The sequence below is a fragment of the Engraulis encrasicolus genome, chromosome 21 (assembly GCF_034702125.1).
Source record: "Engraulis encrasicolus isolate BLACKSEA-1 chromosome 21, IST_EnEncr_1.0, whole genome shotgun sequence".
In the NCBI taxonomy this organism is placed as follows: Eukaryota; Metazoa; Chordata; class Actinopteri; order Clupeiformes; family Engraulidae; genus Engraulis; species Engraulis encrasicolus.
The window spans coordinates 15,211,366-15,355,544 of NC_085877.1; the positions used below are offsets into that span (position 1 = coordinate 15,211,366).

A 144,179-nucleotide genomic window follows, 5' to 3' on the forward strand; every position below is an offset into this window, starting at 1 on the left:
TTGCGTCACGTCTGTGATCTGTCTTTTTTCAATAAAATTAAAACCACTGAATGAACATCCTCTACAATAGGTGATTCCATGCTTTTTGCCAGGGGTTGTATAAACAATTGCTGTGTTTTCACACATACAGTATATGTACATACATACGTACAATATAAGTAAGGTAACCAACCTTTTAGTTGCCGCAGTTCCTGTGTTTCTAAAATGAAAATATGTAGATCATAGAATGGATTTTATTCCCAAACTTTTAAGGAATATAACCTGTATCTTTACTATCACAAGCAAACAAAACCTATCCATAAATATATGAATAAAAGCCTTAAAAATTATATATAAAAATATAAAAATAACATGTGGCTATAGTGTTACAATATTTTTTCCAAATTGCACAATTCACTATAAAAAATGTATATTAAAGTTCAACTCACCAGCGTACTGTTTTAAGACATACTTGTCTGTTGAAAACACATAAACACAGACATTTTAATCTAAATGGATTGTGAAGTTGTAATACAACGGTAACATTACAATGGTAACATTGTAGGTCTACAGAATGTTGGTGATCAAACACTTTTGGAGCATTCTCTTATTTGGCACTGTATGTTTAATACGCTACTACATCTAAGAACAATGCAACAGCAAAAATCAGACTCTACCTTTCAGTCTGCGTCGGACACGATACAGCAGCACAGCAAGTGCGGTGGCCAGGGCCAGAGCCAGCACAAACATGATGCCGAAACCAGCCTTCCACGAGTGCGCTGTGTCAATCCGCTTGCCTGAAATGCACAAACACCCAGATCACAATGACCTCAGTCTGATATCTGTTCAACACATTCTGCCATAGTTTCACCTTGCACTGCGAAAGTGACTTCTTGAATAAGTTAAGTATTTTCTGACAGTTAAGCCTGCAGTTAAGACTGCGGTCTTATTGTGCCGCAGAGATTTAGATGAAGCAATAGAGGCCACCTCAGCATATGAAGGGACAGTAGTGTTGCCTAAGACATCTTGTTTGAAACAGTTAGGCCTTTTGATGAGCAAAGTCTAAAGATTTCCATGTTCAACAAGCTCTTGATAGAAATACATTACAGCGGACTATGCAACACAACTGTAGAATTCACTATACGAAGAATAAATAGATGAAGAAAACAAACAAACAAACAAAACAAATGTCACTGATTTGGCATACCATTGACTTCAACATGCATGGTCAGTTGATGCTTCCAGGGTCCATCTCCAATTAAGCAGGAGTAGTCTCCATCATCGGCCATGTGGACGTTGGTTAGCTGCAGTGAAGCGTTGCCTGTGTTGAGGGCCACTTTGGACAGGGCAGTCCTGTCTCTGTAGCCCGGGTCCTGTCGGTCATTCATGTTGCGTCCACCTTTGTAGAGGTGCACCAGTCTGCCCGTGCTGTGTTGAATCCATTCGACTGTCATATTCTCAGCCCTGTTGTTGGGTACGAGGTAACAGGGCAGAAGGATGTCCTCCCCGACTACTGCAGTAACGCGATGGACAGGGCCCATCACGATAGGCCTCACTACACGCATTGTAGCCCCACAGAAATGTGGAAAAAAGGGGTGAAAGATTAGAATATACCAATTTTAAATGTTCAAGGTTACCATTTCACTATGTTTAAAATAATAATAATAATAATAATAATAATAATAATAATAATAATATGTATCAACTTGGCCAAGAAATATTTTTCTTGGTGGAAAAAAAATCACAATTGCATTTACTAGAATGACAATGATAATTTACAGCAGTCAGTCCAGTTGTAGATAACAAAATACTTTGGTGTGAAACTAATGCTACTGGATGCACAATTAATGACTGCAAGGTAGACAGACAGACAGACAGACAGACAGACAGACAGACAGACAGACAGACAGACAAAAATATTCCCATTTCACTGTTGGAAAAACTTGCTGCACACAAATTAAGGGTTCCTACCTTTGACTTTTAGCTGTACTGATATGTTGCCACGCCAGTAGTGCTCATCTTCAATGGAACACACATACTCTGCCTCGTCTGAAAGCTTGACGCTGGTGAGCCTCAATGTCACATTGCCTCTTCTGACTTCTTCCCTCAGCAGAGCCACGCGGCCTCGGTAGGCGCCCAGCCCACCCTCATCACAGCCGTCTTTGTACCTGTACACCAGCGCGCCTGTGCGTTTCAGAAGCCAGCTGATGGTCATGCCCTCAGCGGTGAAGTTGGGTGACAGGTGACAGGGAAGGTAAAGGTCTTGTCCCACCGTGGCAGTGACGGGTCCGGCAGGGCCCTGCACGGACACCTTGCCTATCATTTGTTTTAAGGCAAATGAAAAAAGTGACAGTGAAGTGAAATCCCAGCCATTGCCATTGTGCACTACACAGCACACAGTGCTGCCTGCACACAATGAAACTGCATGTATGCCTCACCCATGCAAGGGGGCAGCTCCAAACGGTGCCCTAAGGGAGCGGTGTGGCAGGACGGTACCATGATCAAGGTACCTCCATCAATGGAGGAGGATGGGGGAGAGCACTGGTTAATTACTCCCCCCACCAACCTGGCGGGTCGGGAGTCAAACTGGCAACCTTTGGGCTACAAGCCTGACCATCTAACCGCTTGCCCATGACAGCCCAAAAATGCTCAAAAATAAGTCTATCATTACATTTCTATTAATAGTCATCATGCTGCTATCGCTCTGTTTGAAAACCTATGTCCCAACAAACAGATTGTCTTAGTATATTATATAGCAAATCTACACCCAACAGGCTGCCTGAAAGGCAACAATTTACAGACGTGGTGTGATGCAATATGAGCAGGCCCATTTCCCAGTGGGCCAAGTTGTTTTCCAGATGGAAAACATGTATTTTTTAGGTTTTTCAGACCAATGGCCATAAGTGCATATTTTATTGTATTACACAGTATACATTTTATTTTATTACAAGCAATTGCTTGTTTACTCGCATGTGGGGTGTTCTAATTTAACTGTCAAACAAGTATGCTGTTCTAATTTAACAGACAGAGACGATCAACAGAGCCATGGCGGCAATTCAAGCTAGTACACATGAGATATAAGTTGTCACGACGCCCCTTTAACACATTCTGTATTCCACCCCCTTTACCTTCGACCTGAAGCCGTGTCAAAGCTTGGTATGACTTGTTTCCAGTCTGGACAGAGCAGGTGTAGTCTCCCCCATCGGACATGTGGACGTTGTGAAGCGTCAATTAGACTAGAAGCATTTCCAGAAAAAGGCCCTTTATAAGGGTGTTAGAAGCATTTTTTAGTAAAAGTTGGGAACCTAGTTTTCTAAGACAATTAGAGTACCCTGAATTCAGCTAGCCTGGTTCCCAAGCTGAATTTTGAGTTTTTGACCATGAAATGGGCAAAAAACAAAATGGCCGCCGAAATTCTTGATTTTGGGCAGAATACGTTAGAAAGTATCACTTCTCCATGGAAATAAATGTGCAATGCTCACATATTTGCATTTAAGATGTATTCTACACTTACACAAAGGCAAAATGTCATGGCAAAAAGATAAAAATTACTATAATTATGCCTTTTTTATAATGTGATATCCTCGTAAACTGGCATTCAATAGCAATAGCCTCCGTAAAGCACATTATCATACACAATTGTCATTCAATAAGATTTGGAAAGAAAAAGAGAGAGAGAAAGAAGATAGTATTATCTAAAAAAAACCTAAATATTGGAACATGAATATGTCCCCGGTTCTTTGAAGGAGATGAGTGAGCATCTCTATGGGAGCACACTCTCACTGTACGATTAGCTGAAGACCTTTGCAATCACGCCAAAGGTCCCATCAACTGCGTCGTGTCCACGGGTGAGCGGGATGTCCACTTTCTCAAAACCGAAAATAAGCCACTTTGATGCCAAACCTCTATTCAGCTGTCGGCAACGAGGTGTCCTGAGACATGGCTCACTCATCTCCTTCAGAGAACCAGGGACATATGCATGTCCTAATGTTCTCTTTCAGTCGAATCGTTTGCATATCTATGGGAGAGTTACAAATCACTCCCGATTGCTGGTCCAAACTAGACAGAACTCCAAGAGCCTCCTGTAAGGATAGCGTTCCTATCACCCTACAGGCAATCAGTAGTCGTGCACAGAACCCTATGTTCCTGTGGCAATGTGGACACATCTAGCCGGTAGAACCGGACAAAGGTGGCGGGGTTGGCCCAACCAGCCGCTGCATATGTCTGAAACTGCTGCACCCTTGAAGAGAGGACAAGATGTAGAGACCGCACTGGTAAAGTGAGCCCTAATCTGAGCCGGGGGTTGGCGACCCTTGGACTCATGTGCCAGGGCAATGGTTTGAACCAACATTTGGAGACCTCTATTTTAAAACTGTGAGCNCTGTAGAGGGCTTGATGAAGCACACAAACAGCTGTACTGTTCATGTACATGCGTAAAGCGTGCACAGGGCACAAGTTGTGTTGTCCCCTCTTCCACGGATCTGAAAGGTGGTGTGCAAAAGCAGTTTGGAGAGACCCTCTTGGAGGGGCTCGAAAGGGGCCCCACACATAGCCTCTAGTACTAGAGAGATATCCCAGGTGACGTAGCACGGGGCATAAGTGTCTAGTGGATGGGCACTCAGAGTGTTGGAACTGAATCCTACATGGCACAATGAAATCGCTGCAAAGTAGACTTAAATGGTAAAGCATTGTCTCCCCCCAATAAGTCTTGTAGAAAGGACAACACCATCGGTACTGAACACTGAGAAGTTGTCTTGTCGCGTTGGTCACAGTAGCGTTCGAGGACAGACCACTTTATACAGTGTCCCAGTAGATTGAGCCCCTGGCCCCTTGAATTGTCCAGATAACGTTATCCAGAAAACCGGTTAGGTTTAAAATGTTCCCTTGCCAGACTCATAGGGGCAGGTGGCCCCTGGGCTGGGGGATGTCCTCCTGGTCCGGTGCCAGACTCGAACCTGCAGGAGAGAGGAAAGTAGCAGGAGGGGCCGAAGCCCCTACGCTCTCAGCTGAGGCCCCTGAGCCCCGTGGGTTAAGTTTGGACAAACCCTGAGAAATCTCGCCTCCTTGCAGGAGGGGAAAAAGGGAGGCATCAGGCGAAGGCGCTCGTGGTGCATTATGCAGGACTTTTGGAGTCTACAAGCGTGCCGTGTCTGGTGACAGGGTGCGCTTTCATGCCAAGCGCAGTGGCCTGCGGTGATGTCCAAGGGGCTCCGAGGCAGCCACATCAGTCACTAGGGTGGTGGTCAGTCCATGCTGTATGAGATTTTCTGTGGTGGCAGGGAGTTGGGATAAAGAGTCGTCCACCGTAGGCGGGAGATCGGAGCGCTTTGCCAGGGGGGAGTCAGAGTCTGACTCCACTGAAATTCGTTGCCAGCAGTCGACCGTAGTCAAGAGAACAAAGGAACAGAGCGGGCTAGAACTAGTCAAGCTCTCGTAACTTGTGTCGTTCAGGGTACTCGTGACCTCAGTCAGGAGACGTGAGTCCAAGGAACTGGGTACGCACAAATGTGTGTAAAGAACTTTTACTCCGTATTGTTTCTAATCTGCGGTGAGTAGGTTCCGTCATTGTGAAGTTTCTTGCTGCCATGGAGGACACTGTACATTCCATATGTTTGATCTTCAATGTGTGATCTCAGGTTAAAAGAGAGTGTCCACCTACACAAAGCTGAGGCTGTCTCGGTGATCGCAATGATGCTCTTTTATTGCCTGTGACATTTTACCCACTTCATAGCCTGATCAGAATCTGGCTAAACTTGTATGTTCCTGTCCAAAATGTGAAGATATGACAATGCATTTGTATTCAAAGTATCAAAATGTGTGCAAAACGTGTGCAGTAGCGCATAGTAGGACTATTGGCAAATACAACGCAGCAGTCTGTTGTTCCTTTGATGACAGTGACTGATTGAACACTGACCAAGAAGTCTTCATGTCTAAGTTTTGACAGTGCAAGAAGAAAGCTAGGTCCGTGGCCTTTGCTTGTTTAGCATACTTATGCTCCTCTCCAGATTTTCCAAAGCATGATTCAGCAATGGGTGCTGAAAAAGTTGGTTTGAATGTCCTAGGAGTAATCCTGAGAGGATGTAGTTCCATCAGGGCATTTGGCAAATTTAATGTAGGGCCTATGTCTAGTGGACACCTCATATCTTTAACAGAATCATCAATTGGTTGGCCTCTCTGCCATGCTGCCATTTGTGTTGCATGGGAAGTATTCTTCCCATCAAGTGTTTCATCCAGGATGTCAATGTCAGTATCACATGTGTAGTGGATGAATTTATCTGCCGCAATGTTTGTTGGAATAATGGCACCATTCTCTTGGTTTAGTGTTTTTACAGTGCTCTCAGCTAAGGAGGATCTGGACTTGGAGGACCTGGTTGTAACTCAGACAATGACCTGCCAGGTTGAATTGTCGTATTAGGTCTTTTACCCAATAGCTTGAAGAAGAGTACAAGCAAGACCGACATGTTTCGGAGTCCATTTTTTGCCATCACTGACACAATAAACAAGGACTTAAGCCTCATTCAGAACTGTACTTTGAGCAGGTTTTTCCTTGCTACCAATTCCATCAAATTCAAGAGATGTCTGGCCACTAACAATCAGGCTGAGTAGCATGTATAGACTATCTCAAATGTATGCAATAGTATCTTATAAAATATGTAAAATATGTCTGAACATTTTTCAAAATGACACAAAATAACTTGTGTTATATGTAATATCATGGTGTCATCTAGCGATTTCTGGACAGTTTTCAGAGAGCTAATAGCAACTTTAAGTGATTTTTTGGAAACACTAAATACTGCACATTATGCTAAGTATTTCTAAAATACTTATATCAATTTTCTTAACCATATAAACACACATAGGCTACAAATATCTTATTAGAAAAGTATTTGAAACGTTTAGGCTAACACCTACAATTAGCATTATTAGCATTCTAGAAGCTATTTTATACTTTTTAAAATCCTCTATAGTAGATACATTCATCAATAAATATTATTGGGACACAAAATGTTAGAAAAGAGCATTTATTTCCAAGTACAGTAATACTTGGTAAAAATGCTCTGTCAAAAATAGCGTATTTTGGCAGCCATTTTGTTTTTCAAATTTAACTGTCAAAACCTCAAAATCCAGCTTGGGAACCAGTCTAGTTGAATTCAGCACACTTAAATTATGTTAAGTACATAGGTTCCCAACTTTTACTAAAAAAATGCTTCTAACATTCACAAATATGAAAAATGTGTCTAGACTAAATGAAGCGTTGCCTGTGTTGAGGGCCACCTTGGACAGCGCGGTCCGGTCTCTGTAGACCGGGTCCTGTCGGTCATTCACATTACGTCCGCCTTTGTAGAGGTGCACCAGTCTGTCTGTGTTGTTTAGCCTCCAGGTGACCGTCATGGTGTCAGCGGTGTCATTGGACATGAGGTGACAAGGCAGCAGGATGTCGTCTCTGACTAGGGCAGTGACACGATGCTGGTGGGTCAACACTTCCAGGCCTGTTGCTAAAGTGAAAAACCCCCAAGCCAATTAGAATTCAATTTCTCAGAATATCATTAAATGTTGAAATCTTTTTATGCGGCACTGCACTTGGTAACACTCTACTTGACGCTGCCGTCATAGCGATGTCATTACAGTGTCATAACGGTGTTGCAACACAGTCATGGTCCCTGGACCTGTCATGAACATTATGTCAATGAAAATGTTATGACTATTGCCAATAAGTGCCATTCGGTTAGGGTAAAGTAAACTCTAAAAATGTCAACTTTTCATGACCATAAAAAGTTTATGACATTGACATAATGTTTATAACTCATCAACAGTCACTCAACAGTGTCACAACACTGTTTTGACACTATTACCGGTATAACACTGTCATGTCATACATGTGATGTCGGCATCAAGTAAAGTGTATCCTTGCACTTTTACCTGACGGGGCTGACATCCAGCAGGAGAGGAACAGAGTAATCATGGAGAATTCCCCCATCACTGAAAGACATGATCATGACGGGTGTGAAAAGGCTACCTCATCTCCTCATGTCCACAGCAGACACAAATGCAGTGTTAATTCAACACTTAGAGTACTCTGGTATCAAATACAATCCACAACAGGGGTTCCCAACCTCTTCCAACTTGGGGCATCTTGAAATTTTCATGAATGTCAGCAGTCCACCTCTGACATAATGCTGGTCCCAGGACAAAGTAATCTGAAAAGACCCCTACCCAATCCATACAATGTAATGAGAGCCCAATTCTGGGCCCCCTATCTCCCTGGGCCCGGGACAACATATCTGTTTGTCCCTTCCGTACAATACATAAACAACAGTCAACAGAAACACACACATAGATAACATTTAGATTTTTAGAAAATAATTTCAGGGCCTAGTTGGAATACCTTCACGGCCCACCAGCGGGCCCCAGCCCACAATTTGGGAAACATTGATGTCAACTGCACATGTAATGTATCCTACAATGCGGTATATAATGTAACGCAAAAGACATGCATGCACATAAACACACACACACACACACACACACTTTCAATTATATATAGCCTATTATACATGCTTAGCATTACCATATAAGACCACTCCTGAATTTAATGGCTTGGCTAAAAAAATAACTTACCTCTAATGAGAAGTGTGAAAATGTGTGTCACACGATACGTCTTGCCAGGGCATGGGCTACCACAAAGTGATGCAGATCCTGTGGGGGTTGTTCGATGACCTGCTATGTGTAATTCTCTCTCTTCTCTCTCTCTCTCTCTCTCTCTCAGACTGGTTACTGAAGGAAATTCACACTCTAGCGTGTACTATATATATGCTTGTATGCTCAGCATCTGCAATGGTGTCAACTTGATCATAAGCGAGTGAATGCAACATACCTTTAGTTTACAACATGGTGCCACTGCCACTGCTGCCACTACTCTTACTACTACTACTACTACTACTACCAGGGCCTCTGACAGCTTTTGCTGCGCCCAGGACAAAGTCATCTGAAAAGACCCCTAACCCAATCCATACAATGCAATGAGAGCCCAATTTTGGGCCCCCTATCTCCCTGGGCCCGGGACAACATATCCGTTTGTCCCTTCCTTCTACTACCAACCACTACTACTACTTGTACAGTACTACTACTATTTTGTCTTTTTATGAGAACGGAGAGCAAGCTCAGCTGAGAGTGGATCAAGTGAGAGGCCGAAGCTTGCAAAAGCAGGTGCAACTAGGTCGATGCAAAGGCACATGTGGTTTTGCTTGTGGTCACCCTGCAGCGGAAACAGTAGCTCCCCTGCTGCAGTAACTGCTGCTAGAAGAGGACCCTTCTCTCAGCCTGGCTGGCTTTGATATGCAAAGAAGCACCCAACTTTGACATAAGTTAAGTTCAGGGGAAAAAATCATACTACACCATCCTTATTCATGCATTTTACTGAGAGCTTAACAAGAAAAGTTTTTTTCCCCAGGGAATTTAGAAAAAGACAACAGAAATCTCATTAACCAAAAGATTGGACAACCGTCAAATAGGCTACTGTAAATTCAGAAGCTACCCCCTGCTCCAGATTCAGCACATTGCTTGTTGTCCATAGTGGTTGTGGCTGTGTGAAGTATAGCAGAGGTTCCCAAACTTTACCATGACAAGGCCCCCCATATACAGTACCAATAGATTCCAGCCCCTGACATGGGTCATGCCACACTATCTTTTTGTGGACCCCTTTCATTAGTCATTAAGTGCACCTCTCTCCATGCAACTACAACAGAAAATGTAATAAATGTAGCAGTGTTGCCTATGGCACAAATGAAAAGATTTTGTTTTGCAATACTTTTTCTTTCAACCTGCCACGGCTCCCCTAGCAACCCCCCAGGGGTTACCTGCCCTCACCGCTGAGGTAGAACAATGGGTCGGTGGGTCTCTCAGCTAGCTGGTCAATTGGCCAGCTCCCTCTTGTGGCCGGCTCTGGGAGTGCGGTGCAGCTCGCAGCTCACAGCTCCTGCATGTACTCCTTCTCCTGGAGTAGCTGGCAACTCAATATACTGTGGCTTTGTAGTTCTCACAACTTTATTACTTTACATTATTACACTTAGCTGACACTTTCATCCAAAGCGACTTAGTTCTTTTAAGTACATGATATTGGTTATGTCAGTGTGGGGCACACAGAGCAGTGTGGGTTTAAGAGCCGTACTCAAGGGCACCTCAGCCATGGAATGGGATGGAAGGGTAGGATTGGAACCGGCAACTCCCTGATCTAAATCCCATTTCCTAACCCGTGGGTCACGGCTAGCTTACTGCACAACTACAACAACTCCCAAAAAGTCACAAAGTCACACTACAACATCTGCATCTTTACGAGGACAGTTTTACTAAATATTTCCTCTTGGACACCTTGAAAACACAAACCCTACAGAACGGAAGAAAAAGAAGAAAATAAACATCAAATAAATACACAAGCCACTCCTCTTCCAGAGCTTCAGATTCAGCCTGTGTATTGTTGTTAGTGTGGGTCGGTGGGTCTCTCTGCTAGCTGGCCGGCTGGTCGGCTCCCTCTTGTGGCCGGCTCTGGGAGTGCGGCGCGGCGCGCAGCCTGCGCAGCTCCTGCACGTACTCCTTCTCCAGGAGCAGCTGGCGCTCCTGGGAGCGCAGGTGGGTCTGGTGCTTCTGGAGGGCGTGCGCACGCTGGATCAGCTGCTGAAGCTCGCCGCGCAGCTGCCGGTTCTCCTGGGCCACCTCCTGGGTGTGGGAGCGAAGGCACTCGGACGCCTCCTGGGAGTAGAGAGAGAGAGAGATAGATAGAGAGAGAGAAATGGATAGTCAGAGGGTATCCCAGATGGTATCATGACGACGAAGGCGAAACATACCATCTGCCGAAAGTCAGGTTAACACATGTATGCATGCCAACAAATTACATGCAACTCTGTGTGTGTGTGTGTGTGTGTGTGTGTGTGTGTGTGTGTGTGTGTGTGTGTGTGTGTGTGCGTGTGTGAGTGTGTGTGTGAGTGTGTCTGCTTGTACCCACCTTGTTGGCAGCCAAAGCCAGCTCGTGCACCTCCTTCTGGGCCTGGGCCTGGTAGCGCTCCTTGTCGGCCAGGAAGTCGGACTTGAGGGTCTGCAGCGCCTCCGAGTGGTGACAGCGCATGGTCACCACCTCCCGCTCCAGCTCCGCAATGCAGCTCAACTGCTGCTGCTGCAGGCTCTGTGTGCACGAGGGAAGGAAACCTTGATTTACTGTTGTTCTTTCTTTTGTTGTGAATAATTGTCATTTATTCATTTGCTTTTTGAGCACACGTGGGAAGAAAACCTTTATTTATTATGGATATTCTTTTCTTTTGTCTTTAACTGTATTCATTTCTCTTTTTGCCTTTTTTTATGATAGGACAATAATATTATGGAGAAGAGAGTGGGAGAGAGAGACGAGGTAGGATTGAACATGACCCTGGTCAGACCTTAACCTGGGTCCCCATGGACTTGGACTATAGTAGACTAGAGTAGAGTAAACATTAATTAATCATGGGGGAATTCAGGTCACTAGCATACATAAATACACGATACATTACACACATTATTGAACAACATATTAAACATGTAAAAAATATCACACATGTACATAGCCTATTAAATTCCTGTTCCATATGCCCATTCCTGATGCAGTGTATTACTGTATCACAGCATCACTCAGGAATCATAATTAGAAAATACAAGTGAGGGTAGTCACATCCAGATTAACGCACAGGCTTTATATGGCTTCAGTCGAGGGCTGCCCCATAGTCCTCTTTTCCAATGCAACCAAGATAACAATTTAATATGTTCAAAGAATTGTAGTCATTGCTTAGTCATTACTTATGAAATCAAAGGGAAGGGAAGAGAGGGAAGGACAGAGAGGATGAGAGAGACTCTTAAAAAGAGTTTCAGACGGGAAACAAAAGTGGAAACTTAACATTCCTGAGGGTAACACTATTGATTTTACTTTCAATACATACCTTAAACTCTCTTAGCTCAGCAATCTCGACGTTCAGTAGAGCAAGCTCATTTTCCTTTTCCAATATTTTCTGCTTTAACTCTGAGAGGGAAAAAAAAGCTGAGGTCAGTAGATGAGAATGTTCCCAAATATTGATACTGTATGAAGGGAAATTAAATCCCCACGTCCTTTATTCTAGACGCACGTTTGTGTATGTAGCCTACTGTATGTTTTCTGCTGTATGTTTTGTTGTCTTTAACAATAAAAATAATTCCAGGGTGTATAAAAATGTGCAGGTTCACCTGGAAATGACGGTCCCCACATAATCTTGAATTATTAGGCCTACAAGTTACCAGACTAATCAACCACCCATGTCATTAAAACATACAAAAAAGTGCGTGAACTAATCTAATTTTCATGTTGCACTTGCCACACACAACTGGTTCATTTACCGCCAGCCTGTTCTTCGGATTTTGCCAGGAGCGCTTCTCTCTGCTCCCTCAGACTCTCCAGCTGCTGATTATTCTGGTCGCTTAGTGTGACTATGGCCTTCTGCCGCTTCTGGGTTCTCTTCGACATGTATGACATGTACTCGTGCTGTGGTGGCACAACATTGAAAACGGAGACGTTGGCTGCTGCACTGTGGCGCACGCAACGCTCGCGCACAGTGTTCACCAGCTCTTTTCTCTACGCAAAAGTGTGGTGTCTGCCCACACAGTCCTCTGCATAACCCTACTACAGTACTTACACTTTCCATTCGAGTCTGGTTGACTTCATTCTGGAGGAACTCGTTTTCCTTCCGTCTTTGCGCAATGTTAAAGTCATTACAGAGAAAGTTGGCACAGCGCAAAGATGGCGTTTTGCATTAACTCGTTTCAGTTGCATTCAAGTTTTAAAGGATACATTTGCTCCAGTTTCCTCTTGAGGTTAAGCAATGTATCGGTTAGCACATCATACCTAGATGTCAATACATGAAGATGGGTGCAATCAGGTGAGATTTTGTATTGTTGGCAAGGCTACCCAAACGACAACACACAAGACAGCCCAACTTACTCCTTTTGCAACAAACTATCTTTGTCGCTTTCAGGTAGTGTGAATATCTCCTCCACGGTATCGACCTTACGTTCTGTTTTCTTTGGAGGCATAACACCAGACTGATGTTTCACTCACAGATCAACTCAACCGAAAGTAGTCAACTTCAACACTTGAGACTTTCAAGGTTCTGCGTTTTTCAGTCTCCGGTTGCTTCATGTAGAATTGTTGACGGTTACTGTAGCAACCACGGCCTGACAAACGCTCAAACTGAAGCAAAGAAGGTGGAGTTGGGGGAGAGCGGGATATTATCCTAATGTGACATTTTTTTTAAAAACAAAATAACCTCGCCTCTAGCCAAGTTAAACGTATATCTGTAACATTTCCAAATTTTCCACTAATTTAGGATGTTACCCAGCAATGGAAATGAACAGAAAATCTTCATGGCAAAGGACAATAAAAATGTCAAATGGTGGTCAAGGGTCCTAGGCCTTACCTCACAGACAGGGTAAACTGAGACAAACCAGATAAATTCCTGGTGTAGTGAACCACCACAGTTTAAGCTGATAAACATACTTTTCTGCTTAAAAACAACATGTTTACATCCCAACAGCCACACATTCCAAATAAAACTCTTTCTCTCTCACACACACACACACACACACACACACACACACACACACACACACACACACACACACACCGCTGACAGCTTTGACAGTGTGGTAGCATGCGAGCACAAATTTCCCCAAATGTTTCACTTACAAGACAAAAAACACAATGTATTATAAATACAATGTTTGAAAACAAATATGTAGCTTGAGATAATTAAAATTCTGCCTTTAAAGAAAATGTTGCAAACATACTCTGTTTAGGAATCATGGGATCACTATCATAGAAAGTGAAAGTGAAAGCCCATTGGGAAACTCCAACTCCCATTGTCATTGTGACACAGCACTCCACAGCACACAAGTGAACACTGCACACAACGAAATTGCATTTATGCCTCACCCGTGCAAGGGGGCAGCCCTCAGTGGCGCCCCATGGGGAGCAGTGCGGCGGGACGGTACCATGCTCAGGGTACTGTACCTCAGTCATGGAGGAGGATGGGGGAGAGCACTGGTTGATTACTCCCCCCACCAACCTGGCGGGTCGGGAGTCGAACCGGCAACCTCTGGGATGCAAGTCTGACGCCCTAACCGCTCACCCATGACTGCCCATGGGATCATCACTTCAACGGTTGGTGCAAGCAGGGACAGTAACAGAAATGCGAAAGCTAAAAATAAATGTAACGTTATAACCTGAAATTAGTTTAAAAGTGTGGCTTAGTGGGGAAAAGGCAGAGAAAAGAAAAGTGGATGCGGATGAGGAGGTTGAGTTGAGCAAATAGCCTATGGCCTTGCATATCTGGAGGTCGGGATCTTTTAAAGCGGAGCCAAGGAAGACCCAAAGCTGCAGTGTGCGGTGTGTTACTGAGCAACGACTGTATGAAACCAGCCCATCTGAAACAACATCTACACTCTAAACACCAACATTTAAAAAGACAAGCCGGTGGACCTTGCAACTGGACGAGACGACACACTACTACCCACCCCCACCTATGCATCGTACAGGAAGACAACTGTGATTGCACTGCATGTTTTCACCGTATTACTTGTAATAATTGTGTGAATGTGACAAATAGGCTAAATCTCCTGGTATCCTTATATTATATCCTTGCATGATACATGAAAAATAAGTAAGGATTGAGTAACACAATGCCTAAGCATGTCACACCACAGGACATAACGTCACACCACAGGAAATTCACTGCATTTATACCTCAGTTATTGGAGAGTGGTGTGGAAGTTTAAGGTGACTATTAACATCTTAATATGTCTACACATTGAAATGTTTCTGTCACACAATTCTTAGGTCCATTTATGGTGTCCTGTGGTGTGACTGCTCTAATGCAAGGATGCCCTCAACTTCTATGAGCACAGCCATTAGGATTTCATCATGGATAAAAATGAACAGGAGTAGAAATGGGCTAGCTATATCTCAGCTTCAGCTATATGTATGGGCTAGCTATATGTCATGCTACGTATATGTATATCCGTGTGCACAGCTGGGTATTTGAAAGCACTGAAAACCCATGGATACACATAGAAAGTAATCCGGTTACTGTTCGCCTCCTGGTTGAATGCTTACAAGGGTATTCAGATTTACTGCATAGACACTTCCTTATTTTTTGCCTTCTACATAAGAAAGCAGTGGGGACTTTTGGATATAGCCTTACAGACAGACAGACAGCCACAGTACACTGCACAGGACACTATGGATGTGAAGTATAACCGGCTCATCACATTAAGTTTTTTAAGATATCACAGTACTGCAGTTACAACAATTCTTTTGAATGGAATTACCATCAAAATGTCTGATGAAAACAGCCTATCAGACATTCCACTTATACATGTAATGACCAGAAAAACAGAGATTGAATAACAATTAAAGTGATGAAAAATATTTTTATTGACAGACACATGAAAGATAATCTTTATACTGTGTCTCCTGCTAATAGTCACTATAATAATGAAATATATAAAAAGTGGGCTACATAAAAAAGCTGTCAGGAAGGAAATGAATAATATTATGTGTGAAATTCACTATAGTATCATGTATAAAAATGTATAAAAAAGATGTCGATTCAAGCAAGAAGAAAACCAAACTGCATCAATGAAAAGTAAGACATAGTTTAAAAAACATTGTTCACATCAAACATTTCAAATGTATTATTACTATGATATGAAGTACTTGAGTAACAAAATGAATAAGATCCGTCAGATACCCAGATAGACAGACAAACATACAGATATAATACAGAACATACAGATATAGTTTAACTTAATTCAACATATCTCTACTCTACTACTCTTTGGATATCATGATGAATCAGATACAGCAACACAGACGCTCATCTGCATCAGTAATCCTGATCCTAATTGACCCTTTTAGAGGTTACGTCTAGCCTGATAAACCAGCCTAAATGTGAGATTGGATGTGTAATTTAGTCTGGCCCCGATGAATAGTACATCCGAAGATTGTTGATGAGAACAATCCGTTGTCTTTCAAACCGTGCCTGTGCCTATAGGCCGGCGCTCTGACCAATCAGCGCTATCTTTCTCATTGATGTGCTTTCCCAACGTTGCGAGCTTCGTCGTCACTCCCTCAAAACCCCGCCCGCTTTGATTCAAAACAAATCTCTGGTGACTGGTTTGCCAGATTCTTGGCAAGCCTGGCAGACCACTTCAATGATGCGAGGCCAGACCACTCGCCGCAAAAAAAAAATTGACGTCCAGCGGGTGGCGCTGGTTTACTATAGGTTACGTCATCACTGACTGTGCGCACATTGTTGACTCAAACACACACACACACACACACACAAACATATACATGGGTTCACAATTTTTGTTTCCCCTGGCTGCGCACAACTCCACCTCTGATTGTTGGAAACTGCTGTCGGTCAAAAAATTTGCTCACGTGGTTGGCTGCCAGTGCCTTGCCCCTCCTCACAACACCGTGTTTATAAACAAAAAAAAACATGTATGGTGCAGACCTTAAAGAGAGAAGACCTGCCGTCCTGAAGCATGAACATTTGTAAAAAAAAAAAAAAATAGAGATCCTAAAAAGTACACTTGTTACGCTATTCCGAAAGGGAATGGTGTGTTCCAGAAACATATTAGATGTTTGTTTTTACAAAAAATTAAGCGTATCGACTGGATTGAGGACACCATTAGGAATTATTGTGTCTGTGGTGCCCATTTCATATCTTAAGTTATAGTGACCATCCATTTTCTTACTTTGGAAAAAAAACACCTGGGTAGTTTCTTTACAAATGTGCGGTACATGTTGAATCTGCTCCAACAATGCGTGCACCCCAATTACGTCACATCTGTGTACAAACACTACAGGGGTCTATATATTTATTCCATTCCATATATCTCATACTGCATCTGTAAACATTTGAATATGGTGCTGGGAGAGGCAAATTAATGCCAACGGTTTGTTCCAGTCTGTTCCCACAAGAAGCTTTTAGTTCTCAGACACCTGTAATGTAGAGATCAAACTTAAGTTACAGCAAATTTAATTGAATCCAATTTCCTTCAATTCAATAAAGTGTATTCATCTATTCTATTTTGACTGGTACTCTTTTTTTCTAAATTATTTCAGACATTCTTAGCAATCAGATGGTAGCTAGGTATTGCATCATCAGACATCCAGGACAATGACACTTAATTATGAACAACAAAAAATATCTCACCAGTCATGTTGGAACATTTGACCTCGGAGTAGACGATATCCTCTTTGGGCTGTTTGCTTTTGGCTACTCGGAGAGAGAGAGAGAGAGTGAGAGTGTGTGTGTGTTCAGGTATGGAAGATCATGGGAGTTTTCAAAATAAACATAGAGATAAATAGATAGAGATAGAGCTGAGAGTCCAATAGACTTACCTTTAGTCCTCGATTTCATTTTAGCTGTAACTGCAGCGTAAGTGATGTCTTCCTGTCCATTTCCACGTCCTGCTGAAAACATTGAAACTGCAGATATCTCAAGAGTATGGAGGTTGAAAAACTCTAAATGAAAGACGCTGTTTGAGGTCTTTACCACAGGCCTACATTTGAAGAAGGCTCATCTCAAAGGCATATCCTTAACAAAATTAAGTAAAATAAAATAAATGATTGACGAGTTTAACAGACAACGGAATTTTACCTTCCACACTCTGCTCAGCTGTATTTATGGTGTCATAGACATGTGCTGATGACCCTATACAGAAAAAAGTTTGGTTAGATTCATTGCATTACAAAATGATGTGACTCTTCCAAATGATAAAATGTACACTGTATGATAAAGACGTACAAGTGAACACACACACAAACACGCACACACACACACACACACACACACACACACACACACACACACACCTTGCGTAAGACTGACCTGCTTGTAAAGCTTGGTACCCCTGCTGATCCTGGTCTGGACTCTGACTATTGTTGGACCGTTGCTGGCCACTGGGGACAAAGGTCAGGAAAGTAATTTATGGGAAACCGTTGAAATATCCAACATACTGTAAATGCAGGCATCACAGCAAGCGGACTAAATTTGAAAGTTCTCAATGACATATTAAATGTATAAATAAATAAATAAACAAATAAAGTAACTAAACATTTAGTCAGAGAGCATGTGCACCTTCGCCCTCCTGTGGACAGAAACATTCACGCACCCTGAACATACCAACAAATGAACACACATTACATAACATCCTTGGCTGAGGTAATAAATAAATACTCACGATAGTGGTATTTGTGTGTCACGCTCCGCTGGAAGAAATTTGGATGCATCACATTTTATTTAGCAAAGCTGAATGGGACTTGCATTAGATAACTTGAATTGATTTTATTTTCTGTTCTGAGAGAACAGGAAATGTTTTACCTTTCCGCTTTCTGTAAAAATACAGCAGTAGCAGTACTGCACCCAGAACAAAGATGACCATCACCCCAACAACCAGACCTGCAGTTGTCATCCCGGCAGGTGACGAATCGGAGTTAGGAACTAATGAAGCAAGTGAATTACATGGGTGTGAGAAAATGCAGTTGGTTAAACAGTGTTACCACCTATCATAAAGGACCTAAACGTATTGAGGTGACATTGAACACGTAGGCTACCTCTCACTATAACTTGGCTTTCTGGTGACTCTCCTCTCTCTGGGTTGCTGCACTTGTAGAGGCCCTCATGTGACTTTGAGACTGCAGGGATGGTCATCTCTCCTGTGCTGGAGGTGTTGAGGAGTGTCCCATCTTTATAGAAGTCAGCGCTGATGTCTGATGGCTGGTGGCGATATCTACAGCGCAGAGTCAGAGGATCTCCCTCAGTCACAGGATGGACAGGACTCTCCAGGATCACATTACCAGCTATATGGAACACAAAAGCATGACACATTTGTTAAACAATATAAGTGTGTAGCATTAGGTGAAAACAATATCTACTGTATGTGAAAACGGTATGTTCAGATATCACATCTACACAACACAGAGTGTTTTTGTTGTTGTCTTTTTCCAATTAATTCAAATTAATGTTGTGCTTCTTACAATACTGAAACTTCCTTTGCAAGGTATAATTTCATTACATACACAGGCCTAAAACAAAAATACAGTACACAAACCAATACAACATTGTATCATTGACAGCAGTTTGTCATGGAATTGGTAGAACAATGGATTTTCAGTGGAGTTCAACTTGGTTATGACTGACTGTACATTCATAGTTTTAGAGAAGTACTTACAGTGCACAGTGATGTTAACAGGATTGCTCTGCTCTCCAGACTCAGACTGACACCAGTAAACTCCACTGTCTGTTGAATACACTGATCTGGTGCTGCAGGTGGTTCCTGCCCCTGTCCAACCGGAGGGACATTCTCCATATTCCCCTCTCTGAGAGAACCATCTCAATCTCCATCCAGTGGAATTCCCAGTTCCCTCACAGCTCAGGGAAAGTAGAGTCCAGTCAAAAAGTTGAGTTGTATTAGGAACAACAACCAGGACGGATGAAGGGAAAGAACCTAAATGTGAGAGGAAATGCATGTGAAATTAAGAGAGCCAGGTCTTATTGGAAAATCCATCTTCATTTGAAGAGCTCATCTCACCTGTGACCCAGAGAGGTTGGAGTTGGCTGAACTCTGTCTGAAAGGGTGGCTCTCCTCTCTCTGCTCTGCACACATAAACCCCTGTGTGTCTGAGAGCAGCAGGGCTGAGAGTGTAGGAGCCTCCAGCTCCTCTGCTGCTGTCTGGGAGAAGCTCTATGTCGTAGCCTTTGTTTTCAAGAAACACATGTTCCAACCCACTCCTGTAGGGGGCAGTCTTGTACCAGTGGAATGTCCAGCCTGTAGAGGAGCCGCTGACCTCACAGCTCAGAGTCACTGAGTCTCCTTCAGTCAGCCAGCTCTGTGCAGGTCCACTAATCACTGGTCGAGGCTTTTCTTTTTATGTTGAAATTGGAATAAATGAGGAAATATATTGTTCAGTTTTTGGATGCTACGAAAACTAATGTTTGTTTTAGCAACCATGCATTGCTACATGATGTACACATATTTTCATAATTCAATACCTGAACTTTTCTTTTGACATTTTGGCTCACTCACCTAACACAGCAACTTTGATAGCCCCACTGATCTCTGAAGTTTGGGAATCTTTTGACCGTGTCCCCCTGCAGTTGTAGTCACCACTTCCTGACTCAGAAATAAATTTGATTTTGTTTTCTGAACTGGACTGCACTTTATTAATTTGACGCCCATCCTTATACCAACTGTAGTTCCAGGCTTCCAGCTGTTTTCCCTGTATGTCACATGCAAGAGTGATGATCTCTCCACTGAAGATGTCTGGCCACCTGTTCAGAAGGGTCACCACAGCTTTGGGGGCCTCTGTGTCAAAGCAGATTATAATCCACTGTAAATAAATACAACTGAAAATCACATGTATTTCATATCACAATGACATTGAAGCTTACCAGTGACATTGACCCAAATTGCATTGCTGTAATGTGTGTAGTAGACTGGGTCTCCTCTCCCAGCTCTGCACCAGTACTGTCCTCCATCAGACACTTTAGCAGAGCGGATGCTGTAGGAGTTTCCATCAGTCGGGGCCACAAGAACAGAGATCTGTGCATGTCTGTACCAGTAGAACCTCCATCCAGTAGACTGGGGTACCATGTGACATGTCAGGGTGACTGGGTTTCCTGTCAACACTGGAGTGTGTCTGTCTGATCTTAAAAGAGGGGTTGGCTTTCCTATGGGGTTCCAATTTATGGTGTAAGCATCACATTATAATTGTACAATAAAGTATGAAGAGAGACAGAAATATCATTCACATTCTTTCTTTAGCATTTAGCAGACTCACCCCTCATCTGAAGAGAAACACCATTGCTTTCACTTGAGACTGTAGGCCCATTCCACTGTCTCTCTCTGGCACATTTGTAGTTGCCCTGATGAGACTGCTGTGCACTCTGGATAGTTAAAGTGCTGCTATTGACACTGTAAGTAGGGCTATGAGATGATTGCATAATTTCCTGATTTCCTCTATACCACTTGTATGACCAGCCACTCTCCAATCCAGGTACCATCACAGAATCTATCAGACACGTCATAGTGACTGTCTCTCCAATGAACACAGGACTCTGGGGGACTGCAGACAGGGTAACTGTAGGAATCACTGTGGAGAATAAGGAGAGATGATCATTTACACAAGATGTTCTCTTCTTCAATATTTGTAGCCTACTGTATGTTATATTCATTATGTCAATACGTCTCACCATGGTAAGTAATCTGTTTGGGAGGACTCGTGTTGCATGAAAATGCTGGGTTGCCTCTCTGTGCTGAGCAAGTATACCAGCCATTTTCTTTAGGAAGAGAGATGATGGTTCTGCTTTTACTATCTATGTTGACAGTATCACGGTGCCAGATGTACTGATCCCAGGTCCCCTGCTCTGATATGTCACAGCTGACAGTAACCTTGTCACCCTCGTAGAATGGAGCCTCGGGGGACAGTATGGTGACTTTGGGTGTTGGAGGATCTGTCAAGAATAAATCAAAAACTTACATGGATGTCATCACTTGAAGGAAAATGTTGCTTTGCTGTCTGCTACTACCAAAATTAATCATCATCACCATTATAAAAATGTTAGGGCAGACTAGTATGCATGGAAAAATGAGTACAGGGATTTAATACACACAAATAAAGCATGAAGAAAGACTATTCAAACCAGAGAGTTAAGCTGCTGTAAATATCATTCACGTTCTGTCATTAGCATTTAGCAGACTCACCCCTCATCTGAAGAGAAACACCATTGCTTTCACTTGAGACTGTAGGCTCATTCCTCAGTCTCTCTCTGACACATTTGTAGTTGCCCTTATGAGACCACTGTACACTCTGGATAGTTAAAGTGCTACTTTTGACATTGTAAGTAAGAAACGAAGGCGTAATTTCCTGTGTCCCTTTATACCACTTGTATGACCAGCCATTCTCCACTCCAGGTACCATCACAGAATCTATCAGACACGTCATAGTGACTGTCTCTCCAGTGAACACAGGACTCTGGGGGACTGCAGTCAGGGTAACTGTAGGAATCGCTGTGGAGAATAAGGAGAGATGATCATTTACACAATATGTTATTTAGTTTCAGAATGCTACACTCTTCTTCAATATTTGTAGCCTACTGTATGTTATATTCATTATGTCAATATGTCTCACCATGGTAACTAATCTCTAAGGGACCACTCATGTCGGATGAAAATGGTGGATTGCCTCTCTGTGCTGAACAAGTATACTGACCAGCCTCTGTAGAAAGAGAGATGACGGTTCTGCTAATACTATCTATGTAGACAGAGTCTCGTTGCCAGATGTAATGATCCCAGGTCGCCTGCTCTGCTACGTCACAGCTGAGAGTAACCTTGTCACCCTCGTAGAAGGGAGCCTCAGGGGACAGTATGGTGACTTTGGGCATTGGAGGATCTGTCAAGAATAAATCAAAAACTTACATGGATGTCATCACTTGAAGGAAAATGTTGAACCCTTTGCTGTCTACTACTACCAAAATGAACCATTACCACTATCATACAAATGTTAGGGCAGACTAGTATGTATGGAAAAATGAGTACAGGGATTTAAAACAGTTTTCTCATAATAATCCCACCTGCCACGGTCAGGCTGACTTTGTTACTACGCGAGTTTGGATAGTCTGTCTTGCAGATGTAGCTCCCAGTGTGGGTCCGTTTGTCTTCAGGTGTGAATTGAAATGTCTTTCTTCGGCTCCATGACACTATTATGTGAGACTCTTCACCCTCTCTGCCAATCTTCTCCAATTGGTAATATGTGTCATGATTCTCTCCCTTTATGTTGCATGTTAGAGAGACGGCCTCTCCAATAAAAACTGTTGTCGATTTGTGATTTAGGGCCAGAATAGCCTTAATGTCATCTGTATGTACGAGACAGAGCTCAAACTCACATAACATATCGTAAATAACACAAAACATGCAGCAGTATGGTACACATACTGTAACAAAATTGTCATGATTTGGTATACTTTTGATATTTATTTGTCATCAAACATCTTAATAGTCACCTTCTGCTGATCCAGTGATGATTGCATCACTCATGACTGCTTATATAAAGGAGGAGAAGCAGTGAAGATGGAGTGATAAAATTTAGAAGTGAATACCCTCACATCTCTCTCTCACACACACACACACACACACACACACAGAGACACAGACACACACACACTCGCACACACACACACACACACACACACACACACACACACACACACACACACACACACACACACACACACACGCACACGCACACGCACACACACACACACACACACACACAGTCATGGGAAAGCGGTCAGACTTGTAGCCCAAAGGTTGCCGGTTCGACTCCCGACCCGCCAGGTTGTGCGTGGGGGCAGTAATTAACCAGTGCTCTCCCCCATCCTCCTCAATGACTGAGGTACCCTGAGCATGGTACCGTCCCACCGCACTGCTCCCTTGGGGCGCCATTGCAATTTCGATGTGTGCAGCGTGCAATGCTGGCTTGTGTGCTGTGGAATGCTGTGTCACAACCCCCCCCCCACACACACACACACACACACACACACACACAATTCATTGATAATAACACACACACACACACACACACACACACACACACACACACACACACACACACACACACACACACACACACACACACACACACACACACACACACACACACACACACACACACACACACACACACACTTGCGCCCCCCGCAGTCCTAATGGCAAAGGCCAGAGAAAGCAGGGGTCAAGCAGGCTGTGACCCAAGTGTTCACATGGACACACACACACACACACACACACACACACACACACACACACACACACACACACACACACACACACACACACACACACACACACACACACACACACACACACACACACACACACACACACACACTGATTTGAAACTTGAGTGCACACAGCTTACCGCTTTACCCACTTGTGTTCACTGCTATCCCCATTCTCACGGCTTCTATAGCCTACTTCTAATATTATATTAATGCCTATGCCACATCACGCTGGCAAGAAATAGCCTGTCTCTGTCCCATATCCGGTAACACTTTAGAATAATGGATGCAAAAAAGCATTATAAAGACTTAATAAATAATTAACTATTGATGAACAAAACATTAACAAACGTTTGTAAATGATTAGGAAATGTAAACAAATGCTTGTAAATGACTAGGAAATGTTATGTTAATATTTCATATTTATCAAACATTTACAAGTTGCTTGTAAATGAATAAAATAGTCTGTTATAAGGTGTGTAAAATCTTGAATATATCATTTGTAGATATTTTATAAAGCATTAATAAAGCTTAGTTAATAATAAAAACATTTGTTAATGTTTTATTCATCATTAGTTAATTATTTACTGAGTCTTTACTAAGGAACATTATTATAAAGTGTTACCCCATATCCTTTCATTAAAAATATGTTAAGTTAACAGCAACTACTGACAAAGATTCAGTTAGCAGTAGGCCTACTTTATTTGTCCAAGTAGGGCACTTGTATTGCACTGCGCTTTCATACACGCACTATAGCGCATGAAACGGCCTAACATTTGAAAATCCTGCTCTGCTTTTGCAGTATTGTTACTTTGTACTAACATAACTCCCTTGTCATTAGCCATCTTTTGGGTGCTTTGTTCTGGAGAAGTCATAATGTGGCTAAAATACTGCAATTCAAAATTTCAAACCAACCCACCCTTTAACATTAATCAGATTTGCTTGAAATTTCATTTTGCAAAGTTTTGATTTTCAAAGTTTGCTAGAGCTTGATGCACCCTTGCCGTGCATGCATGCACTCACGCACACACACACACACACACACACACACACACACACACACACACACACACACACACACACACACACACACACACACACACACACACACACACACACACACACACACACACACACACACACACACGTCTACAAAACACTGGGGAAAAGAGCATCCATCACATATAGTCAGTCCGTACAACAATCAAGAATGCAAACTAATATATGGCAATAGTATAGCACATTATCATACATACTGTAACTGTTATTCAATGTGCTTGAGAGAAAAGAAAAACAAGAGAGACGATACACACACATTTCCAAGTCAGCTCTGGAGGCTCTGAGAAGAGAAGAGGCACTGAGAACTAAAAACTGATCACTGATACACAGGAAACAAAAAAGTACAGACCCAACACATGGAACTTTATCTTTCCAGTCACTTCCAACTCACTGTTAATAATAACCTTGAATAACAGTGTACACCGCATTCCACATTATTACGCAACTGACATTTTTCACTGTTTCCCCAAATAATCAATACAAATGACAGTCGTCATAGTTTTCAATTTATCAGCCATTAGAGTACAATTAAAACGTTTTTGAATGAACTTTCCAATGATAACGGTAATTTTTTAAATGATAAAAAACTTAAAATGCTCTGTTCCACATTATTACGCAAAATAGTTTTGTAGTGTTGTAATCCAAATTTCTTTCTTTTTTCCCCCATTTACATCAAAACAGTTGGAATTTGGTACCTTCTAAATTACATTTCAATGTTCTATACTTGGTTATAAGCTCTTTGTCCAAGTAACTGGAATGCTGTGAAGTGTGGGTCACCAGACCAAACAGACAAAAACAGCTGAGAGCAAACCATCAAGGATATCTGGGCTTCTCCCATGCAATGCTCTGCCATCGACTTCAATGTTAAATTCCAGTTACAGCTTATAACCAAGTTTTGAACATTGAAATGTAATTTAGAAGGGGCCCAATTGCCAACAGTATTGATGTAAATTGAAAAAAAGAAAGAAATTTGGATTGCAACACTACAAAACTGTTTTGCCTAATAATTTGGAACAGAGCATTTTGGGCCTTTAAAAAAAAAAAAAAAAATTTTTTTTAAAATACCGTTATCATTGGAAGGTTCATTCAAAAACTTTTTTATTGTACTCTAATGGCTGATGACTTGAAAATGATCATGACTGTCATTTATTGATTATTTGGGAAAACCGTAAAAAATGTAATTTGCATAATAATGTGGAATGAGGTGTAAAAGCCATTGACTACACATAGGGTAGAATCACAAACAAGCTCTTACAGATAGCCTACACTTTTCAGATACAGGTGCACTTTTTCAGTTGACACATCTAACGGTGTTTATCAGGCTTGTAGAAAAAAAAACAACGTTTGTCAGACTTACAGAGCAGCAGAAACAGAAGACCTGTCCCCATGCTGTCTTCACTGTTGATCTGAACCATGTCCTGTTTCTTGTGTATTTTGTTGCATGTCTCTGTGGTTTCACTATTAATAGATGGTGTGGCGTGCCTCCATGAACACCTCTCCTCTCAGTGGTCATACTTTAATGTAGGCCTACTGTTGGTTGTTAATGTGTTGCTCAAATAATTATAGTTTCATTTTGTGCAGTATATTTTATGGGATTATGTGTTGGATAGATATTATGTTGTAATTGTTTATCTATTCAGTGTAATGGACATGACTCCAATATAATTGTAACTGTAACCACAAGTCTTAATTAGCATTTTTATTGTAATTCACTTTTGTAAGGACTAGCAAAGTAAACAACAGATGCAATCTGCAAAAAAACCCCCAAAAAACCCAATAATAATTGCCGTTCTAGGTCTTGACGGACTATTTTAAGTTGTCCTCTGGTGGCGTGAGAAGAACATTGCTAGTAGAAACCACAGCCTTCATATCACACCATCACTTTCATGTGCTCAGAGCACTGTGGTTGACAACCTCTGTCTTTGGCGCTTGCAACCTCTACTATTACAGTATTACTGACTGTCTGACGCCATGGAATTCAGTAGGCTAACTTAAAAGAATATATCTTAATATCACTCATACATATGTAAAGTAATTAGGCCTATAACACAAGTGGTATGATATTACAAAGTTCAAACCATCATACCACTAGTGTTGTTATTACATCTGTTAGAGTACCTTTACTTCTGCCAGGGACGGTAACCAATAAATGCTCCCCTGGTCCCCTAGAGCAGTGTTGCCCAACCTTTTTTGTCTTGCGTACCCCGTAAGCCTCTTAGTTGTGTCATGAGTACCCCCTAATTCATGTTCTATATTGTTTTCTCTGTCCTGATGTGACTGCTCCATACATTTGTTATAATAAAGAATTTTTCCAAGTACCCCCTGCAGTGTGCTTGCGTACCCCTAGTGGTACACGCACCCCTGGTTGGGAAACACTGCCCTAGAGTGCTTGCAATCTTAAATGCTTTGACTTATGTTTTACTCTATCGAATTGTCATTTGTTAGCATGAGAAGAGAGCCACTGCTAGCAGAGGCCTCAGCCCTCTTTTCACACCCACTCTCTCCTGTGGTCAGTTGGCTACATGATGTTGTTCACACACGACTCACCACATAACATGCCTAGCCAGGTTCTCAGCAAAACACATAGCCCCACAATGCTCTACTGTAACCAATTACACCATGTACTTTCTGAAACTGTTAGTCACTTTGGATAAAAGTGTCAGCTAAGTGTGATGTAATGTAATGTGATGTGGAGGGTTAATTTTGTGCTGGCCCCTTGGCACATGTGGCACCCAGACCTGGGACCATCATTCATGAACTGCTCCCGGTCCCCAAGAGTGCTTGCTATCTTTAATACTGTGACTGTTTAACTCTTTTGAACGGTCATTTGTTACCGTGAGAAGAGAGCCACTGCTAGCAGAGGTCTCAGTCTTCTTTTCACACCAACGCTCTCCTGTGGTCAGTTGGCTACAGGATGTTGTTCACACGACTCACCACCTAACATGCCTACCAGAGCCATTAAAAAGCAAAGTGATCATGTCAAGATCCCCTCCACCAGGGCTTCTGTCAGTTTTGACAGGGCCTGGGACAAAGTCATATGAAAGCCCCACCCAAGACATTCAGGGCCCAATGCTGAGCCCCACTTTTCCCTGGGCCCTGACCAACTAACCTGCAATGAAGCAGATATTTTCGTGATCACAATGAGATCTGCTTGTCTTAGAAAGATGGGGTTGCTTGTAGACATTGGTTTCAATTTAGATTCCGAGTCCCCCCTACGCCTGATTAAATTGTTGATCCCAAGCTTATAAGGTCTCTGTGTCCCATCTCCCCATTTGCAGATGAGTGCCAGTTTTGGAAATATATAAGCTTTAATTCACAACTATTTGCAAGCTAACTACCAAACTGGCATGTTAACATATTTATTTACAAATTAATATTTCCAAGATGACTCCACTGCCTCGATGCAAACATATAGTTAGCCTATTCTACGTTTCCCCCCCACCTTAATATCAAGAGCCGCCCGTCCCTCCAAACCTGTGGGTAAGTGATGCAAGTGAAATGTAGTATGGGCTCCCAGTAACAAATGCAGTATAGGCTCCCAAATAACATTGTCATAGATAAGATAGAAGGCTTTGACATTGGAGAGACAACACTGCCACCTGAAGGTAACGTGTGAAAGTGTGAAACAGGGCTTGTTTGTCTTCTGGAGTGGACATTAGACAGACAGCCACAGTACACTGCACAGGACACTTATATAACCTGCAAAATATCACAGTACTGCAGAGTTACAGCAATCGTACAACAGCATTCTTTTGAATGGAATTATAGTATTGTATTGTATTGTATTGTATTGTATTGTATTGTATTATCAGACATTCCAGTTATACATGTAATGACCATAAAAACCAGAACCATTGTCTGCACCTTTGAATGACAGAGATCGAATAACAATTAAAGTGATACTTGCTTTTTATTGACAGGTGACTGAAAATGAGAAGTCACATGAATGGTTATCTTTATGACTCCTGCTAATACAGTCACAAAATCATGAAATATATGAAAAGCTGTCAGTAAAGTAGTGACTAATATTATGTATGCAAGTCACTATTGTTTCATGTTTAAAAATAAAGACGCCAATGTAAGCATATACATTCAAATCAATTCAAGCAAGAAGAAAACCAAACTATGCATGAACAAAAAGTAAAACATACTAAAATAAAAAACATTGTTCACATCAAATGTTTCAATCGTATTATCAACATGATATGAAGTACTTGACTAACAAAATTAATGAGATCCATCAGATAGATATGTAGATATAGACAAACACAACACAGATAGACAGATAGACAGGCAGATATACGTAGTTTAACTTAATTTAACGTATATTTCCTCTACTACTCTTTGGACATCATGATGAATGAGATACAGCAACACAGACACTCATGTGCATCAGTAATCCTGATCTTAATAAATATCTTCCATATATATCACACTACAGGTGCTGCATCTATAAACATTTTAAGATGGTGATTGGAGAGGTAAATCAACACCAACGTTTTTTTCCAATCTGTTCAGTTATTCCCACAAGAAACTTCAAGCTCTCAGACACCTATAATGCAGTAGAGAGCAAACTTACAGTAAGTTACAGACAATTGAATTTCCCTCAATTCAATATATTTATACTCTATTTTGACTGGTACTCTACTCCAACATTATTTCAGACGTTCTTAGTTATCAGGTTGGTAAGTATTGCATCTGCAAATCACTAGACATCCAGGGCAATGACACTTTATTATCAATAAAAAAAATATCTCACCAGTCATTTGAGTAGACAGCATCCTCTTTTAGGGGGGGGCGGAGGGGGCAGACAGACAGAGTAAGTTCAGCTCACAGTTCAGATGTCAACACTGTCAAGTTTTTTAGTCTGACGGTGGTGTCGGAAAAGCCTCCAAATTTGCCTCAGTGGAGGCTAGAGTATAATTTTGGATCACAATGAATACTGAATACTAAAATGTCTTATGTTTCATTAACCAGCACAATTCAGTGACACATGGAACAAGCTGACAAGCTATGGAACAAAACCTGACGGTGTTGACATCTACCAGTTGTAGGCCTATGCATCGTTGGTTCACATTTGCGATTTTGTTTTTTGGATACTTCATACATCTTCTCAAAAAGTACCGGTATATATTTATTATGTTGGCTACCCTAATCCCTAAACTAACTGTGCACTATCAAAGTTCTCTATTCCTCGGTGTACATGTCGACAACCCTGCGACTCTATGAAATGAAGTATTGAGTAACTTTGAGCCTCATAAATTAATGGAAAAAAAGAGATTTAGCAATGGCTACTTCGTTGCTGACCCACTCACGGCAGAAGCCCAATTTTAGCATTGGCTAACTAGCGCTGTAATTCTGAATGCAGGTGTGAGGTATGTGGAAGAAGTTAGCGCTCAGTATCCTGTTTTAACACTATTTAAGCCATTTCACACCGGATTTCTCCTTAAACAGACTACTTTTAATCATTTACAAAACAATTGTAAATGTTTGATTAAAAAAGCTTACCTATAAAATATTAACATAACATTTCCCACTCGTTTACAAAAATGTTTTAATGTTTTCTTCATCATCAGTCAATTATTGGCCTATGCTAAGTGTTTAAAATGCTTTTTGCATCCCTTATATAAAGTGTTACCATGATTTTCAACAGAATTAGCACTTTCATATCTGGGACATGTTTTGTCAAAAATCAGTGAATAAATGAATGAATGAAATAAAATGAAAAATAAATTAAAAGTTTCAAAGATGAGGGAATTGTACCTTCCATAGTCTGCTCAGCTGTATTTATGGTGTCATAGACATGTGCTGATGACCCTATACAGAATAAAGTTAGATTAGATTCATTGCATTAAAAAATGAGATACACGTATGATAAAGATGTGCATGTACACACATAGACACACAGACACACACACACACACACACACACACACACACACACACACACACACACACACACTATTCTTTTCATGAATATTTACTGAATATCGAACTAATATTTACTGGTATGACCAAAGTAATGAAAGTTTTACAGCTAAAAATGTCTATTTCTGGAAATTCAAAAAGTCATAATGAAAACTTAGAATTTGATGGTGGTGGTAAGTACTCATTAGTGAATGGGCCACGTGAATTTTGGAAATAAACTACTAAAATTATTACACGGTGCACCTTTAAGACTGGCTTAACTAATGCTTGTGTGTGCTCCGCACCTCCTGCCTGCCTGTGCCTTGTTTTGTAACAGAGTGCGGGAGCGATGGGTGCCAATCACCTCTAATTGAGACCAGTAAGATCCTGGACTGTTTCATATCTCTCTCTCCTGACCCAATGGCAGGCTCCTCTGCTTGAGCTTGAGTTATGTTTGGGTTTACACATTAGGCAGATATCTTGCATATGCATTACACTTTATTTTCCACATAACTGACTTTTTGTACATATGTACTTGTAAATAAATATTGGTTCAATTGACGCTGCGTTGTGACCTCCCTTCTATGCTTGGGCTGCCTTGAACCAGGCTGCCTTAGCATGTATTTATGGTTGTCCCTATAGCCTACAGAAAAAGGTTGGGATAAAATAATTGCATTAAAAATGAAAAGTACCTTCCATTGTCTGCTCAGCTGTATTTATGGTGTCATAGACATGTGCTGTCCCTATACAGAAAAAGGTTGGGTTAAAATCATTGCATTGAAAAAATGAGGTACTGTTATGATAAAGACACGCATGCATGCACACACACACACACACACACACACACACACACACACACACACACACACACACACACACACACACACACACACACACACACACACACACACACACACACACACACACACACACACACACACACACACACACACACACACACACACACACACACACACACACACACTTAAATCTTGACCTCCTTGTAAAGCTTGGTACCACTGCTGGTCCTGGTCTGGATTCTGACTACTGTTTGACCCTTGCTGGCCACTAGAGGGGGACAAAGGTCAGAAAAAAATAATAATGGCAAAACCATTGAAATATCCAGCAACGCAGCTAGCACAAACAGACTAAAATGTAAGTTCCTAGTAGCTTAATATATACAGTATGAATAATAATAAAAAAAATAAAGTTATAAATAAACACTCACGATAGTGGTATTTGTGTGTCACGCCCTGCTGGAAGAAATTAGTATGCATCACATATTATTTAACAAAGATTAATGGGACTTGTATTAGGTAACTTGAATTGATTTTATTTTCTAGTCTGAGAGAACAGGAAATGTTTTACCTCTCCGCTTTCTGTAAAAATACAGCAGTAGCAGTACTGTACCCAGAACGACGATGACCATCACCCCAACAACCAGACCTGCAGTTGTCATCCAGGCAGGCGCTGTATCGGATTTAGGAACTAATGAAGCAATTGAATGCATGGGTGTGAGAAAATTTCAGTTGGTTAAACAGCGTAACCATCTATCATAAATGACCTGATGTTAAACATATTGATGTGACATTGAACACTGAACACGTACCTCTCACTATAACTTGGCTCTCTGGTGATTCTCCTTTCTTTGGGTTGCTGCACTTGTAGAGGCCCTCATGTGACTTTGAGACTGCAGGGATGGTCATCTCTCCTGTGCTGGAGGTGTGGAGGAGTGTCCCATCTTTATAGAAGTCAGCGCTGATGTTTGATGGCTGATAGCGATATCTACAGCGCAGAGTCAGAGGATCTCCCTCAGTCACAGGATGGACAGGACTCTCCAGGATCACATTACCAGCTATATGGAACACAATAACATGACAAATTTGTTAAACAATATACTGGTAAGTGTGAAGCATTAGGTGAAAACTATCTAGTAGTACTGCATGTGAAAACAGTATGTTCAGATGTCACTTCTACACAACACAGCACATTTTTCACTTTTTCCAAATAATTCAAATTAATGTTGTGTCTTACAATATTGAAACTTCCTTTGCAAGGTATAATTTCATTACATACACAAACCTAAAACAACAATATAATACACAAACCAAAACAACATTTTATTATTGACAGCAGTTTATCATGAAATGGGTAGAACAATGGATTTTCAGTGGAGTTCAACTTGACTATGACTGATGGGTCATTCACAGTTTTAGAGAAGTACTTACGGTGCACAGTGATGTTAACAGGATTGCTCTGCTCTCCAGACTCAGACTGACACCAGTAAACTCCACTGTCTGATGGAGATGCTGAGCTGGTGCTGCAGGTGGTTTCTGCCCCTGTCCAACCGGAGGGACATTCTCTGTATTCCCCCCTTTGGGAGAACCATCTCAACGTGGAATTCCCAGTTCCCTCACAGCTCAGGGAAAGTGGGGTCAAGTCAAAATGTTGAGTTGTATTAGGAACAACAACCAGGACGGATGAAGGGAAAGAACCTAAACGTGAGAGGAAATGCATGTGAAATGAAGAAAACTGGGGATTAGTGAAAAATCCATCTCCATTTTAATAGCTTATCTCACCTGTGACCCAGAGAGGTTGGAGTTGGCTGAACTCTGTCTGAAAGGGTGGCTCTCCTCTCTCTGCTCTGCACATATAAACCCCTGTGTGTCTGAGAGCAGCAGGGCTGAGAGTGTAGGAGCCTCCAGCTCCTCTGCCTCTGTCTGGGAGAAATTCTACACAGTATCCTCTGTTTTCATTGAACACATGTTCCAACCCAGGCCTATAGGGGGCAGTCTTGTACCAGTGGAATGTCCAGCCTGCAGAGGAGCCGCTGACCTCACAGCTCAGAGTCACGGAGTCTCCTTCAGTCAGCCAGCTCTGTGCAGATCCACTAATCACGGGTCGAGGCTTTTCTTTTTATGTTGAAATTGGAATAAATGAGGAAATATATTGTTCAGTTTTTAGATGCTATGAAAAATACTCTTTGTTTTAGCAACCATGCATTGCTACAGGCACACACATTTGCATAATTAAATACCGAGCCTTTTCTTTTGACATTTTGGCTCACTCACCTAACACAGCAACTTTGATAGCCTCACTGATCTCTGAAATTTCGGAATCTTTTGTGTCTGTTCCCCTGCAGTTGTAGTCACCACTTCCTGACTCAGAAGTAAAATTGATTTTGTTTTCTGAACTGGACTGCATGTTATTAATTTGATGCCCATCCTTATACCAACTGTAGTTCCAGGCTTCCAGCTGTTTTCCCTGTATGTCACATTGGAGGGTGATGATCTCTCCACTGAAGATGTCTGGCCAGTTGTTCAGAAGGGTGACCACAGCTTTGGGTCCCTCTGTGTCAACATAAAGTATCACACTTCGTAAATACAACTGAAAATATTCACATTTATTTCATATCACAATGACATTGAAACCTACCTGTGACATTGACCCAAACTGCATTGCTATATTGTGTGAAGTAGACTGGGTCTCCTCTCCCAGCTCTGCACCAGTACTGTCCTCCATCCGACACTTTAGCAGAGCTGATGCTGTAGGAGTTTCCATCAGTCTGGGCCACAGAAGCAGAGAACTGTGCACGTCTGTACCAGTAGAACCTCCATCCAGTAGACTGGGTCATCAATTGACATGTCAGGGTGACTGGGTTTCCTGTAAACACTGGTGTGTGTCTGTCTGACCTCAAAACAGGGGTTGGCTTTCCTGTGGGGTTCCAATTTATGGTGTAAGCATCACATTGTACAGTAATTGTACTATAAAGTATGAAGAAAGACAATTCAAACCAGACAGTTAAGCTGCGGCAAATATCATTCACATTCTTTCTTTAGCATTTAGCAGACTCACCCTTCATCTGAAGAGAAATAACATTGCTTTCACTTGAGACTGTAGGCCCATTCCTCAGTCTCTCTCTGACACATTTGTAGTTGCTGTTGAGACTGCTGTGCACTCTGGATAGTTAAAGTGCTACTATCAATACTGTAAGTATGAGATGGAGGTGTAATTTCCTGTTTTCCTTTATACCACTTAGTATATGACCAGCCACTCTCCACTCCAGGCACCATCACAGCATCTATCAGACACGTCATAGTGACAGTCTCTCCAATATACACAGGACTCTGGGGGACTACAGACAGGGTAACTGTAGGAATCGCTGTGGAGAATAAGGAGAGATGATAATGTACACAATATGTTATTTAGTTTCATACAACACTCTTCTTCAATATTTGGAGCCTATTGCATGATATATTCATTATGTCAATATGTCTCACCATGGTAAGTAATCTGTATAGAAGGACTTGTGTTAGATCGAAATGGTGGGTTGCCTCTCTGTGCTGAACAGGTATACCGACCAGCTTCTTTAGGAAGAGAGATGATTCTGCTTTTACTGTCTATATTGATGACGAGATCTTGGTGCCAAATAAAATGGGTCCAGGTTGTTTGCTCTGCTATGTCACAGCTGACAGTAACCTTGTCACCCTCGTAGAAGGGACCCTCAGGGGACAGTATGGTGACTTTGGGCGTTGGGGGATCTGAAAAGAATAGGTCAGTACATGGATGCACACACTTGTAGGAAAATGTTGAACAATTTTCTGTCCATGTCTACTTCTTCCACCACCACTACTACTAAAATGAATCATCATTATCACGATCACCATCATAAAAATGTTAGGGCAGACTAGAATATGGGGCAATGTGAAAATGAATGTGAAAAATGAACACAGAGAATTAAATCACATTTTTCTCATAAGAATCCTACCTTCAACAGTCAGGGTGACTGGGTTACTATGTGAGTTTGGATAGATTGTCTCGCAGCTGTAGCCCCCACTGCGGGTCTGTTTGTCTGTAGTCGTAAATTGAAATATCTTTGTTAGGCTCCATTGTGATATTACACGCGGCTCTTCACCCTTTCGGTCAGCCTTCTTGAATCTGTACTGCGTGTCATGATACTCTCCCTTTATGCTACATGTTAGAGAGACGGCCTCTCCTATAAAAAATGTTGTCCACTTGGGATCCAGGGTCAGAACAGCCTTACGGTCATCTGTATGTACGAGACAGAGCACAAACTCACTCAGCATCGTACACACAACAAAATAAATAATTTGGTATATTTTCGATATTCAATTGGTAACAAACATCTTAATAGTCACCTGCTGCTGATCCAGTGATGATTTCATCACTCATGACTGCTTAGGATAAACAGTGAATATGTGAATAGTGTTAAACTGTAGAAGTGAATACCCTCACATCTCTCTCTCTCTCTCTCTCTCTCTCTCTCTCTCTCTCTCTCTCTCTCTCTCTCTCTCTCTCTCTCTCTCTCTCTCTCTCTCTCTCTCACACACAGACACACAGACACACTCACAAACACACGCGTGCGCACACACACACACACACACACACACACACACACACACACACACACACATACACACACACACACACACACACACACACACACACACACACACACACACACACACACACACACACACACACACACACACACACACACACACACACACACACACGATTGGTAGTGCAGTATTGCACTATTTTTCCTTTGTACAAACATAGCTCCCTTGTGATATCTTAGCAACTTTGGTCAGTATTAAAGGGTGGCACAATAGGCTTGAAATTTTGAATGGCAGTGAATGGGCAATTTTAGCCAAATCTGTGATGAGTGTGTTTTTAGGAGAATCATTTGACAGAATGCTCGAATTGCCTTTCCACTTTCACAGATTTCCAAGCCCCAGGTTTCCCACCCTGGAGCTCACTTGAAATGCTCACAGATGTTCATGGCCCACCTCTGAGCCAATAAACAATACAACTCAAATAAATAGTCAACGGCAATATTGATTGATGCATTTTTGGAAAGGCCCACTTAGAATGCCTTCACAGTTAAACAGTGGGCCCTGGTTCACAGTTTGAGAATCATAGCCCTAGTGCATGCTAATTTCATCCGTTTTCTTTAGCAATGTTTTACCCCCTATGTGCTAACCTTTTAGCCATATTCAAACACTCATGTAGCCATTATTAAGCCATCTTGTGGGTGCTTTATGTTCTGGGGAAGTGGAAAGGCAACTGGAGCATTCTTCCAAATGACTTCCCTAACTAGTTTTGACAAAAAAGCCTAAAAACAAACTTGCTGCTAGTGGAATTTGTTTTGATTTTGCAAGGTTTGATGGTGTTTTGCACCCTAGCACGCAACAAACAATAAAAGCACCCATCACCATAGTCAATCAGTACAACAATCATGAACGCAAACTAAATAGCAAAAAGATTTCTATAGCACATTATCATACTACATAACTAAGAGAAAAAAAGAGATGTGGATAAAAATGCTTCTTGTATCTCGTATGCCGACACATTTCAACTTGAAATCTGGACCTCATATTTCCAAACATTAATCATAATGTGGTTTGACAGAAACAATGTATGTTATCAGTACGACTGATGGAATCAGATAGGGACAGTGACAGATAGACCACACTTTTCAGCTGCAGGTACACTTTTTCAGTTAACACATCTGCTGGTATTTATCAAGCTTGTAGGAAAAAAAAGTTTGTCAGACTTACAAAGCAGCAGAAACAGAAGACCTGTCCCCATGCTGTCTTCACTGTCGATCTGAACCATGCCCTGTTTCTTATATATTTTGTTGCATGTCTCTGTGGTTTCACTATTAATAGATGGCGTGCCATTTCTCCTGTCAGTGGTCATACTTTAATGTAGCCTACTGTTGGTTGTTAATGTGTTGCTCAAATTATTGTTTCATGTTGTGTAGTATATTTCATGGGATTTTGCTTGGGGTACACACTATGTTTATTGTATATGCCCTATCTATTCCGTGTAATGGACATGACCCTAATATATTTGTAACTGTAACCACAAGTCTTAATTAGCATTTGTATTTTGCTAGCTAATTTTAATCAGGACTAGCAAAGCAAATAAAAGATGCAGTCAGCCAAAAAACAAACAAATAATACAACCGTTCTACCTTTTGAGTCTTAACTGACTATAACTGACTAGAACATCGCTGGAAACCACAGCCTTCATATCACACCATCACTTTCATATGGTCAGAGCACTAGTCACCCCCACCCCCACCCAAACTGTGGCTTAGGTGCTTGCAACCTCTATTACTGCAGTACTACTGACTGTCTGACGTCATGGAATTTACTTAAGTAGCCCAAGTTAAAATAATAATAATCATACCTTTAACACCTTTCACTGACGTTTCGATAGTTATACCCAACTCTTGTTGCAATTATTAGTACAATTCAACTGTTGCTATACACAACAGCGAACTACAAACTGTGATCACAGTTTGCTCTTGCTTTATATTTGACTCGTTTAACTGTCATGTGATAAGAAACAATGCTAGCATCTTTTAGCATTGTACCTCTACTTTTACTTTATTCAACTCTTCCATCAACTCATGCAATAGAGGTTTACATCAACATGCCCTTCAGCAAGACACATTGAACGGTCATTTGTTATCGTGAGAAGAGAGCCACTGCTACAGTAAACAGAGGCCTCAGTCTTCTTTTCACACCAACGCTCTCCTGTGGTCAGTTGGCTACATGATGTTGTTCACATGACTCACCACATAGCATGCCTACCAGAGCCATTAAAAGTAGAGTGATCATGTCAAGATCCCCTCCACCAGGGCTTCTGCTGATACACTCGGGACTCACTAGTTCGACGCCCTTTCTGTACTTACGCCTTATGTCATACGACCCTAACCCTAACCCTAACCTTAACCCTAAACCTAACCCTAACCCTAAATTGCTTGTTTGAAATGTTTGATTACCATGTGACGGTACAGAAAAGGTGCGAAACTAGTGGGTCGCTAGGCAGCAGTCGGGCAATTCAAATGAATAGGCAGCGTTTCGTTGCCCAACCACGAAAAACGGGCAATAACGTGAATGAACCACGAAAATTAAAGTTATTTTTTTCGTGAATACTTCACGAAATGAAAGAGATACGGTTGTACCATGTGGGGTGAAGGAAATGTGAATAAAGCACGAGAATCTGTGTAATATTAACAGTAGCCAACCAATATTTTGGCAAGCTAATGCTATGTATGCTAGTCCCTCACTTCCAGTTAGGTCACAGCGTTAGTGGTCCAAACTTGTACACAAGACTATGCACTGAAGACCTCAGTGCACTGTATGCACTATGCACTAATCGCCAGTGCACTGACACAAGTGCACAATTTGAGACAGCAAAAAATATGGCACTTCTCCAGTTCTCTGAACATCCCTGGTTCCCACGGTAACAGAAGATATGCACTCTTGCTGTTTATGTTCCTTTGAAGGTAGTTGTGATGTCATAGAATGTCTGTGCACTCAGTGACCTAAAGGCATTGGGGCAGAGATATTTTCTAACAGCAACAATATCTCTGATTGGGGCTGCTGTGGAGGGCCATTGTGGTGTCATAGATTAGAATGTCTGTGCATGCTGCAGCATTCCGAAGCCAGACACACATGTCATGTAAAGAGAAGCTACAGCATTATATATGCGGCTGTCACATCTCTGTAAGTTAGGAACAGAAGTTGCAGGTGAGTTATCTGAATACGTCAGGAGAGAGGGTTAGATGATTAAGTGGCATGTGGCACATGTCGCTATTCTTGCTTATGGAAGGCTAATACGGCTACTACAGCCATGTTTGTAATGTCGAACTGTTCTTATACCAAAACTAATTCCTAAACCTAGTGTCAGTGAACAATGTGTCCACCAATATATAAACATGTCAAACTGTGCCTAGGACAAAAGCCATTTCAAACTTTAACCTGGCAGTGAATAATGTGTGTCCACCAACCTAAACCTGTCACTAAATAAATTATTAGGGGAAAAAAAATCCTTTGGCATGCTATTTCTGCATGTCACATGCCATTAAACCATCTAACCACTACACTAAGTTGCAGCTGTCTGTTATCCATGAAAGTCAAGGCTGCAACGATGGCAGGACAGGGCACCGCAGACTTCCTGGAGTATGTCGCCGTGGTGATGGACGCCGGCTCCGCCTACACGAGGGCGGGCTTCTCCGGAGACGAGAGTCCGCGAGCCTTCATGAGGACCGGCGGCAGCATGTCAGCCTATCGACGCCAGGACAGGGGACGCGTAGGCAGTTACCGAGGAAACAACATCCCAAATGTTCCTCGCAACACCCCCTGCACCCCTGGACCAATGGGGGAGGGTTCCGGCCTCTCTCGATCAATCAACGAAATCCCCAGCCTGGTGGCTAGACCAATGACTGAAGAAGGCCTGTGTCTCAGCAGGCCAATCAGTGCAGGCCTGGTGAACGACTGGGCGGCACTGGAGCAGCTGATTGGGTACGTGTTGGAGGAGGAGTTAAGCGTGCGGCCCCGAGACCATGCCTTCCTGTTCACCGACTACCCCCTGGCCCCGCCCACACAGCGCAGACATCTTGCCGAGCTCCTCTTCGAGACCTTCGAGGTGTGTGTGTGTGTGTGTGTGTTAGTTGAGGGAGAGTGTATGATGGTGACAGTAAGACACGTGTGTGTGTTTATGTGTGTGTGTGTGTGTGTGTGTGTGTGCATGTGGTATGAAGAGAGGGTGTGAGTTGGACAAGGTAAGAGGACTGTGTGTGTGTGTGCATGGATGCGTGTGTGTTTGTAGTCAGGTGCCTAACAAGTCTTTTGTTGATGTGACAGTACAGTAATAATCTGGTGAAGCTGAACTCTAATGCTGTGGGTCTAATACTAATGTGTGTGTGTGTGTGTGTGTGTGTGTGTGTATGTGTGTGCGCGCGTATGTCTCCTTCCAGGTCCCTGCACTGCACTTCGGCCTCCAGCCACAGATGGCGCTGTACGCCTACGGGTGTGTGTCAGGCCTACTGGTGGACGCGGGGGCCAGCGGAACACGTGTGTGTCCCGTCTACGAGGGGTACTGCCTTCCCCACGCCGCTCGATCCTCACCTGTTGGGGGGGATGCTGTGATTGGCTACCTGAAACACCTGGAGGAGGGGGCAGGTGCTGGGACTAAGACGGAGGAGGTAACTTGTACTGTAACGTGTTGGATGTGTGATTTTGCTATTCATTTAATTGGTGCACTGCTCACTTTTGTTGAAACACCTATGGGTGGCTACATGATTGGCTACCTGAAATGTCACAACATCTGAACTAGACCCTACAGGTTCAGAGTTAATCACTCAGCTGTTGCTCTGCCAGTTGTACAAGATATAACCCAGTCCCTGTTTCTCTGTCTTTGTCTTTCTCTGCCTCCTCTCTCTCTCTCTCTCTCTCTCTCTCTCTCTCTCTCTCTCTCTCTCTCTCTCTCTCTCTCTCTCTCTCTCTCTCTCTCTCTCTCTCTCTCTCTCTCTCTCTCTCTCTCCTGTCTCAGACTAATGGAGAGGAAGAGGATGAGCTGAAGAGGCGTGGTTGTTACGTTGCCCAGGACTACGAGATGGAGCTTCATCATCATCATCATCATCATCATCACCAGGGGTCAGAGGTCACAGAGTACCGGCTGCCCGACGGCTCAACGGTCGCTGTGGGAGACCAGCGTTTCCGTAGTGGCGAGCTGCTGTTCCGTCCCGCGCTGCACGGCTACTCTGACCCCGGCGCCCACATCCTGGCACTCAGCAGCCTGCAGGCCTGCAACGGCAACGACCTCCACAATCACCTTGACAATCACATCCTCAATGACCTTGGCAATGATCTCCTGAGTGACCTCCAGAGTGCTCCCGAGTGCTCAGTTAAGTTTTGACCATTGACACTAAATAGAGGGGACACCGTGGGTTGTACTGTACTCTGTGATGCACCAGTGGATGGGTGGGACAAGACCTGGAAGGCGGTAGAAATTGCATTGTAATCTACTCTACTCTACTTCTCTCTTCTCTTTTCTGGTCTACTCTCTACTTGTCAGTGGCAGATCAATAATTCATCTCTATTCTATTCTATTCTATTCTATTCTATTCTATTCTATTCTATTCTATTCTATTGTGATAAATCTATCTACTCTATTGTATTCTCCCAAGAAAATAATGCATCTATTATATTATATTACTCTCTACATTCTAGTTTCTACTCTCCTCTAAAGAGTAATAATGACTCTATTCTACTATGTAGAGTAACAATGACTCTCTACTCTACTCAATAGAGTAATAATAATCTCTACTCTCCTCCATAGAGTAATAATGACTCTCTACTCTACTCTCCTCTACAGAGTAATAATCATTTCTCCTCTGCATATTCTCCACAGTTGCAGCGCCTCCTACTGGGCAATGTGTGCGTGTGCGGGGGCATGTCTCTACTTCCTGGATTCCCGGAGCGTCTACAGGGGGAGCTAGTGCGCCTGGTGCCTCAGGGGAGCGCAGTACAGCTGCTGAGCGCCAGGGGGCGCCACTGCTCTGCATGGCTAGGGGGCGCTGTAGCAAGTTGTCTCAGCAGCTTCAAACCACTCTGGATCACCAGCGCACAGTACAGGGAGGAGGGGAGCAGTGCTGTGTTGACACGGTGCTACTAGGCACACACACACACACACACACACACACACACACACTTAGTATCACACACAGAAACGCACGCACACACAGACAAAGGTAATCAAATGACGTTATAGAGATGCTTTAACTAAAAGATATATTATTTTAAGATGTCATATTAAAGGTGGTTTGAATAACAAGTTGAAAGCCATTTGCGAAGTTATCACACACACACACACACACACACACACACACACACACACACACACACACAGACAAAGGTAATCAAATTACGTTATAGAGATGCTTTAACTAAAAGATATATTATTTTAAGGTGCCATATTAAAGGTGGTTTGAATAACACGTTGAAAGCCATTTGTGGAGTTATTATCACACACACACACACACACACACGCACACACACACACACACACACACAGACACACGCACACACAGACACACGCACACACAGACAAAGTTAATCAAATTACGTTATAGAGATGCTTTAACTAAAAGATATATTATTTTAAGATGCCATATTAAAGGTGGTTTGAATAACAAGTTGAAAGCCATTTGCGAAGTTATCACACACACACACACACACACACACACACACACGCACACACAGACACACGCACACACAGACAAAGGTAATCAAATTACGTTATAGAGATGCTTTAACTAAAAGATATATTATTTTAAGGTGCCATATTAAAGGTGGTTTGAATAACACGTTGAAAGCCATTTGTGGAGTTATCTCTCTCTCACTAGAGGTGCTTAACTCGAATCTTTGAGGCGTCCGGATTGATTGGATCATTCCAAGGAGAGTATCCGGATTAGACGGATCACTCGGATCACTTATTTAAAATAGGCCTAAATAAAAATAAATAATAATAATGTATTTTTTAAAACGTTTCTGCCGTTAAATAGCTATGCCTTTGTTGTTCCATTTATCAATTCATGTTGATAAATCAAAGAGTAAGACAGTTTGATCAACAAAACTCACTTTATGAATGTCACAGTTCCTAACTCATGCTGCGATCCGACCCACCTCTTAATCTCCTCACTAAACATGCAACCACAACTCGAACAGCCTTTGGTAGCAGTGAAACGGCATGTTCCTGATTTTGCAATAAATAATGTGTGTGTTTGTATTTAAGAAGACTAAAAGTCAAATATTTGGGAGCAGAAGTCTAGTTGAGCAGGGATAGTCAGGAGGCGAGCAGCAGATGACCACTCGCTTCCGCTGCCGAGTTGCCTTCGACTCGCACACTCGTGGCAAAAACGAAACTTAAGCGTTGATCCGATCCGTAGGGGATTCGCTGCTACCAACAACTCAGTCAGGATTCGTCTCGCCGAGGGCGCCGCTGCTGAGTGACTCGGACGAGGGGAGTGACAGCAGTGGCTTTAAAGACTGTAGCCTACGCTGTAACGCAGTGAGTGATAGAGTCACGTCTGTAGACTATAATTTCCCTAAGAGTAGCCTACAGAGTGAGATGTTAAAGCGTTGGCAGAGCACTGTTAACATTTAGAAATGTAGAGCTCAACAGAGTCAGAAGCACACACATAGGGAGCGGGGATCCGCGACTCAATTGGCCACAACAGGCTGGACGGATCAAACAGGCTCGATGAATGACGAGGCGGGAGTTGGTTCAGTTTTACTCAGTGAGTGTTCGTGACTGAACAGCATACTAGGGAGATTAGAGAATGGCTGTTGTAGTCAACTAAAGAGGATATATTCCGGTTTCACAATTTCTCGCGCTGTAACTGCCATTTTGTTGACATATTAATGAAATGCCGTCTGACCCGCCTTTGGCGGATCAATGCACGACAGCCGTCCGGTCTGTTCGGATGAGGTCTTTACCCGGCTCTCCAACCGGATCCTCCGGGTTTTATATCATCTCTATCTCTCACACACACACACACACACACACACACACAGACACATGCACGCACGCACACACAGACACACGCACACACAGACACACGCATACACATGCATACACACGCACACACAGACAAAGGTAATCAAATGACGTTATAGAGATGCTTTAACTAAAAGATATATTATTTTAAGATGTCATATTAAAGGTGGTTTGAAACAAGTTGAAAGCCATTTGCAGAGTAATCACACACAGACACACACAGACACACACACACACACACACAGACACACACACACACACACACACACACACACACACACACACATCCCTAACCTGAATATGATATTACATAGTTGAATGTACCAGAGTGGACATAAAATGTTTATCAACCAAGATAGAAAATACCAAATTTGTTTTATACAGACGACGCCAGGGGTAGCTTTTGAGATCTAGCAGACCTTACCCTATAAAAGGCTAACACAGGTCCGTCATACAAATCCTGAGACAAGGATCAAAAGTACAATAGTCCTTTTATTTGTTGTACAAAATTACAGATCTCTATAAATAAAATGTGCAAACAGCAGTTAAAACACACTCCCTCACGTTCACATTCACTCACACACACACACACACACACACACACACACACACACACACACACACACACACACACACACACACACACACACACACACACACACACACAGCACACTCACAGTCGCTAAGGTGTGGTTACAGGGGACGGTGGAACAAAGTTCACAGCCCACAAATATAACCACCAAAATAAAGAGAAGCAAAACATAGCAAATCAGTAAGAAAATAAACACGTAAGTAAACCAAAAAAGGAAATCAAAATAAAATTATAACTTGCATGATAAACATGCAAATGCACCTCTAAAGGAAAGAAAAGGTAAAGGTATTTAAGAAATAGTAGGAAGAGGTCATGAAACCGTTTGCCTGCGAAATTGGCAACCAGTGGGTGCAGAGAAACAAACATGTAAACAGCCCACCTCAATTAGGGGCCAGGGGTCTGTTTCTCGATTCTTGTCGTTGCTAACCGTCTTAAGACAGTCTTAAGACCTTCTTACCATTCCCTTGGATTTAGTGGTGAGCGTCGCTGTCGAGAGAGAGTTGAGTCGCTCTTACGAAGGACATTGCTACCGTCGTTAGCAAAGACGCTTTCGAGATACGAACCCCAGCCTCTGAGAAGCTAATAAACAAACAAACAAAAAAACACCATCAACTCCAGAGGACTGTCGGTCCACTGGGGAAAGTCCATGTATACAAGGTTGCCAGTCCATCCCTGGACAGGGTCCTAAAGCCTGAATGATGTTTTGCTATTTGCGAAGTGTCCATCTGACTGGTAATTAGCACTCGATGAGTTTTCCGAGCGACCCTTGGGCCTTGCCTTCCACAGTTCGTACACTTGCTTGTGCAGCGATATGTCGAGAGCTGATTGTGTGACAGACTGGAACATCCTCCTGAAGTCAGCCGTCCTCACCGTGAATAAAATGAAGATCTGTACACCCTGTTGAGGTATAAGATATATGGTAATACTTAAGGGTCTTTTTAAGTTTCACTTGTTACTATGGCAACTATAGTTAAGACACTAATACATGTATGTATAAACAATTTGTGAGCCATGTGTTTTAACACATTCGACCATGTATTGGGTATATACACATTTCTTGTTCACAAGTAGTTGTCTTTATTCTTGAATATATTTTATTATAGATTTCTATAATACATGTTATTATATATTTATTCAGAATATAAATATATATAGCCTAGTGGGTCAGGTAAAAAAAAGTAGTAGTAGTTCCTAGATGGAATAAGGAATTCTGATTTTCATTTAACATTTAAAAAATAGATGTCACCATATCAGTTAATCTTTCAAACATTTTCATTCACTGACCTGCGTGGTGTTGCACACACAGAACAATATGCTGAAGATGTTTCCGAGAGTGGGGTCAGTGGTGGAGAGTACTAAGTAGCCCAGTACCCAGGTGATGCCCAGCACAGCTCCCAGAGAGAAGTTGCTCATAAACAATTTCTTCAGTGAGGTGTTCCGTGTGCTGACAAGGGAGACGAGAGAGTATACACACAGTTTAAAAAAAATCTTCTTAACACTTAAAGAGTCTATTTCACCCTTTCTAGAGTGTTTTTGGTCCCAGCTAAGTGTTGAATTAACACTGCATTCTTTAGTGCAGTGGTTCTTAACCTGGAGTGCGGGCACCCCCTGGGGGTGCGACAGAGATTCCAGGGGGTGCACGGAATTTTGTTTGTGTAGAGGTTGTGACCAAAATTATACTTGCAAACATTATAATTAGGCCAAATTAAGTCCAAATTAAACAAGTTTTGGTTCCCATTTAAAGTCATTCAGGTACTGATTCATGTCTCAAGCAAGAATTATTGTAATTAATCACTCATTTATCATTTTTTAGTGCATATACACATGTAGAAGTTTGTGTTGGGGGTGCGCGGCTTGTCTTCGGCACAGGTAAGGGGCTGTGCTAAGAAAAAAAGGTTAAGAACCACTGCTGTAGTGTATATTATGGATTTGCACAATTGACCTATGCCCTTTAAAGATGTGATGGAGTTGTGGGTCATTTTGGGTTAATTTACAAGAAAGACCTGACAGATAACATTTAGCTCACATGCACATACAGATAAGGTCCACAGGGGCCACATCTGAGCGCCCCATTCACTGTGACTATTTATCACTTATCCTGGACCCAACCACTGTGGACTATTGACCCCTTTACTGTTTGTAAACAGATATGACATAATTTGGTTGCGTGCGCATCGTTGGAACAGAATCGACCATGCACCGTTCACTTGTACAGAAACTCGGCAGGTGTTTTTGTCCGAAATAAGATCACGGATGGTCACGCTAACTTCAGATATGCAATGGGCACCACAGACACGGGCACATTCCTGATGATGCCCTCAGTCCAGTCAGTAGTTTAATGTTTTGTAACAACAAACCTCTCCTTTGCTTCTGGAACAGCCTCTTCCCTCTCAAAATAGCATAACAAGTGTACTTTTCAGAATCTCTATTTTTTATCAACATACACGCTGCAGGACGACAGGTTTTTTTCTCTTTAGGGTGTGCATTGTCTGTCCGTGTGTATGTGTTCACAGACAATTTTACATACAGCCTCCCCACTCCCTATTTTACCCATGCCTGCAGTTCACTTAGGGGCCGCTGACGAGAGAGCGCAGCCCATTCATTCTGAATGGAGGCTGCACTCCTCGGTTGGCGCCCCTAGAGTGCAGTACCAGAGACATTTTAAATGCAATTAGAATAGAGAATCTTTGGCAGTACCACCCGGAAGAGTGGAGTCTATCGTAATGCCCTTAGAACATCTCTGGTGTGTTTGAGTCAACGATGCGCACGCATTCAGTAAGGATGACGATTCTGAACGGGCCAATTTATCACTTATCCTGGGCCAAACCCCTGTGGACCTCTATAATCTCTACTTATGTCCTCGTTCAACTCTTTAAACTTATTTCATTTTCTCTACACCTACTTACTTACCTTTCTACTTATTTTATCAATTCTGTCTAGTTTCTTCTTTTGTGTTCTTGCTATTCTTTCTTGTTTCTGTCTCTCCTTACTTCACTGTTTTCTCATCTTTAACATTGATATTTACTAATTTGTTAAGCACTTTGAGCTGCATGCCTTGTATGATATTGTGCTATACAAATACAGTATTATTATTATCATTATTATTATAGGTCATTGTAGACTAGACAGTGTAGTAGGGTTAGTTGTTATGAAGGAAAGCTGTTTCAGGAGAAAGGAATGTTCACAAGCTTCTTGAAAATTGGGCAATTCTTTCTTTATAGCAAACAACTGTATACTTCATAAATGAAATCCCCCTCCTGAAAATGTCAATGTGTTAAGACGTGGCACCAGAGCCGGCGCTCCCAATACGCTCACTACGCTCACAGCGTAAGGCCTCGCGCGACCCGTTACGTTACTGACGTTGACAGTTAAAAAAAAAAAAAAAGCCGCGAATTGATTTCATTGTTTATTATTGATTCCGTCACACAAAACGTGAAACGTCCAACATAAAACGACATGTTCCCTGCGGAAACGACAAGAAAAAGAAAATTCATGAGCGACGAGAACAGCAGTCAGGTAGGCCCAGGCAACGTAACTCGGGGTAGGGTAGGGTAGGCAACCATCAATGTAGGCAACGTAACTCCCTCAGGTAGGCAACGTAACTCCGTATGCTTCCACTCATTGTGATCCTTCTTCTGTGGCTAATTTCGTATGGAGCAGAAGTGTCAATGGGCCTTTGTATTGCACAACAATGCCGTGTTAAAAAGTGCCCAGGTCTTCGATACAGTCACATGTTGTAAAAATGGGGATTCACGTTTTAGTTGTTTTAAAAGGTAGAAGTTGTTGAGAACCACAAGCTGAGTAGCGTTTCGTTTAGCTTTTGCAATTAGTTCAACTGAATCAACACAGGTAGCCTAGGCTAGAGAGAATGTGAGAGGAAAGGGTGGTGTTGTCAACGTTTTACTGTTGTTTCGAAAGGTGTACTAGTTGAATCATAATCTGACGAGCCGTTCGTTTAGCCCATGAAACGTCAGTGCAGTCGAAGCAACGAAGGAGGGAGTATGAGAGAAGCGGTGCCCTTTCTGTGTGTGTGTGTGGTGTGTGTGTGTGAGTTTGCGCGCGCGCTGTTGTATGCGTGGCTGCCTCTCGATTGTTTAGAAACAAATATCAACATACACAGACATTGATTTTGGTTATGACAGGCGCTTACGATTTTTGATAAGACGTCCGTGCAGTCTAAGCAATGGAGGAGGAGGGAGTGAGGGAGAGGGAGAAGGAGTGCCGTGCATGTGTGTGTGTGTGTGTGTGTGTGTGTGATAACTATAGCAAGGGGGCGCGGCTTGCTTGGATAGACCTTTGGTGAATGACTGAAACTTGTGACGAAGGTGAATCCCAATAATAAAGTGAACACAACATTATTCACAATAATGTGTGATAACATTCATAATAACACATGTTATATAGCTAAATAATTTATTTTACATATGAGTTTCTTATCATAGGCCTATTCATTTATTTTTTAAAAACGTTTTAGACCAGATTACTAAAGGCAAGCTACTAGGGGGCAGGCTATAAAATATGGTAGGTAAATTCAAACAATTTGATGGAGCTAAATTAATTGAAGCCTTAGTTATATTTTACAGGCGCTATGCTTAAGTTTCTGACCAGCTCAGACTCCAGTCAGTCAGCCAGTGGAGGGCCAGCAAAATGTTCAGGTAGTAGGCCTACACAGATGAGCCAGGTACACCTGCAGCTGATGAGGTAGTCGCATGTTCAGTACAGCCACCGTTGTCTACATGTTCACAATTTGTTATGACATTATTGATGTTTTTGTCTCAAGAGCGCAGAAAGGGAGACTTTTTAATTAAGCTTGATTTGAGGTAAAAATTGTGTCTCTGTGGTTCGCGTTTTGCGGTGGGGGGGGGGGGGGGGGGGGGATGGGGTCGGTGGGGGGGTTGCGCGCTTCATGAGGGCCTCTTGGCATATTTTTGCCTAGGGCCCCATGGAGGTCAGAACCGGCTCTGCGTGGCACCTTTTATGGCAATGAGAAAGTAATAATGTATTACTAAGGCAGCACTAGGGCAGTGGCCTAGCTGTTAAGGAGGAGTTGAGCTTTAGATCAGAGGGTTGAAGGTTTGAAAACCACGCTTCCACTCCCTATCACACTCCATGGCTGAGTTGCCCTTGAGCAAGGTACCTATAACCCACACTGCTCCGGGGACTGTAACCAATTGCCTGAACTGTAAAATAACTTAGTCGCTTGGGATAAAAAACACCAGCTAAGTGTAACATAATGTAAAACAAAAATTCAAGCAGCAGTAAAGAATTCCACTTGGTGGGATGGCAGGATGTATGAGGCTCCGGCATACTACAGTTGTACATGTTTGTTACCTGCTTAAAATAGGATCCTTCTTGCAAGTGTTTACTCCAAAGTATATCAACACAGCAGTATTGCATAGCAGCATTATGGTGACTGGAAGCAGAAAACCCCAAAACATGGGCTTTGCAAAGTCAAACTGTCCAGACTGGGTAGTGGCTGCAAGCCAACAGCTGTAAAATGTAGAAACATGTTTGTGGTCAAGTTCACAAGGTAATAATAACTCATAAGGCAAAATGTAATATAACATTCAAGTATTGTACAGGGCTTTGCTTTCCAAAAACTCTCAGAAATAGATCAGAAATAGATACCACATCAATAAAAGTTTACACATGCACATACATTGTGCAAACATTTTATTTGCTTGTGCGAGAACAAGTATTCTATGTAGGCTTATAAATGTATTGTATATATAAACTTTTAGTGATGTGGTATTTTATAGGGGGTACCTCATACTCAAGTACTGCTTAAAGGTTTTTGGGAAATGCAGCCCAGAGCAATTAAGTACTTTGGGAATTTGATAATCAAATCCATATAAATTCCTCTCTGTTAATTAAGTCTATGCAAACACAGATGATAGTTCAGTGGCCAGTATTTCAGTGCTGATATTCTGTTGGTAATTTGTAGGACTTTGGGTGTCTTTACATTAGCTTTATGATTCGTGTCACATAAACGACAGCTGAAACATCGAGTTCATTTAGTTTTAATTAATTACTATAATTACTCACAACTCTTCCCGCCTATATCCCAAGGGGCTGTCCACTCTGTAGGTCGCCCCAACTGTGATGGCAACCAACACGCCGGGAAAACCTGAGAGAAAAGATAATCTGAGGTCAACATGACAATGGATGTGTTTAAAACAAAAACTCACTGGCACATTGATGACTAAGTTGCAGGGCTGAACAGGGAACAAGAAAAAAATCAAGAGCATTTTTATATGCCTCCCTCTGAATTGTGGGCCGGTGACAAAGGCCCACAGGGCCAGATTACCAGTCCAGGCCGGCCAAGTTATCACTCTACAGCAGCGATGGGCAACTTTCATGACAAGGAGGGGCCACTATTTTTTTATCGCCACCACCAGAGGGCCACATGACCCCGGATCTGACTGCAACTTAGTTGGTTGCTCACTGACTGTCGATATTGTTCTCTATCGGCCAACGGTATAATTACAATGGATTAATTCAGTAGTGGTTTTAAAAAAAAATCTGCTCATTATTTTTAAAGTCATATGTAATCTATGTAAAAGCCACACTGAGTAAGGAGGCGGTCCGCATGTGGCCGCCGGGCCTCCAGTTACCCATCCCTGCTCTACAGTGTACAGTGTAGCTTTGAATATGTCCCCTTCTCACCATTTGGATTAGAATTAAATGAAAACAGAATTCAGGTTTGAAATGCTTTATCTTGCTTGTGTTTTACAGCCGGAGAGGGACTATTGTCGATTCTTGCTTCATTACTTACCCCAGCCGGCCACAATGGATGCTGCCAGGAATCCAGTCGGTGAACCCGAGAGTGTCTCCCTGATGAGTACGAATATGTGCAGTGCGTAGAGGGTGTTCCAGGTGAACGTGGCCAGCAGGAAGTACTGCATCACGGCAGTGAGGGCAGTGCAGGGGCCCCTGTCAGGCTCCTGGTACAGGTCAGTGGTCAGCAGCGTGTTCCCCTCTGACACTTCGGAACTCTGAGAGATATTCTGATTGGGATTCTCAATTCCAAACAGGAAGAGGAGGTAGAATATCATCATTGAAACACAGATGCTAACCAGGAGAGTCGTTGGAGCAATCTTCCTGGATTTCCTGTACACATTAAAAATACATATATAATACTGCTAATAAGACGATGACAACAATAATTAGGTCTCACTCAAAAATAGTGATAATTTTAGTCTTTGGTCATTGTAAAACAGTGGTCTCCAATTAACTTTTCCCAAGGGCCAAATAATGTAGAGCAAGCGAGGCCGCGGGCCAGACCAAAAAAAAAAATAATAATAATAACAAAAAAAATAAAAATAAAAATAAATAATAGAAACACTGTTGAAATATTAAAATATTAGTATTAGCTGTTGCAATATAGTGCCAGGGAGGAAGACCAACTGTGGACAGGTTAACGAGAGAGAGAGAGAGAGAGAGAGAGAGAGAGAGAGAGAGAGAGAGAGAGAGAGCACGTTCAACTGCTGAATGCATGTTCAACTGCTGAACGTGCTCTCCAGCAGAGCCACTTCAGTCACGGCACGGAGGGAGGGAAGGGGATAGAGATTTAGGCTACATGACAAGACCTAAAACAAATATAGGTCAATGTGCGCCAAAATCCCAATTCGATCGAGGAACAAAAGCGATCCATAGCGATTAAATCTCATTGAACTGGTGCGCTGCATCTCACCTCTGCCTGAACAGAAAAGACGCAAGCCCATGCAACAGGTGGCACCCAGGCAGATGAAATAGTTAGTTTCCAGGAATGCTCGTCTATATATTTCTTTATTGCGGTCGTTTTCGAAAATCATATTAGTTTTCCTCCAACTCATTCCCGATGTATCATGCATTCTCTGCTCAACTGGTCTCGCATAACGCGCCCCTACCAAACTACGGAGGAAAAATATCCTCCACATTTAGAATGGGCTACTACAGTACGCCAGCTAAAATGCAAAGAGGGTGATATCACAAATACACAAAAATAGTGCAGGGGAGGAGAATCGTCCAGATTTAACAGAGGACAGAGTGAGTGCTCTAACTGCATAACTGAGCGCTCAAGACTCTTCTGGTTGAACAAAGGGAAACACGCTCATGAGCACCGTGCACCGTCGGGGCTGTCGGGGAGATGAGGTGGGCCATCAGGAATATTAAACCCTATTCTGCCTAAGTTTCCTGGACATTTCTGAAATTCGGGTTAGGGGTAGGGTGGAGCAAGGTAGCCTAAAGATAGGCTAAATTAGGAATGCGATACAGTTATACACGTGCGATACAGAAATGTCAGCCAGACCTTGAATATTACGAGTGCAAGACGAAGCAAAACTGATATAACAAAAACATACAATAGAAGCAAAGGAGAATCGTTTACATTTGCAAACAGAAGAGAGTTGAGAAAACTCTGCCGACTTGGCTTAAATAACTGTGCGCTTCGCGGCTCACCGCGGCGCGCAGGCTGCACCCAGCAACGTTGACCTTCAGGAATACTCAGCTAATCTTCTACCTGGCTCTATATTTCCAAGACATTTTAAAGGAACTGGTTTCGTTTTTGTCCTCCCTTCTTTTGGTAACGACTGTTCTCTGGAGCTTGAATTGCGTTAACGTCTCTACATGTAGGCTACCTTGCATAAATGATACTTCCAAAATACGGGATAATTGTCATCCAAACTTCACATAAATGTGAGTAAACAAAAGACAACATGTATCTGGCCTGCTAAATACATAAAAATAGGGAAGGAGAGAATTGTCCTCATTTTCAACCAGAAGAGAGGAGAGTGTTTCGATACCGCACAATTGCGAATGAGGTAAACGCAATGATGAATAACGGCTTCTCTAGATGTCTAGGAGACAACAGATTGCACTTCACCATTTTCCCTCATTGTCAATGTCTGTCATGAGACTGTTATTATAAGATTTAACTGTGATCGAAAATCGCGCATGGCCACAAATAGGCGCATTTATGGTTTCATTTTTAAGGACCTCATGGCGGGCCAGAAATTTGCTGCCCGCGGGCCGTTGTTTGGAGACCAGTGGTGTAAAATGTTCAGGGTTAATTATAGCCTACTTGATATTGTGTAATATTAAGAACTATAGTGTTGAAATTACACTGGCCACCTGCAGAATCGTACTCTGACGTTTGACTCCACTGAGTAATTTGCTTCTCCACAGAGTTGTAAGTAGTCTATGGATTAATTTTACTCTGAAATATTAGCACCCGAATTTTACTGTGTCAGAAGCATACATTAATTGCACTTATTTTCCCAGGATAGACTATGAACATTATGCAAAAGAAGCATGCCATGTCATCGGTTTTGAGGTGTTAGAAGCGAAACTGGTGAGTGATTATCATGAATTATGTATAACCACCTTCATGCTTTTCCATTTCTTCCCAGAAGATGGCACTCATTAACCTTGCACTGCGTGTGAGGGGAAGGCTCTGTGTTGTGGGATCTTTATTCAATTTTAACATTTCTAACACATGGTGTTGGAATCAACAAAGATGCAACCTATGACCCCTGTCCACAATGTGGAACAGAAATAGGCAGCACTGAGCAGAAAAAGGAAGCAAAAAATAAACAGTGCAGGAGAAGAGAAAATAGCCAGCAGCAACCCTCAATGTGTAATCAAAAATCAAACAAATTCAAATCAATTTCAGAAAGATTTGAAGAATCACGGGCATTTGTCAATCAGACAGGAATCTTCCGTATGGACATGCAACAAGTCGATCAGACTGTGGACTGGACTGAACCATAACAAGATGTGATGGCTTCTGTAAGATCCTACCTGGTGACGATCTGGAATATTATGGTCAATAACAGGCCCAGTATAGACAAAGAGCAGCCCACTGTGCTGATAGCACTCAGTGCCTTAGCATACTGATGAGAGAGCCTGAAAGACTGGAAGGAAATAGCATTTATGCAGATGACACTACATGTACAGTATATTCTCAGTATTAAGAATGTATGAATGATGGAAGATTTGCACAAAGGGCCTCAGGGCAAGACACTGATAGGTCATAATAGGACTCCCACTACCAATACGGAATGGCCCTGGGCTGAAGGGCAAATGCCCTGCTTGCCCCCTATAGCCCCCTATGATACTGTATAATATATCTGCATATTCACACATATATACTGTAAATAACATTGCTTTAAAGTGGGCAAAAGAAAATGTTTTATGTCTGAAGTTCAGTGCAGTTCTTTCTTTTTTGTTGTTGTTGTGTTTTTTCAGTGGGTCAATGGGTGGTAACAAACCATGAGCACAGCAAAGTTGGTGGTGTGGTTGCACTGACACTGGAGGGTGGAAACGTTAGCGGGCGTCTTGGTTTTGAAGCAGCCCTTGGTGCTCCAGTCATTGAGGCTGTAGTTCCAGAAGACGCACGCAAAATCATGCAGGACCTTATCAGACGTGTTCTAGGGCCAAAAACAATACATTCAAGCTGTTTTGCCATCTCTAGTTATCACAAGTAAACAAATAAACACAGCGGCACACATTTACATTTTACTTACAGTCATGCAGCCTTTTCACAAAGCCCCGTCTAAGGTTAAAAGGCCCATAGTAGGCTACAGTATTTGTATCATGTTGACGTTCCCACTGCTCACCAAGCTGGGACAGCTTGCATTACTATTCACACCTCAGACACAAACTTGTACAACATGACACAAATCTCATATACAAGGCCTTTGTGAAAATGATTGTAATTGTGAGAGAAGTTTAGAGGTTTTTTTTATGATGTTCACAATTTAGAGGCTAAGCAGTGCTCTATCTCTCGCTCACACTCTGATGGACCATTATCAAACAGATAAGCACTCCTTTTAAAAAACTTCATCAAATAAAATCAAAAGGTAAGAAAGCACCCATGGCCAGTCAGGTGATGTGACCATACCATGGGTAGGAAGTGCAGCTTGACATGTTCAGCTGTGACTCCTCCTAGACTTCCAGAGATCACCATCCTCCTCATCTTCAGGGAAGGCCGGAAGGCTCTGGACCTGAAGAACAAGTCGTTCTCATAGAGCACGAAACCAACGCTGACATTTGAAGACGTACGGGAGGGATCTGAAAAAAAGACAGCGAGCCCGTTTACATTACCACAATAATCGGGTTATCGGAATAAACAGGTCATTGCAGTTAACTGTTTATTGTTGTTTACATGCAGTCTGACGGTTGCATGTGTTCCATTCAAGTGTGTGACACGAAACTGAAATTCAAGGCTTATGATTGGCTACTTATTATTCTAGAATGTCAATAACCCGATAATCTGGTTAAGGTGTACAGTTTACATGTCTTGAGAAATCACTTTATTAGCCCCTATAAGTCCCTATAATTCGTGTTGGAGCTGCTCAAAATAACTGTTTTTTTTTCGCCAGTGTCACAACACTGTCCAAGACATCAAACTTTTAAAACTTTTAAATCAATGCAAACCTGAGGGAAGTTTGATGAAGATCCGAACGTCAGAAGGAATCTCAGTATTAGTCATTTCTGACACATTCCTCTCCAGTTGAATTCTGTTTGTTGTAAAGTTACTTGAAGTACCTAGTTTTTTTTTTTCAAAGAATGCATCAGGGTTAGGACTATTTAAAGTATGGACAAATAGCACAATATTTATTACGCATGTCTAATCATACACTTTATGATTGGATGTACGTAGTTTATCAAAATGCATTTATTTTCATTTTACACGTACCAGAGAGGGCACTGAACTGAATGCCTGTTGTTTGGTCATTTTGCACCTGGACGGTCTGGATAGCCAGTCTGGGCTGAACCACCAATGATGCATTACTGCTTATATGACTCACTGAAAACCTTTCCAAGGTGTGAGTTAGACTGGTGGAAATCACACACACATGCGCGTGGACACACACACACACACACACACACACACACACACACACACACACACACACACACACACACACACACACACACACACACACACACACAAATGAAAATGCATGTAGAATCTATCATATTCCATTATAATCAATGACATCAGCCATTAAACATTTCATAAAATATCTCATGTTTTGTGCATGATTAGCTTGCTCTCTCTCTCTCTCTCTCTCTCTCTCTCTCTCTCTCTCTCTCTCTCTCTCTCTCTCTCTCTCTCTCTCTCTCTCTCTCTCTCTCTCTCTCTCTCTCTCTCACACACACACACACACACACACACACACACACACACACACACACACACACACACACACACACACACACACAAACACACACACAGGCAAACCTTAATATCTTTGTGGGGCCCTTGCGGGGGCCCTTCCTATCTTTGTGGGGCCCTTCCATTCATATTAACCATAACAATAGCTAAAGAATGCTAAACTGTGCCCACACCAAAACAATACAATCCCTAACCCTAACCTGCCAGTGAGGAAATGTTTTTATACTTTTACTTTTACCAGTAACAACAACCAGTTAACTTACCAATAACAACAAACTACCACAGCAAAAGGGGACAAAACATGTGGAGTCCAGGACTTGGGCCCCTCATGTCTCCAATACCAGTGGCCTAAAGAAGGTAGATTGATCTAGTACAGCCCCCCACCCCCCTCCCACACACACACACACACACCACACTGCATACCACTGCAGGTTGGGCAACATGAGGGCAAATCCAACTTCATCCTTACCTTATAGTAGCATCGTTTTCTTCAGTAAATTGTTCAGGTTCAACCGTTAGCAACTGACTAACTGTTGTCACAACAGCCACGGTTGTGTCCTGTTAAGAAGATTTGGGATGTAAGTAAAGTGTTACCAGCTATTCTTATTTTTCTCTTTTGAATATGTATCCCAGATATTGCTATTGGGGTGACTCACGATGGACCTTCCCAGCAGTCTCCTCTGAAGGCACTATATCCCTGATACTCCACAAACCTTGGGTTGGTACATAAAGCTAGTATCTTGACCACACATCCATGCCTCCAAAATGTCCGTTTATATACCAACAGTATGTGTTGTGCACGAGAGTGTAGCCATTCAAAAGTTATCACACATACAAAGTCAGCCATCTTGAGAGTAGGGATTCTTGAAAACATTGGCATCCAAAAGGCAACCAATTCATATTTATAGAATGTCGACATGCAAGATCTGGTGTGAATCCATGACATTTGATACAGCGCAAACGGGGTAAAACCAATGGCAGTATCCTGAAGCGCCACAATTCAGAAATGTGAATACTTCACTGACTAGCATAGTAGGCTGGTAAGGCCTACTGACGCTGTTAATCAGTTAAACAAACAAATACACAAAAACAAAATAGATCCACTTGAACAAGTCTGAGTGCTGGACAGCTGAGTGCTGCAATAAATGTGGGCCTTGGTGTATTTCCTGCTTCTCTGTTGATAATTAGACATTTACAGTCACGAGCTGCTAGCTATAGCAATAAAAAAGTTCATTTAGGGCCCTTCTGATATGGTAGGCCAAAGGCCAAAGGCAAGCCTCTCCATTGTATCCAAGATTGAATGAATAATAAAAGGCAGTCAAGCGACAGACATATATTCTTTTACTCCCATTCGTTGTTTTCTTGATTTTGGCTCCCATGGATGGGTGTGCTCTATTCTATGGGGTTAGAGTTCAACCTTGTGGTCCTCCTCAGATTCACTAACAAACACATGCTTGCCACATTATTTGTAACCCGTCAGGCCTGTGTTTGTTAGTGTATTTAAGGAAGAACGCAAGGTTGAAACGTCATCCTGCCAATGAATGAATAAACAGCATAAAATTACTTAAAAGAAGTGCAAACCTTTTTTTGTTCAAGTATTTTTTTTTTTGTTCAACACCAGGAATGCACAATTTAATGCACATGGAATGGATGAAATGCAGTTTCCCTGGACACTGAATGAAGGGACACATTGCTTACAAGCAAAGGGATAATTTGCTATGGAAATGTCCAGATTTTTTTGTCAGACAGAATTGGCAACAGTAGAGACAGTTGTGTACCTCTGTGATGTTGGTGCTGTCGGTCAGGATGGTGTTTACTATGGATGCTGCTGCAGTGATGTTGGAGCCCGTCAGCTGATCTGGCCTGGACGTGAGAATTTGTGTGTTGGTTGCCAGCTCTTGTATCTCTTCAGGATCAGTTGACGCTGTAATCTGGGCAGAGGAAACGGAGAAAATTTGCCATTTTAAAAGAGAAGTAACACTTTCTGAATAGAAACTCGTTCACAGAGTACACAGTAAATTCTACTTACATTGGCTTGAATATTGTCAAGGGTTAAACCACACCTAACTCTCTGCACAGGGCCAAACATTGGGTTGCCGTTTCGTTTCACACATCTACTCGAGGCTTGAGAAACACCAGCTGGGAGAATGGAGAAGGGAGTAGACAGTAAAAATGCAGCGTTAATGCAACACTTACAGTACTCTGGGACAACATACACTTGATGTTGAATCGACACTCTGAGTGTTGAATCAACTTCATTTTACCATGTAGGTGGGAATATGTTCATGTTAATCTGTATGTCCTTAAAACACAGTAATAACAAGAATTAAAAATCCAAGTCAAGCCTGTCACTTACCATTTTCTGTATCTTCTGGACATTTCTGTGTGGAATATGCATACCAACCAATGACAGTTTTGGGGAAAGTCAAACCACCCAACGAAGTCTCATCACAGAAGTTAGCTAAAGACATTAGGACAACACATATGGGTTATTAATTGACCGTAAAATAAATGGCATTGTGACCAGTGACACAGCACATCATGATAAATCATAATTGATTATTTAGAATTGAAATAAATAACAGTAAAATCATATTAAGACACAAATATTCATCTCTGTAGCATGAACTTCACATGTGCATATCACTGACGTATACTATATATGAACAACAAACGTTCAATTCAAAAGTGAGGCAACCGCAGATGGGGCAAGACCCTGAAGCTGGAAGAAAATTGCCATTTCCCATTCATCTCTATTGGATAGACTTACAGTAAAATAATGAAATTGCCAATTCTTGCCGAGTCTAATCTATTTTGTGCAAGTGGTTGTTGCTAATCTTTTTCCAACAATCCCAGTTTTTTTTGGCTGACCCTTTATTTTCCTTTATTTTAAAGAGCTATTAAATTGTTTAAATGACCAATGCACATTGTTAGGCTACGATGACACTGTAGACAGATTTTACAGTAGTAGGGGGATGTTTGATTGTTTGTTAATAAAAGTGAGCGTATTCCGAGTTGAATAAAGTTCAACTCAAGGCGGAAAATCCGCTTCACGTCACAGGCAGATTTCAAGATATATAACAGATTCATGATCCACCTTTAGAAGAGTAGGCCTTGAGAAAAGCTTCTATCCATTTACATAGATTAATTCACAAAGTTATTTGTGTTTGTTTTCACAATGCTCAAAGAACCCAACACCATAGATTAGGCCAACGTTCCGAGTGACTGCTCAGCCGTTACAACACATTTGCATTCGAAACGGCGCAGCGGGTCTGCACTCAGTCTAATTGCTACTGATAAATCAACTGGACATGCAACGCAGATTGTTACAGCCGAAACCGTGTCCAATGTAATCGCGGCCCAAGTTGGACTGATTGACAGTTGGAATTCTTTTTTAAATGTTTTGGTTGACTAGTCGCGAATGCTTCAAAACCGTTGAATGGAATACAATAGAAGCATGGCGTCCCCTATATTTAGGTCAGTGGTGCAAATGATGCCGAGGTTAAACAGTCTCATGAATCATTCAGACTTCAAAGCTTCAAAAGGTCAGTATCTATGATGGTATGACGGTGCATTATGGCTTTGATTATGGTCTGCTTAATAATTGCCACTCTTAATCGCCACGTCTTAATCTGTTACCTTACTCTGTGTTATAAAATATACCTATGGTACAAAGAAAAGTGATCTTATCTAATCTACTCTGTAGTGTCAGAAATGTTGTTAGAATGTAGCAAACAGTGAACTGGATTGATTCATATCTCTCTCTCTCTCTCTCTCTCTCTCTCTCTCTCTCTCTCTCTCTCTCTCTCTCTCTCTCTCTCTCCAAACAAAAAGGTCATAATCAAGTCATTCATGAACAGGGGGGTCGCTTAGGGGGTAAAGTGTGACTGAGTCACCAGGGCCCTTTGTATATAGGGGGCCCACATACAGTCCGATTTGTGAAGATATGGCCGGCGGGGTCCATTGGAGCTGATTGTACATAGGGCCCAAAATGTTCTGTTATGCCCCCTTTCATGAAGCATGTGAAGTGAGGTGATAAACAGGCCTATATTCTTGATATGAGCACCAAGCTCAACATAAAGTACTGCACGCAGTCTGCATAAGCGAAGAAGACTAAACTAGTCACATAACTGATGTTCTACAACTTACTGCGTAATGGTGAATATGTGTGTCTTAATGCACAGTATACCCATACACCAAAACAAATACCTTATATAAACAAGAAATAATTTATACCAATGTCACAAGTGTCACCAGTCCACTCATCTGGGCAAATGCAGACTCCATTTTGCAGCTCTCCATTGACACATATCAGGGGAGCTTGGCTTGTTGTGGCAGGTGTGACGGTGGTAGTAGATACCGGCCCATCTGTTGTAGTGGTGAAGTTGGGAGTGGTGAAGTTGGGAGTATATACTGTGGTGGTAGGCCCATCTGTGGTGAAGTTGGGAGTAGTGAAGTTGGGAGTGGTGAAGTTGGGAGTGGTGAAGTTGGGAGTGGTGAAGTTGGGAGTAGATTCTGTAGCAGGCCAATCTGTTGTAGAAGTGAAGTTGGGAATGGTGAAGTTGGGAGTATATACTGTGGTGGTAGGCCCATCTGTGGTGAAGTTGGGAGTAGTGAAGTTGGGAGTGGTGAAGTTGGGAGTGGTGAAGTTGGGAGTAGATTCTGTAGCGGGCCAATCTGTTGTAGAAGTGAAGTTGGGAATGGTGAAGTTGGGAGTATATACTGTGGTGGTAGGCCCATATGTGGTGAAGTTGGGAGTAGTGAAGTTGGGAGTATATCCTGTGGTAGGCCAATCTGTGGTGAAGTTGGGAGTATATCCTGTGGTAGGCCCATCTGTGGTGAAGTTGGGAGTAGTAAAGTTGGGAGTCGATTCTGTGGTAGGCCAATCTGTTGAAGGTGTGAAGGGGGTAGTAATTGCTGCAGTAGGCCCATCTGTTGTAGGGGTGAAGTTGGGAGTATATTCTGTAGCAGGCCAATCTGTTGTAGAAGTGAAGTTGGGAGTAGTGAAGTTGGGAGTCAATTCTGTAGCAGGCCAATCTGTTCCGATGTCTGGAGTAGGCCAATCTGTTGGGCCGGTAGTAGGTCTAGTGGGTGTTTCTGTAGTAAACCAAACTGTTGTAGGTGTAAAGGTCGTAGTAGTTGCTGCAGTAGGCCCAGATGTTGGACTGGGGATATCAGTTGTAGATGGACCAGGAGTATCTGTTGTCGATGGGCCAGGAATATCAGTTGTAGATGGACCAGGAATATCAGTTGTAGATGGACCAGGAATATCAGTTGTAGATGGACCAGGAATATCAGTTGTAGATGGACCAGGAATATCAGTTGTAGGTGGACCAGGAATATCAGTTGTAGATGGACCGATAAAATCAGTTGTAGGTGGACCAGGAATATCAGTTGTAGGTGGACCAGGAATATCAGTTGTAGATGGACCAGGAATATCAGTTGTAGATGGACCGATAAAATCAGTTGTAGGTGGACCAAGAGTGTCTGTTGTAGATGGACCAGGAATATCTGTTGTAGATGGGCCGGGGGTGGGAGGAGCAGGAGAGGTGAAAGGGGTTTCCGTAGTGCTTACATCAGGTGAGGTTTGGGGAGGTTCTGTTGAGATGGTGGAGATAACCCCTGGAGTGGTTGGAGATGGTTTAGAGGCAGCTTCAGTGGTTGGAGTGGGTCCTGGGGTGGATTCTGGAGTGGAGGGAGTAGTAGTTGGAGGAGGCTCTGGGTTGGAAGTTACAGCAGGAGAGGTAGGAGGAGATGTAGCAGTAGCAGGAGTGGTTGACTGAGGTTCTGTTGGGAGGGTGGAGATAGCCAATTGAGGAGTTGGAGGAGATTGTGGGTTGGAAGTTACACCGGGAGAGGTTGGAGGGTATTCTGGGCTAGTGTTAGTAGCGGGAGTGGTCGACTGAGGTTCTGTTGGGATGGTCGGGTTAGGCTCAGGAGTGTTTGGAGGAGGCTCTGGGGTGGAAGTTAGAGCAGGAGAGGATGGAAGAGGCTCCGTAAGGATGGCGGTAGTAGGTCCAGGAGTCATGTGTTGAGTAGTTTGAGTTGTTACTGTAGTAAATATTGCTGTGAAAGAAATGAAAAAGGTGTAATTCTTAACTTTCAGCTCCTTACGTGATGGAATTTCTGTGTACAAGTAATTAAAAAACTATAGCGTGCACTGTCTGTTGTACGTACATAAGAGAAGCCTTTGAAGAATAAGTATGTATAACGAATGAATGAAAATAAAAGCTATTTTGAACATAGGCTACAATATATTTGATGTTGGAAACAGCACAACATCAAAACAAAAACATCAAATTAAATAGCTATAGTAATCCATAACCCTAAATTGTCAGTTAGAAATGTTTTTGAGAAATACCTTTTCCACTTGGTTGATAGGCTACCAAATATTTGTTCTAAATGAAAGAATGCTAGCAGTACAAGCTTTGCCCAGACCAAAACTTGTTATAACTTGCAGTAAAGAAGTGTTTTTTGAGAAAAAAAATTAACTTGAATAAAAAAACAGAGAGAACACAAGTTGTAACATAAGTTCTCTGGGAACGTGAACACGTGGGAGCTATGAAAATAATAGGGAACGCTCTTCCTCTGACCCCATCACGGGATTTTGGCAAAATCTGTGAAACTGCCACAGATTTTGTGGCAGGCTCCGTGTTCACTTCACAGAATTCTGTGAGATCACGTCGCAGCACCTATGCCTTAGCCTATATGTTCCTGTCCCCAAATAAGATAACCAAGTAGCCTTACCTGATAGCAGTACAGGTATGATGTAACCGTGCTGCATTTTGCCCAGCTTTTTTCTCAGGTGTATGTGTCTTAGTCCTACATGTTCAAATACTGATTTCCTGGTGCACACTTGGAGAGCAAGACAATGGCAAAACGTCTCTGGTTAATGATTGCCAATGACCAGGCAGAAAATCCGCAATCTGCCTCTGGAATACGCTCACTTTCATTAATAAACAATCGAACAAATCCGCCTCCTACTGTAAAATCCGTGTCCAGTGTCATCGCAGCCTAACAATGTGCATTGGTCATTAATGAAGGGAGAGAAAATTCTATTCTACTTCTCTGTACTTGTAGCCTAGTTAGAGCGAGAGTGCAGCCAATTAAGTTTCAAAACGATCCATAGGACCTCTTCACAACTATTGATTTACACAAGCTATTTTCTGTCTGTCATAGCACAGCCGAGACACGATGGAGGAATTTATTGCCACGATGAACTTGATGGAATGATACGCAGTTCCTGTAAACAAGCAATACAGTTAATACTTCACCAAACTGACCCAGTTTACATGACCTTTTACACCATAAGCACTATCCTCTCCCCAACTGTAAATCACTGATTCTTGAGAAAGTGGCTAAAACAGGTTGTAATGTTGACAGAAAAAAACAAAGTGAATTACAAAATTATATGGTATATCCTCATAGACTAAGGTCTTGGCTTTTCAGAAATGCACAAGGCCAATCTACCCATTATGTATTTTTTTCAGAAATCAGGCTTTTCTCCGATCATACCTTGTTTTCTGTCAACACCGTCAGACACAATTAAAAGTTATTAAAATTGTATTGATTTGGTTGCATATGTATCTGGAGTTTTTAAGTGATTATGTGTATTTTTTGGTTCACACATATGCCTTTAAATGTTGAAAATTCACTTTTGTTCTATTTTAATACTGTTTCATGTGTTCTAATTTTAAAATATGTACCGTCATACGATGCTTACTTAACGCCTACATAGAACAAACAATTTTTTGTAATTTCACATATATTCGTGTAGGCTTAAATTGGCTATTACTTTGATATTTCAACAACTCCTAAGGAAAATGTTGTAAGCACATTCCTTTAAAATGTCCAAAACTCCTTCTTACGGTGGTGACTTAAGAACTGACGGTGGTGACAGTAATCTGAGAGTGGTGAAAGTGGCCTAATTAGTACCTGCATTTAGCAAAATAAATAGCCCTCTCAAGTCAATGGCATCTTGCATAAACACTTTATTTTTGTGTGTGCACAGTATGAGCATGTGCTTTTACTTCATTAGTAGATTATCTAGGAAGTAAGCCACTGGTTGTTGAAAATGTGGTAAAAACAGCTTTTAAGTTGTTCAAATCCAAAATATAGAGGTGTATTATCATAGATGTAGGTCTTGGCTGTGCAGTGAATGCATTGGCCAAGCTCCCCATGTTTAACATTTTTCATAAAATGGGCTCTTTCTTGTTTTGCCAACAGCGGCAGAAAGTAAAAACACATGTTTACTGTATTAAAGTGAATTACTTTAACAATTCAACATAACTGTAGATACTTATTGTATGCATATTCTTAAAACATGTCAAAAACACTTAAAACATGTGTTTTTTGGTGAACTCCATCAGATGTCACCACCGTCAGGTTTTCTGACAAAAAAACATCCAAATGCACCTCAGTGGTGGCTAGAGTATCATTTTGGATCACAATTATTACTAACATGCCTAGTAATGTTTCATTAACCAGCACAATTTAGTAAAATATGGAACAACATGATGAGCAGAACAAAATCTGACGGTGGTGACATCTGACGGTGTGAGACAAAAAAACACTCTTTTAAATATTATGCATTGTTTGTTAACATTAGCCATTTCATTTTCGCTCTGTTTCTTGGGTGCTTCATACCTTTTCTGAAAAAAATTATATTTATTAACATTAATGTAATACAATACTATTAAAACCCCCGACGGTGTTGACAGTTTATGGTTGGGACAGTACCAGTGTCCAAACAAATTAACAAATTGAGGACAAAATAATAAACTTACAGGAGCTTCAGTGATGGTGAAGTAGGCAGTAGAGCTAAAGGTTTGAAAAGGGGTCCTCAGTAATGAAAATTACCTTGTACATACCTGATTTTATTGTCTTTTAGAAAAAATCTGACGGTGGTGACCAATATGGTGGACACATTTTGAGCAATCAGTAAATAATAGTAAATATTGTTTTACATCCACTATGTGCACATCTGTAGAACCACTTTAATATGGTCTTCCACATCATGGTGATATTGTTCAATTCTGTTAGTGATTTTTGTATTTTAAGTCAATTGAAATGATGATGCCAGTCCTTGGGACAGGCGTTTTTACAGGGTGTGGACAGGTTTATAGCCATGAAAAGTAATAAAATTGCACTTAAATATTTCAAACAACTGTGTATTCGTGTGACAGACCCCTTGGCCATTACCTGGGTTCATTTTGTTTGTGAAAATGTAGTTGATTTTCAACAGAATTAATATTTTACTGCAGGGACATGTTTTTGCCAAACTTTCAAGAATCAGTGAAATGACATTGGCCTCGTTTGCATGAGGCATTCAATGCAGAATTAACTCAATTTAATTCTGAATAAAGCTTAATTCCGCTTTGAAAACACTTCTGACAGTTCAATGTAAACTCTTGTAACTTCAAATCTGACCTAGAAATGCAGTCAGAGAATGCCAAGGAAGATAGAACATTTGACTATGTAACTCCCTTATGTTTTTAAGTCTTTCTGCCTTGTTTTTGTTTTTTGGAGTTAGAAACTGGAAGGTCCAAATTTGCCCTGTCCCGCAAAGGTGAAGAATCTTTCTTAAAAATGTTTGGATCTTGATCGCCACCAAAATGTATCTTATTCCCTTTGTCATTTCCAAGAACTCCACAAAATGTCATCCAAATCCGTGCATCACTTTTTGAGTTATCCTGCTGTCAGACAAACAGACACCAGTGTGACCGAAAGCATAATCTTCTTGGCGGAGGTTATTATTAATTCGGCTTTAAAAACATCATGTAAACAAGGCCATTGTGTAACCCCAGCTCTTAACCTTAAGTGTCGGTGATCAATGCAGGACAGACACACACACACACACACACACACACACACACACACACACACACACACACACACACACACACACACACACACACACACACACACCACTCATTTTCATGGCAATTCCTCTTCTTCTATGGGATTGTTCAATCTGATAAAACACAGTCCTCAGATAGCAAGTTACTCATCCACTTATGCACATTATCCCACCTCACAACCTCCAACCACCTCTATCAGAGCCCAGACATTCATTCACATTTGATTTTGCACGTGTGTCCACAAGCACATTTCCCTGATCACTTTTTACTGCCTTTTTCACTCCTTTATTATAGCTTGTCATTGGCAAAACACTATAAAACCACCTAAGGATCCCATATCAGAGACATTTTGGTGTCTGTCCTTCCCTAACATTTAACAGAAGTAGGCCTAAATACTTTGTTAGAGTTCTAGAAAAGTTCTGTTTGGTCAAACATGTTGAGGCTTCTTCTCATACTGACATGGTTTTCACTCTCAGCACAACCTACTGAGGCTCAACCAGGTAAGAGAGGCTTTGTTCCAATTTGTATGTTGTCAGTGAGTTTTTGTTATTTCTTCTGTGAATGGTTTCTCGTCCAGTGGAATATGACATCAGTAGCCTATAAAAATCAGCGGTCATCAGTTTAAACACTTTTTACAAGTAATTACCATGCTGTTTCCAGTTCCAACATTTTACAGTTTCACAACACTACCATGATGGTGTGATTACAGTATTACTTGACTATAAGTAAACCTTTATCATTTCATTAGCAACAGAGTAATTGCTATTTTACTGTAATATACTCTAAATGCTGTCGCTTTGCATCGCTTTAACCCAGAAATGTAATATTGCACGAAAAACATGGGAATCATTTGTTATAATTGTTATAAGTGGTTAAAATGATTAAATGACTTTGAAATTACCATTTAGTATCACTTCTGTCCATCAGCAGATACTTCTGAAAGCACAAATTCTCCTGGTGTCAGTGTCAGCAACACCATCAACAACAATGTTGAACTGCAGAGAGTTTTGAACAAGTTACATTTAATTGGACGCAGCTGCAGAGAAATTCAACAAAAATATGATGTTCATGAAGGTAACCTCGTCAGCGCTTTTCGGGAAAGATGCACTGTTTCTGCTATTTTGCCTTTACTATTTACTTTTGTAAAGCAATTCAATGTGTTCTCTGTACGTCTTCCACTGACTACAGATGGCCTGTACTACCTCATCACAACGACGGGAGTGGTGTACCAGACATACTGTGACATGACCACTGCAGGCGGTGGATGGACACTGGTAGCCAGTGTGCATGAGAACAACATCAATGGGAAGTGCACCACAGGCGACCGGTGGTCGAGTGAGCAGGGAAGCAATCCTAACCGGCCGGATGGAGAAGGGAACTGGGCCAACATGAGGATCTTTGGAACTCCAGACGCTGCCACTTGTGATGACTACAAGGTCAGTAAAATCTTTAGGCCTATGTCTATATTTAAAGGAGAAGTCCAGTTTTTTTAACATTAAGGCCATTTTCTGGGTGGTCTGCAATGTTTTAGCATTTATTTCATGTTTGCTGCAGTCTCTGTTATTTGGCTGATTTGGATTTTATCTCAACAAGCTTTAGAATGGCCGTCTATGGGCACCTGCAACTCTGTTCATAAAATCACCTTAAACATTTGTTTTCGAAAGTCTACAGCTCACAACTTGGTTAGGGGTGTTCACTAGCAGTCCCTAACAAGTTTCAAGGCGAAATATGGCTTCTGTCATTTTTTATTTGCCATTTTGTGAAAGAAAGTGAAAGTGAAAGTGAAACTTAATTTACAAATTGCTACATAAAACGCACATAAAACACCACAGATGCCATATTTCGCTACAAAAAATGTTAAGGAACACCAGTGAATACTGCTGAGCACTTGTTGAGTTGCATATTCTTGAAAAATTCTTGTTTAAGGTGATTTTAAGAACAGAGTTGCAGGTGCCCATAGACTGCCATTCTAAAGCTGGTTGAGATCAAATCCAAATCAGCCAAATAACAGAGACTGCAGCAAACATGAAATAAACGGCGAGGGCAACTCTAAAACATTGCAGACCACTCAGAAAATGGCCTCAATGTTAAAAAAAACTGGACTTCTTATATTTAAGTATAAGTATTGCTTCCACGGTATGTCAAAGTTATGCTAACCCATAACATAACTGTTAATACATTTGCAGAATATCGCTCCATGTTAGCTCAAGCTGTCAGATTATTGATATCTCTTAGTATGACGTTTAATTCTGCTGTTGTGCTTTTCCAGAATCCTGGCTACTATGACATCATGGCTGAGGATGTGTCCATATGGCACGTTCCCAACAATACTCCACTACAGCACTGGACGCTCGCTTCCATCCTGAGATATCACACAGAAAAAAGCTTTCTTACCATCCATGGAGGAAACCTGTACCAACTTTTCAAGGTGTTGTTCATGTTCATACACTTACTTGCCCAGACATAAAGAGTTGTGTATTTCAATATTTCCAATCATGCTTCTCTTTCTTCACCTGTTATTTCAGCGATATCCTGTAAGATATAATATTGGAGTTCCTGGCACAAACAATGGACCATCTATTCCTGTGGTGTACGATTATGGCGACGCAGACACCACAAATAACTTGTATAGCCCAAACTCTAGAAGTATGAAAACACATTCTTTTGTCAATACTGATGTGTACACATATTTGCTTAGCATATTTGACACCATGGATTATGCCATCAAATACAGTATATCAGAATGCAAGGTAGTGAAGAAATAGCCTATGCGTAGGCTACATTGTGCATCTTTCTTTAACTCTCCCAGAGGAATTCACTCCTGGCTTCATCACCTTTCGAGTATTCAACAATGAGAGAGCAGCGATGGCCATTTGTTCTGGAGTCAGACCTTCTGGTGGCAACACTGAAACTGTAAGAATGATGTTTCATTAAAAATGTAAATTTTTATCCTGTCATGACCAAGTTATTTAAATATAAATGAAAACAAAATACACATGAAGAGTTAAGATGCAAAACACCCTAAGTGCATTTTCAGAAAATAATCTTAATTCATTTTATTTAATACAAAGCTATCAAAATTGCATATATTTTTTAGCTTATTTATGTAATATAACTATTTATATTATCAAGTACATACATTTAAACCAAACCATCAACCGGGTTCTCTAAAATAGAAGTGCAGGTCTTCAGAAATGGAGTTAGGGGGTGTTGCATCTGAACTCTTCACATACTTCGCTCACTTCAATCAGATCATCCAAGACACATTCTACTGAGGGACGTGAACAGACTCGTATCAGCATTTTGTTATCGGGAGCCGGCTTTTTGAGGCATGCTTGCACTGTGAACTGTTCCTATTCTTCACAGTACTGTATTGGTGGTGGGGGCCACTTCCCTGAAGCTGCTCCTCGCCAGTGTGGGGACTTCCCATGCTTTGACTGGGATGGTTATGGAGCGCACAAGGGATGGAGTGCATCAAGGGAGTTGACCGAGGCTGCAGTGTTCATCTTCTACCGCTGACCTGATGCCCCTGAATGTGTGGTGGTGGCAGTACCGTACCTGCACAGAAAAATGGTTTGTTGTGTCCACAGCAATCATCTCTTTCTCCTTTTGTGAAGTTGTTTGTTGATGATTTGTGAATTTATTTGTTAATTACCTATTATTATTATCGATTCTTATCATTCTACATTGTGTGTATGATCCCATTCAGTGCACCCATTTGGTTTTGCACTTCACTGAGACAGACTATTTAATGCATGTACTGAGAGAGGTGCTGATACAATCTGAATATTGCTAAGATTATATGGAGCATGTTAAATCAATGTCTTATTTTTATTTGTTGTTTTTGTATTCCTGGTATTCTCTGTGTTTAAATAAAACTTCCAGTTTGTAAAAGGCCTCTAATAAAGAATTGCCCGTTGTCTTAGGCCTCAGGGCAGAAATTGTGGGAGAATTCTTCCTTCACCTGGTGTTGAATCCCTTTGAGGAGAGATTTCAAATTCTCTTTAGACATGTGCTTTTGGACAAGATCAACTGCTTATTGATGTTTAACTCTTTTGTTTATTAACCTGCCTGTAACCACTCTGAGGGATGCATCGGATTTTAACCATACCAGGATTCAGGCTCGGCAGTAATTTCAGCACCATGGCCAGCAACCTTGCCCTACACGCTATTTTTGCTATTCGCTTTTAACTCATGTTCCTCGAAGTGCAGTGGTCCAGCGACCCCGTAAAGCACTTTTCATGACTTCTCGAGTGCAGTGGTTCAGCGACCCCGTAAAGCACTTTCATGATCGCTTCGCCGCGTGGACGATCACAAGAAGCCCATTCTCCAGCGAGAACGAAGATGTATGCATACATAGGCTACTGAATTGTAATTTCAGATAGCGCACTTATGAAATAGCCTTCCGCCATTGGCTCCACTACTAGCCTGGCCCCTGTTTTCTGGAGAACGATGTTGAGCGGTAGGATTTGGCCGACCAACCCTATCCAGAAAACTGCCAATAAGCGAAAAGACAGGTTGGTGGGGACGAAAGGCGGAGGGCGCTCGTGACGAAGACGTAAACGCCTGCACTATGTTGTTGAGTAACTATTGGCGATTGGGTGAGAGCTGTCCAATCATTTCAAACCAGAACCGAGTGCAAACTTCCTGCTTCCTGCAATCGCGTCAGATCAAAGAACCTCTAGACGATGAATACAAAAGGAAATGAAATTATGGGATGGTCAGGACCAGGCTATAGTAGGCTATATGTAAAGGTGGATTCACACATGAGTGCCGCTTGATGTACAACAATTGGTGTGTTTCACACAAGTGCAGTAGCCAATAATAGCAGCAATGGCATATGATTGCAGATCAATTGGTAGCTGCAGTGGTGCTCGATCTGTAGCAACTACTTCATTGGCTGATGCACGCGCGTCATCCACCAAAAGTTTGTCAACTCTCAACTCTTGACGGATCCAGCGCTTCGCAAGCGAGACCACAATCTTATGTGAAATGAATGGGAATGCAGCCACATGCAGCTTGTTGATGCTAGTATATGAACGTAGCGGACTGCATCGTCATGAGAACTGAGTGGAAGTGTGCGGATGTCAATAATCTACTGCAGTCCAATTCCCTTCTCTCTGCCCCAGCCCCCCCTCCCCCGCAGGACTTCTATACCCCCCCTAGGGGTCCTGACCCCCCACTTTGGGAACCACTGGCTTTGGCAACACGTTATCAAAGAAAGTAGATCCAAAGGAAGAAGCGTCATTTTGTTTATTTTCCGGTATCCACTTTATGTCGGGTGAACGCCCCCTTAGGAGACCTTCGGTTAGGAGACCTTCGGAGTCCTGAGGTTGAGAATAAATCAAGCCCCCTTAGCGCTGTAGATGGCGGTAGCGCACGTCTTGAGCAAACACCTCAAAAATAGAAGAAGAAGGAGGGGACAACGACCCCTTAGGAGACCCAACTTGAGCCCACGCTTTTGCATTGAGTGGGCGTGGTTTGCATTATCTTTCTCTTATCCAGTATTTTTGACGTTATCATGAGTGCTGAGTGGAAGTGTACGGATGTCAAGGTGAGGCTATCACTGCAAAGCGATACTGTGAGGATGGACTACTAGGAGGTCAGGATGGACAAAAGAGGGGATGGAGTGGAATGCGCCGGCAACTCGTTCCAATTCCAAATTCCAATTCTGGTTCCGCTCTTATCTGCTGCTGGCCTACTTCATGAAGGCCAATGCTGAAAACAATAACCATTGAAAAACATGCCGACACAACCCTTTGACCTGTGTACACCTGCGCACACACACACACACACACACACACACACACACACACACACACACACACACACACACACACACACACACACACACACACACACACACACACACACACACACAATCATATGTACACTCACACATGGAGAGAGAACAGATAGGCTTCTGCTGATAGATTTAGGGACACCCCCGCCTCTCTCTCTCTCTTTCTGATGTAATTTGGATGGTAATAGATTAATTCTACGAAACATCACAGTCATCCAAACCAGAACCAGAATGCAACAAGATTCTGTGTGAGAGAACACAAAGCAGTTCAGTTGAGTATGGAGAAATCGGACTATATGAGGATGTTTCTCCTGTTTGTGTCCATCGCTAATGCATATTGTGGCATCTACTTTAAAAAAGAGGATGAAACCGTCACTCTGTATTTTCCTGAATGGGGTGACAGGGTGGACTACACCGTGTCGTACAGGATTCATGAAGATGGAGCTGACCTACTCCTGGTCAACTGTTCACAGCCACATAGCCCAAGTCCTGAAGGCTACAGCATCACATGCGATCCTGGGTGGTCCAACCTACGCCAAACTTTTAGAATTAAACGCTTCTCACAGACGGGACGCTACCGACTGGAGGGATGGAAGCAAGGGAACATCACTCGCCGTGAAGACTTCCACCTCATTGTCTGCGCACAGCGTTTAACCAGAGGTCCCCCACCAGGTCCTGTGTCTAGTGAGAAGGTGGCAGGTGTGGAGAGTGTGGAGCTGTGTAGGCTGAACGTGACCCTGGGTGACGGCACTTCTCTCAGGGTGTACAGGTACGACGACTCACCCCATTTTCTGCTTGTGAACAAGGTCATTTCACTCCTGTTTTAAACACTGTTTTTTCCTGGTTTTGCTTTGTTGCTGCACATTAAGGGAATCGATGTTTGAATCAATTTGATACAACAGGATACAATAGGAATAACTCCTATCTACAAATCCTCTGTGGCGGTGTCATTATATAACTATTTAATGTTGCATGTGTATTATCACTTCTGTTTTAGACATTGGTTTGTTGCAGCAAATTAGGTAAGATGCAAAATGATGTTTGAATCAATTTGATACCACATTAGGAATAATTCCTATTTAAAAGTTCTCTGTTGCCTTACCTCTGCCAAGGAGGTTATGTTTTCGGTCATGTTGGTTTGTCTGTCTGTCTGTCTGTCTGTCTGTCTGTCTGTCTGTTTGTCTGTCCATCTGTCAGCAGGATAATTCCAAAAGTTATGAACGGATTTGGATGAAACTTTGTGGAGTTGTTGGATATGAGAAAAGGAACAAGTGATTCAATTTTGGTGTTGATCCGTAACACGATCCGATCCAGGAATTTTTTAAAGACTCTTCACCATTGCGGGATAGGGGAAATTTTAACAATCCAGTTTCTAACTCCACAAAAAAAAGGGTTGACCTGAAACATAATGATAGTGGAAAAAAAACAACTGGAGTGTATTTAGTCCCAAATTCTTCTCTAAATCAATGTTTCCCAACCAGGGGTATGTGTACCACTAGGGGTCGCGACTCGCGAGCACACCTCAGGGGGTACGCGGAAAAATCTGATGACAATTGAATAGAGTATAGTCATACTGGGATAAAGGAATATATAGAGAGAGCATGGGATAGGGGGTACTCATGGTACAACAAAAAGGCTTAGGGGGTACGCAAGTCAAAAAAGGTTGGGAAACACTGCTCTAAATAATGAATTAACAGTGCATTATTTATTCTGTTTTTACAGGTACGGCGACAGTCCTCTGGTGCTGGACACCAGCACCTCTCTGGAGCCGCTGGTGGAGGATCTGAAGGCCAGACTGCAGCTGGACCTCAACCCGTCTCGGGTCACCCTGCTTGGGATGTCTACAGCGTGGTTTTCATGCACCATATGGAGAGAAAACCAGTGCCAGAGTTACAGTGACGCACCAGGGGAGTATATTGGGCACGTCTTTGCACACGAGGGGAAGGATGTGACCCTTCCTTGCATTTTAAACCAAAAAGCCCAAGACAAGTCTTGGGTGCAATGGAGCACACCCACCGCTGATGTCATAACGGGGCAGGCCAGCCCACAGAATATGTCCCACCCACAGCAAGTGACCCGCCCCCAGGAAGTGATGCATATGCTGAATGGCAGCCAGTCTGGCAACTACTCCCTCATCATCCCCGTTGTGTCCAAACGGCATTCTGGGAAGTACTCATGTCAGACTGGGCTTTTCTCACTCACCAACATAGACCTCACCATTTGCCCTCAGTCTCTGCCCTTGGATGTGTTGTATTCGGGTGGAGATAATGTCTCCGTGGCCTTACCTTTAAACGACACTGATGATACTAGGTCCCATGTCAATTGGTACCGTCAGACAGACCTGCATTCAGAGGAAGAACTTATTTACCCCGTAGATGGCTTTGTGGAAGCACTGGGGCAGTTGAGGGGGAGAGTGAGTATGAACCGACACAGTCACACTCTGACCATCTCCAACCTCACAGCAGAGGACAGCGCCGTGTTCACATGGAGACGGTTTCCTCTTGATCGTCTTCGTTGTATGGAGGGAAGCGTGCGGCTGGTGTACAGCGATGCGTTGGAGGAGGGCTCTCTGAGGGTGTACGGTCCCCTGCTGGGCTGTGTGGTGCTGGGGCTGGGGCTGGTGGCCGCTGGGGTCTGGGTTACAGCGAGGAAAGGAGCAGGGCAGGAGGAGAGTGTGCAAACTCAACATGCTTCTGAACACGCCGAGTGTGTGTGAGGAGAACAAGGAGAAAATGTTTCCTGCTATTTGGCATTTCTGTTATGTGTGTGAGAATGGGTAGACCTGCATAAATAAATGTCAAATTAAGTGTGTGTGTGTGTGTGTGTGTGTGTGTTCTATTGTGTCCCTGGGCACTCGTCTGCTTAGTAATAAAACACAAAAGCAAGTCTATGCAGAATGAATTTAGTTTTTTTTAATATGTTGGCAAATCAGTTCAGACTCATTGCACATATACATGAACACAACTAATACAGAAACATACCCATCACACATCATGCTGATAGCAGATTATCACACACACCAATGATGAGTGAGTTTACATTTCATGGAGACACTCATGCAAGCATAATATATGGAATTATAATATATGTGTATGGAAGCTATGCAAGGCATATCAAAATATCATCTATTACAATGGTAAAATGTAAAAAAGAAGGTAAAATCCAATAGCCTATATATTATGTCATGCAAAAGCGGATTCCAAAAAGGTTGGGACGAATGATGTTTTGAAAATGGCAGCATTTTGCTTTTATTTACAAAATACCAAGTGCCCCAACTTTTTGGAATCCACTTTTGTATGCAGTCACACATGACCAGTGAGCAAAGAAGAGATCTCCACATAATCTGCGACGTCTACAGCATTTCCTTTTCTTTTTCTTTTCAGATTTTTTTTTTTTGGGGGGGGTACACCTTTAATGGACAGGACAGTGTGAGATGTTGACAGGAAGAGAGTGGGAGAGAGAGACAGAAGAGGATTGGGAAACAACTTTGTCCGGGCATAACAGTCCGAATCTATGTCAGAAAAACAGAGGTCTACAATATTACTGAATGCAGAGGCAGCACATATAACAACCGTGATGAACGACATGTCAAACAGTTATGCTCCTTAACAACTTCAGCAAACCTCATCAACATAATCATCCTCGTCATTATTATTATAATTATATTTTCTGGCCTCTTTAAAGTAAGTACAGGAGTTAAAGGGACAGTTTGGTCAATTTCAACATGCAGTTGTAATGCTCACACTACCCTGGACTTGTCAGTGCCTGAGATTTTTTTTTCTTCTTCTTCAGCCGTTTCCGAGATCCTGGTCATTGTAATGGGGGCAGCTCTTTGTTTACATTTCAAAAAAACATTTTTATTTATTCCCAAAAACATCCAAAAGGTTATAAAACATCAGCAGACAACTAGCAAACAGCAGTACCTTTTGGGAAAATATTTGGAGTTGGCCTATGTTTCATTTTTTAAAAATGTAAACAAACGCTGCCCCCATTAGAATTGCTCATATCTCGGAAAGGGCTGAGCCGAAAAATGTGGCATCACCAGGTACTGACAAGTCAAGGGTAGCGTGAGCAATACAACTGCATGTTGAAATTGACCAAACTGTCCCCTTAAGACCTTTAAGAGCACATTTTAGCTCATATGTATGTCTGTTGAAAAACAATACAATATAATCCAAACAGCACAATATAATCCATTTAACGGTCCAAGAGTCCAGTATCACTCTAATCATGATAGCACTGTGGACTTACTGGATTCAAACAGAATAGACCTGAGACTAGGGGCATTGCCTTCTGGGTAATCTGCATACCAGCACAACCAGAAGACAGTCTGCCATCACCCATAAACTACTGATGGAAATGCACATAGATACCGGCAGAAGGAAGCCATGAGGATTCCATGATCCCACATATCTGATTTTTGTCATGTATGTTACCAGAAGGCATGGGCCACTGAGAACGACGTAACTCACCAGGGCCTCAACCAGCACAGTTTTCTCAGTGATGCCTCCTCTAGCAGTCTGATATGGTTTTGAACAAATCAAGATGCACATCAACACATGAATGAGAATTGGAACTAGTCCAGTCACAAAAAGTACATGATAAACAAAAATAAAAACACCCAGGGTAATGGCCAGGGCGAGTGTAAACACGGTCAGGGACACAGAGCAGGGCACAGAAGAGAAGACAGCAGCAAAGCGAGGGTGTATAACAGAGGCAACTCCCTCTAGTGCCACCATCTGGTGAAAAAACAAACTAATAACTCTCATTCCCGCACATACAACAATAGAAACAATAGCAGCATCACGAAATGCAGCCAGGTCAGGTAAGAAAGGTAGGCCCACGCATGTCGCTACCAGCTGTGCAGCATCGAAGAAGAGGAGGATGGTGATGAAGACGGAGTCTTTGCCCCCGGAGCGTCGGTATTGATGCAGAGTCCTGGCAGCCCAGACCAGACCAGCCAAACCTCCAATAAGGCCAAATGTGTTGAAAATGTAGATCCTGATTGTTCCAGCGTAAATGGCCATTTGATACTCCCTCTCATGATCTTCCGTCGTTGTTCCTTCAGCTGCTGCTGAATAATTAACAAGACGAAGATTTTTCATCCAACAGCATGCATTTCAATATGTACTATAAAATTATTAGGTAACACTTACATGGCATGGTCCTGCATAACACATTCATAGCAGCTGTTATAAAGTTTGTATAAAGCATTCATGATTGTTTCATGACCCATTCATACCAAATCATGAGCCTATCGGACGGAAGGACAGCTACTTTGCCAAACTTTGTCAAACTGTGCCTATACCAAAACTCACTCCTAGACCTAACCCTAACCCTAACCCTAACCTGTCAGTAACCTGCCTAGAACAAATCCATTCCTAACCCTAACCTGTCAGTAACCTGCCTAGAACAAATCCATTCCCAACCCTAACCTGTCAGTAACCTGCCTAGAACAAATCCATTCCTAACCCTAACCTGATCAGTAACCTGCCTAGAACAAATCCATTCTGTGGTGTTGCTCACAGGAGGAATTGTAGTGACTTCAAATGATGAGGAGACCGTATGTCAAGTTCATCCTTTTAATGGAACTGTCACGGGCACACTGAACGATGTGAAGTCGCGCAGTACCAATATATACCATGGATTGATTACACCTCTGCAGTGCCACCTACTGGTGGTGGAGTACATGCACCCAAGCATAATAAGTAATACTGTAAACACAACATCTCCCCTGTTTCTCATAAGATTACTTTACCCATATGAAACTGAGATTAGATTTAACTGAACCACATTTGCATATAATGATCCATTCATACTTTAGAGACAAGTAACCTGTAGAAACACAAGATTAGAAGTGCCAACCTGTAAACGGCAACATTAGTGTTAACTGCAAAGCATACAATTGTAACTTAAGATTCTTCAAGTATCAGTGCATCAGAAATAACTCAGGTAAGTATTATCAGCAATAACTCAGGTAATCATTATATCAGTGCATCAGAAATAACTCAGGTACGTATTTAGTGCATCAGAAGTGTATCACTGAAATAAGGCAGATTAAACGTATTCTGAAAACATTCAAATGTTTTTTTTTTCATTGTCAAAATCAACACATTGAACAGTATTAAATTCTTCTTCTTTTCATTGTCTTTTTTTTTCATAGGGCAGCGTTCGGCGTGCACCCTGTATGTTTCTCTTTTTTTTTTTATTATTATTTTTTTCATAGGGCAGCGTTCGACGTGCACCCTGTTTATTTCATTTGTCACTTCATCACGTAATCCTTCATCCATGAAGGTGAGTGACTTTCTCTGTGCCGTGCCGCAGGTCTAGGAGATGTCTCTGTTGGACTGGCACGGTTGTTGCTCTCATCACGCCGAGGTGTCTCCCTGTGGAGAGACAGGCGCGCAGCATTCCACCTCTTCCCATCACTCAAGACGAAGGTGCTCGGGCCGGTACGCCTAAGCACTGTGAGGGGTTTGGTGTACCGTCTCTCTCCCTTTCCCACATGGAAAGGCTTGCGGATGCGCACTTTGTCACCAAGGGAAAACTTGGGGACCTTTGCGCCTCTCTTGGAGTCGACGTACAGCTTGCTCCGTTTCTGTCGGCGGATGACTGTAGCTCTGACGCCGTCGTACTCTCTGCTCTCTGTCGGCGGTAGGACGTGGAGCTTTGTCCTCATCGGTCGTCCTCTCAGCAGCTGGAAAGGACTTTTGCCGGTGGTTGCATGATCCGTAGCTCTGTAGTTCTGCAGCATCTCCGTCACTGCAGGCTTCCATGGACGCTGGGCTACCTCTGCTGCCTGGATACAGTCTTTTAAGACACGGTTGAAGCGTTCCACGCACCCGTTTGACTGTGGGTGGTATACGCTCGTTCTGATGTGTTTAATGCCTCTTTCCTTTAGGAAGTCAGCAAAAGCAGAGGACGTGAATTGGGGCCCATTGTCGCTGGTAATTTCGAGGGGGTTGCCTTCACGTGCGAACACGTTGGACAGGAATTTCAGCACTGTTGCAGTAGTTGCATTTGAGGTGAAGGCTACCTCCGGCCACTTGCTGAAGTAATCGATGAAAGTAATGGCGAATCTGCAGTCATAGGCCGCACGCTCGAATGGGCCTACAATGTCAATTGCCACATGCTGGAAAGGGCCGCCAGGAAGGTCAACAGGCTGTAATGGGGCTGGAGCAGCTCTGGCGGTTTTGTCACATGATTGGCAGATCGAGCAGGACAGCAGGACTTGATGGACAAGATCGTCCATGTGTGGCCACCAGTAGAGCTCTCTGAGGCGTTGCTTTGTGCGGACCACGCCTTGATGGCCTTCGTGCGCCAGATGCACGATTCTCTCCTGAAGAGCCTTGGGAACCAGCAGGCGTGTACCTCGTACGATCAGCGGAGCCTCAACTGCAAGTTCATGTCGCACTAGGAAGAATGGCTGTAGTTAAGCAGGGAGAGCTTTCTTCACCTTGGGCCACCCTGAGTGAATCACTTGCCGCAGCTGTGTAAGTATGGGGCAATTTTCACATTCAGCTTTGAAGTCTGCAAGCGGCAGTGCATTGTGAATTGTGATCTCAGCTATCTCTGTGCTCAGGTCTCCGTCAGCTTCCGCAGCAGTGTTGGAATCAGTGAGGGGAAGACGGGACAGGCAGTCCGCCATGACGTTTTCGCTCCCTGGCTTATACTGCATGTCGTACTGGTAGCACATCAGCTTAGCAGACCATCTTGCGATCCTCATGCCGGCTCTGTTCATGCCTTTGGTGTTGAGGAGAGTGGTCAGCGCTTGGTGATCTGTTCGAAGAGTGAATCTGTGTCCCCACACATACGTGCGCCATCTTTCCACAGCCCACACGCAGGCGAGGGCTTCCTTTTCTGTAGTGGAGTACTTCCTCTCGGCTGCAGATAGTGTGCGTGAGGCGAAGGCCACTATGCGTTCTTGGTTGCCAGAGTGTAGCTGAGTCAGTACGCCCCCCAGGCCATAATCAGAGGCGTCTGTGGTAATGAAGGTAGGTAGCTTCGGGTCAAAGACAGCCAGGACAGGGCTCTCTAACAGCATCGCTTTCAGCTTGGTGAAACTTTTCTCTGCGTCACTGTCCCACTGTAGCTCAGACTGTGGACTTGATCTGAGCAGCTGACGCAGTGGCTCGACTAGTGTTGCATAGTTTGGCAGGAATTTGCTGAACCATGATGTTAACCCCAGGAAGGAACGCAGGGCAGGCATGTCTTTTGGGGCAGGTGCATCGGCAATGGCAGTAAGATGCTCAGCACTTGGGCGTAGCCCCTCTTTGGAGATGACGTGTCCCAGAAAGGGAATGCTTGTCTGGCCAAATGAGCTTTTGTCGTAGTTAATCTGAAGGTTTGCATCTTTCAGGCGCTGCAGGACTGCCTGCAAGTGCTCATCATGTTGCTCTTTGGACTCTCCACTGACTATTATATCATCTAAATAGTTCTGAACTCCAGGCAGGCCTTTTAGAATTGTTTGCATCATTTTCTGGAATGCAGATGGAGCGGACGCTAGTCCGAATGGAACTCGTGTGAATCGGTAGAGGCCATCGTGTGTAATGAAGGCAGTGAGGTTGCGACTCTCAGTGTGCAGTGGTAACTGATGGTAAGCTGAGCTCAAGTCAATCTGACTGTAGTGTGTGGCGCCTGCTAGTGATGAGAATAAATCCTCCATATGAGGAAGTGGATAACAGTCCATGATCACACTTTTGTTGGGCTCACGGAGGTCAACACAGAGCCGTATTCCGCCTGAGCGCTTTCGTGCAACCACAAGAGGACTCACCCATTCAGATGCATCCACACGCTCGATGATGCCAGCCTGAAGTAAGCGATTCAGCTCCGCCGACACCTCTTCTCGTATGCTCAGTGGCAACCGTCTCAGCTTCTGACGAACTGGCTGCACCATGCTGTTCACCTGGACCTTGTGAATGAAACCTTTCACACAACCGAGCTGCTGGGGTGAAGTGGAATCAATGTTATTCACAGTGACATTTTGAGCATGCTGCCTAGCAGTGTTCACCTTGCCTCCCATGATGTTCACATTGAGTGCTTTGATCAGGTCAAGCCCCATCAGTGGCGATCCAGCTTTCACGATGTAGAAGTGAGTGGAGACTTTGTTGTCATCTGCAATGTAAACTGTAGCAGGTAAGCAGCCAAGTACATTCAATTCACCTTTTGCATAAGTGACTAATCTGATTTTTGGTTCACAGAGCGAGCAATCTGCAAAGTAGCTTTTGTACATTGACTCAGGCAGGATAGACACAGAAGCGCCAGTGTCAACAATGAGTTTCAGGGAGTGAGAGTTTCCCTGTGGTGCTTCGACATTCACCGCACATGTTAGCTTTTCTTCTGCCGCAGCCGCGGGCTTATCATCCACGCACAGCACCTCGAGCTCAGGCACCGTAACTTCTCTCACTTCACTCACTGATGATTTGCATACTTTAGCAAAATGTCCCTTTTTGCCGCATTTATTGCATTTCACGGACACCGCTGGACAGTTCTTGTCATTCGCTACATGTTTGTTGGACCCGCATCTGTAACACTTGCGATCGGAACTCGCAGAATGGCGGTCTGTAGCTGAGGGCTTAGCTGGGCGCGCTCCCTTTTTCCCTCGAAACTGTGCACTCGTAGCCCTGATGGCTTGCACGGATGCCGTTGGCGGGTTTTTAGCTGAAGACAATAGCGTTGAATTTTTAACGGCTTCTTCAATTTGGCACGCAAGTGTCTGTGCCTTGTCTAAATTCAGATCATCCTCCATCAGTAATTTGTCTTTTACGGCACTCAGGTAAGCACAAGAGATAAGCTGATCACGAATCATTTCCCCTTCCATAGCTCCGAATTAACATTGTGAAGCTAGGGATCTCAAAGCAGCTACATACTGGCTAGCAGTTTCATCAGCTCGTTGCAACCGATGTCTGAACTTGTGCCTCCATGCAATCACATTCACTTTCGGTACGAAATGCTTTTCTAGAGCAGCCATGGCTTGATCAAAAGTCGTACCTTGATCTGGTAAGTCGTAGAAAATGCGTTGTCCCTCCGGACCTAGGCATTGTAGCAGTACTGCACGCTTTCGTACGTCTGGCCATGTGTTTCCAGTAGCATGAATTGCTAGCATATAATTATCGAAGATTTTCCTCCATGTAGCAAACGTAATCGGTGGCTCACCCACTTGTGGAAGGAAAAGTGGTGGACTCGGTACCAATGTGCTCATCCTCGTCGCCAATTTGTGGTGTTGCTCACAGGAGGAATTGTAGAGACTTCAAATGATGAGGAGACCGTATGTCAAGTTCATCCTTTTAATGGAACTGTCACGGGCACACTGAACGATGTGAAGTCGCGCAGTACCAATATATACCATGGATTGATTACAACTCTGCAGTGCCACCTACTGGTGGTGGAGTACATGCACCCAAGCATAATAAGTAATACTGTAAACACAACACATTCCTAACCCTAACCTGTCAGTAACCTGCCTAGAACAAATTGATTCCTAACCTTCACCTGTCAGTGAATAATGTGCGTCCAACTTAAAACATAACCTTCCTTTGGCATGCCACTTCCGTATGCCACATGCCATTGAATCATCTAACTCCTACTGGGTTTACTTCAGTGCCAGGGACAGGAATGAGGGGGCCCCAGAGCTGGGTCGTCATGAAGATGTGATTAATTAATATATATCATTTCAAAATAAGCCTGCTAACTTGCCGTCACAACATCATCACTTAAGGTGAAGTAGCCTAATTTGTTTGTTGGATAGCAAAGATTAAATGAGAGCACGTTTTCATGTAAAAGCCTTCAATACATGTGTGGTTCAAATAATTTACAATGACACTTGTGTTATTTATAGGAAATGTGTTTTGTTTGCATAATCTACAGTAAGTCCAAGGGTAAAGGTTTAAACATGGAACTGTATGTCTTTTGTGCACAATAAATTGTAGACCGACAGGTTTAGGATTTTCAGGGTTTGGGGGGGGGGGGGCCCAGCCAAGGCTGTTTATGTACAGGTAGCCTACTATATTCATGTACTGTATGTTGGTACCTGCACCATTTTGATTTGATAGTACTCACATGTCTACATACATCCATGTATATTGGCCTGTACCATTTGCATCTATTAGTTGATTTCAGCTGAGTCTCACAAACTACATATTTATGTAGGTCCTACTGTTATTGGGCCCATTTTCATTGATACTACACACATTTCTTTTTTTAAAATAAATAAATATATGATGGTCTTTTATTAGTTCATGTATGATGGGCCAGTAAGAGATAGGACAGGAAACAAGTGGGGAGAGAGAAATGGGGAAAGATTGGCAAAGGACCCGGGCCAGAATCGAGCTGCTGTCGCCGGCATATCAGCCCACTGCCCTACCTTTAGAGCCACGGTACTACATACATTTCTATGTACAGTATATTCCTGTACTTTATGTTGGCACCATTTACATTTGATACTACTCGCATGTCTATTCATGTGTGTTGTTCTGAACCATTTGCATCTACTAGCCATCGTGATCAGTACATACAAATTCAAGCTATTCAATGTACTCTATGTATGGCGTTTTAGTTGGCTTTGGCCGAGCCTCACTAACTGTTGTTGTAGCTCCCATGACCTGTTTCTCTACCCTCACTCCTTCATTCTCAGCCACATAGCCACAATTAGGCCAGTCACATCTAGCCAAAGCACCTGCTACGTTGTTTTGTAGCTGCTGTATTTCAACCACACGTGCTGTTATTCTAGCCAGACAGCCACAATTAGGCCAGTGACATCTAGCACACAGCAGCTGCTCAAGGCATGCAGTTGCTTTTTTCAATAAGCTGTACAAAACCTAACCGATTACCTCCTCACAAAAGCCTATACCTCTATATTCATGTCTCTATCCCATAGCCATAATACATTTATATAATAATATACAATTAATAAATAGGATACCATCATATCATATCATATCATGTTTATTTATTGTATATTATTACATAATGTACATGTACTATGTACATGCTTGCTACATCAATTTATTTGCGGTTATAAAATATTGTATTGTTTTATTTTTGTTCATCCTTTATTGCTCCTAAACACAATTCATAAACAAGCAAACATATAAATTTACCCGAAATTGGCAAATGTTTTTAGAAATTTGCCATAATATTCACAGTTCCTTTTAAATCAATGCAGTACAATAACATTCAGAGTCATGATCATGCTTAGATTATGCTTACCCATGTGAGTGAAGTAGACGTCAGTGCGTGGATGAAGATGTGCGATATAAAAGTCGGGAAATTTCTGCTAATGAAACAGATCATTCACCATTCATCATTATCTCATTACCAAGTCATAAGCACACTGCATGATAGCCAATACAAGTAGGCCTGTTGCCTGTTACAGGATCCATGTACTTAACCTCCTGTAACAGGTCGCTAACCACCTTTGTTCACTTCACATGTCAAAACCAAGAGACTACTTAATTTAATTTACAATTTACAAAGAAAAGGCCTACTGTTGTGCACTGTACACTATTGGTTAAAGTCATATTTATAATTTATATTTATTTACTTGCTCTTCTTAGGGGCCGTTTATTACATATCCTGGTATTATTGATAAGCGAAGATCTTTCCCTTTGTTTGGGCTTTTGTTTACACAAACTGAGTTTTTTCCTCTAAAAACGAAAAACTGACAAAAGCGGAGATTTTTTTCAAAACTCTGATTAGCGTTTGTATATAGCCTAAACAGAAAAACGCGGACTTGAATGGCATTCCCCTTTCCGCGCACAGGCTTAACATATTTATGACAGCTCTCGGCAGCATATTTGTGCGGATTTGCCCTCGGTGGGAACGAAGATATTTTGGTAAACATACAGAATCATTTTTTTTGTTCATCAAAATACCCGTGTATGTATAAACACTGCATTAGTCTAATGTATATTTTGCACAGTCTACATGTATAGAATGTTCTAATGTATGAAGTAAATTCCCAAATTAATTAATTAATTGTCTGTCATATTTGTGATTTTTTTTCAATTTCATTTCATACTGTAACAAATTCAGTTGAAGACAAAACTTACCTCCTTGAACTGGTTTTGGAGGCAGGCACCAGTAGATGAACAGGTGTGATGGAAAGGTCTTAAACTATAGGGAAAAACCCAAAATGTTTAATTTACAAGAACATTTATTTCACTTAAGACAAATTGATGTAGACATTTTGAATAATTTATTTAATAGCCTACCTTAAGGCCATGTAAAAATTAATTATCAATTAAATTATCAACAATTAATATTGTAATGTGAACAGCAATTCGTCATTGAAGTAAAACTACAGCCATATTATGCATGCAGGTATATCCTATCGCCAACATCATGCTCACCTGAGTATCAGCAGTAGAAGAGTTGAGGAGTATTGATGTGCATCTGCACTTATCTCATGCTCTCTCTCCCCACCTTCACACACACACACACACACACACACGCACGCACGCACGCACGCACACAGACACAACCACCTCAAGCACTCTCTCTCTCTCCACTGCTCCAACAACCCCCCCCCCCCCCAGTTTCAGTATTTCAACAACCTGTGATATTTAGATTGGTTACCAAAGAACGGAAATTAGTCAGTTGTGATTTATTTTCCGATTTCCACATGACTGTTACAGTTTACAGTCTGCCACTTTCACTTTCTGCCAGATTCACTTGTTCTGTGGTTATTGACTTGGGTTACGAACATACTCCACCAAATGGTAAGGAAGTGAACTGCAGCTAAGCAGGAAAACACGTTGTACATGTTTTGATGGCATTGGTTTGTTAGAACTAGAGGTATATCTCCTTACAGTCGAAATAATGGTATATCATACTTATATTTATATATGGCACATTTAGGATGTAGCCTATGTAATGTCTGAAGAAATGGAACAAAATAATTACCACACAAGATTCTGATGTGAGCAGTGCTGGGTGTGTAGCCTAAACTGTGGATTAAAATGTAATTGCAAGAAACAAAGACATTTGCTGCGACGAAGACAGCGTTTTAAGGTAGGCCTACACCGTTTGGTTATACATTTTGTTGACTTATGGTTGTGCTTTGAAGTAGCTAGGTTTGGCTCATTTGCTGCATGGTGGGTTTATTGCACAACAGACTTTTTGTAAACTATAGGCTACTATACTATATTTTGTAAGCCTACTCTTCTAAAAATCCAAACACTCAAAACTTTGTGCCCATGCTTATCCGTCTTCCTTAAACGATATTTCAATTTCAAACTGTCACAATGACAGTGGAGTGCACATTTGCATGGAACAGTAGTGTGATGTAGCCTAACCTAGTAGGCCTATGAATGCTTTGGACTGTGATGATGGCTCCAGTGGTGTAGTCTACTTTTTGAAGTGGGTATACTGTATATTTGAGCATTTTTTTATGTGTACTGTATATATTTGTGCTATTGTAAATAATGGATCAATCCATTTTAAGTGGGTATACTGCAATCCCTGACATTTTGAAATGGGTGCGTATACCTGCGTTTTACATAGACTACACCACTGGCTGTGCATTTCATCAAGGTGTAGGCTAAATTCTCCAATTCAGGTTGATATTTTGACTACACTAATGTTCACATGTAGTACGACTGCAGATTTCGTGGCTTTTGTCTTTTTGGTTAGGAAACCATGTTGTTCGCTTTTTTTTGTTTGTTTGTTTGTTTGTTTTTTTTAAAGAGGGCCGCCAAGGGGAAAATTCTCCCGGTGGGAAAAGGTGGGCCACTCCGCCCCTGCACACACACACACACACACACACACACACACACACACACACACACACACACACACACACACACACACACACACAGTCACTCTCAACCCCATTTGCATTGCATTCTGGGAGTCTATCTGCAGAGCAAAGCAAACAGCAAAAGCACAGAAACAGGGAGTACAGCGACTGCTGAAACTGGTATCAGCCCTGTTAGTTGAACATTTCTGTCATATCATACACAACAAATGTTGCTTTTCAGGAAAATGCTGTTCAATGATGTGATTACTTCGTATTACTTAATTACAAAGCCTGTAAATAATTCGGTAACACTTCCAAATAAGGGTTCATAATTAACAGTAAAGTAGCTACAAAATAATACTTAAGTAAGGGTTAATAGGCCTAATCATTACTTAATGCCACATTAGACACATATTAATTGTTATTAATGCATATGTTGTACAGTTAATAATTATATATAATTATGTACTAGGCCTACATTTCATTATAGCAATGCAAACTAAGCTTAATAACATTAGCAATATTGCAATGCCTCACCCCGAGCGGTGGTCTTATATTTTATCATCAGAGGTCTTATATTTGTCTTAACAAGTCTTATATTTGGTGATCCAAAATGTGCAGAAACCCTGATCTGGCATATGTTGGCGCTTCGGTAAGTACAAATATTAATAGAAGATATAGCCGTAGTCCATATTCCACCCTTTGTAGTTAGCTAACAGGGCTAGCTTACTGGGCTGCTACCAGTGCTGGTTAGCAAGTTAGCTAGCACCGGTGATAACTGAATATACAATGCTTCACAACTTGAAATGCTTTCACGTGTTAACTTCAAATAGTTCTACCAGCCAGGGAAGGTTACAGACTGTCAACAAATGGCTTTGAAGTTGCCACATTTTCATCCTTCTGCACCAACACCACGTCACATTCGTGAATGAAAGCCATGCAGACCTGTTAGCAGGAGCGCTACAATCCACAGCTGAAGTCCAATGTGTAAGTTTCAGAAAGGAGTCGAAGACGAATAACTCACGTCAGCCTCAAGGCATATTTATTTTAAGTATGAATGAACACACTGCTCAAGAGCGGTTGGGTCATGGCTCAAGGGCACTCAAGAGAATGATCAAGCATAGAACATTCCTTTATATAGGGGGTGTGACGTCACCAATCATATCAGTCTCATCAAATCAATAACACCCCCTTGTGGCGTGGAACAAGTACAGTACAGAATACACACAGTCAATCATACACATATCAACAAGACCAATCTGCTGTCAAATGCAATAGTCTGCCCAAACCTGAAACGTACCTATATATTGTTTCTATTCAGATGGAAGGCATGGAGATGGTTATACCAGGCATGTGATATTTGGAGGCGATGTTGTTGAACTGTATCAGTGAGGCTTGTCAAAATAGTTTGTAGTTTTGCATTCATAGCAATCTGTGTAATGCAACAATGAAATGCCCATGAAACGTGCAACATGCAAGATGGTGCAACTATGACCTATCTTGATGTCTTGTATAATGTGCATAGTGTTGTGCAAAGAGGTTGTGATGGGGTAGAAGTTCTAAGGTAACTTAGAAATCACACGGGTTTTTCACGTCTGCAATTGAAAGGCATTTCCGCGGTCCTCTCTGTAAGTGAGCGTGTGACACGTAAGCGAACAGCCCACTTCCGTGTCTGAGGCGTATTAAGCACATATTTATAGTCCTGTCAGCTCTGCTGTAGTTTGTGTTGTGGTTACATTGTTTTCGATACATTTTTGTATTTGAATATGAAATCATGCCAGTCGGGAACATGTAGGCCTAATTTTTGCTTTATCGTTTCTATCTTACCTTTGACCCTAATAAACAACTTGATACTTATTGGCTGCTCTACTTTACCTGACTCTTGCCCTCTGCCGCCTGCAGTGTAGAAGCAGTAGTAGGCAGTGGGCACTGTTTGACAGACATACTTCCTAGCATAGGAAAAAAAATGCATTTTTCTGAGCTTGGTGGCATATACTCTAAAGTCTTTTGAATTCATCTTTGAAGAACAGCTTTGGGTAGACTGCCTGTAAACCAACACACAATTATGTTTTCCGTCATGCCTGATACGGTTGCTCCTGTCATTCACCATCTCATAACGGGGCAAAATGAAATGCTGAATATCCTTTGCCGCTCTATGTAGCCTGCTGTGTTGTGTACCGTCATACTAAAATGATTGGATGAGTGGCGGAAAGTACTTGATGGGGTGTTGCCTTAAACGTCACTTACTCCTGCAGTGGGGATCAGCATATTCAGCATACAGAGATAAACATGGTCCTGTATTTGTTTTCCTTTGTTTTTGTTTTGTTGTTTAGGTGAAGGCGAAGGCAGATGATGAGAATGATGGACACCTTGAGTTCTCAGAGACTACCATGCCTGGTCAGAGGTAAGTTATACCTGTTTGCAAATTTCCCCTGTCGATTCTGTCCAGTTTGATTGGCTCAGGGAACTCATTGTACAACTCCACCTCCGTTTCCTGTGCACAGGGAGACAAGACACAAAAAGGCAAATTTTAAAGACTTAGGTTTCCAAACCAACTACAGTCTTCACTTCACTTCACTATCAAAATGTTTAGACAATAGTATCGGAAAAGACACGCCTGATCTGGGTGGACCCCTGTACCATATTACACAGTTGTGCTGTTCAGCACAGGTTCACGTGAGGTGCTGTTGGCTTGAATAGTGTTGAGCTATATAGCACATCCTGACTACATCCTGATAATGTGTACAGTATAGGAGTGCAGTAATGCGACTCAATGCTCTTTTCTCCTACACACCCACACACACTTTCCACGAAGTACAGAGAGTACAACCCTCTTTGAAAACCAATTGAATCTTCTTACCGATGTAACTTTTCACCTCATTTTGAGCAAATACAGACAAGTCTTTCTTTGCTACAAGGAGCAACATGATAACAGTACTTTGACTTTTCTACAGTAACTGTAGGCCACAGTCATGTCACAATGACATCATGACCGTAGTATACTGCTGACTGTGAGGCACTGCGTGCTTATTGAGAAGAACTACAGTTGAATCAGTGATACTAGGCAGGGTCTTGTTTGCTCCCAAAACCGGCTGTGCATTTATGAATTCCACAAGATATTGGAAACATTTCTTTGGAAAAATTCCAGGTACACGTTTGAGGTGATAACATTATTCAACATTTGTCAGCTGCACATTCCTGTTGCAAATCTCCCACCACAACCCAGACACGATCTTAGAAATGACCTGCAGGGGTGTTGTGGCACAGCACACGTATCTCCTCACATTTGGATTTGCATGCCCTTCTTGACCCATGTTCGAGTTCGGCCAACCCATCTCTCTCTGTCCCACCCATTTCCTAATCATAATCCTAGCCATAATCTATGCTGTAATGTCACCAATAAAGGCACACCCATCCCCACACACACACACACACACACACACACACACACACACACACACACACACACACACACACATATATATATATATATATATATATATATATATATATATATATATATATATATATACATATATATATATATATATATATATATACAGTCCCAAGAAAAAGTTTGTACACCCTTTGAAATTTCTTACCTTTCTGTCAAAATTGGTCATAAAACATTGTCTGATCTTCCTGGAAATCGCAAGAAGGAACAACCAGAGTCTGCTTTAATTAATTCAACCCAAACATTTACAAGTTTTCATATTTTCAGTGGCCATAAGATGTAAACATTCACAGGACAGCAAGGCATAAGTAAGTACACCCTTGCATTCAATAGGTTTTAACCCTAAATTAGTCGCAATAACCTCAACCAGATGTTTCCTGTAGTTGCAGATCAGATTAACAAAACAATCTGGATGTATCTGGTCTCCCTCTTATTTAGAAAACTGCCTCTCGTCAGCAAGGTTTGTGGGATGTCTGGAGTGCATAGCTTTCTTGACTTCATGCCATAATCTCAATTGTTTTTTGTCAGGGCTTTGACTGGGCTATTCCAGAATCTGTATTTCATTATTATGAAGCCATTCTAAAGTCGATTTGCTTCTAAAGTATGGGTTGTTGTCACATTTCAGCACCCATCCTCTTGTGTGCTTCAACTGTGTGACAGACTACCTCACTTTTTTCTGTAAAATATCTCGATAAACCTCTGAGTTCATTGTTCCATTGATGATAGCAAACTCAAAAGGGCCTGAGGCAGCAAGGTAGCCGCATATAATGATGCTCCCGCCACCATACTCAAAGGCGGAGATGATGTTTTGGTGAAGGTGTGGTTCTCCAGTTCTCCTCCAAACCTGACATTGTGTGTTCCCCTGAACAAATCAACTTTGGTTTCAACGTTGGTCTACAGAATATTTTGCAGTAATTCTATGAAGCATATAAATGCTTTTTCGCAAACCTCAAAGGTGCAGCAATATTTTTTTGGACAGAAACCCCATTCATTTTAGATTGGCAGAATGAATCCCATTTTTAGCTATTCTTGGTTACATCTCCTCTTCTGAGTATGGTGGCGGGAGCATCATTATATGCGGCTACCTTGCTGCCTAAGGCCCTTGACAGTTTGCTTTTATCAGTGGAACAATGAACTCAAGTTTATTGTGATATTTTACAGAAAAAACGTGAGGAAGTCTGTCACACAGTTGAAGCACACAAGAGTATGGGTCCTGAAATGTGACAATAACCCATACTTTAGAAGCAAATCGACTTTAGAATGGCTTCATAATGAAATACAGATTCTGAAATAGCCCAGTCAAAGCCCTGACAAAAACAAATTCAGATTAAATGGCATGAAGTCAAGAAAGCTATGCACTCCAGACATCCCACAAACCTTGCTGACGAGAGGCAGTTCTCTAAAGAAGAGGGAGACAAGATACAAACAGATTGTTTTGTTAATCTGATCTGCAACTACAGGACAAGTCTGGTTGATGGTATTGCAACTAACTGAGGGTTAAGACCTACTTAATGCAAGGGTGTACTTACTTATGCCCTGCTCTCCTGTGAACATTATGGCCTTATGACCAATAAAAATATGATAACATGTAAATGTTTGGGTGGAATTAATTAAAGCAGACTCTGATTGTTCCTTCTTGAGATTTCCGGGAAGATCCGACCATGTTTTATGATCAATTTTGACAAAAATGTAAGAAATTTCAAAGGGTGTACAAACTTTTTCCTGGGACTGTATATACATATATATATATATATAATGTCACATGTGACCAGGCCTATAAATTAACGATTTTCATCACTAGCTAGTAGATGTTAACTCGAACCAGCCACACATACACTCACGATAAGTTTAAGTGGCTAGTAAGCTTTCTTGTCTACAAGCCAAACTGAATTTTCACCAGCGTTTAGCTGGTTGGCCAGTGTTAATGTAGAGCCCTGCATGTGACATGCACTTTATGTTTTCCGTTACACCCATCATTTGCATCTAATGGCTTTTGTGGGTGAAAAACCCAGCAGCTTCAAAAATACCCAAACTAGGGTGTCTGACTCCAACAGTCTTCTCACCGTTTAAAATTATGCCACCTTATTCCCCATTTTTATCACTTTTTTGAAAAACTGATCATCATGATATACATCAGCATTTTTTCGTAAGTGCTCCGTAAATCTATACCATATAGCTGAGCAAGCATATACACAATGTAAATATGGCGGCAATCAATGCGGATATTGATCATCATTACTTATGAAGAGCTTAAAGTGATGACGTTGGGTCTGTACTGTACCTGCTTCAGGGCATTGCGTGCTATGGTCTGGAAAGCTTGCTCCACGTTAATGGCTTCCTTTGCGCTCGTCTCAAAGTAGGGGATGTTGTTCTTGCTCTGGCACCATGCCTGTGCCCGCTTGGTTGTCACCTGCCAGACAAAACATGCCTCATTTTTTTCATCTATTCCTGCATTGAATGCTAACCAAATATATGCAGGCAAAATGCAAACAACGAGAAGATGTCATGCAAGAACTCCATAAGAAGGCCACAGTTCTGAGACAGCACACTTTATGGTCAATAGTTTCGCTGTAAATTCAGATGCATGTTGCTTTTTTTATATACCGTATGGATTACATTCATGTCTCATTGTAGAGAAGGAACAGGTTGGATACAGTATGTTTAGCCTTCTAATAACGTGTGTTACAATACAGTACATAGGATGCGTTACAATATATAGCACAATAGCTTATCTTTGTAGAAATTCACTTGCGGACCACTTGAGTTCTCGGAGCACACCTTGAGCACCACCGTTTCAGTCAGTGCCACACATCTGTACTGATCTTAGTCAATGTCACACGTCTGTGGTACCTGTCTGTTCTCCAGGTCAATCTTGTTGCCGAGGACGACGAAGGGGAAGTTCTCTGGGTCGCGCGGGCTGGCCTGGATCAGGAACTCGTCTCTCCAGCTGTCCAGGGTCTTGAAGGTGTTGGGGGCGGTCACGTCGAACACTAGAACGCAGCAGTCAGCGCCGCGGTAGAATGGTACTCCCTTGCCCAGCGGTATCCCAGATCTGCACATTCAACAAAGAGAATAGTGTGGTGTTAAAGAAGGCACCGACATCCACGGGCTTGAAGTAGTTGGCATCAGAGAATTAGAAACAGACACACACTACTTTCCCAGCTTGCTTATTGCGACTAGCACATTGAGAGCAGAAAGAAAATGATCAGAAACATTATCTTCGGAAACATAGTGTTGATAAAGGCCATGAACTCATTTCCAAAAGCTGTGTGCAGTGAGCCATTGTCATTAGCCATATTGTTGTCTGGAGTCCATCGTTTAATCATTTTGTCAGTTCTATCCAGTTATAAATGCAATAATGATTTCAACATCTTTGACAAAGCTGCTTCATCATGCATGATGTCATCAAGCATGAATGACAGTACCTGCATTGTGACGAGCCGGTCATTTACCATCACCTCTTTCATCAGGAAATCAACTCCTATTGTGGCTTTGTACTGATTGCTAAACTTCTTGTTTACATACTGATTTATCAGAGAGGTCTTCCCAACACTGTAGAGAGAGAGAGAGAGAGAGAGAGAGAGAGAGAGAGAGAGAGAGAGAGAGAGAGAGAGAGAGAGAGATGCAATTACAGAGGTAAGACAAACTTCACCTTGTCCTAATGATGGCAGTGATGAGCTTATCTACCATGAAACTAAAGCTACACTCAGGCCATAGCTTGGGTGGGGCAATCCTATCATTTTGATATCACTGACAAAATCTGATTAGTGATTTCATCAATGATCCCAAGGGGTTAGTTTTCAGCCAATACAGTGATGCATGACAGTGTGCTGCTGATCTGTTATAGTAAGCAGATCAACAGCATAATATTTCACCGTTTTAGCTCTTTAAGGAAAAAGAAAACTATTTAATCGTTAAATTTACAACGTTCATAGTGATACAAAATTGTAGAAATTCAATTTCTATGTAATATAAGGAATTCCACTCTGTCAAAGGAAAACAATGTATGAATGAAATGAAAAAAGTAGGCCACTGATGCCCACGGTTGGTGCCCTATGTTCAACACTGGACAATTCAGATTACTCAAAACCTACTCACCCTGCCAGCAAGCCTACCGGGTAGTACATAAGCTAAGTGAATAAATATCAAAGCATTGGCTAATATTGACAAAAATAAATGGATCTACTGCTGCAAATGAATCTACTTGGAAATTATACAAAACATAACACTAAAGTGGTTGATCTGAAACCCAGCACAGACAACCTGGAGTTCCAAAAGGGATATCATAGGGTATTTTTAGATACCAAACTTCATTCATACAGCTGATGAAACAGACCCCACTAGGTTGCAGCATCAATACTCTTCTTACAAACCTGTTCCCTGAAGATCTCAAAATAGCTCCTCTTGTTGATATAAACTAGAGCAGGGTGCTCAACTAGAAACTGAAAAGGTCCACTCGCCAAATTTCTTATGTTTCCAGGGTCCAAAAAAGTCGCTACGGACCGATGCAGAAAATAGCCTCACTTGCTGGCCGCACTGGCCTCTTGCTCACTCACTGAGTTGTCATAGTGATGATACTTTTATTTGTCATAAGACTGGCTTCGCAGAAATACACCTATAGATCGCATGGCAGCGAAATCTCATGTATAATTTATACATATTAAATACAGATGGATTTTGTCTTGGTCCGGATGACATTGCGTTTGGGTCCGCATCCGGACCTGGGTCCGCCAGTTGATCATGTCTGAACTAGGGGTTCAGAGAGCATACTGCAACCAAGTAGCCAGTCAATTTGGCAGGAGTTTGGTTTTGAACTTATGGTTTCCATAGGTCATCCTCTCTTGGTGTTTTGTAATGTAAACCAGGTGGTACTTACCCAGAGTCTCCCAGGATGATCACTTTAAGTAGAACTTTCTTCCTAGACGTCATTCTGTCAGAGCTGTGGAGAACAGAAATGAGAAACGCATCACAAGTTGTAACCATGCAGGTATACCCAAATCATCACTAAGACGGCATGGCAAGCTGGCTTTTCAAGTCTAGTCCTTGACCAAGGCAAAGGCTTAAAATCACAATAAACATTATTTCACAGTTCACAATTTCATCATAGTGCGACATCTTGACAACAGAGTAAAATAAACACACATACCAACTAAACCCTCCGTTCGTACCTGTCTTAGGTCACTGGCTTTGACACAACAGATGATCACCACCGGCTGAAGGACAGCAAGGAACTGAGTAAGCTTTTAAAAATACACCTCAACTCATGTTCTTATAGCTCTCCCACACAAAGAGTCACTCAAAGAAAAACCTTGGTCTTTGATCAAATCACAACCTTTAACCTCAAGTCACAAGTTGCCACCCCTGTCTGACAAAAGAAACTCTAGACATATCAAACCTAATCAACACTTTGACTTGTAAGCAAAGGCCTCAATGATTCAGGGAAAATCCAGGGACAATATTTTTTCCCCTGAACAGACCATTAAAAACCGGGACACATCTTGTATTTTATACCTGACATCTCTCTGCTCAATAAAAATGTTAATCACAACAAAAAAAAACGGGACACACAGGTAAAACCGGGACGGGACAAGTGGCTGTACTAGACACAGCAGCCTAAATCCCAAACGGTTCTCTGTGACTTGTATACCAACTGCTTCTCTTGTCCTCATATCAGGCTAGTAAAGCAACTAGCAGTATGCTAGAACTAGGCATGCTAGCAATGAGCATTCCCCAGCTTCCTCAGCCCTGTGGGGCTGTTGAGATATGACAATGACTGCCTTGAATGAGTTGAAGTTACTATGGTCCACAGGAGTGTTTAAAAATGAAAAGAAACCATTTGTGTGAGTGAGTGAGTGAGAGAGAGAGAGAGAGAGAGAGAGTGTGTGTGTGTGTGTACTGTATGTGTGTGTGTGTGTCTGGGACAGAGGTCTTAGTGCATGTATGTTCACGCTCTTTACTGATCATGTGCTCTCTTTTGAAACCATTACAAGTCACAAGACACACGCGCACATACACACGGCCATGCCTACTCTGCCCTACAAAGGCTAAGTGCAGTAACTACGCCGCCATTGAAACTGAGAAAAATGACCTTAAAGTTTTCGTACTGGCCAGGTTGCAGGTACAACAGTGGTGATGCTTTTACATAATGCATTTATAGGAAGGTTTTTTTTATAGAAAGAGAAAAGTAAAAAAAAAAAAAATGACCTTTGACCTCAAAAATGCAGAAAAATCGTAGATACTGCACTTAGCCTTTGTATACCGTGACTAATTATAGAACACTATTCCAAAGGCTAAGGGCAGTATCTACAATTTAGCTATGTTCTGAACATAACATTTTTGAATTACTTAAGCATTTTTATTTGATTTTTATTGGTTTGTGGTTTGTTTATGTCAGTTTATAATTGGGTGATGTATTTAAATTGCACATTAGCTTCAGTAATCTATTTTTATTATTTTTAAAAGGTCATATTGCGCAGTTTCATGTGAAATATGATATGAAAGCCCATACAAATAAATTTACAATTTATAATCACAATACACACTATTAAGCATTTGGGATGGTGTTCTGTGTTATATTTGGTTTTCTAATTGTGTTGATATCACTGGACATGCAGAACACAAATACACACATCCATTTAGGTGTCAACTTTTACCGATAATTATCACCTCTATTTTAGACATTGGTTTGTTGCAGCAAATTAGGTAAGATGCAAAATGATGTTCGGCAAAATGATGTTCGACCACATTAGGAATAATTCCTATTTAAAAGCTCTCTGTTGCTGCTTCATTATTACCTCTGCCAAGGACGTGATGTTTTCGGTGGTGTTGATTTGTCTGTCGGTCTGTCTGTCTGTCTGTCTGTCAGCAGGATAATTCCAAAAGGTAATGAACGGATTTGGATGAAACTTTGTGGAGTTGTTGGATATGAGAAAAGGAACAAGTGATTCAATTTTGGTGTTGATCCGTAACACGATCCGATCCAGGAATTTTTTAAAGACTCTTCACCATTGCGGGATAGGGAAAAATGTAACATTCCAGTTTCTAACTCCACAAAAGCAAAGAAAAAAAAGGGTTGAACGGAAACATAATGGTAGTGAAAAAAAAACAACTGGAGTGTATTTAGTCCCAAATTCTTCTCTAAATCAGTGTTTCCCAACCAGGGGTACAGTGGTGCTCATATGTTTACATACCCCAGCAGAATATACGCTTTCTTGGCAATATTTCGACACAGAAAGCCAAATCAACCCGTCATTCGCTTCAGAAAGAATAAAATGAAGGTTTTTGAGCGACCATCTCACTTTCCTGATCTCAACATCATTGAGCCACTCAGGGGAAACCTCAAATGTGAGGTTCCAGCAAGACACCCAAAGGTATTATAGGAAACAACCATTCTGCCAGGGAAAATGTGCTGTTTTGTCATCAGAGAACATTAACAGCCTTATCCACAACTACCACAAACAATTTAGAGCGGTCCCTGATGTTAAACAGGGCCATATTCAGCATCAGAAACTAGGGTATGTAAACTTTTGAACAGGGTCATTTGGGTAGTTTGGGTTGTGATCATGCTTTTGAAAGAGTAAACACAGAATACTGCTAATAAATATCTTAAGCCAGTCACTAGCAATGAGTGAAAAAAAAGGTTTTGTGTAATCCTTCATATTTTGAGAGAAATCGCCAAGAAAGCGTATATTCTGCTGGGGTATGTAAACATATGAGCACCACTGTATATCTACGTGTACCACTAGGGGTTCGAGAGCACACCTCAGGGGGTACGCTGAAAAATGTGATAATGACAATTGAATAGAGTATAGTCACAATGGGATAAAGGAATATACAGTGAGTCCAATATGTATTTGATCCCTTGCTGATTTTGCCGGTTTGCCCACTAATAAAGACATGATCAGTCTTTAAATTAATGATAATGTGTATTCAAACATGGAGAGACAGAATATAAAAAAGAAATTCCAGAAAATAACTTAAAATAATATATTTTAATTTATTTGTATTTAATGTAGGCAAATACATATTTGACCCCTCTAGCTAAAGAAGATAAAGTGCTTTGTGGCAAAGCCCTAGTTGTCTAGTACTGAGGTCAGATGCTTCTTTTAGTTGATGACAATGTTTGTGCATATAGTAGAAAATATTTTTGCCCATTTTTCTTTGCAGATTATCTCTAAAACATTAATAGTTTGTGACTGTAGCTTGGCAAATGAGAGATTCACTTCTCTCCATAGAATTACTATAGGGTTAATATTTGGAGACTGTCTAGGCCACTTCACGACTTTAATATGCTTCTTATTGAGTCACTCCTTCGTTGCTTTGACTGTATGTTGTGTATTATTGTCATGTTGGGAGATCCAAAAATGGCCCACCCTTCAGTGTAGTGGTGGAGGGAAGGACGTTTGCACTCAGGATTGCACATTAAATGTCTCCCTCCATCCATTCGTTGACGATGTGAAGTTGTCCTGTGCCTTGGCCAGACAAGCACCCTCAAACCATAATGATACCACTTTCATGCATGATGGTGAGGAGGGTGTTCTTGGGATCATATACAGCAGTACTCTTTCTCAAAACACATTGAATTGTGTTAATGCCAAACAGATTGATTTTGGTTTCATCTGACTACAGCACCTCCTTAAACCAGTCTGATGTCCGTTGGCAAACCTCAGGTGGGACTGCACAGGTTCCTTCTGAAGTAGAGGTACCATGTGTGCACTACAGGATTTTAAACCTCTGTGGCATTAAGTGCTACCAGTAGTTTTCTCAGTGATTTTGGTCCCAGTATTGATATCATTGCCTAGTTCATCCCGTACAGGTCTAGGGTGCTTTCTTTCTGTTCTCATGATTATCAAATCCCTACAAAAGGTAAAAACTTGTATAGAACCCCAGACAGGCTGATGGATAGTCATTTCGTATTCCTCACATTTTGGAAGAAATGCATCAACAGCTGGGACATTAATACCCAGTCTCTTTCTTGTGGCTTTGCAGCCCATTTAATCTTTGTTCAGGTCTAAAATCTTGTCCCTGATATCATTTGACCGCTCTTTGGTCTTTCCCATGCTGGTGAGGTTGGAGTGTGACTGATTCACTCATAGTCAGTGTTGGGAGTAACGAGTTACAAAAGTAACTAATTACTGTAATGCATTACATTTTTGAGTAACTCAGTAATGTAACTGATTACAGGGGAAAAAATCGGTAATATGTCCTTGTTACAATGCAAGTAACTTGCACATTACAACGCATTTTTTTCACCTACATTTTGTGTGGGTATTTTGTTTTCTTTATACAATGTTCGCGGATCACCGCGAGATCAGCTATTGCATCTGATAGTTGCTACGTCCGCGCAGAGATTTTAAAGTTCCACGCAGAACATTGCTTCCTCTTTCACGCTTCGTCTCTCGAAATGGCAGGCTGACAAAGGATGACCGATCCAGAAGATCCAGCTTGCTCGTTTTCAAGATGGGTATATGCCCACTACTTTGACTTCATTGAAAATAAGGACACCAAGAACATTTCAGCTAAATGCACACTGTAGGCCTACTTGAAACCCAAACCGCGTTCCACGTCGAAAAACAGTAGCCTACAAACAATTTGACGATTTGAAGAGGTGCCATAGCACCACCAAATTAGTCAGGAAAGGAGGGGATGCATCCCATTCTCACGAGACAGGGACACGGCAGGGTATCCGACGGGGGGATGAGAATAATAGTTCTAGAGTTGTGAGTGAGTGACAAACTGATCTCCACACAAAGTCACATGATTCAGGCGAGCCACGAGCTTGCAAACTGACTGGCTGGTATCCTCGCAATCATTTTTTTCGCCTATAATTTCGTTCATTGATAAGACATTTTCCCCGGTGTGCTGTAAGCCTAGGCTATATAATTAATATTCAAAATGGGCCTACTGTAGCAATGCATCTGCTCTTTTATCAATAATAATTTTCAAACTCGTAGTGCAGTGAGGTGGCTTTATGTTTCAGCCAAGTGCAACGGAGCCTGTGCTGCATGCGTCCGTAATAGATTTTTTTTAAAACGGCGCTGGTGTGCATGGTAAGGTGTGGTAAGAAGAGAAAGGATTAATCATTGTATTGGTGAATCAATATTGTATGTGGGTAAGATGCAATTCCTGAAAATGTTGGTTTTCAGTCTGCAGGCTTCCAAAACGACTTGTGGATGGCAGGTGAAAGTCATGCCACCTCATAGATTTGCACTGTAGATTGCCAAATCCTTATTTCCAGTCATTTTGGCTAAAGTAACTAAAAGTAATGCAAAAGTAGTGTAATGCCTTACTTTTCAAAAAAAGTAATGTTGTAATGTAAGGCATTACTTTTAAATGACAGTAACATGTAATAAGTAGTGCATTACAGTTTTTGAGTAACTTTCCCAACAGTGCTCATACTATGGACTGATTCTGCTGATTCAATGTGTCTTTTATGCATGTTAGTATGTACAGGTGTCTTTAATTCAGATGACAAGTTGATCGGAAGTGCCCATCTGGTCTGTGGGCCCGGAACTGTAATCAGTTGGCAGGGGATCAAATACTTATTTTGCTCGATGAAATGGAAATAAATTAATATATATTCTCTTAAATTAATTTCTGGATTTTCTTTTTGATATTCTGTCTCTCCATATTAGAATACATATTATCATAACATTTATTGACTGATCATGTCTTTGTTAGTAGGTAAACCAACAAAATCAGCAAGGGATCAAATACTTATTGGACTCACTGTATATAGAGAGCATGGGATAGGGGGTACCACTGACTTGTCAGTGGGGGGTACTCATGGTACAACAAAAAGGCTTAGGGGGTACGCAAGTCAAAAAAGGTTGGGAAACACTGCTCTAAATAATGAATTAACAGTGCATTATTTATTCTGTTTTTACAGGTACGGCGACAGTCCTCTGGTGCTGGACACCAGAACCTCTCTGGAGCCGCTGGTGGAGGATCTGAAGGGCAGACTGCAGCTGGACCTAAACCTGTCTCGGGTCACCCTGCTTGGGATGTCTACAGCGTGGTTTTCATGCACCATATGGAGAGAGAACCAGTGTCAGAGTTACAGTGACGCACCAGGAGAGTATATTGGGCACGTCTTTGCACACGAGGGGAAGGATGTGACCCTTCCTTGCATTTTAAACCAAAAAGCCCAAGACAAGTCTTGGGTGCAATGGAGCACACCCACCGCTGATGTCATAACGGGGCAGGCCAGCCCACAGAATATGTCCCACCCACAGCAAGTGACCCGCCCCCAGGAAGTGATGCATATGCTGAATGGCAGACAGTCTGGCAACTACTCCCTCATCATCCCCGTTGTGTCCAAACGGCATTCTGGGAAGTACTCATGTCAGACTGGGCTTTTCTCACTCACCAACATAGACCTCACCATTTGCCCTCAGTCTCTGCCCTTGGATGTGTTGTATTCGGGTGTCTCCGTGGCCTTACCTTTAAACGACACTGATGATACTAGGTCCCATGTCAATTGGTACCGTCAGACAGACCTGTATTCAGAGGAAGAACTTCTTTACCCCGTAGATGGCTTTGTGGAAGCACTGGGGCAGTTGAGGGGGAGAGTGAGTATGAACCGACACAGTCACACTCTGACCATCTCCAACCTCACAGTAGAGGACGGCGCCGTGTTCACATGGAGACGGTTTCCTCTTGATCGTCTTCGTTGTATGGAGGGAAGCGTGCGGCTGGTGTACAGCGATGCGTTGGAGGAGGGCTCTCTGCTCCACAGGGTGTACGGTCCCCTGCTTGGCTGTGTGGTGCTGGGGCTGGGGCTGGTGGCCGCTGGGGTCTGGGTCACGGCGAGGAAAGGAGCAGGGCAGGAGGAGAGTGTGCAAACTCAACATGCTTCTGAACACGCTGAGTGTGTGTGAGGAGAACAAGGAGAAAATGTTTCCTGCTATTTGGCATTTCTGTTATGTGTGTGAGAATGGGTAGACCTGCATAAATAAATGTCAAATTAAGTGTGTGTGTGTGTGTGTGCGTGTGTGTGTGTGTGTGTGTGTGTGTGGGTGTGTGTGCATGCGTGTGTGTGTGTGTCCTATTGTATCCCTGGTCACTCCCCTGTTTTGTTATAAACACAAAAGCAAGTCTATGCTGAATGAATTTGATGTTTAGTTTTTTTCAATATGTTGGAAAATCAGTGTTCAGTCATTGCTTGAACATATAGTACATGAACACAACTCATACAGAAACATTACAACACACAACACACATTACACATCATGGTGATAGCAGATTATCACACGCACATCATGATGAGAGCAGGTTTACATTTTATGGAGATACTCAGGCAAGCATAATATATGGAATTATAATCAGGGCTTTGAACCTTTATTTTTTTCCAAACGTTCCGTTCCGAACAGAAACGGAATTATAACGTTTCCGGTTTTGAGTTCCACCAATAAATTGACGTTCCCGAACCGGTTAGAACCAAAAAATATTGTTCCCGGAACGGTTAATTTCGTTCCTGTCAGCTGATTACTCCCAATAGGCCTAACTGACGTTAACCAAGAAAGACGGAAGTGCAAATGAGTCAGCCTACATTCAAAACTGCTTATTCAAGCAGATGAAAAGAATATCCTCCAGAATTTTGTCATTCAGGGACGACCTAAGCGGAGAAGCAGAGAATAAACCTCAATTATGAAAATGTGCGCTCTACGCTGACTTGGGTCACGGGGAGCACTATGATGGACATTGTGAGTTTGTGCATAGTTGAAGCGGCCATGGATGCCCAATAACGCCGAAACATTGTCGGTGCGCTTCCCTGCAATGTCTTACAATAATGCAATGCAAACTCTGTCCTTTTGTATGACAGTGGTTTCTCTTAATAAAGATGTGGAGTTAAGACTTTGTAATCTACAGCTCTCTCTCCATTCAGTCAGAGAATGTCTGATGTCACACAAGACGTGAACCTCAGCCGTCATGGTAACGTGCGCAGGAAAATAATTACTTTTTTTTTTAGTTTAAGGAACGGTATTAACCGGTATTAACCGGTTACCATTATTTTTAAATAAGTGTTCCCGTTCCAGAACATAAAAAGTAATAACGTTTCCGGTTTCGTTTCTGTTCCCTGTAAAATACAAAAAGTTCCTGGTTTTCGTTTTCGTTCCTTGAACCGGTTCGAAGCCCTGATTATAATATATGTGTATGGAAGCTATGCAAGGCATATCAAAATATCATCTATTACAATGGCAAAATGTAAAAAAGAAGGTAAAATCCAATAGCCTATATATTATGTCATGCAAAAGCGGATTCCAAAAAGGTTGGGACGAATGATGTTTTGAAAATGGCAGCATTTTGCTTTTATTTACAAAATACCAAGTGCCCCAACTTTTTGGAATCCACTTTTGTATGCAGTCACACATGACCAGTGAGCAAAGAAGAGATCTCCACATAATCTGCGACGTCTACAGCATTTCCTTTTCTTTTTCTTTTCAGTTTTTTTTTTGGGGGTTATGCCTTTAATGGACAGGACAGTGTGAGATGTTGACAGGAAGAGAGTGGGAGAGAGAGACAGAAGAGGATTGGGAAACAACTTTGTCCGGGCATAACAGTCCGAATCTATGTCAGAAAGGCAGAGGCCAGGTCTAAAATATTACTGAATGCAGAGGCAGCACATATAACAACCGTAATGAACGACATGTCAAACAGTTATGCTCCATAACAACTTCAGCAAACCTCATCAACATAATCATCCTCGTCATTATTATTATAATTATATTTTCTGGCCTCTTTAAAGTAAGTACAGGAGTTAAGACCTTTAAGAGCACATTTTAGCTCATATGTATGTCTGTTGAAAAAAGCACAATATAATCCATTTAACGGTCCAAGAGTCCAGTATCACTCTAATCATGATAGCACTGTGGACTTACTGGATTCAAACAGAATAGACCTGAGACTAGGGGCATTTCCTTCTGGGTAATCTGCATATCAGCACAACCAGAAGACAGTCTGCCATCACCCATAAACTACTGATGGAAATGCACATAGATACCTGCAGAAGGAAGCCATGAGGATTCCATGGTCCCACATATCTGATAGGCCTATATGTCAAGTATTTTACCAGAAGGCATGGGCCATTGAGAACGACGTAACTGACTAGGGACTCAACCAGCACAGTTTTCTCAGTGATGCCTCCTCTAGCAGACTGATAAGGTTTTGAACAAATCAAGATGCACATCAACACATGAATGAGAATTGGAACTAGTGCAGTCACAAAAAGCACATGATAAATTAAAATGAAAACACCCAGGGTAATGGCCAGGGCAAGTGTAAACACGGTCAGGGACACAGACCAAGGCACAGAAGAGAAGACAGCTGCAAAGTGAGGATGTGTAACAGAAGCAACCCCCTCTAGTGCCACCATCTGGTGAAAAAACAAACTAATAACTCTCATTCCCGCACATACAACAATAGAAACATCCCCAGTAACTGTAATCAGATCATGCCAGAAAGGTAGGCCTACGCATGTCGCTACCAGCTGTGCTGCATCGAAGAAGAGGAGGATGGTGATGAAGACGGAGTCTTTGCCCCCCGAGCGTCGGTACCGATGCAGAGTCCTGGCAGCCCAGACCAGACCAGCCAAACCTCCAATAAGGCCAAATGTGTTGAAAATGTACATCCTGATTGTTCCAGCGTAAATGGCCATTTGATACTCCCTCTCATGATCTTCCGTCGTTGTTCCTGTCGTTGTCATAACAGCATCCATTTCAATATTCACTTCATTAAATTATTAGGTAACACTTCACTTGACGTTTTCCTGCATAACACATTCATAGCATCTGTTGTAAAGCATTCATGATAGTTTGACCCATTCATACCAAATAATGAACGACAAAAAGAGAAAAGGGAATGCTTCACTGGGTCCTGTATCTAATTAGTAGGCCTAAAAAAGGGTGCTCATCAAAAAGAACTTGGGCGTCCAAACTTCCATGAAAAGATAAAAAACAGTATTTGAGGCACTCCTTATAAAAGTTAAAAAGCCTTTATTGAATACTGGCTACATGCCTACGCGTTTCGACCCATTGTCTTCATCAAAGAGCGTATTAGACGGAAGGACAGCAACTTTGCCACATGCCACTCCAAGTGCACTTTGTGAAAATGTGCCTATACAAAAACTCAGCCTGTCAGTGAACAATGTGTGTCCACCAACCTATAAACATGTCAAACTGTTCCAAGACCGAAACCCATTCCTAACCCCAACCTGTCAGTGAATAATGTTTGTCCACCAGCCTAAAACATAGCCTTCCTTTGGCATGCCACTTCTGCATGCCACATCCCACTAAATCATTCTAACCCCTTCTGGGTTTACTTCAGTGCCAGGGACAGGAATGAGGGGCCCCCGGAACTGGGTCGTCCTGATATATTACATGTACTGTATAATACATTTATTCTATTTTATTTCAAAATAAGATGGCTACCTTGCCATCACAACATAATCACGTCAGGTGAAGTAATTTTGTTTGTTGGATGTAGCAAAGAGTAAATGAGAGCACATTTTGATGTGCAAGCCTTCAATATATGTGTTGTTAAAGTAAAAGTTGAAAAAGTTAAAGTTTGTATACAGTATTTTGTTTCAAAAGGTAAAATGGTTTAGATATGGAACAGTTATTTTTTGTGCACAATAAATTGTACACCTACAGTTTATGGATTTTCAGGATATGTTGGGGCCGGGGGTAGGGGGGGGTTGTCGTGGGCCCAGCCGAAGCAGTCAGCGGTCCTGTCTATGTACACTACTGTATAGTAATGTAGCCTACTGTATATCGGCGCCTGCACCATGTCTACATACATCCATGTATGTTGGCCTGTACCATTTGCATCTATTAGTTCATTTCAGCTGAGTCTCACAAACTACATGTAGGCCTATGTTGGGACCAAATACATAAATAAGTTAATTATATATAGGCCTATGTCATTTTATTTTTATTTTAACGAGAGAGATGGGGAAAGTCCTGCAAAGGACCCAGGGCTGGAACCGATCCTATGTCTCCGGCATAGCAGCCCAGTGCCCTGCCTTTAGAGCCACTGTAGGGCCATACTACCTATGTACGGTATATTCATGTATGTACTTCATGTTGGCACCATTTACATTTGATAGTACTCGCATGTCTATTCATGTGTGTTGTTCTGAACCATTTGCATCTACTAGCCATCGTGATCAAGTCTCATACATACAAATTCAAGATCTTCAATGTAGGCTATGCGTGGCATAATTATTGCTTTTACTTCATTTCGGTCGAGCGTCACACAACTGTTGTTGTAGCTCCCATGACCTGTTTCTCTACCCTCACCAATTCATTCTCAGCCACATAGCCCCATTTAGGCCAGTCACAAAGCTCACAACACCTGCTACGTTGTTTTGTAGCTGCTGTATTTCAACCACACGTGCTGTTATTCTAGCCAGACAGCCACAATTAGGCCAGTGACATCTAGCACACAGCAGCTGCTACCTCTATATTCATGTCTCTATCCCATAGCCATAATACATTTATATAATAATAGGCCTATACAATTAATAAATAGGATATGCCTAGGATATCATATTAATATGATATCATATCATATCATGTTTATTTATTGTAGCCTATATTATTATATAATGTAGGCCTACATGTACTATGTACATGCTTGCTACATCAATTCATTTGCGGTTATAAAATATTGTAGTCTTATTTTTTTCATCCTTTATAGCTCCTAAACACAATTCATAAACAAACAAATTTACCCGAAATTGACAAAAGTTTTTAGAATTGTGCCATAATATTCACAGTTACTTTTAAATGAATACAGTACAATAACATTCAGAGTCTTAGATCATGCTTAGATCATGCTTACCCATGTGAGAGAAGTAGACGTCAGTGCGTGGATGAAGATGTGCGATATAAAAGTCTGGAAATTTCTGCAAATGAAACAGATAATTCACCATTCATCATTATCTCATTACCAAGTCATAAGCACACTGCATGATAGCCAATACAAGTAGGCCTGTTGCCTGTTACAGGATCCATGTACTTAACCTCCTGTAACAGGTCGCTAACCACCTTTGTTCACTTCACATGTCAAAACCAAGAGACTACTTAATTTAATTTACAATTTACAAAGAAAAGGCCTACTGTTGTGCACTGTACACTGTTAGTTAAAGTCATATTTATATTTTATATTTATTTACTTTCTCTTCTTAGGGGCCGTTTATTACATACCCTGGTATTTTTGATAAGCAAAGATTTTTCCCTTTGTTTGGGCTTTTGTTTACACAAACTGAGGTTTGTCCTCTAAAAATGAAAAACTGACAAAAGCGGAGATTTTTTTCAAAACTCCTGTTAGCGTTTGTATATAACGGGGAAAAACGGGGACTTGAATGGCATTCCCCTTTCCGCGCACAGGCTTAACATATTTATGACAGCTCTCGGCAGCATATTTGTGTGGATTTGCCCTTGGTGGTAACAAAGCTATTTTGGTAAACAACAGAATAAAAATATTTGTTTATCAAAATACCCATCTATGTATAAACACTGCCTTAGTCTAATGTATATTTTGCACAGTCTACATGTACAGAATGTTCTAATGTATGAAGCAAATTCCCAAGCTGGAAAATTAATAATTGTCCGTCATATTTGTGATTTCTTTTTTCAATTTAATTTCATACTGTAACAAATTCAGTTGAAGGCCAAACTTACCTCCTTGAACTGGTTTTGGAGGCAGGTACCAGTAGATGAACAGGTGTGATGGAAAGGTCTTAAACTATATGGAAAAAACCCAAAATGTTGAATTTACAAGAAAACAAACAATATTTTATTCAAATATCATTTATCATATAGGCCTACTAAATACACAGCTTGTATGTTTCATAACAGCACTATGTATTTCACTTAAGACAAAGTAGGTGTAGACGTTTTGAATAATTTATGTTACCTGTTAATGCCTTAAGGCCATGTAAACATTAATTATCAATTAAATTATCAACAGTTAATATTGTAACATGAACAGCAATTCGTCATTGAAGTAAAACTACAGCCATATTATGCATGCAGGTATATCATATCGCCAACATCATCCTCACCTGAGCATCAGCAGTAGAAGAGTTGAGGAGTATTGATGTGCATCTGCACTTATCTCATGCTCTCTCTCTCCCCACCTTCAAACACACATGCACGCACGCACAACCACCTCAAGCACTCTCTCTCTCTCCACTGCTCCAACAACCCCCCCCCCACACACACCCACCCACCCAAACACACACCCACACATCCACATCCACACACACACACACACACACACACACACACACACACACACACACACACACACACACACACACACACACACACACACACACACACACACACACACACACACACACACACACACACACTCTCAACCCCATTTGCATTGCATTCTGGGAGTCTATCTGCAGAGCAAAGCAAACAGCAAAAGCACAGAAACAGGGACTACAGCGACTGCTGAAACTGGTATCAGCCCTGTTAGTTGAACATTTCTGTCATATCACACACAACAAATGTTGCTTTTGAGGAAAATGCTGTTCAATGATGTGATTACTTCGTATTACTTAATTACAAAGCCTGTAAATAATTTGGTAACACTTCCAAATAAGGGGGCATAATTAACAGTAAAGTAGCTACAAACTAATACTTAAGTAAGGGTTAATAATCATTACTTAATGCCACATTAGACACATATTAATTGTTATTAATGCATATGTTGTACAGTTAATAATTAAGTAACTATTAGGTCATACTTAACTAAGGACCTAAATTAACACTTACTTAATACAAAAGAAAGGCATATCTAATGAATAAATAATACCGAATTATTGTTGTAGATTGCGTACCCATCATGCACTGCACTGCTTGGAGCTAATATTCTCAAACATGAACTTAATTATCACAAAGGAATGGTTTAGTTTCGCTTCAAAACTATTACCCTTCATGATGTTCTGCATTTATTTTAGGGTTCTTACCATTAAAGGGACACTGTGCAGGAAATGGTCAAAAAAGGTACTGCAACTATGCTGCTCATTGAAACTGGGCTGCCTATTGGCAAATTTGATCTTTACATGAAAGTTTACTAAGTAATAAACACATATTTTCTAGTATGGTCCAAGTAGAGTTCTTTTTGCAGCTAAAAATGGCTATTTTTGGAAATTCAAAATGGCGGACCATGGAGAAGATCCCCCTTTTCATGTATGAAAAGTGCAAATTTTCCAGTCATAATGAATACTTAGAATTTGATGGTGGTGGTAAGTATTCATGAAAAAGGTAACATTAGTGAATGGGCTGCATGAATTCTGGAAAGAAACAACTAAAAATCTCACACAGTGTCCCTTTAAAACTAATAAGTGGTATATGAAAAAATTACATCTCATCACCTCACCATCATTGAGAAGTGTACGTCAAATCCTTGCTATATAATGGCTCCTGTTGCCACTATTTCTGTGATTTGAACGAATGAAAACTAGATCACAGTAGATTAATTACTTAACTATTAGGTATGCTCAGCCAACTCTATACAAGAGTCCCAAACACCAATATCTATTGATTAATTAACCATTAGTTATCCTCAGCCAACTCTAATATAAGGGTCCCAAACCCCAATATTTATGTATTAATTAACCATTAGTTATGCCTTACTTTTGTATTAAGTAAGTGTTAATTAACTGTACCATTACTTATCTATTAGATAAATAATAATATGCTATTAACTTGTAACACAAGGTAATAGTTATCTAATAGTTAAGTAACTGCTTACTAATGTCCAACATATGCATTAATAACAATTAATATGTGTCTAATGTGGCATTAAGTAATGATTATTAACCCTTACTTAAGTATTAGGTTGTAGCTACTTTACTGTTAATTATGGCCCCTTATTCATATCTGTACAGTAGCCTTCGTCGAAGGCCTGTGCTTGGCTCAGCTGATCGGACCTGAGATGGATTAAATGCGCGATCATAGGCCTACTTTATATTTTGAATATTATCTTAACTTTTTGATTTCAGTAGGTCCATTTTCAATTTAGTGCTGTTCCAAAATTATTCATGGATTATTGAGTTAACGGTAACACTTTACAATAATGGTACATTAATTGTAATGGAATAATGTTGGAAGTAATGTATGATTCATGGTGAATTAACACATAATTTATGCATGCAGTGATGTTTAATCTATTAGTAGTCAATGAGGAGTCACTATTGTAGTCATGATGACTCACCATTAAGTAATTGTGGTACAACCAAGGGTAATTAATGGTGTGAATTACAAGTGTTAATATATCATATATTAACACTGCTGATGAAAATCCTGATATATCGATCCAATCATACATGAATCCGACCTTAATTAATCTGTGGCATTCGAAGCTGGGAGGGGGGCATGCAACTTTCATCACCTGCAGGCTGTGGCCTAGAAGGTTTGTCCGAGAGCCACATGCAGTTCCCAAAAGAGCCACATGTGGCTTGCGAGTCATACTGTAGGTTTCCGACCCCTGGTGTAGAGGGATACAGTGGTGGTTTGACGGGGGAAGGTAGGAGAGATGGAGGTGAGGTGATGTGTGTGTGTGTGTGTGTGTGTGTGTGTGTGTGTGTGTGTGTGTGTGTGTGTGTGTGTGTGTGTGTGTGTGTGTGTGTGTGTGTGTGCGCTCGCATGCGCAGGATTGTCGTAGAGGGGGGTAAAGTGTGACTGAGTTACTAGGGCCCCATGTATACAGTAGTATAGGGGGCCCACCAGTGGTGTAGTCTACTTTTCTGAAGTGGGTATACTGTATATTTGAGATTTTTTTGAAGTGGGTATACTGTACATAGTTGTGCCATTCAAAACAATGGATCAATCAATTTGAAGTGGGTATACTGAAATCCCTGAAATTTAGAAGTGGGTATACTCCGTATACCCGCGTTCTACGTAGACTACACCACTGGGGCCCACAAAGTGTCTGATTTTTGTCGATGTATGGCTGGGGAAGTCAATTGGAGCTAATCGTATATAGGGCCCACAATTTGATGCAATGCCCCTGTGTGTGTGTGTGTGTGTGTGTGTGTGTGTGTGTGTGTGTGTGTGTGTGTGTGTGTGTGTGTGTGCGTGCACGAGCGAACGAGAGGGGCGGCTTGGCTCAGGTGTGTTTGTGGAGGAGTTGAATGTGTGGAGGAGTTGACTCGGACCGTCACAGTTATCAGCAAGGAGAGCAGATATACAGGAGGGCTTACTGACGTCATAACAGCGTAGTACGAAATGATGGTGAGGGGAGTACGGAAATGTTCTTCTTATTCCACGGGAAGCATCAGGGAAGCATGCAATGCCACTTCCGCGAGGGTCGGAGTGTGGAACAGGTCATAGGACAGCGTGAATGTTTGTCAGCTGTCCTTAATTACCCCCTGCAATTACTGCTGACCAACAGCTGCAGTTAATTTGGCCACAAACTGAACACTGACAACCGGATATCCTCTTTCGGCACATTTTCGTGGAGCTTCCAGATTTCGCGGAGTACGGATATTGTATCCATCATGGTCTCGCACCCACTGACCATGCGCAAGAGAGATAGTTTTCCATTCGCTTGTGTCCTCAGGCAACGCCCCCGTACTACACCGTGGCCACCGTGGCCAGAGATTGTTCTTCTGTGTCGACTTTCTTTGGTTATCAGATTCATCAGTCGAGGCGAGATGGCAGAGGAAGATACCCTCTAGGAAACAAAAATACTACAATACTCATTTTACACTAGAGTAGGCCTATGCTAAAGCATATTCCTACCTCAGGTGAATAATGATGCACTGTTTGCAACTGTAAAGAAGATTTTACCGCATTAATAACTATTCAATGAGAGGAAAGAGGAAAGAAAGAGAAGAGAGGATAAAAAAATATTAAACAAAGTAGAAAGTATGCCATGTAAATGTAGGCCTACAGTAGGCTAGATAACTAACCTTAAAATCAGATGAAAAAAATGCTTACAGTTTCTTTTATTTTGTTTTAAACCATTAGGGGTGGTCATACTTTGAACAGGAATCTGGTGCCATTTGGTTAGCCTGGCGACGCCATCCATGTACTCCACCCAAAGGTTTTGGCTCCGCACATCATCTGGCAAAAGCCTCGAGCTCGGTTCTCTCAGTGTTTCGCCAATCAGCAAACAGTTGAGAGTGGTGACGTAGAACTCACCCGCGAGCTCCATTACTGATTGGTTAAGGTAACTATATTCACACTTTCGTTTTGTTATTTGTATGCTTTTAATATTTGAGTTTGGAACTTCAATTAATTTAAATGATAGAGTAAGATCAGATCATCTTCCATCATCCACGGAGACGGATTCCTCATGGCTTTTGCCAGACTGATTGACGGAGTCAACAGTCGGCTATTCACCCAGGCTACACAGTCGGCTATTCGCCCAGGCTACCATTTGGTAGCATTTTGTTTTAAATACTGTAACAAACCTTGAGTGTGAGTCGGAGAAAAGAGTACTAGGCAGACAACAATTTGGAGAGGAAAAACAGAGCAATTTTATTTATTACAAAATTCATATAGGCCTAGCATATGCCTAGGCTATAAAAAGCCTGTGACGGAGTGGGGTCCAAGTCCACAGCCAACCAAGACATGAAACAGCGACGGTAGCCTACACACCACTACAAAGTCCCACAGACAAAACTTGGCTGGCTAGTCTACTAAATGCACACCTTAACACAGTACCCAATTTGACGGGTAACACACATCGAGCCCCAAATACATTTCCCCCAAGGCACGGCACACTTGGATTCACACCACACAGCTACGGTACTAAATTTGAATGCTGGCACACATCAAACTTCAAGTACGTTTCCCACAAAGGCACTGCACACATGAGACATGCAAAATCCCCACTAGGCCTACCCCACTACAGTAGGCTACTGGAGCCAAATACGTGTACCCATCAAACCCCATACGTTTCCCACAAGAGCACTGCAAACCGTAGAACATGCAAAATAATCACTATAGGGCTATTACATGACATTGGGTTCCCCGCGACTTTCCCCGCCCGTACACATGGCCAGAATTAAAACACACACGCATGCACACACATACACACACACACTCGATAGGATTTAAAACTTAGCTGTCCCGTGGAGCAAACAAGACCCTCCCCCGGGATCTGGGTATGGCGCTGAGTAGCGGAAGGAGGCTCTGATGAATAAGAGGTCAGAATCAAAGAGGCTTGAGACAAGAGGGCTTACTCACGTCATAACAGCGTAGTACGAAATGATGGCGAGGGGAGTACGGAAATGTTATTCACTGTGGAACAGGTCATAGGACAGCGTGAATGTCTGCCAGCTGTCCTTAATTACCCCCAGCAATTACTGCTGACCAACAGCTGCCGTTAATTGGCCACAAATTATCCATCATGGTGTCGCCCCCACTGACCATGTGCAAGGGAGTACGAAAATTGTATCCATCGCACCCACTGACCAATGACCATGCGCAAGGGAGTTAATTTTCCATCCACTCGTGTCCCCAGGCAACGCCCCCGTACTACACCGTGGCCAATGCATTTCCCCCCGAGAGATTGTTCTTCTGTTGAGTTTCTTTGGTCAGAATACCCCTTGCTGAGAAGTCGCACCCTCGAGTCCACACTCCTTAAGTTCCCGGCCCTACTCATCTCGCACCCCACTGACTGTCTTCACCGTCGGCAGCCCTAACCGGCTACGAACGGCACCCGCCCCCCAACCGTGAGTGTAGCTCGGCGTGAATGCACACGCTACAGCTTCCACTCCTAGCAGCCCGGCCCTCTCTCACGCTGCCCGCTGTCTGTCTTCGCCGCCGGTAGTCCTAAGCCTACGAACGGCAACCACCCCCCAACCGCGAGTGCGACTCGACGTGGAAAGCGTTCGGCTCCTTCCCAGCTCGCCTACTGTGTGCTTCTCACTTCTATTTCTCTCCTTCCCCCTCCCAAACGCCACCATCATCTGTAATGAGCCACAGCGCGTTCCAATTAGAGATTAGAGATTATACTTAATTATCATGCAAGCATGAAAATTGCCTTTGGTCTCACAGGGTAAAAAACAGACAGACAGACAGACAGGCACAAATAGAAAACACACATACAAATGCTGCATCCACCCCCCCTCCAACCACCCCTCCCAGCACACACATCATATGCAAGTCAGGCATTAGTTCAAAATACAGCTCCAGGCCTTTTTATTAGAATACCATGAAAAAGTTGATTTATTTCCATAATTCCATCAATAATGTTAAACTGTCATGGATTGTAGATTCATGGCCCAGTTTTTTAACTATTCCAATCATTATTTTTTTTCTTTTTATATACGTTGGCCTTCCAGCTCAAAAAACCCATAAATTGGAGAATTCGCATTATTAGAATATTGTTATAAAATCACATTTTTCTTCATCAAAATTCGGGTCACATTAAATCAGTTGAAATTTGTTACTTTCTACATAACATGCAATGGTCAATACTTGGTTAGGACATTCTCTGTCTTCATAATGGCCATGATGCGTTTAACATTGAAGTCAATGGCAAAAACAGTGCATGGGAGTTATGGAAGCCCAGATATCCTTGATGCTTTGCTGTCAGCTGCTCTTGTTTGTTGACCTGGTACCCCATACTTCACTCTTCAATAAACCCTGTAGATTTCCATGCCACGTTTTGGCGCTAACTCACCAGTTTAATTCTAAATAACCAGAAATGAAACCCCATTGAAAATGAATGGGGTTTAATTTCTGTTGAGTTAGAATTAAACTGGTGAGTTAACACCAAAACGTGGCATGGAAATCTTCAGGTATATTGAAGAGGGAAGTGTGGGGCACCAGGTCAACAAACAAGAACAGCTGACAGCAAAGCATCAAGGATATCTGGGCTTCCATAACTCCCATGCACTGTTTTTGCCATTGACTTCAATGTTAAACGCATCATGGCCATTATGAAGACAGAGAATGTCCTAACCAAGTATTGACCATTGCATGTTATGTAGAAAGTAACAAATTTCAACTGATTTAATGTGACCCGAATTTTGATGAAGAAAAATGTGATTTTATAACAATATTCTAATAATGCGAATTCTCCAATTCATGTTTTTTTTTAGCTGGAAGGCCAACGTATATAAAAAGAAAAAAAATAATGATTGGAATAGTTAAAAAACTGGGCCATGAATCTACAATCCATGACAGTTTAACATTATTGATGGAATTATGGAAATAAATCAACTTTTTCATGGTATTCTAATAAAAAAGGCCTGGAGCTGTATCTCTAGCTTTTCCATAGCTTATTGACTAGGCCTATGGAAATTGCATTTGGAATAAAAGAATAGGCCTAAATGTTCTTCTTTGCAATGAATGATCCGTAGTGCCTCCCTGAGGGCAGCAGTTCAAACTCAGAGTGAAGAGGATGTTCATTGTTTTCCTGTGAACTGCAGTCCTGTACAGGCTGTTCAGTGGTTTTTGGGGTCTTCCTATGATCTTCACAGCCATTTTCACCACTCTGGACAGCCTGTTCTTGTTCAGCAGGGTGAGGTAGCCATACCAAACAGAAATGTTGTAGGTAAGGACACTCTCTATTAGGCTTACGTATGTCCTCTCCAATATGTTGCAGCTTACTCCAAAGCCTCTCAGTTTCCTGATTAAAAACAACCGTTGATTGGCCTTTTTGCATATTGCATCAACATTATCTGTGAAGTTAAGCTTGCAGTCAATATATGTGCCTAGATACTTAAAACAGCTGACAATTTCAACATTTTGATCAGAAATTAAAAGTGGTGAAGGGACACCAGTATAATTAAGAGCCATATCATCAGCATATTTCACTAACTTAAAAACATTGTGGTGCAGTGACAGCCCACAGGTATAGACCATTAAGTCACCCACTGCTATCCTTAATCCCTCCCCGCTCCACAACCAACCACCCTACCCATAAGCATGACATAAATAATCATTACACTCCCCCCACCCATCAGGTAGACTCGCCCCGAGTCGCAATCACATTTCATAATCCCAAACATAGTCACTCATTACAATACCATCCATTTTATTACCCAAGGCACAACAAGAAGACTCTTTGAGACCTTAGAGACATAATTTATGATAATAATGGTCCAGCAAAGGCTACTGCAATAGGGCTACCTACCGTAGCCTATATTTAGGGTCTAGTCCATTGGGTGACATAAAGGCAATCAGAAGAGTTTACACTCAATTGTAAACCTCACATGGAGCCAGTAGATCTAGGGAGTGGCGTCAACTAGGCCTATTTTCTTTGTTTTGGTTTGAATTCTTGCAACTGCATTTTGGATTACTATTCATCATCACAACAGTTTTTTTGTGTCAATAAACTATCTCCTGACATCAGTTTTTGGAACTTGGGAGTCTGCATAAATGACCCCGCTCGGTCGCTTTAGGGTTAAACTGCTCCTAATTAGCGGAGCGCGAGTTGGCTGAACAGCCACAGCTGTCCTCAGCGCAGCCCATTGAGGCAGTCGGTTCATATGCAAAATAGGGAGGTGGAGCACTCGGAGGGTCACAGGCAGACTCAAAATGAATGGCAGTGAACGAGGAGCCAGAGTATTGAAGGATAAAACTCGCTGTTTTGAACTAATAATCATTAGTTCACAGCCTGCCTCGTGAATTCAGGGAAATGACAAAAAGTGGGATAAACATACGTACATCCAGATGACCACGAGCACTTGTAGAATCTACAGTCCCCCCATCAGCTCAGTTTGACAGCAGAACGCACCCAGCGAGCGGAGCATTCGGGGAGGGTACACTATTACAGCCTTCTCGATATTTAACCCATGCCTGCAGTTAGGGGCGCTGTCGAGACGAGAGCGCAGCCCATTCATTCTGAATGTAGTCTGCAGTCCTCCGTTGGCGCCCCTACAGTGCAGTACCTGGCGAGTGGAACCTCTCGTAACAGAACTTCTCCGAGAGCGTTTTGACGCAGGTGCTTTTAATTAAGTTCAGGTTGCCTCAGTCGGTTTTGGAAAGACGCGCTGAGTCGCACAGAAAAGCTTGCTGTGCTTGACTTCAATAATTTGGAAATACTGTACTAACGTGACGCTGGGAACCTGGAGAGGAAGCTGGTAAGCACTTGTGGTTTTAATCTACTTCGTGGTAGAACTGGTCATTTGTGGCGAGACGTAAAATATCATTCAAACCGCATTTGCCTCACAACAGTGTATTGTGTGGTAGTGTTGGACAGTTTTCTTCCTTTCCTTCCCACTCTAACGTTGTAAGGTTAATGGCCGGGCACAAGTTGGCGTGATGCCTTTATTCACACATAGGCCTAATTCAGAAAAGGTTGGAACTTGAAAACAAAACTGAACAAAAATCCAAGAAAAATCGTCAACTTGTCATCTGTATTATTTGGTCAAATGCAATGTAGGCTATCAGCATATTAATTGCCTACCCAAAGCAACTCGATATTGACAATTTTGTCTAGAAGCTTGCAATTGTTTTCAGTCCAGAAGGTGTTGGGAATGAACCTACATGTATTTTTATTGTAGGTGGGCAACACAATTTGGCCTAATATAAAAGAACCTCGTTATCAACATATTAAACCTAAATGCCATATAGCCTACTCTATGTAACTTTATCGATGCAATTTCATTTAACAGTTAAGCTTAGCAGTGTGTCATTGCTTTAGGCCTACTGATAGTCCAGTTATTGAAAATGAGGCATGAACCATGGTGTTTGAGATTTAAAGCAATGTTTGTATATGTGGACAAAATATTATAATAAATAATATATAATAAACTAATAAAAACACCCTCTTGCATGCATGCATGATGCCACTGACCTCAGCTCTAGTGCACGAGTAGGCTATACGCACAACCCAAATCCCGTCCATCCGGGCCAAGACGGTGTGAAACTAGTGAGTCCTGGCACAGGTGGCATTTCATTTCAAATGGTTTCAAATTGCTTTGTTTGTACTGCAGGGTAGCCTGGACCTTACGTTCTCTGTATGAGGTGTGTAGTCAAAAGATTGTGTGCCAGCAGTGCGGAAACGTGAGGATAGGCCTACGTCCATACAACCATTCATTATGAGCGCTGCTGTAATTTCACCTGGTTGACCTCATGTTTTAGAATAGAGAATCTTTGGTGCAGGCTATGCGCAGTAGCGCGGAAAGTGTCTGTATTGCAGGTGATGTAGTGACGTAGGCCTATTTCTCTTGGTGTGGGTGTGTGAATGTTTAAATGCAGTGTATTTAATTCTTTTATTTTGTGTTTTATATGTTTAAAGGTTTCTGGTCTGCTGTTCTACAATTACTCCATCTGTTACCACTACTTCAAAACATTAACGTCAGTGACCTCAATAAAAAAGACAAGACGAGTGGAATCCTATGTCCGTGTACAGTCCTTCTCTTTCAAGTGTGGAAACCCAGTGCTGACATAGACTTGACAGTGAGAAACTTCTACAGTGAATAACCGCCAGAGTGGAAAACCAATGCACTATTGGAAACTGCCGAGTGCCAATGCATCACCGCTGCACCAGTGAGCCGCAGTGGAGCACCATCTAAAGAGTGCATCACGCCGTTGACCCATGTACAGCCTTCTGCTGCCAATGACCAAGACTCAAAGACTCTACTCACACCACAACCCAACAGAGAGAAGACACTTCACCTGGGGGCCTGGAGGATAAAGCTTGAAGAAAAGAAGAAAAAAACAAGCTTGAAGGGAAAAAAAGTACAAAAAAGCTTCCACCTCCCAGAAAAAAAGGGTTCAGATGAAGGTTCTGCCTCCCCCTTCCTCTCTTGACATTTAGGATCCTTTTAGCTGCTCTCCATGTCTAGAAACTGTCCTGATCAGCTGCCTTGGACTGCTGAAGTGCCTTTCGTCCAATAGATCTTGGACTGCTGCTACTGTGGGTGGAGGAGTTCTGGACTTGGACTGTGCGTTGTCCCGGACTGCAATTGGGTGTTGTGCCTTCAGTCGACTTTGAGTATGAGTACTGCAGTGAACGTTTTCCTCTGCATTAGTGACACCGTCTCTTGCTTGTAACGCAGGGTCTTGTACTGGCTTTGTTGACCACTGAAGGAACTGTGCACTGTTGTGCTTTCAGATAGGTCTTCGGGACTGGCCTGATGATGTCTGCAATGTTCAGAGAGAACCTGGATCACCAATCTCAGTAGAGTAGAGAAGAGCAGAGCAGAGTAGAGTATATTAGAGTAGAGTTGTAGAGGCTTGGCTTAGGTTAGTCTGGTGTTACAGGTGCTTTGGGCGGCGGAGGCATTGTCATGCGCAGGGCCTGTCCTGATGCCTGGATGTAGGTTCCCGCGGTGCGGTCCAGTCCACGGTTCCTTCGGCTACCTTGAGGTGGGTGGCCAACCGGGTCAGTGGAATGCCTTGCTGCGCAGGTGGGAGGTGGTCTCGCTGTGTGGAGAAGGGTGTTCACTGCAGTGCTTGTCCGGACTCAGCTGGGGGCAAGGCACCCGGCTGCAGTCTGGGGTGGCGTGTGGGCCAGCTCCGGGGCTCCACTGCCAACAGTGGCAGTGGTCCAAGAACCGTTGGGCGAAGGGTGCTTCGGCCGTCTGGGAAGGCTGTTTGGGGCAGTTGCATGGACATGGAAACCGGCTGAGGGATTCCTGAGTGTCGGGAGGGGAATGGGGGCAGTGCCACGCCGGGCCTCCAGGGGAGATGGGACTACCAGGACCTCCCAGACCCACAGACAGGGTTTGCTGCCGCAGCGTGTGTGTGTACACCGGATCTCAGAAGGGAGGTGGGACTGCCATGATCTACTGGATGCACAGAAGAGAGGGTGGGTACACAACATGCAGAAAGACCCTGTTGTTTACACGTATATTGATATTTTTGGAATGCATTTGTCTCTTTTTTTTGCACATGAACAGAGCTTCAGAGTTTTAGTGGAGATTTCTAAGGTACACCTGTCAGTAGGGTGTGTTTCATTTGATCGACATACTGTTAATATATGTAAGAAGATAAAATGAATATTTGCTTTTAAAAATATCTGCATATGTATGTGTGTTTTTCACATGTTTCAGGTCTTGATTACACGCACACACACTTAAAACCAGCCCGAATGCTGGACTAATGCATACACTCAAAATGAGAAATAAAGTCCGCAACACCAGGGCTTTCATCGGCCTTTTATTATTTTGATGGCCCTTAATCAGACCTAATATGAAATTAAGCCTTGGTGCTGTGGCATTATTGGATTGTATTTATTTCAGTACTGTACAACATCTTCCTGTGGAAATCTGACTTGTCACTGATGGAACAAACTAATTTGCCATCTATTTTTTCTAATACCATTCTAGTACCTGTACCTCTTGATGCCATTTAGTGTTTCATGCCATCGTCAGTCCTTCTTGTGTGATGCCATCTGCAGCACACTGTTCATTGTGTGTGTGTGTGTCTCTGTCTGTCTGTCTCTGTGACTTCAGGGCTTCGTCAGGAGTGTAGGCGACACTGGACCACTGGAACCAGGCGAATGACCAGGCCCTGCAGTTAGTATACACGCACACATTCGTACACACACACACACTGAGTAATGTGTGACAAGCAGGGTCTGATTACTGACTACACACGTACAGTATATACACACCCACACACAGCTTTTAATGCTCCAAAGAAATGTATTATCCATTCATAAATCATGTCCTTGATAAAGTTTCTGTATCTGTATTTTCTGTATCTTTCCCTTTGTTGTATATTTTCACTATGTGTATTTAACTTGTAATGCAACAAGCGTAGGATATTGTTATACCTGTCTATAATATTGTGTCAGCAGGTTGCAAGAGCCTTAGCTACATCACAGAATGCACAAAAATATGTGGACTTTTTTTTTTTTTTTTACTTAAAACATGTATTAATAAGGCTCATGTGTGTGGTTGGGGGGGGGGTGATCTGGAGTAGACAGACTTGGAGATAGACCGATGTTAACAATATTTTAGAGTCTCTTGGTGAAGAGATTTTCTTTCTAACTAACTTTGGAGATTTTTCTGTTGTCCAATCTGTTCTGTTCTGTTGTCCATCTCGCCCCCAGGCTGATCAAGGGCCTAAAGGCGCACCGGGAGCCAAAGGGGTCAAATGAGAAGAGGGACCCGCAGGACAACAGGTAGGGATGGCCATTTTGTTTGTGTCAATTGGCACGTTCGTGATGGTGTATGGCGCATTCTGCGCGAATCTGTGCAGCTCACAAAATAAAAAAAATTGTATACATTGGCCCTCATTTATCAAACTTGCGTAGAAACCATCTCAGAAATGAGCGCAGATCTAGTCGTATGACGATGCTCACGTGAGATTTACTAAACATGTGTACCTCTCCAATCCCATCGTAAGAGCGAGCGGCTGTTGATAAATCCAGCGTCTGAAAACCATCGTAATTAGAATAATCACGCCTTCTCTACAACGGCGGGAAGGAGGCCGCACCCCTGAGTTTGCGACATGGAGAGACGCAAACCGGCTACATCTACATTTGTGGTTGATTGACAGCTTGAAATTAGGCTTTACACGAGGTAGACAACAAAATAACACGTGTAAATAGGCCTAATCAACAGCAGTAGTCAACAGTGTTTCGGTTCTCAATATGGAAGGTAGGCCAAGAGATTGATTTCCAAATAGTTACAATGAAATGTTTGATTGACTACGGTAGGCTACACATAATGAAGATATTTGTATATCTATATTATTATATTGTATTTTTTTCAAAAAAAAAATATGACGATAAACCTTTTTGTAAACGAGGTCAAGAAAAGGGTCCTACGTGAAACTGGCCAACAAACAGTGCCCAAACCATTTGTTGGGGAACGAGAGTTTTACATGTCCAGTGCGCTGTCCCTCTCGCGCTCATTTGCGCCCTGCTTCTCTCCTGTGATCCAGTTGTTTGGAGTGGATATCCCTTTTGCCACCTAAATAGGCGACTATAAAGTGTTATCGGACACACACACACGTCAGGTGTGTATTCGGATAGTCGTGCGAAACGGCGAAACTCTACCGGGAAATTTTGTAGGCTATGTATTGATTGATGTGCTCCTGAACTCCCAGCTGTTAAAAAGAACGTCGGCCCCTTTGATCCCATGACTGAAGGCACATTCCAATATGCGGCTGTATATTGCACAATTATTCACACATCATGTCAAATCACAAATTAGATGTCTCTTGCAGTTCTTCTTGGCCTATGCCAAAATAACGCAGCGCTCCCAGGAAGGGTGCACCAATTCAAACAGGTAGAAGTTGGCTTATAGCCAAAATAGACAATGTAAAAACGTTTTGTAATTATGTAGGCCACATATTTATGATAATGAGTTGTTGCGCTACAACTGCTGATCAAGTTGGTGATCATAGTCATCCCAAGTCCAACTTGAAAACGGCGTACACCGAGCGTAAGCGCAGGAAAGATGAAATCCTACGACTGATGAGATTTGATAAATGCCAACTGGTCGTAGAAAAAGAACGTACGCACAACGTGCGCATCATTCTTGTCGTACGCTGCTTTGATAAATGAGGGCCAATACATTGTGATTACACAGTGCACATGTGAATTGCACAGATTTGCGTAGCATGCACCATCACAAATGGGCCCAGTGGGTGCGCTCCAATATGCGACCTTGCGTCCTCCACTTGTGCTTGTGGCCTCGTCCCGCCTCCTGGCCCCTCCTCTGTGGAGAAAAGAATAAAGTTTCCCCGCTGTCAGCCTAGCCACAACAATTTTTGGGGGACTACTCTTCATTCACCATCCACTTTGCAAATGAGAAAATGACTTTACAATTGAGCTTTTGCGAGATATTGAAATATAATACTTTTGTCAGTGATGTAATCATGACATTACTTCCTGGTACGAGGTCACAAGCACAAATGGAGGACGCAAGGTCGCATATTGGAACGCGCCCCGTGAACTGGAGGCAGCCATTTTGTTTGTCAGTGAAGTATGAGCAAGAAGAGTATGGACCAACTCAAGGCAATAGGACTAAGAACAATTGGTGATGAGGTGGTGTCTGTGCGCATGCTTAAGGGGTATCCAAGGAGAGCCAGAGAAGAGGGGAAACTGTGGATTTCCAGGCGCTTGAGGACCCAGTGGACAAAAGGTGAGCTAGAATAACCCCTCACCCCCCATACATACAATACAATGTAGTGAGGACTCAATTTGGGGCCCCTTCTATCCCTGGGCCCATGGCTGACCCCCTGTTGACTTCCCTGAGAAAACCAGCAATTTCAACACAGAACCAATGTCTCAATCTCAAATGGCACACTTGTGCACTTCGGGCACTATGTTTCAGTGTGTAACTAATATGGCAGGCGCACTGAAACATGAACACTAAAGTGCACAAGTGCACCATTTGAGATTCAGCCAATGTCTCAATCTACGCACTTGTCAGTGCACTGACAGTAGGGTGACCACCTGCTAATAAGTCCAAGGGGGGACAAGGGGTTTGCTTCTGAGGGACAATGTGGGACAGACCCTGGCGTGCACGTGCACGTGCACTCACGCGCCAACGCTTCAAACGCTGTACGCGCACGCGCTACGCAGGACGGGTGGTCACCCTAACTAACAATCAGTGCACAACAGTGCACTGAGGTCTTCAGTGCATAGCGTTGTGGAAAAATTTTAGCACTATGCACTGTGCCCTGGAAGTGAAGGCTGAGCATGGCATTAGCTCGCCAAAATATCAGTTGGCAACTGTTTTCAATGCACAGCATCTGTTGCTTGTATTTACATTTCCTTCACCCCCAAAGGGCAGCAATCACACATACAATACTTGGGTTGGCATGAAAAGGTTGGTGTCTCAGAAACATTACTCACAGAATTAGGAGACTGTCGACCAAACTCTTCTAATGAACTGAAAGCCACGTTTCCTCTGTGTCATTGTCAACATGGTGGTCGTTTAGTGCGTGCAGTGTCCATCATTCAAGCATGCGTTTTTCCACCATTGTTAGGGGATCATTCGGGCACTTTTAGTGCACTGACTCAACCGAAATTTTCAGCGTGAGCGCCCTAGGCACTGAAACGCAATGCACGAAGTGCACAAGTGTGTGGATTTAGACTAGGGGTCTCTGCACAAACACTGCCATCTACAAAAAAAACCCTCTGATCTCTGCCCTAGAAAACAAGGGGTTTGCCAACAAGTACTTTGGCTAGAGGGGTCAAAAACGTATTCCCTCAATGAAATACAAAGAAGACAAATTAAAATGTATTCTTTGAAGTTATTTTCCAGACTTTCTTTTTGATATTCTGTCCATCTGTGTTGGAATACATCTACGATTAAAGTTAGTAGACTGATCATGTCTCCATCAGTGTACAAACCAACACCACCAGAAAGGGATCAAATACTTATTAGTGTCACTGTATAAGGGGGGCCCACAGGAAGTCAGATTTTTGTTTCACACAAGCATGTTAAGTAAGGGTTAACGTTCGGCGAGAAGGTCGCTACCGTGGAATAGCAGCAGGACAGAGAGAATCTTAAGACCCCGATGCGGAGCGGAGGCACTGGAATAGCAGCACTTCTCTCTGAAGTGCTGCTATTCCACAAAGCGACCGACTCGCCGAAAGTTAACCCGCTTATTATATGGATATACTTAAATGATTCACACATGGCGGGGACATTTCTTTAGGCCTATTTAATGTGAAGTCTACTATAGTTTTAATGTCAAAAGATTGTTGCTGCGCAAAACAAAACAGTGCCATTGTGGAACACCGCTAACAGCTAGGTAGCCAGGACAACAGGTGTTGTCTATCACAGCAGCTGATTAGAGTCTTGTTGAAAAGTCGCTTTAGCAGTGAAAAGTCTTGTTGCCATTGACAGCGGTCTGTTATAGACCAACCCGTCCGTTATCGAAAAATAACAGACGTGCGAACGTTGGGGAGCCCCGTTGAAATGAATGGAGCATTCGACCGATGACGTCACAACCATATAATGATAATATATAAAGGGGGTACATAAAGGGGGTCTATTAGAGCTGGTTGAACATGGGGAATTTTGTGCTCCACCCCTGTACATAAGCATACAGTACATGTACCTTCAGACAAGAATTTCCTTTAATGTCATTAAGCTGGATTTCGGTAGCAGTGTACCAACCTGCTCTCACCCTTGAAATGTAAAAAAAAAGTAAGCACAAGGAGTTCTTTTTTCCGAGAGTAGAGTAGAGCAGTTGTTTCAGGGTTGCTGCCTGTGCTCACCTGCACTCTGATGTAGGGCTTTCAGGCCGACCAGAACGGAGCCGGTGCCGGTGCCTGCACCAGTTACGTTTGGCACTTAAGTGCTCATCGGTGAACCTCCCGTGTTCATACCGGGCTCTGAACAATTTCTGCATGTGACTGTTACCCGGATGAACTTGCTGATGGCCACGCTGTCGTCACGGTTCGCGGAGAAAAACCTAGTATTTTGCGGTTCGCATTGCGAACCAACTTTCTGGTTCGCGAACGCTAATATCTGTGGCGTGAACATGAAGGCTGGTTCGCGAGTAGGTGCGGGAACGGGCTCCAGCGCGGTTCTCAGTCGGCCTGAACGCGCTAATGGAGGCAGAACCCTGAAACGTCTACTACTCAGCTCTCAAAAAAAACTCCTTGTGCTTGACCTTACTGTCTTTCAGTGTGTGAATCTGCTCTCACCTAAATATCCAGACCGCAACAGTATCCTCACTTCCTCACTTGTATTTACATTAAAGCTAATACTCCACTCTGAACACTTTGTTTTAGATGTTCTACACTGGAGCTGGAATGAAACCTGTCAGATTCTTCGCTCCTGCTACGTTCAAGAGGAACTCCTTGAACCACTGGGTAAGAAAAATATATACAAATTATGCATAAAAAAACATGCTCATAGTCTCGCATTGTTTGTAAACTACTTTCAATTCAGATATAATAGATGTAATAGTGTTACATTGTTTTAGTCTACAGAATGCACAATGCACTGCTCTCAACTGCTCACATGTAACTATAATATGGTTTCTGTTCTTCCCTCCTCGTGCCTGCGCCCGTCGGTCCGTGCCTCCGTCCAGCCGGCTGTGCGTGTCCGTGCCTACGTCTGGCCGGCAGTGCGTCCGTCCGTGCGTCCGTCCGTGCTTCCGTCTCTGCCCATTTCCGTGCCCACGTCCGGACGGCTGTGCGTCCGTCCGTGCGTGCTTCAGTCCGTCTGTGCGTCCGTGCCAACGTTTGGCCGGACGTGCTTCCGTCTGTGCTTCCGTCCGTGCCTACGTCTGGCCGACCGTGCGTCCGTCTGTGCTTCCGACCGTGCCTACGTCTGGCCGGCCGTGCGTCCGTCTGTGCGTTTCTGCATCCGTGCCTACGTCTGGCCGGCCGTGCGTCCGTTGGTGCGTGCGTCAGTCCGTCTGTGCGTGCTTCTGTGGGTGCGTCAGTCCGTCTGTGCGTCCGTGCCAACGTTTGGCCGGACGTGCTTCCGTCTGTGCCCACGTCCGTGCCTCCGTCCGGCCGGCTGTGCGTCCGTCTGGCCGGCCGTCTGTGCGTGCGTCCGTCCGTGCGTGCGTCCGTCCGTCCGTGCGTCAGTCCGTCTGTGCGTCAGTCCGTCTGTGCGTCCGTGCCTACGTCTGGCCAGACGTGCGTCCGTCTGTGCCCACGTCTGTGCTTCCATCTGTCCGTGTCTCCGTCTGACTGGCTGTCCGTCCGTGTGTGCGTGCCCACGTCCGTGTGTGCGTGCCCACGTCCGTGTGTGCATGCGTGCATCCATCTGTCCATTCGTCCGTCTGTGCATCCGTCCGTGCCTATGTCCGGCCGGGCCCATGTCTGTGCGTCCGTGCGTATGTCAGTCTGTTTGCCCGCAAAAACAAAAAACAGCAGGGGGTCTACCAAAAAATTTTTGTGATTGTGTGTGTGTGTGTGTGTGTGTTTGTGTTTGTGTGTGTGTGTGTGTGTGTGTGTTTGTGTTTGTGTGTGTCAAAGCATTAAATTGTCTTCCTCCCTGTTACATCTCTGATATGCTCTCTTTTTATGCCCGTGCCCGAGCTCTCAGATCCGCTGCTGCCACACTGCTAAGGATTCCTACCCTTCCATAAAAGAAAATTGGTGAAGCCGCCTTCGATATGTACGCGCCCAAGAGATGGAACTCCCTGCCTCTTCACTTCAGAGACGCAACCTCCATCGACTCGCGCTGATTGTTTTTTTGTATTTTTTCTCCTGTCTTTATCCTTTTATTGTCTATTGTACGTTACATTTTGCTTTTGTTAAAAGATGGAAAAATTAACATAATGAAAAGAAATAGAAGAAAAAGGAAGAAAATATAGGTCCCCCATAAGGGGGGGGTAGTGGTTGGGTTTATAAAAAAAAAGCGTGTGCGTGTGTTTACAAAGAGTGTGTGATTACAAAGCGTGTGTGTGTGTGTGTGTGTGTGTGTGTGTGTGTGTGTGTGTGTGTGTGTGTGTGTGTGTGTGTGTGTGTGTGTGTGTGTGTGTGTGTGTGTGTGTGTGTGTGTGTGTGTGTGTGTGAGAGATTGCAAAGTGTGTGTGTGTGTATGTGTGTGTGTGTGTGTGTGTGTGTGTGTGTGAGATTGCAAAGTGTGTGTGTGTGTATGTGTGTGTGTGTGTGTGTGTGTGTGTGTGTGTGTGTGTGAGAGAGAGAGAGAGATTGCAAAGTGTGTGTGTGTGTGTGTATGTGTGTGTGTGTGTGAGATTACAAAAAGTGTGTGTGTGTGTGATTTACAAAGCGTGTGTGTGTGTGTGTGAGATTACAAAGCGTGTGTGTGTGTGTGTGTGGGGGGGGGTGGTTGTGTTAATATGTGGTTTGAAGTGTTGGGGTACACTGAAATTGTTTTTGAATTGTTCACTGAATTGTATCCTTTTATTGTCTGTTATTGTATGTTACATTTTTCAAAGATGGAAAAATTAAGATAATGCAAAGTAATAGAAGAAAAAGGAAGAAAATATAGGTCCCCCATAAGGGGGGGTGGTGGTTGGGTTTATTAAAAAAAAAGCGTGTGTGTGTGTGTGTGTGTGTGTGTGTGTGTGTGTGTGTGTGTGTGTGTGAGATTACAAAGCGTGTGTGTGTGTGTGTGTGTGTGTGTGTGTGTGTGTGTGTGAGAGAGAGAGATTACAAAGTCCTGTCTATCCTTTTTTTCTGTATCCTTCTATTGTCTGTTATTGTATGTTACATTTTGCTTTTGTTAAAAGATGGAAAAATTAAGATAATGAAAAGAAATAGAAGAAAAAGGAAGAAAATATAGGTTCCCCATAAGGGGGGTGGTGGTTGGGTTTATAAAAAAAAAAAAAGCATGTGTGTGAGATTACAAAGCGCGCGTGTGCGTGTGCGCGCGCACGCGCGCGCGCGTGTGTGTGTGTGTGTGTGTGTATGTGTGATTACAAAGCATGACTGTGTTGGCGTCATGCAGATGGTCATTTTTCTTATTTATTTTCATTTTACACTTGTCATCCCAACAGCTGTATTATTTGCTATGATCTTAACCCCTCCTTGCATCTGCGCTTGTTGTTCTGTATATTTCCTGTGCACTTTGTATTTGCTAGTGATGTTGGCTATGATTATGTCCTCTTTGAAAGCCGCTTTGGTTATAAAGCGTCTGCCAAATGTAATGGAATGTCAAATCAATTGACACATTTTTCTGTACCACAATAAAAGAAAAAGAAACGCCATCACACAAAGTTGCCTATGGCAGATGTTAATTTTTCTTATTTATTTTCTTGTTTGTGTGTGTGTGTGTGTGTGTGTGTGTCCATTTTTTATTTTTTTTTACGAGTGGACACTCCACTGACACACAGTCATCTTTCACTTATCAAAAGTAGGCTTATGCACTTAAAGCTGTCCAAAAGCGGTGCCAATGTAAGTGTGCTGAAGTACTGTTTTAGTAGTGCTCCAGTGCATTAATAGTGCAATGAAACGCAATTTAAATAGCTGAAAAAAGTTCACTTTCTACTATGTATAGTAATCAAAAGTACACTTTAAGTGTGTGCTTTTCACCTGGTCACTGCGCCTTACTCTGTTCTTGCTTAATTTTTCTCCTTTGAAGTCAAGGCTAAATGTTGCTAAATGCTGTGCAATGTAATGTAATCTTTGTTGGAATGCCACAGCCCGAGTATTGATGCAGGCAATTAAGGCAGTTCTGAAGGCAAAAGGGGGTCCAACCCAACACGAGGAGTGTTCCTAATTGTGGCTGATGAGTGTACATACACATTCACACACGAGAACTAGAGGCTGCCGTACGGCGCTAATTGTCCGGGATTCACGTTAGAAAGTGTGTGCGCACTAATAGTCCTAAAAAAAGATTACTCTGGAAGTGATGGGAGCGTACCTATGTTCCCACGCCCCGTTGGTCCCACAGCCCATTGGTCCCACGGCCCACTGGTCCCACAACCCATTGGTCCCACAGCCCATTGGTCCCACGTCACTAAGACTTTTTTTCATTATTTAGGCCCATTGGTCCCACAGCCCATTGGTCCCACAGTCCATTGGTCCCACAGCCCATTGGTCCCACATTGCTTTTTTATTTGAATTTTTAGGCCCATTGGTCCCACAGGACTCACTAATTCGACGCTCTTTCGGTACTTACCGCCTACGTCATACGAGCCTAAACCTAACCTAAACCTAAACCCTAACCCTAAACCTAACCCTAACCCTTACCTTAAACCTAACCCTAACTCTAACCTTAACCCTAAACCTAACCTTAAATTGCTTGTTTGAAATGTTTGATTACCATGTGAAGTACCGAGAGGGCGTCAAACTAGTGGGTCCCTTGGTCCCACAGCCCATTGAAGTGTTTGTGATGTGGGACCAATGGACTGTGGGACCAATGGACTGTGGGACCAACGGACCTAAAATTAAATTAAAAAATCTTAGTGATGTGGGACCAATGGGCTGTGGGACCAATGGGCTGTGGGACCATTGGGCCTAATTTTGAAAAAACGCAAAAGTCTTAGCAATGTGGGACCAATGGGCTGTGGGACCAATGGGCCGTGGGAACATTGGGCTGACGCCGAAGTGATCGTAGCATAACCTAATTTTATAGCATCAAGACCTAGCTTATTAGCGCAAGAAGACTGTAGTTCTACTTGTACCAGATCATGATTCAATGGTAACAATACTTCTGCAAAAATACATGTGGATGAAGTGAGTTTGAGGAATAGTTTGGCATATTTTGCCATTTGTAGTCCACACATGCTCAGAGCCAAGCATGAGGAATATGTGAAATGCCTTTGTCTGCTGATCTGTCCCCTGACAAAGACCAGTCAATGTCAACCGCTCTCAGGCTAGAAGCCCCCACTGAGTCCTAATGGCAGAAGCTTTTAAACCAGCTCCGATGCACAATGCATTCATTCGTAGTAGAGATCTTTCCAAAATGAATGGAAAAAATGATGCAATGACAGATTTTAAAGTGTCTGCAATCCACCACTAGTCCTAAAGCTTCACATAATGAGGCCCATTAATGGAGCGTAAAGGTTGCTGACAGTCAATTTGAAGTAATTAAATGACATCATTGAATGAAGATGCTAATTAACACAGTGAAACATAAGAAATGGTCATGTGAAAAATGAAGCAAAGGGGTGTCTTTGTCAATCTGTACACCACCATCATCAAGTGATTTGTTTATGGGCCTAAGAAACTGTGAAATGCCTTCAGAAAGAAACATCCATTCCGGATAATTTGGTTCAATGGCTTTGAGAAGTAACCTCAATGATATGCAGAGTGTCTAAAAATGTATGCATACAATTTAAAATGTAATAGGCCTTAGGGCCGTCAACAGTAATCAATGCAGCAAAGGATCGCAATCCAGGGCATGAATGATTCAGCATCGATTCGGCCACAAGCCGGATCAATTTGGTGTATTAATACATTTAAAATAATCATGAAACAAAACAAAGAAATAAAAAAAACACCAAAACTTCCCAAGTAGCCTATGTTCAACACCAGAATGCAGAAGGGGATGGGTCTGGAGGTCTGAGTACCCGCGCCTCCCATTTTGCCTCTCCTCCCTCCCTGTCTTTTCTTTCAGTTTTATGTTTCAGAGGCTGAGATATTTAGGTTTTCATAGGCTGAGGGCACCTTTTCCCAAAAGGACTTGGGAAATCAGCAGGTGCCTTAGGCTGAAAAGGGTTAATGGACAGGACAGTGTGAGATGACGACAGGAAGTGAGTGGGAGAGAGAGACAGAAGAGGATTGGGAAACAACCTTGGGCAGGGGCCGGGCATAACAGCACAGATTCATGTGAGCCAGGCCAAGGCCTACAATATTACTGAATGCAGAGGCAGCACATGATATAATGAACGACGTGTCAAACATTTATGCTCCATAACAACTTCAACAAACCTCATCAACATCATCATCATTATATTGTATGGCCTCTTTAAAGTAGCCTAAATACAGGAGTTGAGAACTTTAAGGGCATATTTTAGCTCATATGTATTTCTGTTGAAAAAAGCTGTTGAAAAAAGCACAATATAATACATTTAAAGGTACAGGAGTTCAGTACCATTTTAATCATGATGGCACTGTGGACTCACAGGATTCGAACTGAATAGTCCTGACTCTAGAGGCATTGCATCCTGGGTAATCTGCAGACTACCACAACCAGAAGACAGTCTGCCATCACCCATAAACTACTGATGGAGAGGTACATAGTTACCTTCAGAACGATGGCATGCATAATGAGTTCAAACCTATCTGTCGAGATTGTTACCAGAAATGCCATCAGAAGACATGGGCCATGTAGTACTAAGTAACTGACAAGAGATTCAACCAGCACAGTTTTCTCTGTGACGCCTCTTCTAGCAGTCTGATGAGACTTTGCCTTTAAGCAAATCAAGATGCACATAACAGCATGGATTAGAATTGGAGTTGCTGTCATGATAAATGATACCCTATAAACAACCATCAAAAGGAGTGTAATGATGTTGACCAGAATGAGTGTAAACACAGTGAGGGACACAGAGCAGGGCACAGAAGAGAAGGCAGCTGCAAAGCGAGGATGTGTAACAGAAGCAACTCCCTCTAGCGCCACCATCTGGTGAAAAAACAAACTTACAAGTCTCAGTACCACACTTATGACAACAGATGCAATGATACTTTTGCCAACGTCAGGGAGTGTAGTCAGGCCATGATAGAAAGCTAGCATTGCTACAAGCTGTGCAGCATCGAAGAAGAGGAGAGTGGTGATGAAGACTGAGTCTTTGCCCCCGGAGCGTCGATACCCATGCAGAGTCCTGGCAGCCCAGATCAGAGCAGCCAAACCTCCAATCAGGCCAAACGAGTTGAAAATGTACAACCGGATCATCATCCCATCATAATATTCCGCTTCATATTCATTTGCAGTGCCCCAGTCCAACATGACTTCCTTTTGTCCTCCAGTTACTGCTGCTGCTGCTCCTGCTGAATAGTTAGCAGTGAAATCAGAAATCAGAGGCAAATGTTCAGTGTGTTAAATACATTTTTCCGTTTTTAATATCCTTTTTTTACATCCAATAAATGTGAGATGTAGGCTACTGCACTAGCAAACAAGGATGTGTGTATCATACATCCCTCGTCTTTCATGGCACCCCACACTGCATGTCTCTTACCTGTTTTTTTTTTGTTTGTTTTTTTTAAACCACAGAGGGTTGCTTTCATCCATATAGCCGCAACTAGGCCTTACTTACAGTGCCTACCACAAAGCAACAGCAGCTGCTCAAGACATGAAAGCTGTGCACTTGCTGGTGCATTTGACGGAAAACATCGCATGCTGTATTGCGGATCACAATCCGTTGTTAAACATACAGACTAGTTTTGCCATTAAAATTTGCCATTGCTATTTCGCTACCACACTACTGTTTATTTGTCATGATGGTTATTTTCATGCAAGTGTGTGATCCTTTGCTGGTGCTTTTTAAAATGGCTTTTAAAAAGAAAATCAATAAACTCCTCCTATATCTACTACATATGTATGTGCATATCCAGTGGTGTAGTCTATGTAGAACGCGGGTATACAGAGTATACCCACTTCTAAATTTCAAGGATTTCAGTACACCCACTTAAAATTGATTGATCCATTGTTTTGAATAGTACAAATATATACAGTATACCCGCTTCAAAAATGCTCAAATATACAGTATACTCACCACAAAAAAAGTAGACTACACCACTGTGCATATCTGTGCATGATCAGCACTATGTGTGTGTGTGTATGTGTGTGTGTGTGTGTGTGTGTGTGTGTGTGTGTGTGTGTGTGTGTGTGTGTGTGTGTGTGTGTGTGTGCGCGTGTGCGTGTGCGTGCGTGCGTGTGTGTGTGTATTGGGAGTAAATATTGCTCATGTTTTTTTTTAGCTCCCCAGACTAATCCACAATTAGGTCGATGCCATGTAGCACACAGCACCTGCTACTTTTTTTTGTAGCACCCGTATTTCAACCACCTACGTGGCTACTTTTTCTACCCAGATAGCCACAATTAGGCCAGTCAAATCTGGCACACAACTACGCAAGACATGCAGTCCAATGCAATGTAGGCTACTCTTACAGGCAGACACAACTGCGTGTATCTGTTCAGTTGCTGGATACCACATGTAACCTAGCAACCTCTAACCAAACTTTAACCCTTTACACTCCCCTTGAATTGTGTGCGAGTTGTCAGTCATTGTAATCAGGTTCTCTCACCGATGATAGTCTTTTGATGTGCATACTTTAATTATTCACTTGAAAAATGTATTGAATAGATGAAACACATTGTGCACATCTGCTGTTAATCTTAAATTTCAGATTGACTCAGAGATGCCACTCACAACCATGTCCTGTACAACGGTTGTGACCTCATTATTAACTAACACACACACACACACACACACACACACACACACACACACACACACACACACACACACACACACACACACACACACACACACACACACACACACAAACACACACACGCAAACACTGACACGCACACATGCACACACACTCTAAAGGGAAGGCATTGAAATCTGTGGGCCGTGAAATCATTTTCTGAAAATCTAAACAATATTTGTTTATATATATGTATATTATATATATTTTTTTATATGTGCATTGCTGAGTGTGTCTTCTAATAGGGATAGCCTGACTGTTGCAACTCCCTGCTGGCTGTTGACTATTTTAGTTGTGTTGTTTATTCATGGGTCAGAGGTGGGCCGCAAACATTTGTGAGCCTTTTCAAGTGGCTCCTCATTCCTCATTACACACACACACACACACACACACACACACACACACACACACACACACACACACACACACACACACACACACACACAGTCCAACCGAAAATACTCAAAACATAATGAATATTCTTAAATGTATTATATGTGTACTTTCACGTAGACTCACATAGGGCACTGCTTACCTTTGCCACAGACTGAGTTAAGGAAGTAGATGAAGACGGATCAAGTCATGCGATGAGAAGGTCTTATGAAAATAAACAGAATTTGAAAAGAAATGATAATAATCTTGGGTAATCTGATGGCAACACTCATCACTGGACAGATGCCAAAACACTATTTGACTTTGCATATCATCGTGTTAAGCCTGATTTGATATAAAGATGCATTATTTTGTCAATATATTATCTAGTTTAGCCATGGGACTGTATTTCCCACTGTTTCAAAATGTACAGTATACCTGCTGAAACGCTGTTGTAGTATCTCTCAAGCACATGAACACATTCATTTATAAACAATATACAAGGCTCTAACACAAGGCTCTAACACCTGCAAACTGAGCAAATGCTGGTGTAAAAGCAGTTTGTCCGGTAGAAAATAAATCTTACTAGCCACTTTTGAACTTTTTTACAGCCAAAACACTGGCATCAGGTTGAGTACAAGCCAACTGCACTGTGCTTTTACATATGGGAGTTCCACACGTGTGTGAAGTGTGTTGCGTTAATGTAGATAATGAATATTATAATACAATTCTTTATGTATCAGTCTTACCTCAGTAGCCAGGGCTTAAACAGGAGTATGTCTGTCTGTCTGTCACTCTCTCTCTCTCTCTCTCTCTCTCTCTCTTTCTCTCTTCCTCTCAGACTATCGCTTTTACCACCTTCACCCACCTCTGACACACACGCACAGACACACACAGACACACAGACACAGACACACACACATGCACAGAGACACACACACACACACGCACACGCACACGCACACGCACACGCACACGCACACACACTTAAATCACATATATTTTTTATTTTTTGTGAAATTATGGTGGTGCAAAAATGAGTACACCCCTATGGTAAACCTCAAGAGAGAGGATCATGATCTGCACAGTCACAGTAGGTAACATGTTGTCATACATGTTTCTATTAATTTTTCATTATTCAATTTTGTTTGTTATGATCATGTGTATACCTTTTATTGTTGCATTTTCAGTTATAAAGCCCTGCATGAAAGTGGTTATTAACTGAAAGAATCTTGGGACCCACACATACTTGACACCATCTTAATCACATTTGTTCATCCTGGTGTCATTGGACAACAGGACATGGTTCCAGCAATCGATATCCTTAGTGTGTTTGGTTCTGTTAAGACCACGATAAACACATTTTCTTTAGATGGTGTGTGGCGGTAACCAAGTACAAAGTCAAGCATGGTCGTGTGACTCGCATGGTTTGAAGATGAATGCTGTCAACATTGGGAAGTTTCATTTCACCAAAAGACACATGCATGTCAACATGTACTGTGACTAAGCAAATCATGATCCTCTCTATGGAGATTGATTTACCATAGGGCTCTACTCACTTTTGCACCACCATAATTTCACAAAAATGGAAACAAATATGTGATTTAAATTACTATTAACTTACTATTCCGTTTTAAGCTCAACAGTTGTTGCATTAAACTTACTCAATGCACATTTTGGAAATTGCTTGTGTGCTTACTGAAATGTTCAAAATGTATACTTTTCAACAGGGATGTACTCATTATTGCTGAGCACTGTAACTCTCTCTCTCTCTCTCTCTCTCTCTCTCTCTCTCTCTCTCTCTCTCTCTCTCTCTCTAGCTGACCACAAATGGAGAAGTACACATGTGTGCACACAAACGCACGCATGCTAGCATGCAGGCAGGCAGGCAGGCAGGCACGATATGGTCCAAGATAAGGTGATGAGACAAACAAGCAAACACGGCCTGGCAAAGTTTTCATTGATCCTGGTGTCGCTTGAATGACAAGTTCCTTTGCATTTGACCAATATTTGTTAGAAAAGAAACCAGACATTAGGGCGTCTAAGCTTCAAAAGAGTACTTAGGTAAATTATGAAGAGTCATATTGTGTCACACACTGAGCTTGCACTCTGAGAACAGAGGGATTATTTAAAGAGTTTTATGGGAAACATGCAAATATGACACCATATGACACGGCACTCAGGTCGAGCACACATACATACATGCGCACACACACACGCACGCACACACACACACACTCGCACACACACACACACTCGCACACACACACACACACACACACACACACACACACACACACACACACACACACACACACACACACACACACACACACACACACACACACACACACACAAACACGCACACGCAAACACTGACACGCACACACACACACACACACACACTCACACACACACACATGCACACACACTCTAAAGGGAAGGCATTGAAATCTGTGGGCCGTGAAATCATTTTCTGAAAATCTAAACAATATTTGTTTATATATATGTATATTATATATTTTTTTTATATATGTGCATTGCTGAGTGTGTCTTCTAATAGGGATAGCCTGACTGTTGTAACTCCCTGCTGGCTGTTGACTATTTTAGTTGTGTTGTTTATTCATGGGTCAGAGGTGGGCCGCAAACATTTGTGAGCCTTTTCAAGTGGCTCCTCATTACCTTCGCCGACTTTGTCGCGAAGGTTATGTTTTGACCGCTGTGTATTTATTATTATTTATTTGTGAATATGTTTGTTTGTTTGTACTTCGTATAACTCAGACAGAACTGAGCCGATTTTTATGAAATTTAGTGGGATGATTGGTCATGACCCAAGGAACAATCGAACAGGACTGGCCGCGCACGCCGACGCTGTCCGTGTGAAAGGCAGAGTAGTTTTGAGTAGGGTGCGCACATCCAAAAACACTTGTTGCAGGTGCCAGACAAAAAAGTCAGACAGTTGAAAAAGGTAGGTCTGCACACTGCCGATCAGCTCCAAAAATAAACTTTATTATTCAAAAAGCAACGTTTCGATCACGCTGGATCTTCATCAGGCATATGACTCAACTCAAAGGCAGAGTAGAAGACACCGGCCAAAACTAAGCAGAAAGACCTCATTCGTCTCGCTTCCGTTCCGCGATGCCGCAAATATGACTTCCCCTCAGGCCAAATGCTTAGATGACATTAGTGGGAAGGAAAAGGAGTCGCACACAGGAGCTAGATACTATCAGTGTAACTGTATTGAAAGCCGCAAATAAAGACAGGCCAAAACAAAAAGTGGGTTACAAACGTTTCGGGTCTAGCTCATCATCAGTCTTCCCAAAATCAAAATACCTAGATGACATCAGACATTCATCGGCTGTCGGTGTGCAATTTCCACTCCTTGCAGCTGTGCATAATCACTTGGGAGCCTATGCACCCATTAGGACTGGAGTTACTGGCACAGCACCCCTCAGACTTTGGACTCCGGATCTTCAAGTGAATAATTCTGACTAGCTCTGGGACTTCTAATGACTTATGCGGGCAAATAGACAATTGTGTTCCTGTTCCGTCATGTGTGCGGCCAAGCGCTTGCTTTTGCAGAACTGAGAGACATGAGGATGGCGAATAAAATGGAAGGGTCATTGGCAGCTGTTAGGGCAGTCGAGGCCTAATGGTTAGGGAGATGGTCTTAAGATCAGATGGTTGGAGGTTCAAATCCCAACCTTACACCTCTCTCCACACCTCCATCCATGGCTGCAGAGACCTTGAGCAAGGCACCAAACCCCACAATTGCTCCAGGGACTGTAACCAATACCCTATAAAATAAATAGCAATAAGTCACTTTGGATAAAATCATCAGCTACTGTATAATTTAATGTCATGGGCAGCATCAGGTACGTGCAAAGTAGGGGTGCTTCAGGGTAGGGGTGGGCGATATGACGATATTAATCGTGAATCGTGATATCGAGTACAAGATTGTCTCGAATCTACCAAAGTGAAGAAATTGTATAGATCGTCTTGCAGTGGGGATGTTAACTATTAGTATCAAAGTGATGTTGTCTTCACGTTTATTCCTTACATTATTGTATTCTAATTGTGCACTTTATGTGAGTGTCATCAGTGTGTTAACATTTTATTAACTGCAAATTACAAATGGCAAGCATATCAAAATTGATTCTTGTTGTTTTTATTTTTTGGATGGAAGATCATGATACTTCAGATACTTCAGGGGCTGTAGCCCTTGCCCTTTTGCTCTTTGATGTCTAAAGCGCCCTTCTGATATTGATTTGGGCTCTTTTGTAAATGCTTTAAAATGGACAACAGGACCACTCTGACCACTACTGTAGTGTGTGCACCAGGCAGCTACTTGGCAAGCTGCAGGAGAACATCAATTTGGCCCTTGCAGACCACTATGACAGTGCACAGGCCCTTGAGTAATACATTACTTCTTGGACACTTGGCCATTACGGTAACAGCTAATTTATAACAGGGGCCGTGTCTTGCTGCGCTAAGTAACAGATTCAGTTTTATTAAGGTCATTACAGTTTGAGGACAATGAGGTTATAATGACAGAGATTATGTGCAAAGGGGTTGAGTTGGGCCACGTATTGTCAGCCATCACTAAAATATGGTGATCACACTTTTAAAATAAAAACTTTATTACAGTGAACGTTCAATGTACAAGGTAAGCAAGATACTCACAATAAAATCATGATATACTGCAGTATTAAAATACCATATATCAGTGGTTCCCAAACTGGGAGTCTGGAATTAAAATGTAGCAATATAAATAAATGGATGGGGGATGTGAAAATATGATTAGGGTCCAAATGGGTGTTGGGTGTTGGGTTTGGGAACCATATACTTGCCGTATGTATTGCTACAGCTGGGGGTCACATCTGGGCCGCATGCAAGCCGTGTCTGGGCCGTATGTGCAAAGTTTTACGCTTTTGTCAGCTCCGTAACGGTAATGCCCTTTTTGTCCCATAACTGATTCCACTAATTGACCTAATATTGAGGCCTCCAATTGAATAGGGCTGGCCTGAAAATGATGTCATCTGCTGAGTTCCTAGAGAGTAATTAGGCAAATGATGATGGATGATCCATCACACAGACGGCCACGGCCAAGTATTTACTTTTTGCAGAACTGGGAACAATGGGGTTGTAAACTGGGCTGCGCTGGGAAGCATGCAAATATGACCAGGAATCACCCACACACACACACACACACACACACACACACACGCAGAGAGAGAGAGAGAGAGAGACAGAGAGAGAGAGAGAGAGAGAGAGAGAGAGAGAGAGAGAGAGAGAGAGAGAGAGAGAAAGAAAGGTGACACAAACATAACAGCAATATATCACCCACGACGACGTAGCAGAGCCACTCATTTGGGCTGAATGTCAGATGGGGCGACGCGACAGACTGACAGGGTAGACCTCATCTAACGGCCCATATAGACTGATAGGACAGACATTATTGCTACACAGACTGGCAGGACAGACCTCATTGATACGCTAATGCAGCTAGTGGCCAAAGACGTCTTTAAGGTAAGATAGGACAATATACTGTGTAATACTCATGTTAATAGTTATATCCTTAGTGATATTACAGATCTCTGATGATTTAATGAGTACAGTAATGCCTACTTTATGTGTAATAGTTGGCGAGATGGTAACATGCACTGCTGAAGTTAATGGTCATATACGGCACTAGTTAATGATTTACTCACTGCACAAGTGACTTGCATTTTGGTTCAGGGGCCACATCCAGCCAATTTGATCTCAAGTGGGCCAGACCAGTGATGTGTGGTAATTGCAGCCTAAAATATAGATAATTTCGGCTTCATATCAGAATCTCATTGCTAGTCAATAATCTCTAGGTGCATGACAGCGGGTATATCAGGAGCATTGACTGTAAATGGCCAGCAAAAAGGGCAAAAATTCTCAGGTATTGAAAACTTGAAATCTCAGACACCTGTGGCAACTTCGTAAGGACTAGAGAATTAGTTTTTTCTGATTCTTCTTTCCCCTCTGGGGCTGTATTAAAACATCGGATAGGCCTGATATTTGACATCCCTGATCTAATGAGTACTGTCTATTTCTAGAGAAATATGAATTCATGTTGCTCATGATGAAGTAATCATCAAGTGAGTAACTGTAGTCACAATGGATTACATCAGAGTAACTTGGACACATCATCCCTTGTGTGCGCTTGACCTCATGACCTCTGTTTGACCTCGTCCAGGTTTTCTCAGCATCCACAGAGATGGGGGTTTTCCTTCTTGTGATGCTGCTGTTCCCAGGTCAGTGTCAGTTCAGTTACTGCTTCTATCCTATATGTGTCAAGTCAAAGACACCTGATGGATATTAATGCTTACATTGCTGTGTGTTTTAGTGTCTTGACGTAGCCTCTTACTGCAGATGGTCCCGTCAAACGGCCTATCACTATTAACTGAAAACACTCAACTACTGTACATCATGACAACATTGGTATGACAATGCAGAGAACTGAGCAAGTAACCAAGCAAGACTTGGTCATTAGCATTTTGGTGAGAATAGGGTTATAAATGAGGCTCTGCTCTAATTGCCTGGTTATCACCAGACCTAATCACAAGTGAGATAAGGTCTGCAGACCTGCCTACTGTAAATCCTGTAGGGGGTGTGTGGTTTACGATTGATTGATGGCTGTTTATTGGGTGTTATGAATGTATGTCATTTGGCAAATGTAGCCATATTAGTTGTATCTATTCAAACAAACTGCAGCCATTGCCTTTCCACGCCTCCCTGCTGTCTGATTGGAGAGAGACAGAGACCATGATTTGGAACACTCGCTCTTTTCTTTGAAGGTCTCATTTCCTGCTAACTCAAATTAATAGAGGAAAAATAAATGAGGCCTTCAATGAAAAGAACACTGTCCCTAAAGTCAAATATGGCAGAGTTTCCCTGATGTTTTTAGGTTGCTTTGCTGTCTCTGGCACTGGACTACTTGACCGTCTGCATGGAATTATGAAGTCTGTAGACTATCAACAAATTTTGCAGCATAATGAGTCCACCCCTGAATCCCATAGAAAACCTATGGAGAGATCTCAAAATGACAATGTGGAGAACGCACCCTTCAAATCACCTCAAGGATGGTCTAAAATTCCAGGAGAGCATTGTAGGAAACTCATTGATGGTTACCAGAAGTGGTTGTTCACAGTTATTTTGTCTAAAGGTAGTGCTACCAAGTATTAGAGTAAGGGTGTCAATACTTCTGTCCGGCCCATTTTTGGAGTTTTGTGTAAAATGGTCATTCATATTTTTTCATATTTTTCATTCTCTTTTTGTGTTTTCATTGCAAGACAAACAAATGAAGATATTAAAACAAAGCATTTGTGATTGCAATCATTTTCTGGAAGAAATGGAGTATTATCTGACAGAATTGAAGGGGTGCCAACACTTTTGGCCAGCACTGTAACTGTGCTAACTGGTTAATGGAGAATTCTCAGTTGCTGTACTGTAGTTGTGACTTGTCAGTACCCAAAGACGTGTCTTTTTCGTTGTTGTTCAGCCCTATCCAAGGATCCTGGTCAGCTAATGTGTTTGTTTACACATTGCTTGAAATGTCTTACACAACCCAAAAACCAAAACAAGAGTAGGTAGAGTGCTAGTAGTATCCCTTAAAATCACGTGTGTTGTTGAACTACCAGTCATAGTCATCTATGGGCTGAGGAGAAAGAGAGGGGAGAGAGTGGAATGGCACAAATACACCAGAAGCGACTTCAGCAACACCGGCGACGAAAGTAATTGACTTTCTATTGAGTCGCTGGCGAGAGAAGAGACAAAAGCAATTTGGGCAACAAGAGGTGATTTGAGTGACTTGAGCGACAGTTTGTAGTTGAACTTCAGCAAATATTATGCTTACAGTATTAGCTATGATGCGGTTCGGCGACAGCCACTACAGCCAATTTGAATATCGGAAGGCTTGCATTCTGCTTTAACGGGCCTACTCTGTCGCTTATAACGCTCATGTCACTCTTGTTATGGACACAATCCAGCTATTCTTTGTAGCTAGATCACCTCTGGTGAGTTTGTGGTGTAAGGAAAGAGGGAGATGAAAAAGAGACTTCGAGAGAGATGTGGAGATATTGAGGGAAAGAGATGCAAATAAAGACAGATACGTACCGTGGAGTCAAAAGAGTGAGAGGACAGAAAAAGACTGGGGGAAAAGGGGGAGAGAGGGAGAGAGAGTGTGAGGGGAAAAGGGAGAATAAAGAAAACACAGAAGAGAGACAAGGGTGAGATACGGAGGTAGTGAGATAAAGACATGCAGGGAAGAAGAGATAACCTCAGGCTCAGAAGAGAGTTTCATAGGCGAGAATGGCCAGATCAAAACAACCGTGTGTCTGTGTGTGTGCGTGTGTGTGTGTGCGTGTGTGTGCGTGCGTGCGTGCCTCTCAGGTGTGTGCGATCTCTCCTCCTCTGTGCCACGTCAGTTCCATGTGGTGAAAACGGATAAGACCTGGACAGATGCTCAGCAACACTGCAGAGAGAAGTTCACTGACCTGGCCACCATACACAACATGGCAGATATAGAGAAGATCAAGAGACTGCTGCAAGATGAAGATTATGAGGTGGGGTGGAAGCTGTGGACTGGGCTGAGGCAGGGAAGGTGGCAATGGTCTCTGGCTGACGAGGGCTTCTATGGAGAAAATGAGACAGAGTTCCGGAAATGGGCTGCGAAAATGCCACGTTCAGGAAGTTCCAAGGACAGGGATGGTGCGGACTGTGCCAGCATACATAGTAATGGCCAGTGGTACAACAACCCTTGCAAAGATGAATGGCCTTTTCTGTGCTATGAAGGTGAGTCATTATCATTCATCCATGTTTGCTTAAGAGGTCGTGTTCACAACAGTAAGCATTGCTAAGCTGTGCTGTTTCCTGCCCTCACAGAGAGGAATCCCGAATATCCCTATGTGCTGGTTGAAGAATGGAAGAACTGGACAAATGCTCAGAAACACTGTAGAGACAAATACACAGACCTGGCCAGCGTGAGGAACCAGGCAGAGAACGACAAGCTAGGAGAAGTTACAGGTAGAGTATCTGTTTCTTTTTTTAGCAATTCATTTACAGAATTTATGATGCCCATTCACAAATGCTATATTTTTCATGTACGTATGTAGGCCTACAGTACATTCCCACCACAATCAATTTTGAAAAAAAATCACTATGACTTCGAAATGTATACTTTTCATACATGAAAAGGTTGATCTTCTCCATGTCTGCCACACTGAATTACCAGA

At 42.3% G+C, this 144,179-nt stretch overlaps 9 protein-coding genes and 1 long non-coding RNA gene across 11 annotated transcripts; 4 read left to right on the forward strand and 6 right to left on the reverse strand.

Moving 5' to 3' along the window:
- Window positions 1–645: 645 nt before the first annotated feature.
- LOC134438072 (myelin-oligodendrocyte glycoprotein-like) lies at window positions 646–3,189 on the reverse strand. The gene is made up of 4 exons (XM_063187660.1): window positions 3,108–3,189; window positions 1,951–2,295; window positions 1,187–1,534; window positions 646–776 (listed from the first exon to the last, which is right to left on the reverse strand). The coding sequence occupies exons 1-4, from the start codon at window positions 3,187–3,189 to the stop codon at window positions 646–648; spliced, it is 906 nt and encodes a 301-aa protein (XP_063043730.1).
- A 7,112-nt stretch (window positions 3,190–10,301) lies between these two features.
- On the reverse strand, window positions 10,302–13,174 carry ccdc166 (coiled-coil domain containing 166). 2 transcript variants are annotated; one of them, XM_063187047.1, is made up of 7 exons: window positions 12,971–13,174; window positions 12,821–12,874; window positions 12,666–12,720; window positions 12,370–12,514; window positions 11,940–12,019; window positions 10,979–11,155; window positions 10,302–10,725 (listed from the first exon to the last, which is right to left on the reverse strand). In XM_063187047.1, the coding sequence occupies exons 1-7, from the start codon at window positions 13,060–13,062 to the stop codon at window positions 10,483–10,485; spliced, it is 846 nt and encodes a 281-aa protein (XP_063043117.1). In that variant the 5' UTR covers window positions 13,063–13,174; the 3' UTR covers window positions 10,302–10,482. The 2 variants fall into 2 exon arrangements, with proteins under 2 accessions (XP_063043117.1, XP_063043118.1); XM_063187048.1 differs by having other exon boundaries at window positions 13,088–13,170.
- Window positions 13,175–18,155: 4,981 nt separating this feature from the next.
- LOC134438073 (basement membrane-specific heparan sulfate proteoglycan core protein-like) lies at window positions 18,156–34,775 on the reverse strand. The gene is made up of 18 exons (XM_063187661.1): window positions 34,698–34,775; window positions 34,278–34,556; window positions 34,079–34,192; window positions 33,422–33,754; window positions 33,071–33,337; window positions 32,407–32,697; window positions 32,211–32,288; window positions 32,071–32,098; window positions 22,016–22,107; window positions 21,432–21,551; window positions 21,083–21,190; window positions 20,490–20,768; window positions 20,125–20,403; window positions 19,630–19,962; window positions 19,270–19,545; window positions 18,635–18,898; window positions 18,420–18,497; window positions 18,156–18,211 (listed from the first exon to the last, which is right to left on the reverse strand). Exons 1-18 carry the CDS (start codon window positions 34,702–34,704, stop codon window positions 18,156–18,158), a joined length of 3,282 nt encoding a protein of 1,093 aa, XP_063043731.1. The 5' UTR covers window positions 34,705–34,775.
- Window positions 29,704–31,901, reverse strand: LOC134437559 (uncharacterized). Its single transcript, XR_010032413.1, has 3 exons — window positions 31,840–31,901; window positions 30,699–30,752; window positions 29,704–29,719 (listed from the first exon to the last, which is right to left on the reverse strand). It is a non-coding gene; the product is annotated as an uncharacterized LOC134437559 (long non-coding RNA).
- Window positions 34,776–39,364: 4,589 nt separating the features above from the next.
- LOC134438074 (uncharacterized) lies at window positions 39,365–40,505 on the forward strand. The gene is made up of 3 exons (XM_063187662.1): window positions 39,365–39,412; window positions 39,799–40,310; window positions 40,494–40,505. The coding sequence occupies exons 1-3, from the start codon at window positions 39,370–39,372 to the stop codon at window positions 40,503–40,505; spliced, it is 567 nt and encodes a 188-aa protein (XP_063043732.1). The 5' UTR covers window positions 39,365–39,369.
- Window positions 40,506–40,639: 134 nt separating this feature from the next.
- LOC134437560 (actin, muscle-like) lies at window positions 40,640–42,494 on the forward strand. The gene is made up of 3 exons (XM_063187049.1): window positions 40,640–40,869; window positions 41,217–41,570; window positions 42,078–42,494. The coding sequence occupies exons 1-3, from the start codon at window positions 40,675–40,677 to the stop codon at window positions 42,339–42,341; spliced, it is 813 nt and encodes a 270-aa protein (XP_063043119.1). The 5' UTR covers window positions 40,640–40,674; the 3' UTR covers window positions 42,342–42,494.
- Window positions 42,495–44,770: 2,276 nt separating this feature from the next.
- On the reverse strand, window positions 44,771–61,912 carry LOC134438076 (adhesion G-protein coupled receptor G7-like). Its single transcript, XM_063187663.1, has 14 exons — window positions 61,909–61,912; window positions 61,217–61,657; window positions 59,337–59,441; window positions 59,010–59,119; window positions 58,759–58,911; window positions 57,450–57,538; window positions 55,700–55,841; window positions 55,068–55,226; window positions 54,598–54,710; window positions 51,593–51,927; window positions 50,863–50,944; window positions 50,149–50,307; window positions 46,102–46,261; window positions 44,771–45,714 (listed from the first exon to the last, which is right to left on the reverse strand). Exons 1-14 carry the CDS (start codon window positions 61,910–61,912, stop codon window positions 45,502–45,504), a joined length of 2,265 nt encoding a protein of 754 aa, XP_063043733.1. The 3' UTR covers window positions 44,771–45,501.
- A 5,361-nt stretch (window positions 61,913–67,273) lies between these two features.
- Window positions 67,274–70,359, forward strand: LOC134438077 (intelectin-like). Its single transcript, XM_063187664.1, has 7 exons — window positions 67,274–67,340; window positions 67,771–67,914; window positions 68,029–68,276; window positions 69,110–69,268; window positions 69,366–69,486; window positions 69,650–69,753; window positions 70,207–70,359. Exons 1-7 carry the CDS (start codon window positions 67,274–67,276, stop codon window positions 70,357–70,359), a joined length of 996 nt encoding a protein of 331 aa, XP_063043734.1.
- A 19,419-nt stretch (window positions 70,360–89,778) lies between these two features.
- Window positions 89,779–94,282, reverse strand: LOC134438079 (ras-related protein rab7-like). The gene is made up of 4 exons (XM_063187666.1): window positions 94,260–94,282; window positions 93,685–93,886; window positions 93,116–93,244; window positions 89,779–89,874 (listed from the first exon to the last, which is right to left on the reverse strand). Exons 1-4 carry the CDS (start codon window positions 94,280–94,282, stop codon window positions 89,779–89,781), a joined length of 450 nt encoding a protein of 149 aa, XP_063043736.1.
- Window positions 94,283–120,013: 25,731 nt separating this feature from the next.
- On the forward strand, window positions 120,014–128,135 carry LOC134437562 (keratin-associated protein 10-11-like). Its single transcript, XM_063187050.1, has 5 exons — window positions 120,014–120,573; window positions 121,220–121,282; window positions 121,822–121,893; window positions 123,790–123,862; window positions 126,472–128,135. Exon 5 carries the CDS (start codon window positions 126,681–126,683, stop codon window positions 127,782–127,784), a length of 1,104 nt encoding a protein of 367 aa, XP_063043120.1. The 5' UTR covers window positions 120,014–120,573; window positions 121,220–121,282; window positions 121,822–121,893; window positions 123,790–123,862; window positions 126,472–126,680; the 3' UTR covers window positions 127,785–128,135.
- The last annotated feature ends 16,044 nt before the right edge of the window (window positions 128,136–144,179 follow it).

What these genes read in the sequence shown, in the direction of transcription:
- LOC134438072 (XM_063187660.1), bottom strand. Translation starts at nt 3,189, where the DNA reads ATGTCCGATGGGGGAGACTACACCTGCTCTGTCCAGACTGGAAACAAG. An exon ending in GACACGGCTTCAGGTCGAAG is followed by an intron (nt 2,296 to 3,107) that starts GTAAAGGGGGTG and finishes AACAAATGATAG; the next exon opens with GCAAGGTGTCCGTGCAGGGC. An exon ending in CATGCATGTTGAAGTCAATG is followed by an intron (nt 777 to 1,186) that starts GTATGCCAAATC and finishes TGTGCATTTCAG; the next exon opens with GCAAGCGGATTGACACAGCG.
- LOC134438079 (XM_063187666.1), bottom strand. Translation starts at nt 94,282, where the DNA reads ATGACCGGCTCGTCACAATGCAG. An exon ending in TTGACCTGGAGAACAGACAG is followed by an intron (nt 93,245 to 93,684) that starts GTACCACAGACG and finishes TTTGTCTGGCAG; the next exon opens with GTGACAACCAAGCGGGCACA. An exon ending in CACGCAATGCCCTGAAGCAG is followed by an intron (nt 89,875 to 93,115) that starts GTACAGTACAGA and finishes CCCTGTGCACAG; the next exon opens with GAAACGGAGGTGGAGTTGTA.
- LOC134437560 (XM_063187049.1), top strand. Translation starts at nt 40,675, where the DNA reads ATGGCGCTGTACGCCTACGGGTGTGTGTCAGGCCTACTGGTGGACGCG. An exon ending in CTGGGACTAAGACGGAGGAG is followed by an intron (nt 40,870 to 41,216) that starts GTAACTTGTACT and finishes CTCCTGTCTCAG; the next exon opens with ACTAATGGAGAGGAAGAGGA. An exon ending in AGAGTGCTCCCGAGTGCTCA is followed by an intron (nt 41,571 to 42,077) that starts GTTAAGTTTTGA and finishes TATTCTCCACAG; the next exon opens with TTGCAGCGCCTCCTACTGGG.
- LOC134438073 (XM_063187661.1), bottom strand. An exon ending in GCTGGAAGCCTGGAACTACA is followed by an intron (nt 33,755 to 34,078) that starts GTTGGTATAAGG and finishes CAACATAAAAAG; the next exon opens with AAAAGCCTCGACCCGTGATT. An exon ending in CCAACCTCTCTGGGTCACAG is followed by an intron (nt 19,546 to 19,629) that starts GTGAGATGAGCT and finishes TCTCACATTTAG; the next exon opens with GTTCTTTCCCTTCATCCGTC.
- LOC134438076 (XM_063187663.1), bottom strand. An exon ending in AGCTGCACTTCCTACCCATG is followed by an intron (nt 55,227 to 55,699) that starts GTATGGTCACAT and finishes TTTTGGCCCTAG; the next exon opens with AACACGTCTGATAAGGTCCT. An exon ending in CCAACTTTGCTGTGCTCATG is followed by an intron (nt 54,711 to 55,067) that starts GTTTGTTACCAC and finishes ATTTCCTTCCAG; the next exon opens with TCTTTCAGGCTCTCTCATCA.
- LOC134438074 (XM_063187662.1), top strand. Translation starts at nt 39,370, where the DNA reads ATGCGGCTGTCACATCTCTGTAAGTTAGGAACAGAAGTTGCAG. An exon ending in GTTAGGAACAGAAGTTGCAG is followed by an intron (nt 39,413 to 39,798) that starts GTGAGTTATCTG and finishes TATCCATGAAAG; the next exon opens with TCAAGGCTGCAACGATGGCA.
- LOC134437562 (XM_063187050.1), top strand. Translation starts at nt 126,681, where the DNA reads ATGCACTGCTCTCAACTGCTCACATGTAACTATAATATGGTTTCTGTT.
- LOC134438077 (XM_063187664.1), top strand. Translation starts at nt 67,274, where the DNA reads ATGTTGAGGCTTCTTCTCATACTGACATGGTTTTCACTCTCAGCACAA. An exon ending in AAAATATGATGTTCATGAAG is followed by an intron (nt 67,915 to 68,028) that starts GTAACCTCGTCA and finishes CACTGACTACAG; the next exon opens with ATGGCCTGTACTACCTCATC. An exon ending in CTGGTGGCAACACTGAAACT is followed by an intron (nt 69,754 to 70,206) that starts GTAAGAATGATG and finishes TATTCTTCACAG; the next exon opens with TACTGTATTGGTGGTGGGGG.
- ccdc166 (XM_063187047.1), bottom strand. Translation starts at nt 13,062, where the DNA reads ATGCCTCCAAAGAAAACAGAACGTAAGGTCGATACCGTGGAGGAGATA. An exon ending in ATCCGAAGAACAGGCTGGCG is followed by an intron (nt 12,020 to 12,369) that starts GTAAATGAACCA and finishes TTTCCCTCTCAG; the next exon opens with AGTTAAAGCAGAAAATATTG. An exon ending in CTGAGCTAAGAGAGTTTAAG is followed by an intron (nt 11,156 to 11,939) that starts GTATGTATTGAA and finishes TCGTGCACACAG; the next exon opens with AGCCTGCAGCAGCAGCAGTT.